Genomic DNA, 121,496 nt, shown 5'->3' with positions numbered 1-121,496 from the left:
CCAAAGTCCGGTTGCGCTATTGCGCATGCGCGAGCTTGAACTTCATGGAAACGGTAGAGTGCGGATCGCTGTGCAGTTCCCTCTGGCAGCAGGACGATTTTCAGAAGGTTCCCTGTGTCACCAGCCCCCCACACGGCTCAGAGGATTTCAAGGTAAAAGGACAAGTTATTGTTAATGCTCTGAGCCAATACCACGACTGCTAAAAATACAGGTAGAATTTATTAATATTTTCCTTCATTTTTATTTTTATTATTCCTTTTGAGACACAGGTTTTGAAGATGTCCCCTTACTGTCTCTGCGTATTTATTGAATCGCCATGATTTGCTCAAGGCCACTTTGTGACAACCTCTTAGCCTCTGAAAGCATGTTTTCTATGATATAGGAAAGTGTCTGCTTACTGACCTGGGATTTTCTGCAGGTATTGAATTGGCCTTTCAATGAATCCGGAAGTAGAGAACTGAGATGCATTGCTCAGTTTACATCTAAGCTGTCCCTAGCCTCCTGTGTCTTAAAGGACCACTATAGTGCCAGAAAAACATACTTTTTTCCTGGCACTATAGTGCCCTTAGGGTGCCCCCACCCTCAGGGACACCCTCCCGCCGGGCTGGATGGAGTGGAAGGGGTTAAACTTACCTCTTTTTCCAGCGCCGGGCGGGGAGCTGCTCTCCTCCTCGGCTGAATGCGCATGCATTTTTTTTTTTTTTTAAATAATGCTTTCCTATGGACGCTGGCATCTTCTCACTGTGATTTTCAATGAGACAGCCACTAGAGGCTGGATTAACCCTATTATAAACATAGCAGATTCTCTGAATTGCTGTGTGTATTCCTTACCAAAGGCCATTCATTCTTGTCAATGAGGTCATTCAAGCAACTTTTTTTTTTTTTTTTTTCTTTAACCCAATTTCTTTGTAAATGGCTATTTGATTTAATGGGAACTTTGTCTCTGTTCTATGTACCCAATGTATACACTCTATATGCTGCACATACAGAATACGCAGCCTGGGGATTCACATTACAATCTCTGCCGATGTCTCCACTGTTGCTACAAGTCCAGAATAAGGAGCCCTTTTTTTTGTTTTTAGTTTGAGTATTTTTTCATTTTTCAGCCAAGTCTTGTCTATATAGTTAAACACAGTCTGATCACAGGAGATTTTAATGTGCGGATATCCAACACCCAATAGTACATGAATTATGCATCGACATTATACGGTATAGATTACATACATCACTGACGGGCAGTACAAACGTATATATGTTCATGAAAGACACCCTTTTTTTTTTTTAACATTTCAAAATAAAAATACAATAACTTGCTGAATAATGTAAACATTAGTAAAACAAGTGAAACCACAGAGTCGTCAGGTGAGTAATAAAGCGTGTGAGCATTATGGGTCGGTATGTCTGACTGACTATGGGGGTAGGGAGATGTGTTTAGTGAGGTGAGAACTCCAGCAATCTAGAGGGTTTGGCTTAAATTGGTAGGAATTATGTTCGATTGTGCTTCATGGTATGATGAAGGAGGATGTCTTGACCGAAGTGTGTAGGCCAAGCTCTAGCTGAAAATGCTTGAATGCTTGCCCCTAACTTATGTGGCTACAGGGGGGTGGGGGAGGAGGGAGGGAGGAGAAGAGTGTATGACTGACAGGAGGCCAATATGCCTAGTGAGTGACCATGTTTGCGTCCGTCATATCTGGCAGCAGTGTTTCAATTAAAGCATCGGGAGCGGGTGGAGAACTATAAACCTGGGGTAAGTCCATCTATAGAGGAGTCCAGAGGTTAGCAGGGCTTGAGTAATAGGACGCATGGACTTCCTCCACATCAAGGTGGCCTTGCTCAGGTCGTGGTATAAGGTGAGGGTGTGGGTGGCGAAGGTGAGCGGTGTTTGGCCTCGCAGGCCATGAAGGAGCCTCTGTTTGTCCACAAAGGTTTGGCAGCAGAGGATTATGTCCCTTGGAACATTGTTTGATGATGGTGCGGCTGCAGGGATTCCGTATAAGCCGTCATATGAGAATTGTTTGTGGAGTTTTGCGGGAAGCACACAGGACAGGCGCCTCCTGATAAGGTGTGGCAGCTCGTCCGTCGGGACAGAGTTGGTTACTCATTTGATTGTAATGTTCCTTTGTCGCCCCTTATCTTCCATTCTGATGGCTAGGTGTGAGTGTAGTTGTTGCAGGTGTTGTATAGATTCTCCCTGGGAGGTCATACCTTGTTTTAAATCCATAATGTCCTCATCTGAGGCCTGCAGTCTCAGTCACAGCCTGCACCTCCATTTTCACCAAGTTTAGTTCTACTTAGAACATATCCTGGAAGTGTTCCAGCAGGTCAAATGGCTTGTTTCGTGATGTCTTGGGTGTTACCCGTTGGTTTCTGTGATTTGCGACCCATATTAGGGCCCTGCCGGGTAGGAGGGCAGTTAGAGGTGATAAGGCCATGTCAGAGCCGTCACTTCTCCAGAAAGTATTGCAGGGTTGCCGCAGGAGTCCCACCAGGTAGGCCCGAAGTCCTCGGCGCTGGGTTTTTGCAACTGTGGTATATAATGCATCCAGCAGTTCCACGTGTGTTCCTATGCATGAGGGTGTGTACTGTACCCCGGGATTTTGTGTGTTTCATGGGAAAATTTTAGTTTTTCTCATTTGGAGCTGTGTGTAATGGCGTCTGCTCCTTAACGCTGCTGGCTGCGCTGCCCAATTTTCTAAATACTTTCATTAATCCCTGGCCTTATCTTATAGTTAGGATAGCCTTATGCCTATCCCACGCATGCTTAAACTCCTTTACTGTGTTAACCTCTACCACTTCAGCTGGAAGGCTATTCCATGCATCCACTACCCTCTCAGTAAAGTAATACTTCCTGGTATTATTTTTAAACCTTTGCCCCTCTAATTTAAGACTACGTCCTCTTGTTGTGGTAGTTTTTCTTTTTTTCTTTTGATAAGTAGGAAATGAGCAATTATCATCTTTTACAGTTTGAGATTTAAATGTAACAGTCAGCTCAGGATGATGTTGATTACATATAAATTTGGGAAAATAAAAACCTTTTTCAATTCCAAATTTTACATTTGCACAATTAACTATAAAATGTCCATGTGCGTATCTTGCTTTGTCTGTGTGACTGCTCAAATCTACTGGGAATCTCACTGTGTTTTGAAACCATCTTCTATTTAAGGTTTTCCTGCTCGTAGCCTGGTGTCCTCTAATCCACAGTAACACGTATTGTAAACATTAAGATATCTGGGTGTCTGGATGTGACTACAGCTTCCCAGTGCCTCTTCTCGTTAAGCCCCATACCTTTCAAACATTCGTAAACAATGGAAAATAAACTACCTGGCAGGATGAATTCCATCTGATTCCTATTAACTCTCCTTTTCAATGTATGTTTTAAGTATGTCTGATGTATACAGTTGTACGCAGTGTCTTAACATAAAATGTCATCAATGCACTGTCACTTAATTTAAAATTCTTTTACACCTAACCAACAAACGCAGGGAACGTCTCCTCGCCGCAGCTGTAAGCGCCGTTAGGTTTCATTCAACATTACCAACGTGATCAGAGTCTTTTCAAAGGGAACCAACGTGCAAAATTTGGGGAATTTAAATTCTAGGAGAAAATAAATAAAATGTAAATGTTCTTTGTTTTAGATATGATTTAATGTCAGATATTTTTGCCTAAAATTTTAAATTGACTTTGAATTTACTTTCAATTTCCCAGTGATTCACAGTTTAATGAATAACCCTTTGGGGCCCTTTTTATTTCATGTTTTTTTTTTTTTTTTTTTACTTTTTGATGTTTTTGAATGGCGCACTGCTAGTGAAACATTCTGGAACCTCGGCCCAGCGCGGTTTGTAGTCATTCCATATACATGCCGTGGTGAGATAGCGGATTAGATACACCTCCACATTTAATATTTCACATAATTGCCAATAAGGGAAATGAAAATTTATTTAAAATTTTAGCTCAAAATAGCAGATCTGAGAATGTAACAGATTTGGAGAATTTTCTCGGTTCAGGCTTTTTTTTTTTTTTACCCAAAATTTGAAATTTACTTTGAGGAATATTTATCAAGATGATCTGAAAAGTGATAATTACATTGTCATTATTTTGATCATATTTATTGTAAAGTTCTAAAAATGATTTTAAAATGGGCTGGTTTTGTCATGTGTTGAATTCCGCCAGTTTGCTCTGGTATATCCATTTTAGGATTGCCGTCAGACTTGGAGTGACAGAAAATAAAGAATAAAAAGTGAGACCGATCACTGTCAGAAAATAAATTACGTAAACTAAAATAAATGAGAGAAAAGCAAAAAAAGCCAATAATTGGCAAATATCGTAAGCACTCATTTGTGGCCTTAACCCCTTAATGACACAACTTCTGGAATAAAAGGGAATATATCCGTTGTCTGTCCTTAAGGGGTTAATGCTGGATATGTATTGGTAAAAGTACCAACATAAGAAAACCAATTGCAGATTTAATAAACTCCATTAAATATTTTAACAAATTCAATGTAAAAGTGATGGAAACACTCAGATAAATCTTCTTTTAAATTTACTCTGAATTTTCTACAAAACTGGAGAAGAAACACGATTGAGAAAGCCGTAGCACAGCGTGGGTCGGCAATCTGGGCTTTTAGTTTCTTCTCTCTCTAACCTTCATTTATAACTTATATGAACACAATCCGCAAATTGATGATAATGACGGGATACATTGGTAATTGTAAAATGATTCCAATTGATACTTTGACTTACTGCTACCATTTTGTTTTGTATCATTTTTGATACAATGTGTTTCATGTTCCCATCTTCTCTCATGCTGTTTGTATAGTTTTACCCATGTTTATACTTTTTAGTATTTTTTGCACGGCGGTATATAGTGCTTTATAACTTTGTGCTGCTATCGCACTGTGTGCTTTTGAAGGATTACACATTTATGAAAATAGTTTTTTAATATAGAGTTTATTTTGAGGTTTTCTCTTTGACCCTTCCCTCTTCCTCCAGCCAGTCGATTATGGTTTCAGCATTGGTATGAAAAGCTTCAATCATAATCTAACATTTTGCGGTTGGTTGCTCTCTGTAGTATGGCTTCTGGACTAATGATTGGATTAATAGATGGTAGCTTTTATTTTACACAGTTTGGTGTTACTGTACGTGTGTCTCCTCCTCCTGTTCACTATTTATTTTTGCACCAAGTCGTTTACCTGACAAGGGTTACAGATGGCTGGCCTCGACGTTCAGGGTTAAATCTATTCTTCTCTTTTAAAAATAACATCTTGTCTTTAGGGCGTATTCAGAATCTAGAGCGTAAATTATATAATTATTATTATTGGCATTTATATAGCATAAACCTATGCCGGAGCGCTTTACAATGTAATGTAAATACAGCCACTAATACAGGAACAAGAGGTTAAGGAGGACCTTTACAATCTGAAAGGGGTTAAATATTTTAATATTGAATCTTCAGCTCTGCTAATGCTGAATGAGGTCATTTATAACCTCCCCCACAACCCAAAACCATACTTTCAATCAACATTAAAGTAATTCTCTCCTCACGTTTAATGCTAAGGTTTTATTATAAAAGTTTTTTTTGTGTGTTCCGGAACCAATTGTGAACAAACAGTGCAAGGAAAACCCAGGAACATTGTAACGTGTTTGCAAAATGTGCCATGTGTTCTGATCAATATCTCCTGCTTACTGCACTATAGATTGTAAATCCCGTTTATCTCTAACCAGTGCCCTCTACTGGAGATGTTGCACTATGACACACAAATAGTAACTGCATTCATTCCATACAGTACTATGTATATCAAGCATGTCAAACTCAAAGTCTGGATCGGGCCAAATAAACAAAGTTTAAGTTTATATAAGCCGCCAAAGAAAAATACCATAAATTTTCATAGAAACTTGGGGATTTTTTTTCTATTGTACTTTTTAAAATAAACCTATCACCCCCCTCTACCAAACCACAGCACCCCCCTCTACCACCCTGTGCCAAATCCTGACACAAACATACTCATTGACAAACATACACACATACTCACACACACATACAGACACACTCACTGATACACAGACACAGGGCCGGTGCAAGGATTTTTGCCGCCCTAGGCAAAAAAAAAATTTGCCGCCCCCCCCATATGTCCTGCCCACCATGTGACATCACAATGCCCCGCCCATATGGGCTGCCATATGGGCCAACGTCAGTCTTCACAAAGTGTCTTTTATCTGAAAAGACTGTTTACATTAAAAAGCCTACAGACACAGGCTATAGACACCAGAACCACTACATTATGCTGTACTGCTTCTGGTGACTATAGTATCCATTTAATGTGAGGTAAATTAGAGATTAGTGCCACTAATAATATATTGGATTGGCTTCTTAACACCAGATGATGACAAGAGGCTGATGATGGGCTCAGTCTGGCTCCACAGGTCTGGTGTAGAAGAGGCTCTCTGGAGACAACAATTAACAAACAGGGCCCATTACACAGCTCAAGGTCTGGGCCCCCAGGGCTTGACCGTGAGTATGCCTACAATGCCCACCCATAAATACCTACATGGCCCACCCATGAGTTCTCTCACAGGAAGTGGAGTGTATGTGTGTAGGGGATGTTTTATGTGTTCTTGTAGACTGGTGTGTGGGGGATATAATTTTATTTAGAAATTTGCCAGTAGCTGCTGCATTTCCCACCCTAGTCTTATACTCCAGTCAATACGTTTTCCCAGTATTTTGGGGTAAAATTCGGGGCCTCGGCTTATATTCGGGTCGACTTATACTAGAGTATATACGGTAGTCAGGCTGGGAAGATGGCTGAATTGAAGAATTTTGTTCTCTTTGGCTATTCTCACCTATAATTGCCAATTACCTGGTCAGATCCCCATCATTGCCTACTTAACCCCTTAAGGACACATGACGTGTCTGACACGTCGTGATTCCCTTTTATTCCAGAAGTTTGGTCCTTAAGGGGTTAAAGAAGGCATTTCGGTAATATAGGAAGTGTTTTTATATCTGAATTCTCCACGCTATGATAAATTTCATACCCGTGCCTAAACTGAACACAATCTTTGTAATCCAATGTGTTTCAGAGGCGGCTCTCTAATTAGGTGAGTTGGACAGCCGCCTTAGGCCTTGTGCTGACCGGGGCCTCGTGGCCGCCTAACTCTCCTTTGGGCGGATTGATCTTTACTTTGTGTGCTGCCAGTTGTAGGATCCCTCCACTCCGTCTGCCCGAGGGCAGAGAGCTTAGCACAGCCTCCGTTCTATAGCTCGGCTTGGTGCAGAGTTGAAGTAGGTATCTGACAAGCTCAAGCCTATCGGAGCATTGCTGTGGGTTATCACGACAACGCTCTGACACTGCACTTGCAACTTTCTCTACCCATTCCACCTTCAATCCAGCCATGCCACACTCATCCTGTCACACAACCTCCCCTTGCCCTATCACTCTCTCTACCCTTGCCCTGTCCCACCCTCCCACCCTTATTCACTCATCCTGCCACAGTTACCCGTTTACTCATCCTGTTACAAGTCACCACCTGAAGACAGTCCTCAAAAACTATATAAAACCGATAAAATAGCAAACTGGCAAAAAAAAGAGAAGATAGAGGAGATATAGGCGGGATGAGGAGTATATCTTGCAGAGATTCAGGTAAGGCAGTCTCTTGAAATGCTGTGGCATAATGACTATAGTCCTCATGACACAATTACCATAAGAACTTGTATTTTGCAAATATATCCTAGTGATGGCAACCCTGAAACCAAATGGCCAGATCTACCATTATTTCCTGGAAACTTAAAATTTCTTGATTCTGGTGGGCAGAACATGAAAAGGGCTGCCCTGTAGCATTCATATTCTGAAGGTAAACACTTCAATCTATCTCCTACCTACAACATATGAATGCTACATACTGCAGGGGAGGCTGTTAATAGACCTACAGGTATAGTTCTCAGACACCATGGGAGATGTGATATAGAATGTGACTGCATTGTACTTTATTACACGGGAGATGGGATATAGTGTGACTGCATTGTGCTTTATTACACGGGAGATGGGATATAGAGTGTGACTGCATTGTGCTTTATTACATGGGAGATGGGATATAGAGTGTGACTGCATTGTGCTTTATTACACGGGAGATGGGATATAGAGTGTGACTGCATTGTGCTTTATTACACGGGAGATGGGATATAGAGTGTGACTGCATTGTGCTTTATTACATGGGAGATGGGATATAGAGTGTGACTGCATTGTGCTTTATTACACGGGAGATGGGATATAGAGTGTGACTGCATTGTGCTTTATTACATGGGAGATGGGATATAGAGTGTGACTGCATTGCGCTTTATTACATGGGAGATGGGATATAGAGTGTGACTGCATTGCGCTTTATTACATGGGAGATGGGATATAGAGTGTGACTGCATTGCGCTTTATTACATGGGAGATGGGATATAGAGTGTGACTGCATTGCGCTTTATTACATGGGAGATGGGATATAGAGTGTGACTGCATTGCGCTTTATTACATGGGAGATGGGATATAGAGTGTGACTGCATTGCGCTTTATTACATGGGAGATGGGATATAGAGTGTGACTGCATTGCGCTTTATTACATGGGAGATGGGATATAGAGTGTGACTGCATTGCGCTTTATTACATGGGAGATGGGATATAGAGTGTGACTGCATTGTGCTTTATTACATGGGAGATGGGATATAGAGTGTGACTGCATTGTGCTTTATTACACGGGAGATGGGATATAGAGTGTGACTGCATTGTGCTTTATTACACGGGAGATGGGATATAGAGTGTGACTGCATTGCGCTTTATTACATGGGAGATGGGATATAGAGTGTGACTGCATTGCGCTTTATTACATGGGAGATGGGATATAGAGTGTGACTGCATTGCGCTTTATTACATGGGAGATGGGATATAGAGTGTGACTGCATTGCGCTTTATTACATGGGAGATGGGATATAGAGTGTGACTGCATTGCGCTTTATTACATGGGAGATGGGATATAGAGTGTGACTGCATTGTGCTTTATTACATGGGAGATGGGATATAGAGTGTGACTGCATTGCGCTTTATTACACGGGAGATGGGATATAGAGTGTGACTGCATTGTGCTTTATTACATGGGAGATGGGATATAGAGTGTGACTGCATTGCGCTTTATTACATGGGAGATGGGATATAGAGTGTGACTGCATTGCGCTTTATTACATGGGAGATGGGATATAGAGTGTGACTGCATTGCGCTTTATTACATGGGAGATGGGATATAGAGTGTGACTGCATTGCGCTTTATTACATGGGAGATGGGATATAGAGTGTGACTGCATTGCGCTTTATTACATGGGAGATGGGATATAGAGTGTGACTGCATTGCGCTTTATTACATGGGAGATGGGATATAGAGTGTGACTGCATTGCGCTTTATTACATGGGAGATGGGATATAGAGTGTGACTGCATTGTGCTTTATTACATGGGAGATGGGATATAGAGTGTGACTGCATTGTGCTTTATTACACGGGAGATGGGATATAGAGTGTGACTGCATTGTGCTTTATTACACGGGAGATGGGATATAGAGTGTGACTGCATTGCGCTTTATTACATGGGAGATGGGATATAGAGTGTGACTGCATTGCGCTTTATTACATGGGAGATGGGATATAGAGTGTGACTGCATTGCGCTTTATTACATGGGAGATGGGATATAGAGTGTGACTGCATTGCGCTTTATTACATGGGAGATGGGATATAGAGTGTGACTGCATTGCGCTTTATTACATGGGAGATGGGATATAGAGTGTGACTGCATTGCGCTTTATTACATGGGAGATGGGATATAGAGTGTGACTGCATTGCGCTTTATTACATGGGAGATGGGATATAGAGTGTGACTGCATTGCGCTTTATTACACGGGAGATGGGATATAGAGTGTGACTGCATTGCGCTTTATTACACGGGAGATGGGATATAGAGTGTGACTGCATTGCGCTTTATTACATGGGAGATGGGATATAGAGTGTGACTGCATTGCGCTTTATTACATGGGAGATGGGATATAGAGTGTGACTGCATTGTGCTTTATTACACGGGAGATGGGATATAGAGTGTGACTGCATTGCGCTTTATTACATGGGAGATGGGATATAGAGTGTGACTGCATTGCGCTTTATTACATGGGAGATGGGATATAGAGTGTGACTGCATTGTGCTTTATTACATGGGAGATGGGATATAGAGTGTGACTGCATTGCGCTTTATTACATGGGAGATGGGATATAGAGTGTGACTGCATTGCGCTTTATTACATGGGAGATGGGATATAGAGTGTGACTGCATTGCGCTTTATTACATGGGAGATGGGATATAGAGTGTGACTGCATTGCGCTTTATTACATGGGAGATGGGATATAGTGTGTGACTGCATTGCGCTTTATTACATGGGAGATGGGATATAGAGTGTGACTGCATTGTGCTTTATTACATGGGAGATGGGATATAGAGTGTGACTGCATTGTGCTTTATTACACGGGAGATGGGATATAGAGTGTGACTGCATTGTGCTTTATTACATGGGAGATGGGATATAGAGTGTGACTGCATTGTGCTTTATTACATGGGAGATGGGATATAGAGTGTGACCGCATTGTGCTTTATTACATGGGAGATGGGATATAGAGTGTGACTGCATTGCGCTTTATTACATGGGAGATGGGATATAGAGTGTGACTGCATTGCGCTTTATTACATGGGAGATGGGATATAGAGTGTGACTGCATTGCGCTTTATTACATGGGAGATGGGATATAGTGTGTGACTGCATTGCGCTTTATTACATGGGAGATGGAATATAGAGTGTGACTGCATTGTGCTTTATTACATGGGAGATGGGATATAGAGTGTGACTGCATTGTGCTTTATTACATGGGAGATGGGATATAGAGTGTGACCGCATTGTGCTTTATTACATGGGAGATGGGATATAGAGTGTGACTGCATTGCGCTTTATTACACGGGAGATGGGATATAGAGTGTGACTGCATTGCGCTTTATTACACGGGAGATGGGATATAGAGTGTGACTGCATTGCGCTTTATTACACGGGAGATGGGATATAGAGTGTGACTGCATTGTGCTTTATTACATGGGAGATGGGATATAGAGTGTGACTGCATTGTGCTTTATTACATGGGAGATGGGATATAGAGTGTGACCGCATTGTGCTTTATTACATGGGAGATGGGATATAGAGTGTGACTGCATTGCGCTTTATTACATGGGAGATGGGATATAGAGTGTGACTGCATTGCGCTTTATTACATGGGAGATGGGATATAGAGTGTGACTGCATTGCGCTTTATTACATGGGAGATGGGATATAGTGTGTGACTGCATTGCGCTTTATTACATGGGAGATGGAATATAGAGTGTGACTGCATTGTGCTTTATTACATGGGAGATGGGATATAGAGTGTGACTGCATTGTGCTTTATTACATGGGAGATGGGATATAGAGTGTGACCGCATTGTGCTTTATTACATGGGAGATGGGATATAGAGTGTGACTGCATTGCGCTTTATTACACGGGAGATGGGATATAGAGTGTGACTGCATTGCGCTTTATTACACGGGAGATGGGATATAGAGTGTGACTGCATTGTGCTTTATTACATGGGAGATGGAATATAGAGTGTGACCGCATTGTGCTTTATTACACGGGAGATGGGATATAGAGTGTGACCGTATTGTGCTTTATTACATGGGAGATGGAATATAGAGTGTGACCGCATTGTGCTTTATTACACGGGAGATGGGATATAGAGTGTGACCGTATTGTGCTTTATTACACGGGAGATGGGATATAGAGTGTGACCGCATTGTGCTTTATTACACGGGAGATGGGATATAGAGTGTGACTGCATTGTGCTTTATTACACGGGAGATGGGATATAGAGTGTGACTGCATTGTGCTTTATTACACGGGAGATGGGATATAGAGTGTGACTGCATTGTGCTTTATTACACGGGAGATGGGATATAGTGTGACTGCATTGCGCTTTATTAAACCGGCAATGGGATATAGAGTGTGACTGCATTGTGCTTTATTACACAGGAGATGGGATATAGAGTGTGACCGCATTGTGCTTTATTACACGGGAGATGGGATATAGAGTGTGACTGCATTGTGCTTTATTACATGGGAGATGGGATATAGAGTGTGACTGCATTGTGCTTTATTACACGGGAGATGGGATATAGTGTGACTGCATTGTGCTTTATTACACTGGAGATGGGATATAGTGTGACTGCATTGTACTTTATTACATGGGAGATGGGATATAGAGTGTGACTGCATTGTGCTTTATTACACGGGAGATGGGATATAGAGTGTGACTGCATTGTGCTTTATTACACGAGAGATGGGATATAGAGTGTGACTGCATTGTGCTTTATTACATGGGAGATGGGATATAGAGTGTGACTGCATTGCGCTTTATTACATGGGAGATGGGATATAGAGTGTGACCGCATTGTGCTTTATTACATGGGAGATGGGATATAGAGTGTGACTGCGTTGTGCTTTATTACACGGGAGATGGGATATAGAGTGTGACTGCGTTGTGCTTTATTACATGGGAGATGGAATATAGAGTGTGACGACCGCATTGTGCTTTATTTCATGGGAGATGGGATATAGTGTGTGACTGCATTGTGCTTTATTAGATGGGATATAGAGTGTGACGACTGCATTGTGCTTTATTTCATGGGAGATGGGATATAGTGTGTGACTGCATTGTGCTTTATTACATGGGAGATGGGATATAGAGTGTGACCGCATTGTGCTTTATTACATGGGAGATGGGATATAGTGTGACTGCGTTGTGCTTTATTACACGGGAGATGGGATATAGAGTGTGCTTGCGTTGTGCTTTATTACATGGGAGATGGAATATAGAGTGTGACGACCGCATTGTGCTTTATTACATGGGAGATGGGATATAGAGTGTGACGACCGCATTGTGCTTTATTTCATGGGAGATGGGATATAGTGTGTGACTGCATTGTGCTTTATTACATGGGAGATGGGATATAGAGTGTGACCACATTGTGCTTTATTACATGGGAGATGGGATATAGAGTGTGACTGCGTTGTGCTTTATTACACGGGAGATGGGATATAGAGTGTGACTGCGTTGTGCTTTATTACATGGGAGATGGAATATAGAGTGTGACGACCGCGTTGTGCTTTATTACATGGGAGATGGGATATAGAGTGTGACGACCGCATTGTGCTTTATTACATGGGAGATGGAATATAGAGTGTGACTGCATTGTGCTTTATTACACGGGAGATGGGATATAGAGTGTGACCACATTGTGCTTTATTACATGGGAGATGGGATATAGAGTGTGACTGCGTTGTGCTTTATTACACGGGAGATGGGATATAGAGTGTGACTGCGTTGTGCTTTATTACATGGGAGATGGAATATAGAGTGTGACGACCGCGTTGTGCTTTATTACATGGGAGATGGGATATAGAGTGTGACGACCGCATTGTGCTTTATTACATGGGAGATGGAATATAGAGTGTGACTGCATTGTGCTTTATTACATGGGAGATGGGATAGAGTGACTGCATTGTGCTTAATTTATAATAATAATAAAAATAATATTCAGTATAAATCAATTCACTGCACTGAGTACATTAAACATGTCTATAAACTGAGCTCCCAGAATCCTCTGCTCCATGCAGCATGGCCTCGCATAGCTCACTGCCGGAAGTGACGTTTCACTGCCAGACGCCATGTTTATTGTGGGCAATACAGCAGTTCCCTGTCTGATATTTTTTTTTAGTTTGTGTAGAATTTTACGCCTTCCATGCTCGGAGTGATAGTGCTCTATTTCCCCTTGTTTTCTTGTTTGATTTAGTTAGAGCGGGTTATTGTTTATTTTTTTGCCTTTGCCCATAACAAAGATAACGGTTTCCGGTTCAGGACGTATAAGTGACGCAATGACGTCTCTGTGCTGTGACTGGCTGACATGACGTTGGCGGACGGTGATTGGCGGGAGCTGCGGCTGCGCAGTGAGGGCTCCGGGGCTGTGAGTGCCAGCTGCTGGGGATCCGGTACCGGGCTCGGTGTCAGCATGTTCCGCAGGAAGCTCCAGGCCCTGGACTATCACAACCCCGCCGGCTTCAACTGTAAAGGTGGGTCCGCCCCCCCCCCCCGCTCTGTGTTACCGGGGCAACCGCTGCTCCCACAATGCACTGCGCACTCACTGTGACCTGTGACCCCAATACAGAGTGTCCCCCAATATATACTGCACCCCAACACAGCGTGTCCCCCAATATATACTGCACCCCAACACAGCGTGTCCCCCAATATATACTGCACCCCAACACAGCGTGTCCCCCAATATATACTGCACCCCAACACAGCGTGTCCCCCAATATATACTGCGCCCCAACACAGCGTGTCCCCCAATATATACTGCGCCCCAACACAGGGTGTCCCCCAATATATACTGCACCCCAACACAGCGTGTCCCCCAATATATACTGCACCCCAACACAGCGTGTCCCCCAATATATACTGCGCCCCAACACAGGGTGCCCCCCAATATATACTGCGCCCCAACACAGGGTGTCCCCCAATATATACTGCACCCCAACACAGCGTGTCCCCCAATATATACTGCACCCCAACACAGCGTGTCCCCCAATATATACTGCACCCCAACACAGCGTGTCCCCCAATATATACTGCGCCCCAACACAGCGTGTCCCCCAATATATACTGCGCCCCAACACAGCGTGTCCCCCAATATATACTGCGCCCCAACACAGGGTGTCCCCCAATATATACTGCACCCCAACACAGCGTGTCCCCCAATATATACTGCACCCCAACACCGCGTGTCCCCCAACACAGCGTGTCCCCCAATATATACTGCACCCCAACACAGGGTGTCCCCCAATATATACTGCACCCCAACACAGCGTGTCCCCCAATATATACTGCACCCCAACACAGCGTGTCCCCCAATATATACTGCACCCCAACACAGCGTGTCCCCCAATATATACTGCACCCCAACACAGCGTGTCCCCCAATATATACTGCACCCCAACACAGCGTGTCCCCCAATATATACTGCACCCCAACACATCGTGTCCCCCAATATATACTGTGCCCCAACACAGGGTGTCCCCCAATATATACTGCACCCCAACACAGCGTGTCCCCCAATATATACTGCACCCCAACACCGCGTGTCCCCCAACACAGCGTGTCCCCCAATATATACTGCACCCCAACACAGCGTGTCCCCCAATATATACTGCACCCCAACACAGCGTGTCCCCCAATATATACTGCACCCCAACACAGCGTGTCCCCCAATATATACTGCACCCCAACACAGCGTGTCCCCCAATATATACTGCACCCCAACACAGCGTGTCCCCAATATATACTGCACCCCAACACAGCGTGTCCCCCAATATATACTGCACCCCAACACAGCGTGTACCCCAATATATACTGCACCCCAACACAGCGTGTCCCCCAATATATACTGCACCCCAACACAGCGTGTCCCCCAATATATACTGCACCCCAACACAGCGTGTACCCCAATATATACTGCACCCCAACACAGCGTGTACCCCAATATATACTGCGCCCCAACACAGCGTGTCCCCCAATATATACTGCGCCCCAACACAGCGTGTCCCCCAATATATACTGCACCCCAACACAGCGTGTCCCCCAATATATACTGCACCCCAACACAGCGTGTCCCCCAATATATACTGCACCCCAACACAGCGTGTCCCCCAATATATACTGCACCCCAACACAGCGTGTCCCCCAATATATACTGCGCCCCAACACAGCGTGTCCCCCAATATATACTGCGCCCCAACACAGCGTGTCCCCCAATATATACTGCGCCCCAACACAGCGTGTCCCCCAATATATACTGCGCCCCAACACAGCGTGTCCCCCAATATATACTGCGCCCCAACACAGCGTGTCCCCCAATATATACTGCGCCCCAACACAGCGTGTCCCCCAATATATACTGCGCCCCAACACAGCGTGTCCCCCAATATATACTGCGCCCCAACACAGCGTGTCCCCCAATATATACTGCGCCCCAACACAGCGTGTCCCCCAATATATACTGCGCCCCAACACAGCGTGTCCCCCAATATATACTGCGCCCCAACACAGCGTGTCCCCCAATATATACTGCGCCCCAACACAGCGTGTCCCCCAATATATACTGCGCCCCAACACAGCGTGTCCCCCAATATATACTGCGCCCCAACACAGCGTGTCCCCCAATATATACTGCGCCCCAACACAGCGTGTACCCCAACACAGCGTGTACCCCAATATATACTGCGCCCCAACACAGCGTGTACCCCAATATATACTGCGCCCCAACACAGCGTGTACCCCAATATATACTGCGCCCAACACAGCGTGTCCCCCAATATATACTGCGCCCCAACACAGCGTGTCCCCCAATATATACTGCGCCCCAACACAGCGTGTCCCCAATATATACTGCACCCCAACACAGCGTGTCCCCCAATATATACTGGGCCCCAACACAGCGTGTCCCCCAATATATACTGGGCCCCAACACAGCGTGTCCCCCAATATATACTGGGCCCCAACACAGCGTGTACCCCAATATATACTGGGCCCCAACACAGCGTGTACCCCAATATATACTGGGCCCCAACACAGCGTGTACCCCAATATATACTGGGCCCCAACACAGCGTGTACCCCAATATATACTGGGCCCCAACACAGCGTGTACCCCAATATATACTGGGCCCCAACACAGCGTGTACCCCAATATATACTGGGCCCCAACACAGCGTGTACCCCAATATATACTGGGCCCCAACACAGCGTGTACCCCAATATATACTGGGCCCCAACACAGCGTGTACCCCAATATATACTGGGCCCCAACACAGCGTGTACCCCAATATATACTGCGCCCCAACACAGCGTGTACCCCAATATATACTGCGCCCCAACACAGCGTGTACCCCAATATATACTGTGCCCCAACACAGCGTGTCCCCCAATATATACTGCGCCCCAACACAGCGTGTACCCCAACACAGCGTGTACCCCAATATATACTGCGCCCCAACACAGCGTGTACCCCAATATATACTGCGCCCCAACACAGCGTGTACCCCAATATATACTGCGCCCCAACACAGCGTGTACCCCAATATATACTGCGCCCCAACACAGCGTGTACCCCAATATATACTGCGCCCCAACACAGCGTGTACCCCAATATATACTGCGCCCCAACACAGCGTGTACCCCAATATATACTGCGCCCCAACACAGCGTGTACCCCAATATATACTGCGCCCCAACACAGCGTGTACCCCAATATATACTGCGCCCCAACACAGCGTGTACCCCAATATATACTGCGCCCCAACACAGCGTGTACCCCAATATATACTGCGCCCCAACACAGCGTGTACCCCAATATATACTGCGCCCCAACACAGCGTGTCCCCAATATATACTGCGCCCCAACACCGCGTGCCCCCAATATATACTGCGCCCCAACACCGCGTGTCCCCCAATATATACTGCGCCCCAACACCGCGTGTCCCCCAATATATACTGCGCCCCAACACCGCGTGTCCCCCTATATATACTGCACCCCAACACCGCGTGTCCCCCAATATATACTGCACCCCAACACCGCGTGTCCCCAATATATACTGCACCCCAACACTGCGTGTCCCCCAATATATACTGCACCCCAACACTGCGTGTCCCCCAATATATACTGCACCCCAACACTGCGTGTCCCCCAATATATACTGCACCCCAACACCGCGTGTCCCCAATATATACTGCACCCCAACACCGCGTGTCCCCAATATATACTGCACCCCAACACCGCGTGTCCCCAATATATACTGCACCCCAACACCGCGTGTCCCCAATATATACTGCACCCCAACACTGCGTGTCCCCCAATATATACTGCACCCTAACACCGCGTGTCCCGCAACACCGCGTGTACCCCCAATATTTACTGCACCCCAGTACAGCGTGTACCCCAATATATACTGTACCCCAATACAGCGTGTACCCAATACAGCGTGGACCCCAATACTGAACCCCAATACTGCTCTCCTTCTTCAATCACTTGGTCTCTGTGACTCTGTCCTCTCTTGGTTTTCCTCTTATCTCTCCCAACGCTCATTCAGTGTCTCCTTTTCTAACGATACCTCCTCCCCTCGTCCTGTCTCGGTTTGAGTCCCCCAAGGCTCTATCCTTGGTCCCCTTCTATTTTCTCTTTATACTGCCTCTCTTGGCAAACTAATTACCTCTTTTGGATTCCGCTACCACCTGTATGCTGATGACACCCAGATATCTCTCCTCCCTGGACCTCTCCCCTGCTATCATGCAACGTGTCACTGCTTGCCTTTCTTCCATCTCTGACTGGATGTCCTCCCGCTTTCTGAAACTCAATCTCTCTAAAACTGAGCTCCTTGTCTTTCCTCCTCCTAATACTGATCCTCCTTTTGCGCTTTCCCTTCAAGTTTGTGGTACCCAAATCAGTCCATCCTTGCAAGCGCGCTGTCTTGGCGTCATACTTGATTCTGGCCTCACCTTTGAGCCTCATATCCAGCATGTTGCCAAATCCTGTACATTCCATCTTAAAAACATAGCCCGCATCCGGCCCTTTTTTACTCAAGATGCTACCAAGGAGCTTGTCCATGCTCTAGTAATTTCCTGCATGGATTATTGTAACCCTCTCCTGATTGGTCTTCCCAAAAGCCGTACTGCACCGCTACAGTCCGTAATGAACGCTGCTGCTAGATTGATTTTCCTCTCTAGTCGTTTCTCTCACCCCTCTGTCAGTCCTTACATTGGCTTCCTGTATGCTATAGGAGTCAATTCAAGGTACTAATTCACACCTATAAAGCACTGAACAACTCTAGCCCCTCTTATATCTCCTCACAGATCCATAGGTACGTCCCTTCTCGGTCTCTCCGCTCTGCCCGTGACCACCTCCTGTCCGCTGCCCGCACCCGTACGGCCAACTCGCGCTTGCAGGACTTCTCGCGGGCGGCTCCCTTCCTATGGAATAGCCTGCCTTCCGCCATCAGACTCTCCCCTAGTCTTGCATCTTTTAAGAAGTGCCTTAAAACCCATCTCTTTAGGAAAGCTTATCGCCTCCCAGAGTAACCTCTACCTCACATACCTGTCTCTTGCCCTCTCCTAAAGGGCAGCCCACCTTATTTGATTGCAAATTCCTGTCCTAATGTGTTTTACACCCCACCTCCTATAGAATGTAAGCGCGATTGAGCAGGGTCCTCTTCAACCTATCGTTCCTGTAAGTTTTTTTTTTTTTTTTTGGTAATTGCTATTTATAGTTAAATCCCCCTCTCCTAATATTGTAAAGCGCTACGGAATCTGTTGGCGCTATATAAATGGCAATAATAATAATACTGAACCCCCAACACCATGTGTACCCCGAATACTGCACTCCAACACCATGTGTACCCCGAATACTGCACCCCAACACCATGTGTACCCCGAATACTGCACCCCAACACCATGTGTACCCCGAATACTGCACCCCAACACCATGTGTACCCCGAATACTGCACCCCAACACCATGTGTACCCCGAATACTGCACCCCAACACCATGTGTACCCCGAATACTGCACCCCAACACCATGTGTACCCCGAATACTGCACCCCAACACCATGTGTACCCCGAATACTGCACCCCAACACCATGTGTACCCCGAATACTGCACCCCAACACCATGTGTACCCCGAATACTGCACCCCAACACCATGTGTACCCCGAATACTGCACCCCAACACCATGTGTACCCCGAATACTGCACCACCCATACTCCTGATATATACTGAACCCCAACACAATGTATACCCCGAATACTCTAATATATATACTGAACCCCAACACAATGTGTACCCCGAATACTCTAATATATATACTGAACCCCAACACAATGTGTACCCCGAATACTCTAATATATATACTGAACCCCAACACAATGTGTACCCCGAATACTCTAATATATATACTGAACCCCAACACAATGTGTACCCCGAATACTCTAATATATATATACTGAACCCCAACACAATGTGTACCCCGTATACTCTAATATATATATACTGAACCCCAACACAATGTGTACCCCGAATACTCTAATATATACTAGAGTATCAATACAGTAATACAGTATCAATACAGCCTGAACCCCAATATATACTGAACCTTAAAGGGACACTATAGGCACCCAGACCACTTTAGCTCATTGAGTTTTGGGTACACAGGCTTTTTTACCTCCTCCAAAAAAAAAATTAAATAATCTTCACATGCGGTTTTCTTATCCCTCTTTTTTGTTTTGTTTTTTATATTTCCCCCTCCCCTCCCCCTGTTTCTTCCTACCCTTACCCAGACCCTCTGTGTGTCTTCCCCAGCCCCTCTCCATAAATGAAGCTAATTACAGCCTGGCACTGGGTCTATTCTATTGTATACAGCTTGGTCTCTGATACCAGGGATTGTAATGGAGTTAGAGTCTGGCACTCGGTCTATTATATTGTATACAGCCTGGCACTGCGTCTATTATATTATATACAGCCTGGTCTCTGATACCAGGGATTGTAATGGAGCCCATTCTAGCCTGGCACTGTGTATATTATATACAGCCTGGCACTGGGTCTATTATATTTTATACAGCCTGGTCTCTAGTTAGCTCCATTACATTCCCTGGTAGCTCCATTACATTCCCTGGTGGCACCTTGTCTATTATATTCTATACAGTCTGGCACTCGGTCTATTATATTATATACAGTATATATTATATTATATTATATACAGCCTGGTCTCTGATACCAGGGATTGTAACGGAGCCCATTATAGCCTGGCACTGGGTCTATTATATTATATACAGCCTGGTCTCTGATACCATGGGTTGTAACAGAGCCTATTCTAGCCTGGCACTGGGTCTATTATATTATATACAGCCTGGTCTCAGATACCAGGGATTGTAACGGAGCCCATTATAGCCTGGCACTGGGTCTATTATATTATACACAGCCTGGCACTGGGTCTATTATATTATATGCAGCCTGGCACTGGGTCTATTATATTATACGCAGCCTGGCACTGAGTCTATTATATTATATACAGCCTGGCACTGGGTCTATTATATTATACACAGCCTGGCAATGGGTCTATTATATTATATACAGCCTGGCAATGGGTCTATTATATTATCCACAGCCTGGCACTGGGTCTATTATATTATCCACAGCCTGGCACTGGGTCTATTATATTATCCACAGCCTGGCACTGGGTCTATTATATTATCCACAGCCTGGCACTGGGTCTATTATATTATCCACAGCCTGGCACTGGGTCTATTATATTATCCACAGCCTGGCACTGGGTCTATTATATTATCCACAGCCTGGCACTGGGTCTATTATATTATCCACAGCCTGGCACTGGGTCTATTATATTATCCACAGCCTGGCACTGGGTCTATTATATTATCCACAGCCTGGCACTGGGTCTATTATATTATCCACAGCCTGGCACTGGGTCTATTATATTATCCACAGCCTGGCACTGGGTCTATTATATTATCCACAGCCTGGCACTGGGTCTATTATATTATCCACAGCCTGGCACTGGGTCTATTATATTATCCACAGCCTGGCACTGGGTCTATTATATTATCCACAGCCTGGCACTGGGTCTATTATATTATCCACAGCCTGGCACTGGGTCTATTATATTATCCACAGCCTGGCACTGGGTCTATTATATTATCCACAGCCTGGCACTGGGTCTATTATATTATCCACAGCCTGGCACTGGGTCTATTATATTATCCACAGCCTGGCACTGGGTCTATTATATTATCCACAGCCTGGCACTGGGTCTATTATATTATCCACAGCCTGGCACTGGGTCTATTATATTATCCACAGCCTGGCACTGGGTCTATTATATTATCCACAGCCTGGCACTGGGTCTATTATATTATCCACAGCCTGGCACTGGGTCTATTATATTATCCACAGCCTGGCACTGGGTCTATTATATTATCCACAGCCTGGCACTGGGTCTATTATATTATCCACAGCCTGGCACTGGGTCTATTATATTATACACAGCCTGGCAATGGGTCTATTATATTATACACAGCCTGGCAATGGGTCTATTATATTATACACAGCCTGGCAATGGGTCTATTATATTATACACAGCCTGGCAATGGGTCTATTATATTATACACAGCCTGGCAATGGGGCTATTATATTATACACAGCCTGGCAATGGGGCTATTATATTATATACAGCCTGGCACTGGGTCTATTATATTATATACAGCCTGGCAATGGGGCTATTATATTATACACAGCCTGGCAATGGGGCTATTATATTATACACAGCCTGGCAATGGGTCTATTATATTATACACAGCCTGGCAATGGGTCTATTATATTATATTATACACAGCCTGGCAATGGGTCTATTATATTATCCACAGCCTGGCAATGGGTCTATTATATTATATACAGCCTGGCAATGGGTCTATTATATTATATACAGCCTGGCAATGGGGCTATTATATTATACACAGCCTGGCACTGGGTCTATTATATTATACACAGCCTGGCAATGGGGCTATTATATTATACACAGCCTGGCAATGGGGCTATTATATTATACACAGCCTGGCAATGGGGCTATTATATTATACACAGCCTGGCAATGGGGCTATTATATTATACACAGCCTGGCAATGGGGCTATTATATTATACACAGCCTGGCAATGGGGCTATTATATTATACACAGCCTGGCAATGGGGCTATTATATTATACACAGCCTGGCAATGGGGCTATTATATTATACACAGCCTGGCAATGGGGCTATTATATTATACACAGCCTGGCAATGGGGCTATTATATTATACACAGCCTGGCAATGGGGCTATTATATTATACACAGCCTGGCAATGGGGCTATTATATTATACACAGCCTGGCAATGGGGCTATTATATTATACACAGCCTGGCAATGGGGCTATTATATTATACACAGCCTGGCAATGGGGCTATTATATTATACACAGCCTGGCAATGGGGCTATTATATTATACACAGCCTGGCAATGGGGCTATTATATTATACACAGCCTGGCAATGGGGCTATTATATTATACACAGCCTGGCAATGGGGCTATTATATTATACACAGCCTGGCAATGGGGCTATTATATTATACACAGCCTGGCAATGGGTCTATTATATTATACACAGCCTGGCAATGGGTCTATTATATTATACACAGCCTGGCAATGGGTCTATTATATTATACACAGCCTGGCAATGGGTCTATTATATTATCCACAGCCTGGCAATGGGTCTATTATATTATACACAGCCTGGCACTGGGTCTATTATATTATACACAGCCTGGCACTGGGTCTATTATATTATACACAGCCTGGCACTGGGTCTATTATATTATACACAGCCTGGCAATGGGTCTATTATATTATACACAGCCTGGCAATGGGTCTATTATATTATATACAGCCTGGCAATGGGTCTATTATATTATACACAGCCTGGCAATGGGTCTATTATATTATACACAGCCTGGCAATGGGTCTATTATATTATACACAGCCTGGCAATGGGTCTATTATATTATATACAGCCTGGCAATGGGTCTATTATATTATATACAGCCTGGCAATGGGTCTATTATATTATATACAGCCTGGCAATGGGTCTATTATATTATATACAGCCTGGCACTGGGTCTATTATATTATATACAGCCTGGCACTGGGTCTATTATATTATATACAGCCTGGCAATGGGGCTATTATATTATATACAGCCTGGCACTGGGTCTATTATATTATCCACAGCCTGGCACTGGGTCTATTATATTATCCACAGCCTGGCACTGGGTCTATTATATTATCCACAGCCTGGCACTGGGTCTATTATATTATCCACAGCCTGGCACTGGGTCTATTATATTATCCACAGCCTGGCAATTGGTCTATTATATTATATACAGTCTGGCAATGGGACTATTATATTATATACAGTCTGGCAATGGGACTATTATATTATATACAGCCTGGCACTGGGTCTATTATATTATCCACAGCCTGGCACTGGGTCTATTATATTATCCACAGCCTGGCACTGGGTCTATTATATTATCCACAGCCTGGCACTGGGTCTATTATATTATACACAGCCTGGCACTGGGTCTATTATATTATACACAGCCTGGCACTGGGTCTATTATATTATACACAGCCTGGCACTGGGTCTATTATATTATACACAGCCTGGCAATGGGTCTATTATATTATACACAGCCTGTCACTGGGTCTATTATATTATACACAGCCTGGTCTCTGCTACCAGGGAATGTAATAGAGCAAATTAAAGTCCGGCATTGGGTCTCTTAAAGTGTCTAAGAGGAGACGCGAAATGCATTCAGTGTTTCTTTATTTTGTTTTTTGTTTTCTCCCCTTTTTACCCAGTAATTTATACAAACTTTTCTGTTGCCTTTTTGGGGAAACGTCCCATGTAACCTGTATCTTAATGAAATGTTTTTCTCATGTATTGATTTTGAAAGATTTTCTGATTGTGGCATATGTGCACTAAGTGCAATATAGCGATTCTACGGATGATGGGTATTGTAATCCACTACTAACTGTTTTAGGGAATCAACTAAATGAATATTCTGGGCCAAAACCGAAAATTCAGGATGCCCTTAACCAAAAAAGACCGTTTTCCCCAAATAATTTTAAATAGTTTTTTTTTTCTATAATTTTATTATATTTTGACTTTTTGTAATTGTCTTCAACTTACAGTGAATTTCATATTTTAGGCCATAATAACTAAACGAGGAGAAAAAAAACCAAACCAACCAATTTTTAGTTTGGCAAATTTGGCCTAAAATAAGAAAATCAGTTTCATTTCACTTCCGCAGCAGGTTCTACATATGCTGTCCAGGTTTGGCCCTCTGACCCCCACTGCTGCTCTCCTCCCCCAGGCCAGCAGGGGACAGGCTGCCGTTTCCCACATAGACAGGTATTTTCACCCCCCAGTTGAGGTTGCGGCTTCCGGGGATGTCTGGTGGGGTGGTCACCCAGTGCTGGGACAGGTCCCCCGAGGAGCTGAATGACTATGCCAGGAAACCGATCTGGTAGTCCTCACCTAGGTGGCTCCCCGATACCCCGGGGCAGCCGAAATGTTGGTGCATCCCTAGCGTTTTTATATCATGTTATATGTACTCTGGGAAAATAAGTATTCTAAAGACATGCACAGATTGCTATATTCACATCCTCCACATGGTGGCATCATTGAGCCAACATAGTAGGGCATAGTGTTAAGTGACCTTAGGCCCTAGTTGTCAGTATATTTTGATGAACATTTTAAAGCTGCCTTTCATTATTTAGTTTGATTATGGGGCTGTTGGTTTAAAGTGGCGCGCTGTCGCTGTCTGTGGCCTAATTGGCAAAGACCTCAGATTGTGACATCACCAGTGGCTTGGGCGGGAAGGAAAGGTGAGGTTTACTGAACCCTGTTCCTCGCAGACTTGCCATCTTTTCTGGATAGTTAGTTCTCTCCTGCTCCTGACCCTTTATTGAGCCAAGATCAGTACAGCATTGTATTAAAGGATCCCTCCAAGTACCATAACCACTACAGCTGGTTTGTAAACCAGGCTCGGTGCCTTGATTTGCAGAGCTTCCCATTGTACATGCATTTTTCTGTAGCTCAGATCTATCAACACAAAGAAATCTCAGTCCATGTTTTGCGTGTGGAGTATTCACATCACCTGCACACACAATTTATCTAAATGTAATTTATAAAAATCTCATCCGTTAAAACCCAGTTTCAGAATGAGTGCATGGTACACTCTGCTCCATAAACTTTGCAAGAAGTGGTTATGGTACTTGTAGGAATACTGTAAAGGAAAACTTTATCCATCCATACATATATTTTAACACTTACTAGTGGCAAACAAGTGCTAAAACTGACCATTTAGCCCACCTCTTGTTACTGCTCGGTATTGTCTAAACAATGTCTTCTCATAGTCTTATGGTTAAGAAATGTGTGTGTTAAAGGAAGTGTCACTTCTATGGGAATTACACCGTTAAATAAAACCATAGAAAGTTACCTATGACTTGTACTAAAGGAATACTATAGTGTCAGGATTACAAACTTGTATTCCTGAGACCATAGTCCTAGAGTGGCTGTTTGTCATAGTAAAAAAGGTGATTTTAATCCCCTTGTCTCACATGCCAGTCTCGCCGCAGCTGGTCCTGCCTCCGTGACTGAGATCATCGGTCTTGAAGATCTCAGCTAATCCATTGCTTTCCTTAGGAAAGCATTGGGAGGCTCTTGTGCATGTGTGGTAAACCGGCACTCTGCTCCAATCAGAATCAGTGCATCTGATGGGGAACGTTCAGGGCCAAATCTAATCATAGAGATGCAATGAATTAGTGCATCACTATGAGGAAGGTCCTCCAAGAGAGGGTGGAGACACTGAATGTCAGTCACACTGTGCAGCACTGCCACAGGAAGCACCTCTAGCAGCCATCGGAGGAGTGGCCAGTGGGGGTATGCCCAGGCTGTAATGTAAACACTGCATTTTCTCAGAAACAAACCGTGCTTACAGCAAAAAGCCTGCAGGGACAGGATGCCCTCACCAAACTATAGTGTCCCTTTAATTTAATTTCTCACACCTCACAAATGCATATTTATTTAATACAAGGATCACTAAATCTAATATTAATAATCCTAAGAAGCTGTTATTTAGTAAATACGGTGATTACATAGCTGGCTTCCCCGGGGCATTGATGCAGGGTGCTTATAAATGTTTCTCAGAAATGAAACCACTTAAAGAATAGATAAATGTACGGACTATCCAGTGATCTCACACCTTCCCTTACTAATACACTGTAGCATTATATATTCACAATAAGTGTATTTTGCCCAAAACATCCTGATTTGTAACATTTCATTTTCAGATGAAACAGAGTTTCGAAACTTCATTGTTTGGTTAGAAGATCAGAAAATTCGACACTACAAGATCGAAGAGCGGGGTAATTTGAGAAATATACATAGCAGCGAATGGCCCCGCCACTATGACAAGGTATATAGTATAGTAAAAAAAACAACCAAAAACCTATTTCTCTGCATATTTTTCTAATTTATTTACTTGGCCGTTTGTGTTATGTTTTTGTTCCACTGAATACCAAATTCTATGATTTAAAATCTGATTTGCAAGATCCAGGCTTGATTTTTCAGTTTCCTGTGCTATAAATCTAACCTATTCCAGTCTGCATTTGGTTCCGTTCTCCTGAATTCTTAGTATATAAAATAATTGGAATACATTACTAGATTTGTACATGTTTTATTATTTACTATAAATGTTTTTTTATATTTCAGTACGTGCAGGATGTAAATGCTCCCTTCAAAGCAGAGGAACGTCAAGAAACCATTGATTGGCTCCTGGGTCTGGCTGTGCGTCTAGAATATGGTGATAATGGTATGTTGAGCGATGGGTGAAATATTTTTGCATAAAAAAATATTGCAAAACAGCATTTCTGTATTTGCCCATCACAGTTGATGGACCATAAGGAGTGGTTTTACAATTATTATTAATTTTTTTTTTTTTTAAATACATGTTTCAGCTTGGCCATTATTGATCTAAAAGTGTGCAATTTCCTTAACATTTCTCTGCGTCGAATAAAACCTCTCTCTCTATATCTATATCTGCGAGAAATATATATATATATATATATATTCAGCTTCCTCCCAGGGCTCTCTGCAGGGCAAGGTGAAATATGGGGCCCTGTGACAGGGAGGGGTGTGAAGACACGGGAGTTGCATGCACATGTGTGTGAACTCTGCTCATGTTTTGCTTGTAGGAACCCCTTGCGTGTTTCCTTTTTAAAATTAAGCGCAGCTCCCCTCATCCCACCTTTACGTTTAATACGACAAAGCTGTGCGGTGGCTCAAAAATCCCAAACTCAACAAAAAGAGAAATGTATTAATCCTTGCACCTGCGCCTTGTCCATAGTTTGTTTAAAACTTTGCATAAATTGTGTTTTGATAATTTGTGTATGAACTGTTTGAATGCTGGGATTCTAGATTTTCTTTCCTTTTTATTCACAGCTTCCAAGTATCAGAATGCAAAGCCTCTCGGTACAGAAAATTCAAAGCCTTCGGAGCCACTCATTAATCTGGATGGTAAGAGAAACACATCACTGATATCCTCTTAATGGATGTGAGTTTGCGTGACGTTCAGCATTCCTGTGTGTATTATGTTGTGTGGCTAACAGTCGGTGTAGTGTGTAATGTAACGTTTTTAGGTGTTTAGATCTAAATATGCGATGTTCCAATGAGACACTGTGATATTTATTTACCAAAGACTATACAGATTGGCCAACCGGCCAGAGGCATTGTCACCAGATGTTCCCTACTGTTTAATCGAGTTCTATTTCATTTCCTGTACAAACTGCTGAAATGAAATAATCTCGCATGTTGAAATGTTGCCACCCGTGCCGTTGAAAGATCTATGCTGACGACAAAAGCTCTTAATCCTTTTGGCTGGAATTCAAATAACATACATATTAACCTAATTACCCCATATTTCTTGTGATATTCAATAAAGGATTACTCAAAACAAGGGCTTTAAAAGAAATTACATTAAAAAGAATAGAGCATATTCCTGGTAAACTATTAATTGGAATCTGCTCAATATGTGCCTCATCAGACAATGGGGAGCCAATAAAACATGGGGTCCTGACAAAGAGAGGTTAACAACCTGTTTATGGGACACTTGCTTATTGTTGTGTTCTATGTGTAAAGCTGTACTGAATGCCGTGGCTAGACCAGGGCTGCCCAATAGGTATATCCCCAGATGTTGTAGAACTGTAACTCCATTGATGCTTTGCATGCATTTAGAGTGACACTGCATCATGGGAGTTGTAGTTCCACAATATCTTGGGATCTACCTATTGGGCAGCCCTGTTCTAGACAATTAAGCAAATTAAGATTCTACACAAAAAAATGTGTTTAACGAGACACCATGTCTGCCGAACTTTACAAGGAATCGGCAGTGAGTGTGCGGATCTATCCTTAACCTGCGTCTTGATTTCTCTTTTAATGTAGTGAGTAATCCAGACTTTAAAGCTGGGGTCACAGCTCTGGCGAACCTCCTGCAAATACAGCGACATGACGACTACCTTGTCATGCTGAAAGTAAGTGGTTTCCCTTTCCTATATCAAGATTTGTGTTTGATGTTCCTTTATGTGAATATTATGCCAGTTTGGTGAGCAGATCCCATCGTTGTAGATTTGTAGGTTCTGTTCCTGGCTATACAGATGACTAACGTGAAATGAAAGATTTCTGCTTTTAGAAACCTGTCTATATAGAGATCAATTTATAATTCTTACTGTTTAAGTGTAATTAGGTGCTGAAAGCTACGGAAGCAATTTTCTGCAGGCTAAATAAATTGCAAATCGTGTTAACAAAATAATTTATAAATCAGTTTTAGTAAAAGTTTGCGCTAACAGAATATTCATCTCCCTCTGCAGTGAGCCACATGGAATAGATATGTATTTTGATGGGTATTTTGTTTTATTTTAATCGTATTTGGGTGTTTAGGGAAACCAAGAGAATTTAGCTATTGATTGCTTTATTAATATAAGCGTGAGCCACTAGTCTGCTGTCTAAAATGGTTATTTTAGGCAGCCCCCCCCCCAGTATATTTTTATTTAGGGCAATATTAATTTGTAATTAAATTATCTTTCCCTCCATCTCGTGCTCTGAGACCTTGTGTAGATTCCTGAAACCAGGTTTTGATTGTTTCCTCCTTTTAGCGATTGTGCTTGGATTGGAGGTGAAACGTTTGTAAATATGTTAAAAGATTACCGAGACACCATGTCTGTGAGAAAGTATCAATGATGATCAGCTTGTATCACAATACCTGTGCACTCAGTTCTTAAGCAGAGGATGGAGAAACCTGGCTGAATTGTCCCTTTCACTGAGCCAAACCTTTCTCCCAATTCCTCTGTCGTTGGTCGGTTTTCCAAATTTTTATATCTTTTCTTGATAATCTTTGTGAGACATTCCCAAAGATCCAATCCATCACACTTTAATGGCGATCTTAAAGTTCATTTTTAAAGCCTGTCGAGTCTTTTGGATTTCCTATCCATAAAACGTTAAAAGGGCGCTGTAAGCAGCATGTACTGCCATAGCTTACGGTAGTGATTATGGTGGGGGATGCCGTCTCACCAGGTTTAGTCAAACCTTTCTTTTCCTTTTTCTTTTTTCTCTGAGTCCTTTGATCAAAAACATGGGTGGTTCTCCAGCTCCTTAAGCCCTGCTCTTCAGATACTGATTTCCTTGTTATTGAGAGCATGAACTTGCAGTGGTTGGCTCGAGGCACCGTTCTATTGCAGGACTCTGACCTGCTGAGTGAGCTAAATTCCCATTTGAAAGAATTAATGGTGATTTGAGTGTTCGTGTCGCAGTAATAAATAATACTGTAGTACAGCACTCACATCCATTGAGCCATTACACGGACATCAGTGGCTGAGGGGGATGGCTTACTGTACTGGGACTACACATCTTCTAGAGGATAACCACACCATATCTATTAAAACTAGTTGTAGTAATTATGGTGCTTAGTGTCCCTCTAAAAACATGTCCTCACAATCTGGTTCCTAGTGACTCTGTGCCCAATGAACGCCCTGCTTATTGGGTGTTGGTAGCGCTGGGCGCCCTGCGTATTGGGTGTTGGTAGCGCTGGGCGCCCTGCGTATTGGGTGTTGGTAGCGCTGGGCGCCCTGCGTATTGGGTGTTGGTAGCGCTGGGCGCCCTGCGTATTGGGTGTTGGTAGCGCTGGGCGCCCTGCGTATTGGGTGTTGGTAGCGCTGGGCGCCCTGCGTATTGGGTGTTGGTAGCGCTGGGCGCCCTGCGTATTGGGTGTTGGTAGCGCTGGGCGCCCTGCGTATTGGGTGTTGGTAGCGCTGAGCGCCCTGCGTATTGGGTGTTGGTAGCGCTGGGCGCCCTGCGTATTGGGTGTTGGTAGCGCTGAGCGCCCTGCGTATTGGGTGTTGGTAGCGCTGAGCGTCCTGCGTATTGGGTGTTGGTAGCGCTGAGCGCCCTGCGTATTGGGTGTTGGTAGCGCTGAGCGCCCTGCGTATTGGGTGTTGGTAGCGCTGAGCGCCCTGCGTATTGGGTGTTGGTAGCGCTGAGCGCCCTGCGTATTGGGTGTTGGTAGCGCTGAGCGCCCTGCGTATTGGGTGTTGGTAGCGCTGAGCGCCCTGCGTATTGGGTGTTGGTAGCGCTGAGCGCCCTGCGTATTGGGTGTTGGTAGCGCTGAGCGCCCTGCGTATTGGGTGTTGGTAGCGCTGAGCGCCCTGCGTATTGGGTGTTGGTAGCGCTGAGCGCCCTGCGTATTGGGTGTTGGTAGCGCTGAGCGCCCTGCGTATTGGGTGTTTGTAGCGCTGAGCGCCCTGCAGATTGGGTGTTGGTAGCGCTGAGCGCCCTGCGTATTGGGTGTTGGTAGCGCTGGGCGCCCTGCGTATTGGGTGTTGGTAGCGCTGGGCGCCCTGCGTATTGGGTGTTGGTAGCGCTGGGCGCCCTGCGTATTGGGTGTTGGTAGCGCTGGGCGCCCTGCGTATTGGGTGTTGGTAGCGCTGGGCGCCCTGCTTATTGGGTGTTGGTAGCGCTGGGCGCCCTGCTTATTGGGTGTTGGTAGCGCTGGGCGCCCTGCTTATTGGGTGTTGGTAGCGCTGGGCGCCCTGCTTATTGGGTGTTGGTAGCGCTGGGCGCCCTGCTTATTGGGTGTTGGTAGCGCTGGGCACCCTGCTTATTGGGTGTTGGTAGCGCTGAGCGCCCTGCGTATTGGGTGTTGGTAATGCGGCCAGTTTGTCACCTTTTATTTTTTTAATAAGTTCCAGTGTTTGGTCCTTTTTTTAAAGGGTTAACATGCTTTGTAGCTGCTTATTAGGTGTGAGTAATGTTTTTCATCTCCTCTACCACAATAACCCCGAACAATCCAGTATGAAGTACTTACGAAGGTCAGATTATTTTAAGGAGTGCTTCCTTCCCATCCTCGATTCACTGTTTTGTCTTTAAATTTTTCCATTTCAGATTGTTTTTTCCTCTCAGCCATTCTGTCTCTCCCAACCCCCCACACACCCCAATTGTTTGTTTCCTTGCTTTATATGGCTGTGCTACATGTTGGCGTGTCACCCTCTGCTGATCAGACAGGAAACAAACCTTTCCGAGTTATAAATAAGATGTAGACATAGGCCATAGACAGGTTAGCGTCTCTATTTATGGTTCGAGAAGCTTTATAAATCATACCTCAGCTGCACTCCAGGGATCAGAACTGCCATCTTCCCATGGTACCCCGTGTGGAGGATATTTATATACAGGGCTCAAAATTGCACTAGCCATTGGCAAATGGAAATGTAGCCTTAGTGAGTGTGCCATGGACTCCCCAGGCTTTCAGCGGCTAGTAGTGTAGAGGTTAACTTTTTTTTTTTTTAATTCTTTATTTTTGTTGTGCGTAAGCTTATAACATTCGCATGTGAGGTACCCCAAAGGTAATCCTCTAGCGCATTTAAACAGTTACACAGAGGTACATGTTAGAACAAGCACATTTTTTGTTTAGGCTATAAACAGTATGGATTTACGCTTCTAAGGTATTGTCATAATAAAACATAAACTTGTTAACGATAGAACGTTGATTTTAATGTTGCTTTGTACGCAGGCTTGGTTAGTGCGTGTGGTAGTCTAGTATCGACTTATGTAATGCATGTATTCAATGCTATGTAAGAAATCAGGCTAGTATGGTTACGCTTTGTATTGGTCATATTTAGTGGAGGCATATAGGCATCTCTCCTAGGTTTGTCAGGTGTTTGTACCCTAGCATTTAATAATCGTCGTGTGTCTATAGCATTGTTTAGTGGGACTTCGCTTAGATATCAGCGCGTTATATACATGCTAAACCATTGCGTTTGTGTGTAAGACACGAGTAATTACACAGGCTTAATAGGGTAGAGAGTATGCAATATATGTATTTCGCTATTCTGGTCTAAGCTATGATGTAGCAGAGAACAGTAAACAACGGTTATATCTGGTTTCCAATAAAAAAAAAAAAAAAAATACAAGCACAAAAATCATAATCATACGTGGCAGGTCAAAATGCTTGTTAGTTTCAAAGTCCATACGGGACCGGTTGTCCAGAGCCGCGGATCGGTAAGTCCATGGTACGCATGGTGAAACTGCCCTGCTACACAAGTGAGCAGTCAGCCCATGCCCTGGGTCGTGAAGCTTAGTGTGGGCAGGTGTGTACTCCGGGTGGTGCTGTCTCTGTGGGTGTTGGCGCGTACTTGCATCTTTGTTGGGATTGCTGTCAGGTTGAGAGGTTAACATTTTAATTGTAATATAGTGTTATGCATGTTAAGAGGTTAATACAGATTGTGGAATGCTGAATCTAATTTTGTATTCTTGATAATGGTGAAGGGAAGGAAGAGATTTACCCACATCCTCTCCCTCATTTGTGCTGCCATTTTATCCTCCTCAGATGAAGCGGCCATCTTTGTACTCTCGTTCAGGCACATGTTTTCTGTGAGCTTCTATGGTGCATTTCATATAAAGACACATGCCCCATCGGGTGTTGTTGAAGTCCTGCCTCTGGCCATATAACATTGCATACATAAAGCCAATTAGTATGTATTTGACGTTTTTTGTGAAATGCCAGCTAAGTAGGTGTGAATTTTCTGTACACTGGTCCTATTTAAAACTTATATATATATATATGTCTTAATTCAAGGCTATTCGAATTTTGGTCCAGGAACGTTTGTCCCCAGAAGCTATAGCCAAATCTAATAGCTCTAAAGAGGTATGTTTTGTTTTTCTACATGTGTAAATGAGTGCATTGTTGTGTAATTGCAGTCCATGTCTAGCTAACACATATTTACTTTCTGACCACATATAGCTCACAGATCAGCCTGTCCTGATCATTACACGATCTGTGTACTTTAAATTTGACAGTTCACATTGGTTGTTCCAGATGAGAAGAATTTCACAAATTCAGATTCTTCCAGATTTCTAAGGCTTATTCTCATTGAAAAAAAAAAAAAAAAAGTAAAGTCCAGTCATTGATATCCTGAAGAAATGCTAAATTTTGTTGTTGTGCAGAAACTAAAATGTCCTTTGTTCATATAAAATAGTCATCATGAAAATAGCATTTTCTCAAAAGACAACCTAAAACTAACCACTCCTGGGTTAACCCCCCAAATTGAGAATTTTAACAAAAGATTATTCCATTTGTTAGATAAATTCTTCTTATATCACGAACAAAAAGTGGTGTTAATTTATCACAGCTAAGTGTTTCTATAGAAAGGGAAATCGGCCAGTTTTGTGGTTAATTTTACATCATTATTGACTAACCCTGACATCATAGAGCAGGGACTGTGAACCATTTCACCTCACATGTTTGGGAGCTCAGCTTACTAAAGACTAAATGAATTGTAGATCAAACATTTGCCATGTCAGTGGTTAGTTATTACTGATCCCATAGACCATTTTTCAGGATTATTTTCTTATTTTTAGTTTAAGCACCAGTGATTATGTATAAATTGTCACATTCACATTTCCACTGATTGTGTGAATTTTGTCTAAAAATGTTACCCCGCGTTTCCTGTATTGCAACAAAAGTCTCTCGTACTTTTTGTTTAAACAAAAAAATAAATAAATTGAAAGATGCTTATCTGTCACAGAAAATCAGCTGGAGGAAAAATTGCACACACACAATTGGGGAGGGGGAGGAGGAGAAGGAGGAGGAGGGGGGGGGAACTAACAAAAATAGAAAGGCAAAATAACCTGATACCAGAGCAGCAGAAAGGAAATCTTTTGGTGCAAATAGGAAATGCTAAACGTGGCTAAGGAATATAAAATTTGGTTGACTTCAGTCTTTGATAATTTTTTTTACATTTTTTTTTTAGGGACTTCCTGTTACATTGGACAAACACGTGCTTGGATTCGACACCGGAGGTAACATTCTGCTTAATATCTCTAGGTGTCTGGGCTTTCTAGCTCTACTTAAAGGATTAAGTAAAATCTAATCAAAAGTATGGATGGTTGCTATAATTAAATTCAGCTAGGGGTGACAAGCCATAAAACCAACTGGGGTGTATTAACTAAACCGTGAATATAGCTGCATTATATCTCAAATTTTGAATTATCCACTTTTCCCAGTTTTGTTACTTCACCCTGTGTGTTTATTACATTTTTAAATACAGATTACAATTAAAGGGACACTCCAGGCACCCAGACCACTTCTGCCCATTGGAGTGGTCTGGGTGCCAACTCCCACTACCCTTGACCCGGCAAGTGTAATTATTGCAGTTTTCTAAAAACTGCAATAATCACCTTGCAGGGTTAACTCCACCTCTAGTGGCTGTCTACTAGACAGCCACTAGAGGTCACTTCCTCCTTCATAGCACAGATTGTGTGCTAGAGCGTCGCTGGACGACCTCCAGTGTTGCTAATTTCCTCATAGGAAAGCATTGAAAATATTTTTCAATGCTTTGCTATGGGGAGCGCTAATGTGCATGCACGGCCGGATCAGTCTCGCACACCGGCCGACTCAATGCCGAGGAGAAAGCGACGAGGGACATCGTCGCTGTCTCTGGTAAGTGACTGAAGGGGTTGTCACCCCTTCAGCAACTGGGGATTGGGGGGTGGGAGGGAGAGGGAACCTCCAGTGCCAGGAAAACTGATTGTTTTCCTGGCACTGGAGTTTTCCTTTAAAGATAAATGGACTACTGTCTTTTATTTTCTCAATTATATAAACTAAATATATATAATTTTAAAATAATAAATAAAAATTCTATCCTAGAGTCAGTTTGGTTAGGTGTGGGTTTTAAATGTAAGACTGAAACCTTCTTGAAATCCAGCCCTTTCTCTCCTGTCTGACTGGGCTGAGAGAAGTGATCTTTAACACGGCATGGACTTCAATCGGCCTCTTGTTGTTTTGAGCAGATGCAGTTTTAAATGACGCCGCCAGGATACTGCGCTTACTGCACGTTGAAGAACTGAGACAACTGCAGACCAAAATCAACGAAGCCATCGTGGCCGTGCAGGCCATCATTGCGGATCCCAAGACAGATCACAGATTGGGAAAAGTTGGGAGATGAAAAGCGCATCCTATCGTGTTTTCCCCCTACTGTAACAGAGATTAGACAAAGTGTGTGGCTGTGGTGGATTGCAGCATCCAGGATAAGAGTTTGTAGAGTACTTGCCAATCACATGAAATAAAGTACTCAGCCTGATTGTTAAGGAAACAGAAGGTAATTCTGTCATTTTGTTTTAATTTATGAAGCAGTGACTTTGTTTGTTTTTCTGTAAAACTGCATGCTTAATATAAAGGCACTTCCAAATCGCAAATTGGATTTCTTTTTATTTTTTTAACAAATCATAAATGCGCTTGAATTGGTAAAATAAATGTTTGCAGCAAAACACAAACTAAGAAAAAAAACATTTATTGAAACTTTCTTGTGAAATGTTATGACTCAACAGGCATTTAAAAAATGAATTTATACAATATTGCAAAATCTTGCTTTTTGGCACAGATAAGGGCAGAGCCAGGTAACCATTTCACAGTAAACACAAGTTGACGGTCACACAGAATACATATATTTGGGGATGGGAGGGGGGGACTGAGTGATTACCAGTCTTAAATTTTAAAAAAATAAACTCACAGATTAAAAAATTCCCCACTGTAGTACTCAGGAAATCTGCAAGGATTAAACAGTAAAAAATCTCTGATGCAAAATTGATTGTATATTTCACTTTTACAGTCAAACTTTGTTTACAAAAAACAGTAGTAAAAAATTGAGGTAAAAACTTTACAAATTACATTTGACATGACTTTTTCCTGTTTGGTGTGGATCGGTCTCTTACAGCTGTCAGCAGGAGCCGTGGAGCGAGCACTCTCCTTGTATAACGTTATTTTATCCTCTTGCTTTACTTCCTCCCTAGAATATTACAAATAGGAGGAAACAAACCACATGACAGTGTTACAATCATTTGACCCCATTCTAAGCTTTACAACCTGCGAATATAAACTGAAATCATAGCGGACTTGGAGAGCTGCCAGTTTGTTTCATTTGTGTGAATTGTGAAAATTGGCCAATAGTCAAACTAATACATATTCTATAAACTTGGGGTGTTGTGTCTTATGCCATGATTTCGGAAACTGCAGCCTCATCTGCAGGGAATTGCAGGAGAAGGGGGCGGATGATATCTCCCTTCTGTAGCGAGATTCTATTCACTAAAGAATAAGATGAGTTAAGGGAACAAGTGAAAGTGGCAATATTGGGAGAATGTATCAGACCATGGGTTCCACTCCCTGCAGCATATACATTTGTGTATATGGATAAAGGTATTTTTATATTTAGTTTAGACCTTAATCCACCCTCCCCATGCAAATTGTGCAGCCATCTTTGACATGATGGAAACCTTCAGGTATGTAACAATCCTTACATTTTCTGCAAATTTGTTCAAAGGGACATTAGTCACCAGAACAACTATAGCTTAATGTAGTTGCTCTGGTGAGTATATTTATTATATTTGGAGAAAAGGCAGTGTTTACATTGCCCCTAGGGACACCTCCAAGTGACCACCACTCATGGCCACTGGAGGTGCTTCCTGGCTCAGTGCTGCACAGTAGGCAGCTGTGCCATTCATGGAGACGCTGAATTGTCCTCATAGAGATGCATTGATTCAACTGATCCTTGAGTGCCTGGACCACAATTTTGTTCAGCACCCATTACTTTGCATTTTTCCATTATAACATCACATTTCATTATTAAACAAACTATAAACCGTTTTAAAAGCACCATAACCACTAGAGCCTGCTGCAGCATTCTGGTACTAGGAGTGCCCTGTCACATCGTGTGTGGATGATCTGACACTCACCTGGGTTGTGCTGCGCTGCTTGCAATCTTCTCAGAGCTGGAGAAGCCGGATGTCCGTTTTGTGTTGAATTGATTTTCAGCCAATGAATGCCTACATCCAGCTCAGAGAAGAACAGTGCAGGTGCCCGACTGGACACAAGGAATTATGAATCCGTTCTACAGTGGGACAGCAGCCTGTAGTGCTTATTGTGCTTGGAGTTGTTCTGGTGCCATCCCTTTTGTTAAACACTTTTTAAATGGTTTCGAGGAAGAGAGCAAGCACCATAACTACTACAGTGTGCTGTAGTGGAAATGGCATACTCCCAGTTTGACTAAATATTGGGGTTGCGCCAGACCTTCTCTACCTTAGCCAGAGGACCAGAAACTCCGCTTACTGCCTACCTTAGTGGAGGCAGGGAGCGATACTTGGAGCTACCAAGATTAGAAGTCAAACCGTTTTTAATAATTGTTTGAATACTTAAATTGGGGTTTAATCAGGCAACTCCTGGTATAATAGCCACTACAATTTGCTGTGAATGTTATTTTAATTTTTTTTGTCAAAGGGACACTCTAGGTACTATAACCATTCTCTCGCGGAAGTAAGTTGTTATAGTGCCTGGAGTCCCTTCTTCAGCTGCTGGCTGTTAAGGCACCATAGCCACTTCAATGGACTGAAATGGTTATAGTACCTCAAGTCCACAGTAAGAGTCCCACATTACTACTCCTTGTGTAGTAGAGATTCTCAGTTGCTGGGAGGCTGAAGCCAAGGCACCAATGATTATGTGGTGATAGCGGAGTTATGTTCCACATCATACCAGCGGTTACGGGCAGTGATGGGCTGAGGGCATCAGCCAGTCAGCACTAGTAGTTATAGACCTCCTACCCCTATCTATCGAAGGGGAGCTGTACACACAGCGTTTTTTTCTCCCGTTAGGTAAGATCCCTTAGGAAAGTAGTTATTTCACATTATTTCCTATGATGTTGTGTTCGACTAAAAGATTAAGTACTGACACTGTTGCTACCTTCTGGACCACTTTGACACACTTTCAATTTGGATATTATCAGGGCATTTTGTTTATACTGTGTTCGATTTATATTATTGGTATTGCAGGAACACTATAGGGTCAGGTGCACAAACATGTATTTCTGGCCTTATAGTGTTAAAACCACCATCTAATCCCTCACACCCTTAAATATAGTACAATCTTACTTGTATTCAAGTCTGCCGCTGCTGGCTCTGTGTCTGATCTGTCTGCTTGGCTGACATCACCAGAGGTGATTCTCTGAACCAATCACAATGCTTTCCCATAGGATTGGCAGAGACTGTCAAGGAGGCAGATCAGTGGCAGAGCCAGCACAAGTCAAACACAGCCGTGGCCAATTGGCATCTGCTCAAAGAGATTCATTGAATAATTGCAACGCTATGAGGAAAGTTCAGTGTCTGCATGCAGAGGGTGGAGACATGGAATGTCAGTCACACTGTGCAGTACTGCCCCAGGAAGCACCTCTAGCAGCCATGGGAGGAGTGGCCAGTGAAGGTGTTTCTAGGCTGTAATGTAAACACTGCATTTTCTCTGAATCAAACCGTGTTTACTGCAAAAAACCTGATGGGACTGATTATACTCACCAAAACAAATACAATAAGCTGTAGTTGTTCTGGTGACCATAGTGTTTTTATTTTTCACTTATTTAATTACCTTCTTTAAGTTAGGAACATACAATTTCTGTTTTTTGATTTAGGTTTTTATGGTTATGACCGCAGTAGATAGATTTAAGTCAGAGAATATGTGCTGCTCTGATCTCTGTAAAAATAGAGGAAGTAAATATTGCGCTCACCTGTCGGACAGTAAGGATATACAGCCGTTATTCCGTAAAGGTGCGATCGCTGTTCTGGAAGGTACTCGTCAGTGATCTGGCCGTTCTCTTGGTTTATGGATATTACTCCATCCCTGTAAATGTTAGGATATGGTTAGAGCAACGGAGTTAAGTTTCTCATAATGCACTGCCAGACTTTGATTTAAAGGGTTACTCCAAACAATATGACTACTTCTGTGATTCCAAGTGATCATGGTGCCTGCATGGGTTTCTCTTTAAGATGCTGCACCAAACTAGTGCATATATCTACACACAGAATTGCATTCAATGATTGGCTGGTAAGCTTGATGTCCAGCTCTGCAGCTCTCTATAAAGCCAGATTTCATCATTGGCAAAAAAAGGGACAGTTGGCGCCTGGTGGAGGGCTTTATTGCTTAAAACCTTTTTTTGTCTTTCCCATCCCATACTGAGCGAAGAGGAATTGTCTCGGCCCGTACAGAAAATATAGAATTCATTTATATAAAACTTCAAAAGCCCTTTTGATATTTTATTTGTTTAGTAGATCACTCATTTTTGTTATCCTTATGTGGGATTGCTATATTTAAAAGGACACTGTCGGCACCCAGACCACTTCAGCTCATTGAAGTGGTCTGGGTGCCAACTCCCACCACCCTTAACCCTGCAAGTGTAAGTAGTGTAGTTTTTATAAACTGCAATAGTTACCTTGCAGGGTTAAGTCCTCCTCTAGTGGCTGTCTACCAGACAGCCACTAGAGGGACTTCCAGCTTCTTACACGACCAAAAGTCTATGCATGAGGACCTCCAGCGTCGCTGGAACCCCCATAGGAAAGCACTGAATAATGCTTCCTCCCGGTGGGGGAAGAGGCTGACCCAGCACCGAAGAACGTCGTCTTGATTTAGGTAAGTGTCTGAAGGGGTTTTTAACCCCTTTAGGGATGGGGAGGGGGCACTCCAGGATCATCTAGTGCCAGGAAAATTGATTTGTTTTTCTGGCACTGGAGAATCCCTTTAAGAATACCAAATGAGGGAGCTATCTGCTAAACATCAAATCCCAACCATTCTCTGGGAGGGCTGGAGTGGATCATTTCCCCGGTGGTGGGTAGGTGCTGCTGTGATGTGATGACATGACTGTGCTCTTCCCGCCCAGTCGTGATGCTGGGATGATGTCATAGCATTACAAGGGAGAAATTCAGGTGGAAAAAAGCGATTATTTTTTCCCACCTGAAGTGAGGTTTGTTTAATTACTCTAAAATAGATCAAATCTGACTGTTTACACATACCGTATATGGCCGAGATTTGTAATGAGCTTAATGCAGCCATAGCTTTACAGGGAGAAGCACGTACTGGGTCCTTCCGGGTTAACTGAAAACATTGGGACTTGGAGATAGTTTGTCTGATCTGAAACCGTTTACACATTCTGAACTATTCACACGCTAGTGAATAACATGCAACAGTTTTACAGCTTTTCTTACAGACTGATTAAATCAGGGTCGTGCTTTCCCATATTCTGCCCATTTACTCTAAATATTCCTTACTGCACTCATTCTGTCCCTCTTTATTCCTGGTTTTTGTTCACATATTTGTCCCTTCCAATGTTGGGGTGGAATACACAGTACTGCAAGGTACCCCCAGCCCACGCACTCACCTCCTCCAGTCTGTGTGGTAGAAGTGATTTGCGTACGCTACAACGCTGAATGGATAGTTGAGGTTACTTTGTATTTCTCGTCTTCCTGTTCCATTTGATAAAATACATTCTAGTTTCTTGGTTCCTTTAGAGGGAGGAAAATACTTATAAAATTCAATTCACGCAAGAAAAAAGACATGAGAGGAGGAGAGCAGAGTGAATGTTTCTGAATTACGTGAGGCCCGTGTCATTTACAAGCTCAGTGTTTTGATTTTGCACCAGAGACAGACACACAATTATCATTCAACCATTTCCCCTGTAATAGTCTATATATCATTGCTACAAATACACTTGCCTAACCTACCTCACACCTAAATACTACCAACCATCTTATCTAACTTCCCATACAAGCTACCTCTAACCTAAATACCCAAATACTACCAACCATCTTATCTAACTTCCCATACAATCTACCTGTGTGTCTGTTTCCAGGTTGCCTTTTTGCATGTCAGGAAGTGTGTCTTGCTGGAAATAATGATTAGGGCTGAATACTAATTGATCAGTTTCCTTAATTAATATTATTCAAATGTGTTTTGTTTTTTTCTATGTGGCTTTTTTCTTTTAATAGATATCAATACAAAATCCTCTCTGATACCACAGCTGCCTCGTGGGAGGCTCAGACAGGACATTCTAAATATTCAAATTCCACGAATTGAAGAACAGACTGTGGATTATACATTTTAGTATGAAATAGAACGTTGGTTTTAATCTAAAACATGTCAAGTTCTATTCTGTTCCTGGTTCGATTGCCCATTGCTCACATGGTGTACTGTTACATACTCATCTGTGCCTGCAGCTTTAAGGGTAATCTTCATTCACCTCCAGTGAATATACTAATTAAAACACTATTATGGTCCAAAACCACTGTCAGAGCAGGACAAGCCCCAATCATAGCTGTGAATGTTATTTGAATTGGGATGCCATTTTACGAGGTGTGTACCTGCATCTGACCAACAGATTTGTTTAGTAAGTGGGTCGAAGGTCAGACCATTGGGGAGGCCAATATCATCGTTCACCAGAATCCTTCTGTTTGAACCATCTACAAAGGACGTCTCAATCTTCGGGGCCTCTCGATTCCAGTCTGTCCAATAAAGGTTCCTTTGAAGGAGAAGAAGAGGATTCATGGTCTCATATAAACAGGATTCGCAGCTCTCATTACAGCCATTAGCTGAACAAATTATCTCTTTTGAAGTAGGTTGAAAGGAAAGCTCAAAGCATGCAAGACTTGTTAAAACATTTCAGAGAAACAAATTACTCTGTACTTACAGATTTAAATATCTAGGAATTTACTTTTTTCCTTTTCTGTATTTTACTACGGAGAGGCTAACACTATATTCTTGTGTCCACATGTCTGGTTTGTGACCAGGATTTTACTTTTATTTGAATTCAGGTTGAGGGAGGGGGTGGGGGGGAGGTAAACAAAATGAAGCCTTGGTTTCAAAAAGTGACTAAATTTTAGAAACTATATATGCTACAGTTCCAGATACTTCCTGTTATAATGACTTTCGTTTTACAAAGTAAGTTTAATGGAGTTTACCCTCTCACAGGGTCCACTGTGATAGCACGAGGATTGACCAGCTGGGTGTCAAATAAGACCTTCCTGTCTGAGCCGTCAAGGCGCGAGCTCTCGATTTTATCCAGCCCACTGTCTGTCCAAAACATGGTCCTCCTGAGGTAGTCAATGGCAAGACCTTCTGTGCTCATCAGCCCTAAAAGATGAGATATATACACATTATACATTAGATGTTAATGATCTATGTATTCGATATATAATATCATGCATGTTATTAGGTAGACCTGCTCAGTGAAGCAAATAATATGGCAAAACTGTCTGGGCTGTCATGATTTGGTGGACAGGGGTCATCATAAGGCAGAAGCTGTGTATAAAGCAGCGGCCATCGGCAACACTACCCCATCAAGGTGGGCAGGAAATCTAAACCTTCTTAGCACATTGGGCTTGTCACCAGTGGGGTACCTCAGGGATCTGTACTTGGACCCGTTCTCTTTAATATTTTTATTAGTGATATTGCAGAAGGTCTTGATGGTAAGGTGTGTCTTTTTGCGGATGATACTAAGATATGTAACAGGGTTGATGTTCCAGGAGGGATAAGCCAAATGGTCAGAGTTTGTGGCATTTAATGTGGATAAGTGCAAGATAATGCATCTTGGACGTAAAAACCCAAGGGCAGAGTACAGAATATTTGATAGAGTCCTAACCTCAACATCTGAGGAAAGGGATTTAGGGGTGATTATTTCTGATGACTTAAAGGTAGGCAGACAATGTAATAGAGCAGCAGGAAATGCTAGCAGAATGCTTGGTTGTGTAGGGAGATTTATTAGCAGTAGAAAGAGGGAAGTGCTCATGCCATTGTACAGAACACTGGTGAGACCTCACTTTGAGTATTGTACGCAGTACTGGAGACCGTATCTTCAGAAGGATATTGATACCTTAGAGAGAGATCAGAGAAGGGCTACTAAACTGGTTCATGGATTGCAGGATAAAACTTACCAGGAAAGGTTAAAGGATCTTAACATGTATAGCTTGGTGGAAAGACGAGACAGGGGGATATGATAGAAACATTTAAATACATAAAGGGAATCAACACAGTAAAGGAGGAGACTATATTTAAAAGAAGAAAAACTACCACAACAAGAGGACATAGTCTTAAATTAGAGGGGCAAAGGTTTAAAAATAATACCAGGAAGTATTACTTTACTGAGAGGGTAGTGGATGCATGGAATAGCCTTCCATCTGAAGTGGTAGAGGTTAACACAGTAAAGGAGTTTAAGCATGCGTGGGATAGGTATAAGGCTATCCTAACTATAAGATAAGGCCAGGGACTAATGAAAGTATTTAGAAAACTGGGCAGACTAGATGGGCCGAATGGTTCTTATCTGCCGTCACATTCTATGTTTCTATTTTACAAGTGGATACATGGCTTCCCTGAATATGTAATAAAGCAGATTTGTGCCCATGATACAGAGAATTTATGCCTCGTTTCCACTGAGCGGAACGGTTCAGGTCGGTACAGTTTGGAAGGGTTAGAATGGTCCAGCCTATTCAGGTGAGCGTTTCCACTGCGGACCGCCAGGGTGCATGCGGGGTTTAGACCAAATGCCTAGCGTGTCATTTGTCGTGAGCATTGACGTTTTCATGTCCGCCAATCAATGGATTGTATAGTGTGACGCTAGTAGCTCCGCCCTAACTGTACCGTACCATTTCCTATGGACCTTCATCTGAAGGGGGCCCAGGAATGGTTCGGTTCGGTTGTATGGGCCACTTTCATAATGGAAACACTCAAAATAGCGTACCAGACCAAACCGACCCGACCCGACCCGTACCGCTCAGTGGAAACGGGGCATTAGATGGCATACTTTTGTGTTAATACATTAAAAAAACCATTAACTATATATTTAAACGTGTTCATGTGTAAGATACCATAACAGATTATAAAAGAAACATAATCTGGAAATGTCCGGAATTACTGTACCCATAATCTGGATATAAAGAGAAGCACCCCTCCCTCGCCCAAAAAAATAACACCTTATCATTGGCCAATATAATATAATCAGTGTACAACGAAGCTGATCTGACAACAGACCAAGAGACTTCCGAAGATTGGATGAAATCACAAGAAGAGCTTAAGAAAGGCTTTTTGTAGCCAAAACATTGTACTATATCCCTGATAAACCTGCCTGAGATTTCATCCAACCGGGTGTTCGGTTTTATTCACTACGTTGGAGCGGCTGATGACTCTTGGATTCCCTTCATGTGTGACTAGTTCCTTGTTAATATTCAGACACGGCCTTTACTGAGCACCTTCTGAAAGGCCCTCCTCTGTTAAAAGGTGGGATAAAGAAATGTCCATTGGTTACCAGTGCTAATGATGATCTCTGGTTCTGCACCCGGTTCCAGACCCGCTCGGTTGATTGTACGCCCAGCCACGTCTGTCCAATACACCTTCTTCTCCTGGCAGTCATAATCTATTCCCACCACGATGGAACCCTGCAAAGAATTAAAGCAAATTATGGAAATCACCCCTTGAGTATGAAGCTTAAACATCGGATACTGCATTAGTAAGAAGCATGAGGCCAAATGTAAAGGAAATTATAATTCCATGTCGGAATGGGAAGAGATCATTATGTAAAGAATTAAGTTTTGTCTTCAAAACACACGACACAATCAATACTTTCTACGTACAAACAATGATATGTAAAAAGGCGCTAACCAATGTCTATTAAATAGATTAAAACCTATGTGCAAACTAATTAAGAAAAGCAGCACAATAAAGTACAATAGCGCACAGTAAATACACTCAGAAAAAAGGTATTACAGTAACCCCGTCCTTGGTATAAATATTCAGTCATATTGGGTATCACTGAAGCCGGCAGTGTATCGGAAGGACTGAATATTCATACCAAGGAGTCACTCACTGAGAGCTTATGTCGCTTAAATGGTTTTATTCTACAAGTTGGATATAAAGTTTTATAATAACCTGCTGAAGTCCCTGGATCCTTGCTGTACCCGGCCCTCTTGACGAGGATATAATGTGCTTATAGTTAGAGCAGACTCATCTGCTCTCTATTTGTAAGTGGTACGCTTTATTTATGTAATCAGGGTGTTTATCTAAACTGTGTTACACTATTTGCTTCTTTGCATTATGGTATGCTCAATGGACTGGCGCAGGGGTAGTCAACCTTTTCATACGTACAGCTCACTTTTGTATGTTTGTTGATGGTAAAATTTCCGTACCGCCCACCAGGGGCGCAGTAACCAATTTTATAGCGCAATTTACATTTTTTTTTAGAAATGAGGATTTTTATTTTTTAAATGTACTTACATTTATCGACTTTTTTCCCTTTTTTTCTATTTTTTTTTTTTTTTTATATGTGTGTATGTGAGGTGCTGAGTGTGTGTGTTTATGTGTGAAGGGTGTAGTGTGTGTGGGGTGCTGTATGTGGGTGAAGGGTCCATAAGGTCTATGCTTTGTGTGGGTGGGTGAGATGTAAAAATCTATGTTAATGTCTCCCCCTCCTTTCTTCTTACCTCTTACCAGGGCGGGGGGCAGAGCACTCCTGGCACCATAACCACTACATTGTACTGTACTGTACTGGATATGGTGTTTTGAGTGTTCCCTTACAGATAAAACTAAATGTTTATCTTTATTTATATAAAAATATAACCATTACTGATTTTACATAACTCTCACATATTGTTTAGTGCCGTACTCCAGCCACAGTGGTAAGAGTGACTGGACAACTGTGAAACAGGACATGTTAAATATCTGTGACTCTCAAAGCACTCAGCCATCCTTTTATCACGAGACCCTAAGCGGCAGATACTTTACATGGAGTGACAGCAGTGTCCGCGCATTCTCTTTATTCAGCTTTGCCCCGTTGAGAGGCAAGTATCCGATCTGCTGTCCCTGCGCATACAGGAGGTAAGTGCCTGTGGTGGCAACACCAACGTCAGGACGCGGCGTTGGACGCATAGTGGGAGGGGCTACAGATGGAATACCTGTGAAACAAATATACAAGAAATATAAAGTAACATTCTGTGGACCAGACACAAAGCACATTTTATTCATTTACAGAGAACGAATGTGAAATGAAACCATTTTTTTTCATGCAGTTTGTGTCAGTCACAGCCAGGGGAGGTGTGGCCAGGGCTACATGAACAGAAACAAAAGTGATTTAACCACTAAATGGCAGAGAATTGAGCAGTGAGACTGCTGGGGCATGATCTATACACCAAAACTGCTTCATTAAGAAAGTTATTTTGGTTCCTAGTGTCCCTTTAAATCAATAAACTGACTCATTGATCAGTTTTCAGTATGAAGGCAGAATGAACGTATGAGGTGCTCACAGAGCGTGAAAGAGCTGACTGCACCGTGAAACTGTGTACCCCAAAGTTAAAAGAAACCCACACAACTATATAAATACAACATTACAACAAACACATTAATTACAGCATAAAATGCAAATGGTGTTGACAATGACACTTACACGCAGGAGTCATTCCAGGTTGTGTCCTCGATCCAGGGAGCTCTTGACCATTTTTATCAACACACCAACAATAGCCACTGTTTCCGTGGCACTGCAGGGGGCTAAAATCACCGTACGCATCGCATTGAGGGACATACTGCTGGTCGGTGGGTTTCCCACCATAGTGCTCCAACAGACTCTGCTTCCATCGTTCACACACAGACTGGGGTCTCTGAGTGGGCACTGAACAAAACAGTAACAGGTCATACATAAAGTTTAAATCCCTCTGTTCTTAGCGGCCAAAATATCAAAATATAGGAAAAACAACTAAACAAACCCCAATAGTTGCTGTATTATACACACGGAGCCAGGCTGAAACATAAGAATGCTTTAAGCATTGTTGCATTAACACAACCGCTTATTACACTATAAAGAGGACGATCCAGGATATGTTTTACCCAGTTTCATCCAATAATATTGTTTACAAGGCTGCAAAGACTAATGGGAACACATATTGTTAAAGGACAAAAAGGCTTGAGTTATTAAATTCATGGAATTATTGAACTGCCCTTTAGAGTCATTAAAACAACAAACAATGATTTATATAGTTTATAGATAAACAAACTTCCGGCAGCACAATTCCAGCAGTTATCAGTCTTGGAACTTTAAGTGAGTTATTGTCATTTGTTTTGATCCATGAATGGTTACCGTTACAGGAAAATATGAGCCGATAAGAACAAAGTTCTAAATGTGGCGCTATGGCTATGAAGTGCAAGAGAATGTCCCCTGCAATAGGCCCAGCTTTTAGAGCTCTGCTCCAGAATAGCTGCTTAACTCATAACAAAGAACATGGCTAGTCGATAGGAAGTCTTACCTGGAATGTTGCATTGTGGGGGGGATGTACCAGGCTGCGTTCTTGAGCCACTGATTTCTTCACCGTTCCTATCAACACACCAACAGTATCCGGTGCTCCTGTGGCACTGCAATGGGCTATAGTTCCCTTCCTCGTCACACTCCGGTATAAAACCTCCAAGCACCGGTCTCGGACCTCTGGGTCTCTGCTCTTCAAGCAAACGGCGACGCTCGGCCAAGCAGGGGGTGGTGTTCTCCTCTAAAAAACAAAATGATGAACTAAATTAGTCTTAATATCTGGTATTAGTGGGAACATTTTAAGATTCATTGTATCCGATTTCACTTCATTTGTGTAAGCCATGAGCAGCCATATCTGGATGCAGCTCCTGGAAGCATCTTACTATTCTCCAGTGTGGGTGTAGTTAAAAAAAAAGTTTTTGTAAAATAGTTACTTAAAATGGAGCAGGCTAGCCATGTGTTATAAACAAGCAAGTATTTGCCAACCAAAATTCTATCAGCCAGATTATTAATAACTACATGTAACATCAAGTGCAAAAGATTACAGTAGTAAACTATATGTAACAATAGTAGTATCATTATAGTAAAGAAATAATCTAGTAACAAAATGAAAGAAATCTGGTTGAATATCTTCTCCATCTCCGTGCGTACCTTACAGCTACAGTGATCAAAATTAAAATATACAATTACAGGCAACATTAATCAAACATTACAAACATTTTACTGGTTTCCATGGCAACTGTACACCTTTAATAACTTTTCTCCATAAATAACTTTATATACATTCCCATGATGTTTACCAACATACTATCGATCACCCTGTGCAATCTGATATCCCTGGGTCCTTGGCACACTCTACAAAACCAGCTAAAATCAACTTACCAGGAGTCTGGCACTGTGGCTGTGGTCTGCCAGGTGGAGTTTTGGTTCCCTCTCTCTCTTCACCTCGTTCATTAACACACCAGCAGTAGCCTGTGCTCCCGTGGCACTGCAATGGGCTATAGTTTCCTTCTTCATCACAGTCAGGCACAAAACTTCCTAACGCAGGTCGGGCTCCTCTGGATCTCTGTTCTTCGAGCAAACGGCGACGTTCCACCAAGCAGGGGGTGGTTTTCTCTGATGAAAAATTTAAATAAAATGATATATTTGTATCTCTCTCTGTACACATACATACACATATTTAGCATACATGTTGTGACGAGAGCAATCTTGCCACATTGCATTGGAGAAGCCTGGCTGCCCGCCTGCTGCCTTTGGACTATGGCCCTGGGAGATTGGGCCCTTTAAAAACAGTATTCGGCCATACCAGAGTGTATGTCACTCATTCTGGCCCTTTAAATACAGTGGGGTCATTCGGTACTTTCCCTGTGTGAACGGTGATACCCCAGATAGCTATGCCATGGAGCCCATTCATATAATGAAAGACTATGGGAAAGACTTTAGCTCCATGGCAATTGAACTGTGTGAATAGGATCTGAGCGCTATTCGGTAGTTTTGTGCGCTCAGATCCCAGCTATCTGGGGATATGTGAAATGTCTGTGTGTTATGTGTAAAAGGTGACTTTATGTATTTTAAAGTGTTTTATGTCTTTTTGCAACCATGTGCTCAATGGAGTCTGCCTCTAGCCCTGGATAATTGGATTACTTTCCCCATTGTCTCCAGGATAGAGGCCTCTGTAAAACCTGTTTAAACCAGATTGCCATGCTGCCAGCCAGGGACCAAAATATACTTTTACTAACTTTTGAACCCCTGGTCTGATTCCTGCCATTTTTTTTTTTTTTTGTAAATATAATTTTTATTTCCTGGATATTGGAGGTAAACAGGGTTATTTCTGCGTAGACTCGCAGGTCTGTGCAACTTTAGTCAAACATAAGACGGGCACGCAGGCCCAACAAGGCTGTCGGACACGCAGGTCCCAGATAACAACAACAATAAGAGCACAAGAAGGTGAGTCCCCCCCTCCCTCCCCCAGACTCTTCCCATTCGTCTCATGCGTCATCGCCATCCAAAGAAGGGTAATCGCCCATGACTAAGCTGTTGTCCCTTCAGGTTAAGACTAGCTCCCTCTAGGTGGCTACCTCTAGGGTGTCTAATGCAGAGTTCTCTATTACCTCCCTTGTGCCCCCTGCGGGAGCTTTGGTGATCTGCCTGTGCGAGAAGGATGAGTACTTAATCTGATGATTTGCTACTGTGGGGGTTCGCATCTGTAGGGGTTCCCTATTGACAGCTTACTATAACAGCGGAATGCCATTCTGTAGGGGGGTGAACATGCATGGGCTCATTTCCAATGCCCCTATGTCATCATGGCCTTTGAGTAGCGTTTCTTGTTTGTGACTCTTGGGTAGTGGGGAAGGGAGAGGGTTAGGAAAGTGAAGGGGAGGAGGAAAAAGGGTCTGTCCGTTGTCCCCTAGATCATGTAGGCAGAGTATAGCCCTATATTTAGGTTTGTAGCATCGTCAGGAAGTCCTGTTTCGTCGTAGTCAGTATCCAGTGAGTCCAGATGTCCAAGTATGTCTGATGCTGTTTTTCGGTAGCCAACATGGAGAGCTCCTCCACCGCTCTCAGCTCCTCCATGTGGGTGAACCATTTAAGGAGGGAAGGAGTCTCACTCTTTTTCCAGTATTGTGGAATAGTTTGCTTGGCCATGTTTAGGATGCGGATTGTGAGCGATTTTTTGTACCTAGAAATCGGTATAGTCGTGTGGTGGAGCAGCATTGCTGCAGGTTTTAATGGTGGTGGGTTGTCAGAGAAGCGTGAAGTGATTGTGTGTATCTTCCTCCAGAATGGTTGGATGAGTTCGCAAGCCCACCAAATATGTAGAGGTGTACCCGGTGCATTTGTGCATCTCCAGCATATGTTGGTCCCATGGGCATGTATGTATTGAGGTGTGTCTGGGGTGCAGTACCATTGCGTAAGTATCTTATAAGCTATCTCCTGGCTCTTGCTAAATATGGAGCAGTGGTGTGTGATCTCACATATCTTTTCCCACTCCCTTGCGCTGAATGTGTGGTCGAGAGCCTCCTCCCATTTACCCATAAAGCGTGGTGTGGCCGTGGGTGTGTGTGTTTGTAGGAGGGTGTAGAGCTGAGAGATACCGTGTGATAGCGGGTCAGGGTCTACACAGAGTTGTTCAAAGGTAGTGAGTCCCCTTGTAAGAGCTCCTGCCCGTGGTAGGGTTTTGGTGTAGCTAACTAGTTGTGCGTATCGGAAGTGGGTCGTGAACGGCTGGTTAGGGTCACCACACAAGTCAGTTAAGGACCTCAGCCCCTGACCAGAGCATACATGTCTCAGTCTCGGCAGTGGGCATTGCACCAGGGCCCTCAGTGCCCTAGGGTCCTTACCTGGTGGGAAGCCTGGGTTGTGTGTGAGGGGAAGCAGTGGGGACGGGAATGTGGAGAGTGTGTGTCTACCGACACTCCCTCTCCATACCTTCAGCGTCGCTTTCGTGTATGTGGAGTAGTGTGTTTCCTTTCCGTCAGTCCCCCCGGGGAGCCACGGGATGAGGGCGGCTGGGATCCCAGCCAACCCCTCCTCCGCCTGTTTCCATAGTTTACTGACTCCTGTTTTAGACCACTCCACTACCCGTTGCAGATGGCATGCCTTGTAATATTGCCGGAAATCGGGTAAGGCTAGGCCCCCTTTGTTCCTAGGTTGGGTGAGTAGTGCATATTTTAGTCTGGGTCTCCTCCCATCCCACACAAAGGCTCCCATTGCTTGTCGAAGTGTGGTAAAGAATGAGGTGGGGATCGAGATAGGCAGAGCCTGGAAGAGGTAGAGTAATCTCGGTAGCAGGTTCATTTTAATTACTTGGATTCTACCCAGCCAGGAGATGTGCGGTAGGGCCCACTCCCTCATGTCTGCTTGGAACCTAGCCAGTATCGGGGCAAAGTTTGCTGTAAAGAGCTCCGATTCCCTGACCGTCAGCCAAGTGCCGAGGTAGCGGATTTTATCAGTGGCCCACTGGAAGGCGAAGCTGCGTTGGAGCTGCGTCGTTCTCCTTTTGGGTACGCTGACATTTAATACATACGACTTGGAGAAGTTGATCTTGTACCCTGATAACCTGCCGAAGGTCTGGAACTCCCGGACCAGGTTGGGGAGGGAGACCTCTGGATGTGTTATGAAGAATAGGAGGTCATCTGCGTACGCGGCTAGCTTATGGTGTGTATCTCCTATGCGTACTCCCTTGATATCTGGGTGGTGGCGGATAGTAGAGAGCAGGGGTTCCAGGGCCAGGACAAACAGCAACGGAGATAGGGGGCACCCCTGTCTTGTTCCGTTGTGAATTGGGAACGACTCGGTAGGCGCCCCGTTGACCAGGACGTGCGCTGTCGGATGAGTGTACAGGGCTTTGATCCATCCCTGCAGGTACGGTCCCACACCCAGATGTGACAGTGTCTGAAACATATACGTCCAGCAGACCCTATCAAAGGCCTTCTCCGCGTCCGTGGACAGCAGGAGAAGGCCCGTGTCGTCCCCTGTTTTTTTGTGCATTACAGTAAGGGCCCTTATGGTGTCATCCCTGGCTTCCCTTCCCATCACAAACCCCACCTGGTCCGGATGGACCAGAGAGGGTATGTGCACCTGGAGTCGGGTCGCCAGGACCTTCGCTAGCAGTTTGATGTCGTTATTTATAAGGGATATGGGCCGATAACTCCCGCAGTGTTCCCGGTCCTTACCCTCCTTCGGGATTATAGTGATGTGTGTCATGAGCGCTTGTGGGGGCAGTTCGTGTCCCTCCCTGATGGCATTGAACATGTCTAGGAGTGGGGGGTACAGGATCTCGGCATAGCTTTTATAATATTTGATGGGCAGGCCGTCTGGGCCCGGTGTCTTGCCCGGTTTCATGGATTTAATAGCTAGCGCTAGTTCCCCCATAGATATAGGTTCATCCAGCTGGGCGGCCGTGGTTGCCGTCAGAGAGGGGAGCGTATGGGTCTTTAGGTAGTCATCTATGGAGGTCTTGAGTGATCGTGACTGGGCATCAGTGTGGGGGCGTGGGAGGGAGTACAACCCTGCGTAGTATGTGCGGATGATTTCTTGGATCTTGGCCGGGTGTCTGTGTAGGACTCCCACCTTGTCCCTGATCCTGTCTATGTACGTGTCTTGGCGCCTTTTGGCTAGCATGCGCGCTAGAAGTTTCCCACTTTTGTTCCCATGAATCGCGAAGAAAGCCCTATTTCGCAGAGCGTCCCTTTGGTGAGTGGAGTGCAAGAGTGTAGTCAGTTCCCTACGCAAGCTGAGGAGAGTGGCCTGGTGTGTGGGGAGTTGGTGTTGTTTGTTAAGTGTGTCTGCCTGTGCTATGTCCGATAGTAGTTTAGCCATGCGGGCCTCCCTCTGTTTTTTCAGGAGCGCACTTTTTTGGATGAAGTGGCCTCTTATGACACTCTTATGTGCCTCCCAGCGTATGGTGGGGGAGGTCTGCTCGCAGGTGTTATAGGTGAAATATTCCCTTAATGTCACCCCTATGTCCGAGGTGATCGTAGGGTTTGTAAGCAATGATTCGTTCAACCTCCACTTAGAGATCTTGGGTCTGTGAAGGGGGGAGTGTAATTTGATGATCACTGGGGCGTGGTCCGACCACGTCACAGTGCCTTGGTCAGCCTGTAGGACTAGCGGTATGTGGTAGCTGGGTACTAGTAAATAATCTATGCGGGTGTAGGAGTTGTGAGGGTGGGAGTAAAAGGTGAAATCCTTTTCGTCGGGATGGAAGGCTCTCCAACAGTCTACTAGCTTAGCCCTGGCCAGAAGAGTTTTAATGGCTGTAAGGTATTGTGAGGGGATGTGTGTGTGGCCCGATGAGGAGTCCCACTTGGGGTCTAACGCTACATTTAGATCCCCTCCCACTATTAGTATGCCTTCCTGGAAACCCGCTAGTGTGCGGAGCGTCTTAGCCAAGAATTTATATTGCCCCCGGTTAGGGGCATAGAGGTTGGCGAAGGTATACGTAGTACCTGCGATCGTCCCCTTGAGGAACAGGAAGCGGCCCTCCGGGTCTGTCAGGACCCCAGATTCAGTAAATGGGAGGTGTCTATGGAGGAGTATTGCCGTGCCCCGGGATTTACCTCCCTGGAAGTCACTATAGTACCCCTTGGGGTAGTGGTGGTTCGTCAACTTGGGTCGTGAGCCTGCCCTAAAATGGGTCTCTTGCAGTAACACTATGGATGCTCGCGCTGTCCTAAAGTCCTTATGAGCTCCAGCCCTTTTTTCTGGCGTGTTTAGTCCCCTAGTGTTCAGTGAGAAAATGGTGAGTGGGGCCGGTATTAAAGACATACTGGGTGTGTGTCAGTTGCTCTCAGGTGCTACTGTCACTTCTGTCCGGTCGTCAGGTATAGTGAGTACTGGATAGGGTAACTTGGGGAAACCGGGAAGGTCAGAGGGTAAGAGGGGAAGGAACGTACCCACTGGGTCTAGAGACTGGGTACGGATGAATAACACTATGTACGACGAAAAAACGAAAAATGGAGTTGAGCGTTGGAGGGCAGTAACCACCCCCCCCTCCCGTAGGTGGGAGGGGTGCACCGCACACCTAGGGTTAGAACGCTCCAACCAGTAGGGTAGCAGAGGAGTCCAAGAAGCCCCAAGTGGGCAGGACCCAGCGGGCCCAGGACGCTCCCAGAAAGATCGTCACGTGCCTCTGCGAGCCCCCGGGGTACCGCCCAGTCAGGACATCCCGTCTCCCCGCCTCATGGCTCACTATGCAAGGAGTGTAGCCTATGATGTACCTCCATAAGCGAATGTTTGCAGGGTCTGTGTCATGACCGCAGTTTGTGGACTAATCGGCCCACCGATGTGTCATGGTGTCCTTTAGTCTAAGTGTGCCTCGCCCGCCCCCCCCCAGGTCACTGGGTGGTTCCCAATTATCTAGGGTCAAGTAAAACCACCTAGCTTAGAGTAGTGAGATTTTCCCCTTGGTTTCCCTCAGATGTCGTATGCATCCCCTTGCCCCCCCCCCCTAGGCTCCATGACCTGCCTCCCCCCAGTCCCGGCCCGACCCCCAGCAGCCATCCGGCCCCTGTACTTGCATGCAACAACATGTGTCTAAATGGTCCCTAGAAGGTCTAGTACAGCTTTCTCCCGTAACCCCCTATAACCCGGCAGGGGCTAAGTCAAGATAGCAGCAACAGTCCATAAAGTCTGAGGGGACCCACTGTGTAACTGCGTGGGCCGCATCACCTCTCTACAGGTGCTGATGTGGCTGACTCTCCCGTCTCGTGCGAGTGGTGTAGTGGCATTTGCCAGTTAGCGTCCCAGTTTGTCCTGATAGGTTATGCCTGGGGGCTGTAGCCTTTCGGGGTGAATATAGGGGTGATTCATGTAGTTCCCCCTATCTCTTCGCCTAATAAAGGGGGGGACAAGTCCAGGGCCGAAAAGTGTCTATCCTGCTCCCTTCATGCCATGATTAGGCAGGGTATGCCATTTAGTAGAACCCGGGGCCACCCCCTCTCCCCCTCCCCAAGTATTCAGCCCACTGTCCTTGTGTTGAGGTGAAGCGTGTAGTCCCGTACCCCCCTTGTCCCCTTAGGCATACTTGCGGTTATGAAGCGAGAAGAGGAATGTTGTCCCCAGGCTCCGGTCCGTTAGTCCGTTGACTGTTCCACGTGGGCCCAGGGTTTGGAGCCGGAGGGCCAACTGTAAGTCCCAGGACTGGAGCGGATATACTCAGGAGAATGGTGATGTTCGAAGCGATATGGATGCAGCAAAGAGAAAGTAGAGGGTGAAATAAGCATACAAGTCCTCCCTGTCAAGGCTTGGTGTGTTCCGTCAGAAGCCCAGGGAGCGGCAGGGTCTGTGGCACTGTTAGTTCTGTGTTCCCGCTGGTCTTATCGTCTGCATGCGGGGGTTCCGTAGTCGTTGGGGTTTGGGGCCCATGCCTTGCGGCCTAGGACCTTCCGTGTAAAATCTGAGCGGGTTCGGCCAGGTTAGCTTCTCCGGCGGCAGATGTAACTCACGTTGAAGCGTCTCTAAGTCTTCTGCGCCCGTGACCATGAAGGGGCCTGAGGGTGTCGCTACTTGAAGGCCCGTGGGGAAGCACCATCGGTACCTTAGGTTGGCGGACTGCAGTTGCCTGGTGAAAGGTTTCAGGGCTCGCCGGTACGCCAGTGTAGCAGGGGACAGGTCTGGATATAGCTGGATGTCTGACCCTTCTAGTAACACCTTGTCCGCTGCCCGCGCTTTGCGTAGGATCTCCTCCTTAAGCTGGAAACTCTCCATACAGCAAATGATGTCCCTGGGGGGTCCCCCTGGGGGCCCTTGAGGTCTCAGAGCCCGATGCGCTCTAATAAAGCCTATATGCGTCAGTGGCGGCCTATCGAGGAGCCGATTGAAAAGCTCCATCAGTGTGCTTTGTACTGTGGCCTTGGTATCCAGTTCCTCTGGGACCCCCCTTACCCTAATGTTCTGGCGTCTGCCCCGATTGTCGAGGTCCTCTATATGCAGGGCCATCTGTCTCATCACTGTGGTATGGTGCTGCAGCATGTCTGTGTTAGCTGCCTGTGCCGCTGCCATGTGGTCACAGTCCGCTTCAATCTGCGATACACGTTGGTTGAGGCCTTGTAAGTCCTCTCTCAGAGCGTGGAGTTCCGCCGTGATCGAGGAGTGCAACTCAGCGTTGGCCGTCTTGAGGTCCGTTTTCGTGGGTAAGTCTTTTAGCAGGGCCATCAGGTCCGACATTGCTGGGTCTCTTGTCGCCCGCGTTTCAGGGGCCTGCTCTCCCGTTGGGGAACGCTGGGAGAAAATGTCCGACTCCGTGGAGTCATTTGAGGCCTGCGGATCCAAGTCCGCCTGTGCGAGCAGGTATCGCTTCATTGTCGGGGTCGGGGTTCCTTTTGGGTGTTCCCCTGATCTTTGGGTATGTGAGGCTCGATGAGTCTTACCCATCACTGCGGTCAGAGTGTGGATTAAACGAGGTTACAAGCCGAGCCAGCGGGGAGCTCAGGGATCAAGCTGCCATCTTCTCGGACCGCTAGGCCACGCCCCCCGATTCCTGCCATTTTTTAATATGTTGTTCCCCTGAATGGATTGATTGTGAATATGTAATTTATGTGAATGTGATGTATGGTTTTAGAGTTATGAATGTTAGGTAAAAAGTATGTTTTAAACTGTACGTATAATTGGGTTACCTCTCAGGCTAAGGGGAGGAGATGTGTGGGATGTAACCATTGTGTGATTGGGTAATTCATAATTGTCTGTGGGCGTCTCTCTTGCAGGGGAGAATTGCATAAAAGCAGAGTGATGTCATTAAAAGTCAGTCTTGTTCCAGCATTAAGCTTTGGCTCATGTGTGGATTATTCAGCGATTCCAGGGATATTTCTACTTGTGGAATATTGGGTGATTCTCTTTTATGGGAAGAAGGGAATACTTGACGGAGTAACGGATTGTACCGTCACACATGTCTATAAAGGTGCTTTCGAACCCTACAATTTAGTGGAAGTCATGAATAACCGAGTCAATCACCCAACCAGAATCCAACTGAGCATCTCTAGCAGCAGACAAAATAAGAAGCCAAGTGCCTAGAAACCAGCGTAGGTCAGAAACATTTTACTGGTTTCCATGGCAACTGCACCACTTTTATAACTTTTCTCCATAAATAACTTTATATACATTCCCATGATGTTTACCAACATACTATCGATCACCCTGTGCAATCTGATATCCCTGGGTCCTTGGCACACTCTACAAAACCAGCTAAAATCAACTTACCAGGAGGAGTCTGGCACTGTGGCTGTGGTCTGCCAGGTGCAGTTTTGGTTCCCTCTCTCTCTTCACCACGTTCATTAACACACCAGCAGTAGCCTGTGCTCCCGTGGCACTGCAATGGGCTATAGTTCCCCTGGTCATCACAGTCAGGCACAAAACTGCCGAGCAGTGGGCGCAGGCCTCGGAGTCCACGCTCTTCAAGCAGAAGTCGGCGTCGCTCAGAGCAGGATATACTGGACTCTGCTACAATAGAGAATAGAAAATGCACTAAAAATATCTATTTGAATCATCCTAAAGCATTTTTAATAGAACGGTATCTGTACCTTTAAATCTTTTAGGCAGTTTTATTTTTGTATGAATGTAAGACTTAAGTAACCTGGGCTTTTGAGATTTTAATTAAGTTTCTGACTTTGATAAAGTGACTAGCATGGATAACAGTAACATCTGGTAATCAGGTTCCAATTCAGTAATATTCAGGGAGAAAACCCTCAGAAAATCCACTAACTCCCCGCCTGCAGCATGATTTCAGTCCGATTTGCACATGTTCGGGAAATTGTCTACACATGAAACAAGTAGGTAAGTTTTCCCAGTTAATGGAGATAATTTAAGATCATCATCCAACCGTTCCTGGGACAAGAGAATAAGTCAAACAACATCTGGACGGCATCTGTTCTCTAAACATTTATCAACATCTGTACAAGGATGATCTGAAAGAGTCGGAGATTGAGGATATCGTTAAAAATAAAGCATGTAGCCTTTTCATTCCATGTGTGTCAATGTACTACCACACGCAAGCTCGAGACCAAGCACGTTATACCGGTCCTCAGAGCGGCCAGGCTTAAAGGGACACTATAGTCACCTGAACAACTTCAGCTTAATGAGGTTGTTCAGGTGAGTGCTACAGCTACCCGGAGCCTTTTTCTTGTAAGCACTGTATTTTCTGAGAAAATGCAGTGTTTACATTGGAAGCTTGGAACACCTCTTGTTGCAGTCAATCAGACGGCCACCAGAGGGACTTCCGAGTTCAGAGGCCCTAAAAAGGCCTCTCGTCCGATGCATTCTGGGTGAATGCATCAGACGGGCTATCAGCACACAAAGCACTGTGAACGCGCTTTGTGTGCTGATAGCCTGTCAGCACTGCTGTGGGCGTGGCTTCAGCGGACAGCTGAAGCCCGAACCCACAGGGAGCTTACTGTCCACAATAGTGGTTGAAGGGGGGGGAGACCTACTCTCCTTCCCCCCCCCCGGCCCCCACCGCTGTGCGGCGGGTGGGGGCCCTAAAATTATCAATAAGGGGGGGACCTATTGTCCCCCCCCGGCCCCCACCCCTGAGCGGTGGGTGGGGGCCCTAAAATTATCGATAAGGGGGGGGACCTACTGTCCCCCCCCCCCGCCCCCACCCCTGTGCGGCGGGTGGGGGCCCTAAAATTATCAATAAGGGGGGGGACCTACTGTCCCCCCCCCGGCCCCCACCCCTGAGCGGCGGGTGGGGGCCCTACTGTCCCCCCCCCGGCCCCCACCCCTGAGCGGCGGGTGGGGGCCCTAAAATTATCAATAAGGGGGGGGACCTACTGTCCCCCCCCCCGGCCCCCACCCCTGTGCGGCGGGTGGGGGCCCTAAAATTATCAATAAGGGGGGGGACCTACTGTCCCCCCCCCCCCCGGCCCCCACCCCTGAGCGGCGGGTGGGGGCCCTAAAATTATCAATAAGGGGGGGGGACCTACTGTCCCCCCCCCGGCCCCCACCCCTGTGCGGCGGGTGGGGGCCCTAAAATTATCAATGAGGGGGGGGACCTACTGTCCCCCCCCGGCCCCCACCCCTGTGCGGCGGGTGGGGGCCCTAAAATGATCAATAAGGGGGGGACCTATTGTCCCCCCCTGGCCCCCACCCCTGAGCGGCGGGTGGGGGCCCTAAAATGATCAATAAGGGGGGGTACATATTGTCCCCCCCTGAGCGGTGGGTGGGGGCCCTAAATACAAAGGGGGGGGACCCTAGTTAACCCTCCCCCCCCCCCCCAAAAAAAAAAATTATATCTCTACCTACCCCCCTCACCCTAAAAATGAGGGGGGGAACATTAACTAAAAACCTGTAATAATTGTACAAATATGAGTTACCAGCTCACAAGTGATTTGGGCTACCTTTAAAATTAGGATGGAAGCAGGCATTGTGTAATAATGTCATCACGTACGTGTGCATTTGGCGCCTGCCACATGTCGGGACTTGTCAATGAACAGAGAAAGTTCGGCTTTAAACTCTTAACAACGATACAACACGTATCATATTTTCATTCACTCTGCAGAGCCAGGGCCACTGTCAAACCGCTTCCTTTGAAGTTGGCATTGTCTACCGTACTGGGGTAAAGGACCACCTGGGTTTAATATTAAAATACCACCAATGGAGTAAACTAACCAAGCAATTATACGAACTTCAGAAACCCGGGTGTACTTACTGAGCAAGTTACCTGGAAACTTTGTAAAAACAGACAAAAATCACAGCAATGGCAACATTTCTTGGTAGACAATAATTCTTCAAAAGTCAAATCTTTCTCAAGCTCCAGTGATTAGAGGAGAAGCTACACTTGGGAAACACAAAGACTGACACTGCGTGGAACTCTCCACTTAGAGGAATGTGTGTGCGTTTTTAATGATTAAAATAACATTATGGAATGATCCTATGTGTTCGTATTAAAGTAAATTACAATCGACCTGTAACAAGCAATTACTCTATATCATGCTACTTACTAACATTCAGCACAAATTAACTGAACTCCACGCTCCCTGGGCCACTCGCTGAAACGCTCCCTGGGCCACTCGCTGAAACGCTCCCTGGGCCACTCGCTGAAACGCTCCCAGGGCCAACCGATGAAACGCTCCCAGGGCCAACCGATGAAACGCTCCCAGGGCCAACCGATGAAACGCTCCCAGGGCCAACCGATGAAACGCTCCCTGGGCCACTCGATGAAACGCTCCCTGGGCCACTCGCTGAAACGCTCCCTGGGCCACTCGCTGAAACGCTCCCTGGGCCTCTCGCTGAAACGCTCCCTGGGCCACTCGCTGAAACGCTCCCTGGGCCACTCCCTGAAACGCTCCCTGGGACACTCGCTGAAACGCTCCCTGGGACACTCGCTGAAACGCTCCCTGGGACACTCGCTGAAACGCTCCCTGGGACACTCGCTGAAACTCTCCCTGGGACACTCGCTGAAACGCTTCCTGGGCCACTCGCTGAAACGCTCCCTGGGACACTCGCTGAAACGCTCCCTGGGACACTCGCTGAAACGCTTCCTGGGCCACTCGCTGAAACGCTCCCTGGGACACTCGATGAAACGCTCCCTGGGACACTCGATTAAACGCTCCTTGGGACACTCGATTAAACGCTCCTTGGGACACTCGATTAAACGCTCCCTGGGACACTCGATTAAACGCTCCCTGGGCCACTCGCTGACACGCTACTTGGGCCCACACACACCCAGCTGATCAATATCCTCTAATTTGGGCCAATTCTATTCTATACATTCAGCCCTGCAGTATGCATTTCTAAAAGCACACCTATGGAATGGGGAATGCGGTCACCTTTCCTATTTTATTGCTAGACATTAATATTGTGCAAAATACGGAAACCTTGGAGAAAATCTGCTAGAATTTGTCACTAGACTCAACATATAAATTCATCCAAGACGTCAAGTCAATTCAATTTTATTGCTATAAAGACAGCTCTCTTCCATTTTACAGCATGTAATGTAACCTGTAACGTTTCACAAACATATAACCCATACACCTCCCACCCAGTGATGGCTTTCTACTCATAAAACACAAACAAGTTTCTGGATTTATTTCAGACCCCGTTGGTTATATTAGATGACTAATTAATACATTACAATATGTTTTATCATGCAAATAATTATGTTCAGGATGAAGAAATGAATGAAAAAGTAAGATGGTAGAATGTTTAAATATTTGTGAACAGTTTGTGCGTTAAATTGCGGTTTTATCCAGTGTTGGCGTTGCACCCAAGTAACAAAGAAATATTTTGTATAATTTATAGAGATAGTTTTAAAGCAAATAACGGTTACGGTTTCTCTATATTATTGGGTCAGGGGACCCTGCAAGCAAAGTCCTGGGTACTATAAAGCTGGGAGTCTGGGGGATGACTTCCACTGGTCATCACAGCCAAGTGCTACCTCCTGCTTCGCATTATGTGTAGGAAACCCAAACTTGGACAGGAAAATATTTCTAATTTAATCGAAAAGTAGCCCCAGCTAAGGAATCAGCATTTTACAAGACACGCCACAAACATAGAGACAAACTGCTACATCCTTTGAAACGTCCGAGCCAGTGAGTCATGTGAAAGGTTTGTGAGACTCCCAATAACGGGCAGCTGACACCTTAGCAGGTTTAACAAGGGTTGGAGGTCACATTCTAGACATGGTCGTAGCCAGGTGGTTGTAAAGAAGAAATAAGTCACTCCTTGTGTTAGTATTAACAGTTAGTGATCCTCCAGCTGTAGTAATCTAGATACCCATGTTAAAATACCAGGTATGTTTCCATTCTAAGGTCAATTAATTGAATTGGGTTATAATATCTAGACCCCAGGATCTATCTTTAATTGTTATTAATTGCTTTGTGTTTAGGTTTTAAGTCCCCATTGTGTATTAATGAGTGTCTTACCAATGCAACGCTCTCCGATTTTGAAGAAGCCAGGAAAACATTCACATGCAAACACGCCATCTCCTCGATGAACACAGCGAGACGATGATTTCTCACATGTGTGAGTTCCATCTTCACAAGGATTGACAGGAGCGGGCGTCACTGAATGCAAAGCATTAAAGATATTAACACGTCTACCAACAGTGACATTCTGAGGCAGAATAAAATTCAAACACTAATGTTTATTCACAAACTAATAAGTAACTACTTTATAGAAAGTACACAAACTGGAAGACACCATGTTATATTGGAGAACGTTCACCCACGTTTTACAGAATACCACGCTTTTCGTGCAGGTGAGAAGAGTGGGCAAAAAGGACTCTTAAAAATAAATACATTATATGGCCTGGTGCCCAGCAAAGAAACAGTAGAAAAAAGAGAAAAATACCGGCACTCTAGGTCTTCCAAGCAATGAGGTTTATTTTCTGTCAATCCAAGGTCAACGTTTCAGTCCTAGTTCAGGGCTTTCATCAGGACATCATGTGTCCTGATGAAAGCCCTGAACTAGGGCTGAAACGTTGACCTTGGATTGACAGAAAATAAACCTCATTGCTTGGAAGACCTAGAGTGCCGGTATTTTTCTCTATTTTATATATATATATATATATATATATATATATATATATATATATATATATATACACACACACACACACACACACACAATATACTATATAGCTCTCTCTCTGAAAGCAACGAGTCATTTTAGAACAGTTTGACCCGGGGTCGGCTGGGAGACGCTCCTCATCTTGACTACCAATAGTGGAGAGCTAGTAACCCTGTAATGCAGAGCTAGCTCATTGGCTGAGAGTGTCAGCTGACCATTGTCAGCCAATGAGGAAAGCAGCGGAATGTTTCATTCACCCCCATGTGTTCCCGTAGGAGTTAGTTCACTCCCTTCCCTTCTCCGTATGACTTTCACCAAGTCTCCACTCGTTCAAAAAATCATTGAAAACACTTCTTCAAGAGAGCATATCAATTAAACTGTTCGCAGGTTTTCATCCCCCACCCCCCATGACTCCTCTCCTGCAACTGTCAAAAATCACCTACTAAGCCCTCAGTGAATACTTTTCTAACAACCTACTACGTACCCCTACTTTTACCCTTTGTGTCACTATACCCCACTCCCTCTAGAATGTAAGCTCATTGAGCAGGGCCCTCAACCTCTCTTTTCCTGTACGTCCAGTTGTCTGGTTTCAATTACATGTCTGTTAGTCCACCCATTGTACAGCGCTACGGATTCTGATGGCGCCATATAAATAATAATAACACCCCCAATGGTTGGAGGGGATGGAAGTACTCACATTCACAGCTCTGCCCAACGGCAGAGAACGAATAGCCGCTCTGGCAATCACATTTGTAGCTTCCTTCCAAGTTGACGCACACTGTGTTCTGGCCGCATTTGCTCAAACCCATCTCACATTCATTGAGGTCTTCAGAAAAAAACAACATAGGTCATAAGTAGACTGCTTTATAGTACATCAAATACTATGGTAGATAAACTGCTCTATGATCCTTTAAATACTAAGCGTAGTAATGCATCAATACTACACTTAAACTGATTTTTTTCCCCACCAAACAGGGTGTTTAATAATCCATGAATTACTACACACACTGTTCTATAATCCATGAAATACTACACACACTGTTCTATAATCCATGAAATACTACACACACTGTTCTATAATCCATGAAATACTACACACACTGTTCTATAATCCATGAAATACTACACACACTGTTCTATAATCCCTGAAATACTACACACACTGTTCTATAATCCCCTGGATGCTACACTCTGCTCTCCGTTTAACCCATGTTACAGAAACCCTTTACAATGTGTTGCCATTACACTATGTGTGTGAAACACTGCGCAGCGGAGTACAGGTCTCGGTTACGGTCGTAGCCCGGACACTGTAGGCAGTGTAATTGTTTCGTTCATCTCATTGAAGTGGTTCTAGTGTCTGGAGCCCCTTGGTGCCGACATTCCATTAATACTAGACAAGAGTCTCCCCCGCCCCCTGCTTTACTGCTTGGGCTAATGAGGAAGCATTACACTAAGCAGTAATGGGTGGCTGTGATTGGCTGAGTGTGTCAGCTGACTGAATTCAGCCTATCACAGTGCCCATTGCTGGTATGAATTTATATGGCTAGAAGAAGGTGTGTTATCTCTGCTTTAGCCACACCTTCAGTGGGGGCGGGGCTATGGGGAGCCAGGGACCCTCATTCGGTGTTAAACTTTTTGAAAATGGTTTAACGCTGAATGGAGTGACTGTGCCAGAGGACTCCATGCACTATAACCACTACATGAGATGAAATTGTTTTAGTGCCCACATTGTCCTTTTAAACTACTGACGCCCCTACTGCAGTACCTGCCTGGTGTCGATACTCAGAAAGGACCTTTGTGCTGGTGCAAAAAATCTAATAAAGTGACAAACTCTCAACAGCACGTGACGCTATTTTCACATTTGTAAACTGCAGACCCCCAGCTGCTTTACTTGGCTTTATCACAAATGTGTATTCCTGGCGTGATATTCACAGTGAATTGAAATGAAAAGATTCTATAAGAAAACTAATTATAGGCGTATGAAAACTATGCTATGTTTTAATTTGCTCATCAGCAGAAACACAGTTTCAATACAAGATCAGCATGAATGTGTTTCTCAACTTTCTGTAGTGCAACATCTTAAAGGGCTGGCGTTCTGTATAATGCACAATGTTGGTGATCACCCTTACCGGCGCACTCATGACCATCTCCATGGAAGCCTGACGCACACACACAGGAGTAGTTGAGTCCAGAAGCTGGTTGGCATTGAGCTCTCGTATCACATATATGGGTGCCATCATAGCAAGGGTTAACTTCCTGAGACTCCTCACCGGGGGAATCTGCGAAGGTTACAAACAGATATTAAAGTCATCCTTGAAATTCATGTTCCTGAACGACCGCACTGCACCCGGCATGAGCTGTATAGAACATCCAGGGACCCTGAATGTCTCACTCAGTGAATGCAGCGCTGTATGAGCTGTATAGAACATCCCGGGGACCCTGAATGTCTCACTCAGTGAATGTAGCGCTGTATGAGCTGTATAGAACATCCCGGGGACCCTGAATGTCTCACTCAGTGAATGCAGCGCTGTATGAGCTGTATAGAACATCCCGGGACCCTGAATGTCTCACTCAGTGAATGCAGCACTGTATGAGCTGTATAGAACATCCCGGGACCCTGAATGACTCACTCAGTGAATGCAGCGCTGTATGAGCTGTATAGAACATCCCGGGACCCTGAATGTCTCACTCAGTGAATGCAGCGCTGTATGAGCTGTATAGAACATCCCGGGGACCCTGAATGTCTCACTCAGTGAATGCAGCGCTGTATGAGCTGTATAGAACATCCCAGGACCCTGAATGTCTCACTCAGTGAATGCCGCGCAGTATGAGCTGTATAGAACATCCAGGGACCCTGAATGTCTCACTCAGTGAATGCAGCGCTGTATGAGCTGTATAGAACATCCCGGGGACCCTGAATGTCTCACTCAGTGAATGTAGCGCTGTATGAGCTGTATAGAACATCCCGGGGACCCTGAATATCTCACTCAGTGAATGCAGCGCTGTATGAGCAGTATAGAACATCCCGGGGACCCTGAATGTCTCACTCAGTGAATGCCGCGCAGTATGAGCTGTATAGAACATCCAGGGACCCTGAATGTCTCACTCAGTGAATGCAGCGCTGTATGAGCTGTATAGAACATCCCGGGGACCCTGAATGTCTCACTCAGTGAATGCAGCGCTGTATGAGCTGTATAGAACATCCCGGGGACCCTGAATGTCTCACTCAGTGAATGCAGCGCTGTATGAGCTGTATAGAACATCCCGGGACCCTGAATGTGTCACTCAGTGAATGCAGCGCTGTATGAGCTGTATAGAACATCCCGGGACCCTGAATGTGTCACTCAGTGAATGCAGCGCTGTATGAGCTGTATAGAACATCCCGGGGCCCTGAATGTCTCACTCAGTGAATACAGCGCTGTATGAGCCGTATAGAACATCCCGGGACCCTGAAGGTCTCACTCAGTGAATGTAGCGCTGTATGAGCTGTATAGAACATCCCGGGGACCCTGAATGTCTCACTCAGTGAATGCAGCGCTGTATGAGCCGTATAGAACATCCCGGGACCCTGAAGGTCTCACTCAGTGAATGTAGCGCTGTATGAGCTGTATAGAACATCCCGGGACCCTGAATGTCTCACTCAGTGAATGCCGCGCTGTATGAGCAGTATAGAACATCCAGGGACCCTGAATGTCTCACTCAGTGAATGTAGCGCTGTATGAGCTGTATAGAACATCCCGGGACCCTGAATGTCTCACTCAGTGAATGCAGCGCTGTATGAGCTGTATAGAACATCCAGGGACCCTGAATGTCTCACTCAGTGAATGCAGCGCTGTATGAGCTGTATAGAACATCCCGGGGACCCTGAATGTCTCACTCAGTGAATGCCGCGCTGTATGAGCTGTATAGAACATCCCGGGGACCCTGAATGTCTCACTCAGTGAATGCCACGCTGTATGAGCTGTATAGAACATCCGGGGACCCTGAATGTCTCACTCAGTGAATGCAGCGCTGTATGAGCTGTATAGAACATCCCGGGACCCTGAATGTCTCACTCAGTGAATGCCGCGCTGTATGAGCAGTATAGAACATCCAGGGACCCTGAATGTCTCACTCAGTGAATGTAGCGCTGTATAGAACATCCCGGGACCCTGAATGTCTCACTCAGTGAATGCAGCGCTGTATGAGCTGTATAGAACATCCCGGGGACCCTGAATGTCTCACTCAGTGAATGCAGCGCTGTATGAGCTGTATAGAACATCCTGGGGACCCTGAATGTCTCACTCAGTGAATGCCGCGCTGTATGAGCTGTATAGAACATCCCGGGGACCCTGAATGTCTCACTCAGTGAATGCCACGCTGTATGAGCTGTATAGAACATCCGGGGACCCTGAATGTCTCACTCAGTGAATGCCGCGCTGTATGAGCAGTATAGAACATCCCGGGACCCTGAATGTGTCACTCAGTGAATGCAGCGCTGTATGAGCTGTATAGAACATCCCGGGGACCCTGAATGTCTCACTCAGTGAATGCAGCGCTGTATGAGCTGTATAGAACATCCCGGGACCCTGAATGTCTCACTCAGTGAATGTAGCGCTGTATGAGCTGTATAGAACATCCCGGGACCCTGAATGTCTCACTCAGTGAATGCAGCGCTGTATGAGCTGTATAGAACATCCAGGGACCCTGAATGTCTCACTCAGTGAATGCAGCGCTGTATGAGCTGTATAGAACATCCCGGGACCCTGAATGTCTCACTCAGTGAATGCAGCGCTGTATGAGCTGTATAGAACATCCAGGGACCCTGAAGGTCTCACTCAGTGAATGCCGCGCTGTATGAGCTGTATAGAACATCCCGGGGACCCTGAATGTCTCACTCAGTGAATGCCGCGCTGTATGAGCTGTATAGAACATCCCGGGGACCCTGAATGTCTCACTCAGTGAATGCCACGCTGTATGAGCTGTATAGAACATCCGGGGACCCTGAATGTCTCACTCAGTGAATGTAGCGCTGTATGAGCTGTATAGAACATCCCGGGGACCCTGAATGTCTCACTCAGTGAATGCCGCGCTGTATGAGCAGTATAGAACATCCAGGGACCCTGAATGTCTCACTCAGTGAATGTAGCGCTGTATGAGCTGTATAGAACATCCCGGGACCCTGAATGTCTCACTCAGTGAATGCAGCGCTGTATGAGCTGTATAGAACATCCAGGGACCCTGAATGTCTCACTCAGTGAATGCAGCGCTGTATGAGCTGTATAGAACATCCCGGGGACCCTGAATGTCTCACTCAGTGAATGCCGCGCTGTGTGAGCTGTATAGAACATCCCGGGGACCCTGAATGTCTCACTCAGTGAATGCCGCGCAGTATGAGCTGTATAGAACATCCCGGGGACCCTGAATGTCTCACTCAGTGAATGTAGCGCTGTATGAGCTGTATAGAACATCCCGGGGACCCTGAATGTCTCACTCAGTGAATGCAGCGCTGTATGAGCTGTATAGAACATCCCGGGGACCCTGAATGTCTCACTCAGTGAATGCCACGCTGTATGAGCTGTATAGAACATCCGGGGACCCTGAATGTCTCACTCAGTGAATGCAGCGCTGTATGAGCTGTATAGAACATCCCGGGACCCTGAATGTCTCACTCAGTGAATGCCGCGCTGTATGAGCAGTATAGAACATCCAGGGACCCTGAATGTCTCACTCAGTGAATGTAGCGCTGTATAGAACATCCCGGGACCCTGAATGTCTCACTCAGTGAATGCAGCGCTGTATGAGCTGTATAGAACATCCAGGGACCCTGAATGTCTCACTCAGTGAATGCAGCGCTGTATGAGCTGTATAGAACATCCCGGGGACCCTGAATGTCTCACTCAGTGAATGCCGCGCTGTATGAGCTGTATAGAACATCCCGGGGACCCTGAATGTCTCACTCAGTGAATGCCACGCTGTATGAGCTGTATAGAACATCCGGGGACCCTGAATGTCTCACTCAGTGAATGCCGCTCTGTATGAGCAGTATAGAACATCCCGGGACCCTGAATGTGTCACTCAGTGAATGCAGCGCTGTATGAGCTGTATAGAACATCCCGGGGACCCTGAATGTCTCACTCAGTGAATGCAGCGCTGTATGAGCTGTATAGAACATCCCGGGGACCCTGAATGTCTCACTCAGTGAATGCCACGCTGTATGAGCTGTATAGAACATCCCGGGACCCTGAATGTCTCACTCAGTGAATGCCGCGCTGTATGAGCAGTATAGAACATCCAGGGACCCTGAATGTCTCACTCAGTGAATGTAGCGCTGTATAGAACATCCCGGGACCCTGAATGTCTCACTCAGTGAATGCAGCGCTGTATGAGCTGTATAGAACATCCAGGGACCCTGAATGTCTCACTCAGTGAATGCAGCGCTGTATGAGCTGTATAGAACATCCCGGGGACCCTGAATGTCTCACTCAGTGAATGCCGCGCTGTATGAGCTGTATAGAACATCCCGGGGACCCTGAATGTCTCACTCAGTGAATGCCACGCTGTATGAGCTGTATAGAACATCCGGGGACCCTGAATGTCTCACTCAGTGAATGCCGCGCTGTATGAGCAGTATAGAACATCCCGGGACCCTGAATGTGTCACTCAGTGAATGCAGCGCTGTATGAGCTGTATAGAACATCCCGGGGACCCTGAATGTCTCACTCAGTGAATGCAGCGCTGTATGAGCTGTATAGAACATCCCGGGACCCTGAATGTCTCACTCAGTGAATGTAGCGCTGTATGAGCTGTATAGAACATCCCGGGACCCTGAATGTCTCACTCAGTGAATGCAGCGCTGTATGAGCTGTATAGAACATCCAGGGACCCTGAATGTCTCACTCAGTGAATGCAGCGCTGTATGAGCTGTATAGAACATCCCGGGACCCTGAATGTCTCACTCAGTGAATGCAGCGCTGTATGAGCTGTATAGAACATCCAGGGACCCTGAAGGTCTCACTCAGTGAATGCCACGCTGTATGAGCTGTATAGAACATCCGGGGACCCTGAATGTCTCACTCAGTGAATGCAGCACTGTATGAGCTGTATAGAACATCCCGGGACCCTGAATGTCTCACTCAGTGAATGCCGCGCAGTATGAGCTGTATAGAACATCCCGGGGACCCTGAATGTCTCACTCAGTGAATGCAGCGCTGTATGAGCTGTATAGAACATCCCGGGGACCCTGAATGTCTCACTCAGTGAATGTAGCGCTGTATGAGCTGTATAGAACATCCCGGGACCCTGAAGGTCTCACTCAGTGAATGTAGCGCTGTATGAGCTGTATAGAACATCCCGGGGACCCTGAATGTCTCACTCAGTGAATGCAGCGCTGTATGAGCTGTATAGAACATCCCTGGACCCTGAATGTCTCACTCAGTGAATGCAGCGCTGTATGAGCTGTATAGAACATCCCGGGGACCCTGAATGTCTCACTCAGTGAATGTAGCGCTGTATGAGCTGTATAGAACATCCCGGGACCCTGAATGTCTCACTCAGTGAATGCAGCGCTGTATGAGCTGTATAGAACATCCCGGGACCCTGAATGTCTCACTCAGTGAATGCAGCGCTGTATGAGCTGTATAGAACATCCCGGGACCCTGAATGTCTCACTCAGTGAATGTAGCGCTGTATGAGCTGTATAGAACATCCCTGGACCCTGAATGTCTCACTCAGTGAATGTAGCGCTGTATGAGCTGTATAGAACATCCCGGGACCCTGAATGTCTCACTCAGTGAATGCAGCGCTGTATGAGCTGTATAGAACATCCAGGGACCCTGAATGTCTCACTCAGTGAATGCAGCGCTGTATGAGCTGTATAGAACATCCCGGGACCCTGAATGTCTCACTCAGTGAATGCAGCGCTGTATGAGCTGTATAGAACATCCCGGGGACCCTGAATGTCTCACTCAGTGAATGCAGCGCTGTATGAGCTGTATAGAACATCCCGGGGACCCTGAATGTCTCACTCAGTGAATGCAGCGCTGTATGAGCTGTATAGAACATCCCGGGACCCTGAATGTCTCACTCAGTGAATGTAGCGCTGTATGAGCTGTATAGAACATCCAGGGGACCCTGAATGTCTCACTCAGTGAATGTAGCGCTGTATGAGCTGTATAGAACATCCGGGACCCTGAATGTCTCACTCAGTGAATGCAGCGCTGTATGAGCTGTATAGAACATCCCGGGGACCCTGAATGTCTCACTCAGTGAATGCAGCGCTGTATGAGCTGTATAGAACATCCCGGGGACCCTGAATGTCTCACTCAGTGAATGCAGCGCTGTATGAGCTGTATAGAACATCCCGGGACCCTGAATGTCTCACTCAGTGAATGTAGCGCTGTATGAGCTGTATAGAACATCCAGGGGACCCTGAATGTCTCACTCAGTGAATGTAGCGCTGTATGAGCTGTATAGAACATCCCGGGACCCTGAAGGTCTCACTCAGTGAATGTAGCGCTGTATGAGCTGTATAGAACATCCCGGGGACCCTGAATGTCTCACTCAGTGAATGCAGCGCTGTATGAGCAGTATAGAACATCCCGGGACCCTGAATGTCTCACTCAGTGAATGTAGCGCTGTATGAGCTGTATAGAACATCCAGGGGACCCTGAATGTCTCACTCAGTGAATGCCGCGCTGTATGAGCTGTATAGAACATCCCGGGACCCTGAATGACTCACTCAGTGAATGTAGCGCTGTATGAGCTGTATAGAACATCCAGGGACCCTGAATGACTCACTCAGTGAATGCCGCGCTGTATGAGCTGTATAGAACATCCCGGGGACCCTGAATGTCTCACTCAGTGAATGCAGCGCTGTATGAGCTGTATAGAACATCCCGGGACCCTGAATGTCTCACTCAGTGAATGTAGCGCTGTATGAGCTGTATAGAACATCCCGGGGACCCTGAATGTCTCACTCAGTGAATGCAGCGCTGTATGAGCTGTATAGAACATCCCGGGACCCTGAATGACTCACTCAGTGAATGTAGCGCTGTATGAGCTGTATAGAACATCCCGGGACCCTGAATGACTCACTCAGTGAATGTAGCGCTGTATGAGCTGTATAGAACATCCCGGGACCCTGAATGTCTCACTCAGTGAATGCAGCGCTGTATGAGCTGTATAGAACATCCCGGGACCCTGAATGTCTCACTCAGTGAATGCAGCGCTGTATGAGCTGTATAGAACATCCCGGGGACCCTGAATGTCTCACTCAGTGAATGTAGCGCTGTATGAGCTGTATAGAACATCCCGGGACCCTGAATGTCTCACTCAGTGAATGCAGCGCTGTATGAGCTGTATAGAACATCCCGGGGACCCTGAATGTCTCACTCAGTGAATGCAGCGCTGTATGAGCTGTATAGAACATCCCGGGGACCCTGAATGTCTCACTCAGTGAATGCAGCGCTGTATGAGCTGTATAGAACATCCCGGGACCCTGAATGTCTCACTCAGTGAATGCCGCGCTGTATGAGCTGTATAGAACATCCGGGGACCCTGAATGTCTCACTCAGTGAATGCCGCGCTGTATGAGCTGTATAGAACATCCCGGGACCCTGAATGTCTCACTCAGTGAATGCCGCGCAGTATGAGCTGTATAGAACATCCAGGGACCCTGAATGTCTCACTCAGTGAATGCAGCGCTGTATGAGCTGTATAGAACATCCCGGGGACCCTGAATGTCTCACTCAGTGAATGCAGCGCTGTATGAGCTGTATAGAACATCCCGGGACCCTGAATGTCTCACTCAGTGAATGCAGCGCTGTATGAGCTGTATAGAACATCCCGGGGACCCTGAATGTCTCACTCAGTGAATGTAGCGCTGTATGAGCTGTATAGAACATCCCGGGACCCTGAATGTCTCACTCAGTGAATGCCGCGCTGTATGAGCTGTATAGAACATCCGGGGACCCTGAATGTCTCACTCAGTGAATGTAGCGCTGTATGAGCTGTATAGAACATCCGGGGACCCTGAATGTCTCACTCAGTGAATGTAGCGCTGTATGAGCTGTATAGAACATCCGGGGACCCTGAATGTGTCACTCAGTGAATGCAGCGCTGTATGAGCTGTATAGAACATCCGGGGACCCTGAATGTCTCACTCAGTGAATGTAGCGCTGTATGAGCTGTATAGAACATCCCGGGACCCTGAATGTCTCACTCAGTGAATGCCGCGCTGTATGAGCTGTATAGAACATCCAGGGGAGCGAAAAAGTCTGCACAAATGGTGAGTCCTGTTTTATTGGTGCTTTTACCTGTACGAGGGGGTTGCACAGAGTATACAGAAAATAAAATACTCAATTTCACCTACAATTACAGAAAAACAGACAGTTATTATTTTGATATGTCTATTCCCTACAGGACGCTCAGCGCAGAGCCGTAAAACCCAGGCGTCACCGTTTTTTCACAGTATTCAGCATCCCGTAATGAAGCCATTCATTGAGTGGTAGGTGCAATTTACACCAACACCGTAATTCAGACATTGCAGGATGTACAAAGGGAAGCCACCATCTCATTATCTCAAGCATGGAATTTGTCTTTGTTCCCCTGACAGCCTCAAAGGGATCTTTATCTTCTCCTCTATGAGTTTGGCTGATGAATAGCAATCTTCCTCTTCACAGTATTTTATGGAGGACATTAGATGCATTGACTTCCTAAACCCAAAACTGGAGCCAAGTGACTCATTCACTAACAGAACAGAAAAGGGTCATTGTTATACGAACAGGCTGCTAAGCAGACGCCCTCTGCACACAGAATAAAACAGCTGAAAGGCATCTTGTTAAGGAGATAAAGAGGGAAAAACAGGGGGAAATCCTCCCTGATCGTCCGAGGCAGAGGCAGACGCCCTTACAGAGCCACGGACGAGGTGTTCGCAAACCTGCTGGCTGGCTTCTACAGGAATAACTTATTAGTAGCGTTATATACAGAGTTTTTACAATTATACAATGGGATTATTACCAGATATTTGTACAGCGCTACGGAATCTGATGGCACTATATAAATAATAAAATAATAATAATATATATCCTCAAACTGGCTGGGTATGATCAGAGTTACACTGTGGAGTTAGCGAGAGACATTTCCCTTTTATTGAGATGGGATGCTTATAAAATGCACAATTTTAGGATAGTTTTTTTTCCATTTTTTGTTATCTGGTGCCAGATAAACGGATCGTTTTCCTGGCACTGGAGTTTCCCTTTAATTCAAAACTTTTGAGGCATGTTGTGTGTGTACACAAATTTATCACACCGGGAACTTCACGCCTAATTAACTTTTAAATTGTATCACTTTTGCCAGCACTTATTCCACAATGCATTCAAAGCCCAACAGCTTATTAGGACTTAATACTGGGAAACTCACAATATCAAGAATATGATGCGCCATTGCACAATTATCTTGTACCAGAGGATCATGGGATACAAGTGAATTTAGATAAAATGCCCTGCTTGTGCCCTCTCTGAATACAGATGTGATTTAACACATGAAATATAACACTCACCGTGCACTGATCCAACATGATTCGTGATGGCGTATCGCACAACTTTCTCATCTTTATTATACAAAGCGAACACTCGATCAACGCTCAACTTCTGCGCATTGGGAGGAAACCTTTGTGCGTGCTCGCAGTCATAGTAACTAACATTCTGGCGCAGCCGATAAGAGAATTTCTGCACTTCGTTAGATTCGGATGTCACGGTGTACTCTCTCACGGCATTCGAAGTCACAACTGAAGATAAAGACAGACATTTAATAAAAATACGAAGAGTATCAATAAAAAATGTTTTCTAACGTGCATCCCAATAAAAAGCCCAATATAAAGTGAATACAGAACAAATCACAGCGTTAACCAGCACCAGATAACATGAATTATATTAGTTTGTGCTTTTCGCATTGAGAACTATGGTCGTGTTCTGCGTTTCCATTCTACGCAATCAGCAGGTTATTGACGTGTTCTGTTTGTGTAAAACACCAGCCAAGGGGACAACCAAGCAGACAATGGTTCCCAAGTGATTCATTTATTAATACATTTGGAGAAAATATATATATATATACACATACATACAAACTAATTATTTCTCAATTTAAAAAGTTACCAAAAAGATTAACTCTTTCAGTACTATCCCTTTTACGCTCACGTGAAGTTCTTAGCAGTCTGTAGGTCCCCTAGGCGGTTCACTGATGGTGTCTAAAGGGTAATCTCCAGGGGACGTAGGGCAGACAGAATAATAAGTATTGTGGGTATTATATACACATATTAACCCGTTTAGTGCTAATGGAGGTTCTGAATAGATATCAATGTTGATTACGCTCATGCACGCAGATATACTCTAAAAGAACAACGTTACCTGATCCGGAGTAATGGTACAGCTCTGTGTACTGGGGGATTTGGATAGTTGATGTCTGAGGAATATATGGGATTTTCCCCTGAATTTTTGTTTTCAAATTGATGTAATTCTCAGAATCAAAGCCATCGGCTGTTTGAGTTATATAGACGGCTTCTTGGCCCGGATAAAATACTATTTCAATGTTGTGTACAAACTTGGCACCTATGAAAAAAACAGAACAGAAAAAAAAATGACTGTGCATATTGCATATGTGAAGGATTTGTATGCATTTACCTGTGTGCCTTCGGTTATGCCTTCTCCCTGCAGTTTAAATTCGAATAATACGTTCGTTCCGTTTATGTATGTTGAGCAATGTATTCGTCTACAGAACAGAGACCACCCTGGGTAGCAATCAGAACTTAGAATGTTGAGGAAACCGCACTTAATTGCTCCTAGGTGGCCGCCATTCGGCATACGAACACGTGGCGAGAACAAAGGATGGCGGCCATCTTAAATCTCACGAACACGGTCAGCGGGACTTACGCATGATTTGCCTGGAACTGTTTACGGCATGGCAATTCCGCGAAACTCCCGGTCATCATGGAAGTCCCGGCTGACTACTTTCCACTTCACAAATCAAACCGGCATTCGGGAGGTGGAATCTACCGAACAAGGGGAGCATGTCTATCTAACCAAATACAACGTTCGTATGGTAGTTTTCGTGTAATTTTACGCGAACGGAGACCGGCTCTTGCTGCTGATTTCATGGAACTGTAAAGCGGATACCACCACAGGGCGAGCCGGTCAAACTTCCACACAATGCGACACGGAAACTACCGAACGGAATTTCGTGAGATTTGGATATGTGACTCCCAGTATCCTCAGCTACCCTAGGATGTAAATGCTATAATTGTATGTGTTATAGAAAGTACTTTTCTGAAAATGCTGTAAATTGTAATGTTTCTGGCCAGCAAATAATTGAGTTTAGCATGTTGCTGAAACTCAATTATCTAGCCTGTCCCAGAGGAGGAGTCTGTTACTGTTTAAATTGAATGCCTGTTGCTTCCAGTAATTCCAGTAAATCAGTCTTGTTGCAGCATTAAGCTTTGGCTCATGTGTGGATTATTTCGTTCTACCAGCGATATTTATTCCTGTGGATTATTGGGAAAATTCTTTTATGGGGAAAAAGGAATTACTGGACGGTGATCTAAACTACGACAGTCACAGCATATATTGGCTGATATTACCTGCATGCTAACTGCCGCAGGATTTTGCCGTTACTAAGCTCCATTCAGGGAGAAGCAGACAGTTACAGGCAGTCTGTTAAACGCTATTCTCACCCAGTGACGTCCTGTACTGGTTTGTGTTGCTCTGAAATCAATGAAGCTATTCTAATATCAGATTACATGTAGTTGGATCGGTTTTAAAAAACAAAACAAAAAAAAAACACCTATACTATTTCATTCATCAGGCAAAATATGCATAACAGGACTTGCTGTTGTCTCGCTCAGATCGGCAATCTAATCACATTATAGTTCACTTGCCAGTAATACTGAAGCCATTCTGGTATCCGGGTTTCTCCAGAGCAAAAAGCCAACCAAACAGCCCCCCAATAGGAATCAGTGGCGCCAAGGACCAGGATGCCGGCTCGGGGACTTGGCTGATGGCCGTATACGCTCTTCCATCATTCACCACTGCATACGCATGCAAATCAGCCCCTTCAAAACTGAGCGCAGTTTGTCCAACCAAGATATTCCCACTCACTTTACCATTTACTCTGTGTGGCGCTCCTGGGAAGAGATAATTAAAACATTAATAGATTGACAGGCTTTAAACAGAGAGAGGAAGAGATCTAACTGGATATTAAATGCTTTAACAGGTAACCGCAAGCTTAAAAATGGTCCTAAATATCTGGCACTGCATCCCAAGACCCCCGTTATCTGGTGAGGCCTTACAGACCCCCATTATCAGGCCAGAGACTGACACCCTGATAACCTAGGGAGGCATTCCAGGTATCTAGTGCGCCATCTCAATACCCCGACTATCCCAAACTAATGCAATTTACAGGCATTTGGAAGTTAAATAAAGTGCTTCTTTTCATCCCAACTGTTAAAGAATGAAAACAAGCCCCCAAACCCAAAAACCCAAACAACAAGTAAAACACCTTTTGGTAAGCAATGTAGGCCATTCCCATAATAACTCTCTTGGCAGTGACAGCACGATCCCGTGACGTAATCCGTGCAGACAGAGTGATGGGAGCAGAGTCCTCGTTTCTGATTGCAGGTCTCTCTGTTCACAGGGATGTACGCGAATACTGGGTAAGAAAGATAAGACAAATTAAACATCGCAATGAAACGAGAAAGAATGACGCTTCATAAAACACCGGTATTAAAAAAAAGTTTTTTTTAAAAGATGTAAGAGATTATTTAAAATAAAATAACATTCACTTTATTTTTACGTTAGTTGAACCACCTCTACAAATAATGAAAGATTAATTTGTCTTCCCTTGCAGAAAATGTCCGCTTTTATTAGATCAGATTCTCTTTAAGAATAACGGGTAAGAAAGCAGACACTCACTTGGTTGGGATCTAGAAATGGAGAGTATAAGACAAGGTGATGACAGCGGCTTCTCAAAGATAGTATGTTAAAGGATAGTACATTTTATTGCACTTGGGCTTAATCAATAGCTGTATGTTTTGCATACTCGGTTTAGTATATCAGTCTGCTTGTAAACCCTTCCTCCTCGCTGCTTCTTGTATGTGCGCGTAGCTTTATTTCTGTCCCTCCTAACACGCAGTGTTTTTACAATAGCAAAACCAGGATCTGTCTGTTCTTTTGTAATATGATAGTAACGCAAGGAACACCGAAAAAATGGCTTCTGAAAATCAATGTACAGCCATTCCCTCAGGTTATGCTGGGTTGGCCAATAAAATGACATTATTTATTAACTTAAATTTGATTAAATTAAAAGGGCACATGAAAAAAATGTACCGTTAAAAGTTGTGACATGCAATATGTCTTGTTATCGCTCGACACATTTTAAATGCTTCCCATAGTACGGAGAGAATAAAGTATGACCAGCATCGTGCTATCCTGATGGGTGAATGAGCTAACGCAGACTAATGGATCGCTGTGTGGGGAGAGTTACACAAATAAAACATTGTGACGCAGATAATACGATCGTGATGGGCGTTCGGGTTTTGTGTTCTCTCTCGCACAGCTTAATGTACAGACAGTAAGTCGGCAATCGTATCAAAACTATATGCGCTACAGGTGTATTGAAGGCAAATAAGTAAAACTGACTGCACCTCGATGCATTTAGGAAACTGGGGAAATGGATAAAATAAAAATCTATAAAGAAATAAATCTAAGGCTTCGATTTAATAAGCTTTCAAAATTAGCTTTCGAACACGGTTAGAAAAAGTTTCCAATTGGTTTATTTACCATTAAAGTCTCTGGGAATTTAATTTAGAACGTTTTTCTAACAGTACTGACTTGGAAAGTGTATTAAATCAGGTATGCTACATGGAGAAATTACACTAAACAAATAGGGGACAATCTCTTCACACCAGGTAAAGGGAGTCATTCCCACACAGGCAAGCGGATATTTGGGGTCACAATGCGGCTTTGCTACGGTGGAAATACATCCCTAAAAAGTACTTACCTGTTGTACCTGTAATGAGGAGTCTGGCAACTCCATGCACTGGACGTCTAGCAGGTTCTAACTTAGGACGTGGTGCCATCCAGATTTACAAACGTAAATGTGCCAACACATTCTGCATTGTTTACTCTCAAAGCAGCCTAATACAGGGGTGCCCAAATATAAGATCCCCAGATGTTGTAGAACTATAGTTTCCATGATGCTTTGTCAATCTAAAGGCATGCAAAGCATCATGGGAGTGGTAGTTTTACAACATTTGGGGATCTACCTTTTGGCAGCCCTTGGCCAATACAACCTAATGCAACCTAAATGCACAATAATCGTAAAAGTTCTCTTACCATCGGTGTCTAAGCCAACATCCTCAGTAATGGGATTCCTTCTATAATCCCGATCAGGCAGTTGGTCACCCCGTGAAACCACTTCACTTTCAGGATATCCGGTGAGAATTTCGGTATTTGAAGGCGGGGCTACGGTTTCTGGATAAACGCTAAGATTTTTATTATAGGAAGAGTCGTCGTCAGTCTCCGACCACCTCTCTCCAGGCTGTATTTCAGGTTCACCAAGAGGAACATCTATATCTTCAGACTCATTAGGTTGGTATGGATTGACTGGCTCACGAGGTGATAAAGATTCATCTACTGGAGTATAACGCAACGATGGTTCAATGTCTGAGTGGGAGGTATGTGAATTAGGATCATCAATGTCTAAAACTCCACGGGACCCCGTATTTAGGTTACGGTCTGTGTATGCATCAATTGGTTCCATTTCGGTGGTCTCACTCGTTGGATACTCCAAATCATCCCCGTTATCCTCATAGAATGGCTCTGAATACTCATCAGCATCTTCAATGTCATCTTCTTCATGAAGAAGAGTTTTGGTGGGTCCGGTATGTGTGCCCCTCACAGACACATCACCAAATTTAGCTGGTATGACATTATCGAGTTCTGAAATGCTACCGATGTGAAAGACCCAAACTCCAGGGATTCCAACATTACTTGACCTACAAATCAGAAGGATCATTGATTTAATTGACTTTGAATAATCTAAGGTGTGGATTGTTAATGCAGTGAAGCTTAAATCACCAAACCAGAATTGCAGAACTGACAAAATGATCTCAAATTTGTGACCACAATTTGAAAAACTCACTTTTTTTTTTTTTAAACCAGGCTATATATTATGGCAAATAATGTGCAACTCTTTTCAGCTGCCACAAACCCAGCTTAGTGAACAAACCTCATGTAAAAAATTTTTTAAAATACAATGTTTTGTATGAAGACTGGGCTAACCTATATTTGTGATTGAAGTATTAACACACTTATTTGTCTTTAAGACAAGACTGGACGCTTTAACTAATGGGAGCACAGTTAATGTATACAAGGGCTGAAGGGAAAGGATAGTTTATTTATCAGTTAAATACAACCGTCCAAAAGCCATGACACGAGTTGGATCTGAATATTCCGGCAGCACTATGTATTTTCTTTAATTGCATATAAAAACATGTGAGGTTACATGCTACCAATTACCATTTAAACATTGTTAGTAAATCAGATAAAATAAACCAAGTTGTACACTCTATAACTGGTGGAGGATGGGAACATGTTCTGAATCAGGACAACAAAAGAGGTTTTGATTTTCAGCTGTGCATACGGATACTCCTAGCACAATCACCCATCATGCATCAGTTATCCAAAATACCATCACCCATGAGTTATCCAGATATCATCACCCATAATGCATCAGTTATCCCAAATACCATCACCCATCAGTTATCCCAAATACCATCACCCATCAGTGATCCCAAATACCATCACCCATCATTTATCAGTTATCCCGATACCATCACCCATCATTTATCAGTTATCCCGATACCATCACCCATCAGTTATCCCGATACCATCACCCATCAGTTATCCCGATACCATCACCCATCAGTTATCCCGATACCATCACCCATCAGTTATCCCGATACCATCACCCATCAGTTATCCCGATACCATCACCCATCAGTTATCCCGATACCATCACCCATCAGTTATCCCAGAACCATCACCCATCAGTTATCCCAAATACCATCTCCCATCAGTTATCCCAGCACCATCTCCCATCAGTTATCCCAGAACCATCACCCATCAGTTATCCCAAACACCATCACCCATCAGTTATCCCGATACCATCACCCATCAGTTATCCCGATACCATCACCCATCAGTTATCCCAAATACCATCTCCCATCAGTTATCCCGATACCATCACCCATCAGTTATCCCGATACCATCACCCATCAGTTATCCCAAATACCATCTCCCATCAGTTATCCCAGCACCATCTCCCATCAGTTATCCCAAATACCATCACCCATCAGTTATCCCAAATACCATCTCCCATCAGTTATCCCAGCACCATCTCCCATCAGTTATCCCAAATACCATCACCCATCAGTTATCCCAGAACCATCACCCATCATGCATCAGTAATCCCAAATACCATCACCCATCAGTTGTCCCAAATACCATCACCCATCAGTTATCCCAAATACCATCACCCATCAGTTATCCCAAATACCATCACCCATCAGTTATCCCAAATACCATCACCCATCAGTTATCCCAAATACCATCACCCATCAGTTATCCCAAATACCATCACCCATCATGCATCAGTTATCCCAGCACCATCACCCATCATGCATCAGTTATTCCAAATACCATCACCCATCAGTTATCCCAGCACCATCACCCATCAGTTATCCCAAATACCATCACCCATCAGTTATCCCAGCACCATCACCCATCAGTTATCCCAAATACCATCTCCCATCAGTTATCCCAGCACCATCACCCATCAGTTATCCCAGCACCATCACCCATAAGTTATCCCAGCACCATCACCCATCAGTTATCCCAGCACCATCACCCATCAGTTATCCCAGCACCATCACCCATCAGTTATCCCAGCACCATCTCCCATCAGTTATCCCAGCACCATCTCCCATCAGTTATCCCAGCACCATCTCCCACCAGTTATCCCAGCACCATCTCCCATCAGTTATCCCAGCACCATCTCCCATCAGTTATCCCAGCACCATCACCCATCAGTTATCCCAGCACCATCACCCATCAGTTATCCCAGCACCATCACCCATCAGTTATCCCAGCACCATCACCCATCAGTTATCCCAGCACCATCACCCATCAGTTATCCCAGCACCATCACCCATCAGTTATCCCAGCACCATCTCCCATCAGTTATCCCAGCACCATCTCCCATCAGTTATCCCAGCACCATCTCCCATCAGTTATCCCAGCACCATCTCCCATCAGTTATCCCAGCACCATCTCCCATCAGTTATCCCAGCACCATCTCCCATCAGTTATCCCAGCACCATCTCCCATCAGTTATCCCAGCACCATCTCCCATCAGTTATCCCAGTACCATATCCCAGCACCATCACCCATCAGTTATCCCAGCACCATCACCCATCAGTTATCCCAGCACCATCACCCATCAGCACCATCTACCACACCTGAACCAGCAGCCAGTCCCACGTGTAACAAATACTTAAAAAATATGATAAGTGATGAAGTTGTGGTTTCCCTAATCCCCCAAAACACTGTATTTATCACAATGATACAGAGTTTTACATTATTGGTCTAATCTCGATTTTATCTTACGCTACAGCAGATCCCTTTCAGAGCGCGGGAATGATTATACGACATCCGGTACCCTGTGCTGGCAACGTTTATGGATGCAGGGATTTCATTTTGTATTTCAATGCATGTATCCCGTTTCAGACTGAGTAAACCCTGTCTGAAACATTAGTGCACACGAGGGATCCATTCCTCATAGCTTTGTACTGGATAAGCTCTGCTCGGAGTAAAGACATTACTTACTGGTAGAGGTTCTTGACAGACTGCTCACTAGTGGTTAAGCTGTAGAAAGGTGCTTCCCTTTTCACGGTCTCCGACTCCCCTCGACTGAATCCCACCCTGGCCGGGAGTTCAAGGTTTACATTATATGACTCCTTGGGGCGAGTTCCAAAAAACTGAAGCCCATCCTCTGGGTAGATAAACACGGCGTAGGCGTCGGACTCATCATATGCCAGCACAGCCTGGAACGTGTTCAACTGGAGAAAAAATCCAATATAAAAAAAAAATCCATGTGTAAATTAAAATCAATTTTGAATCCCATATTCATCATGCAATAAATTACTAAATAGTTACATATTACATTCCACAAGATTAATCTGAATATACTCACATTACTCGGAGTCAATATCGAGCAGTTTTTGGGCTCAGTACAATGTGAGTCAGTTCCTTTTAGCTTTCTGATTCACCATCTTTTTATTGTAATGAAACTACATACAGTAATGTGTATTTATGGATTGTTTTTCACGGTTTTGTTTTCTCTGTAGTATTTGAGACAAGCTCTCATTACTTTGTGACTGGCACTTTATTATAAAGTTAATAAGATTTTATTTCTATTTTGGCCTTACAGGCAGTTGAGCTTTGCACGATTGACTGAGCAGTTTTCTATATGAACACGGCTTGTGTTATCACACTGGCAATCTGACAAAATGACAGAGACAGGGATTAGACCATTGTGCTTATGTTAGGTGACCCAGAAAAACTGTACCCGGTTCGACTCAAGATCAGAGATTAGGAACCAAAAAGGATTTATTCTTTAATTTGGGAAATTATTTCTCCAGGAAGGATACAGTGAGATTTCCCTTTTTTCCCCAGAAAACACAAAGTAAAAAGAAAGCATTTGGTTCCGTTGAGCCCTGCAGTATCTTGGCAATGTATTGTGTTAGTACATAATGCTTGCGGATACATCGTTCAAGAACGTTACTCAAAGACAGACTTGTCTCCTATTAAAGGCTGCAAGATTCATCATGTTTGGTGAGCGGACACCAAATACAGATATTTAGGGTCAATGTACATAAAGTGATGGATAGAACCCATTTATTTTCCGTTTATAAATGTGCAGGATTGAGAATGCAAAATATGGAAAAACTAAATGCATGTATTTATTCACTATGAATTCAGTCTGTGCAGAATTTGCAATGAGTTCTCCCTAAACTGAATGAAATAAACATAGCCGGCAGCATGCAGTCTCATGAAGTAAGAATACTAAATAGAATTTAAAATATATATAAAAAGGAGATAGAGGGTGAAAAACGCCTTGAATTACTGTCCCTCCATGACACCAAACTGCCGAAATGAGCTAGATACGCCACGTTTGTTCCATAAATAGCAAATTGGAACATTTTGATCAAAACAGTAATTTTTAAATATGCTCTCGCTTGACTGTCTTACAAACTTCCAATCGCTTGGTAATCACACAGGAACTCACTGCTTAGTAAATACCCCCAGTAAAAATTCCAAAGTCCATTTAATCATTTCCTCCTGCTTGCAGATTTCAAAGGCAGCCCACGAGCGCCCGCTGGGTTTACAATGTGTGCAGTAGGGCTGCCATGAATGAGTCTGGGGCTGGAGGGGTTGGGGAGGGGAGCTGCCTCCAGTATTAGCTGCCTCCATTATTATCTAGCTAATAATTAACACTTAACACATTAAGGGGCTTTCAGCCATGACTGTGCTCAGCAATCCCAACCACAGTCCACCCTCCCACCGAGACCCTGAACAGTCAATTAACTTCTTTACTATTAACCCTGGATACAGAGGATGGGCCCCTAGGGAGGATTGGTCCCTGGCAATGTAAGGAGTAATCTGTAATCAGCTGACACCCCACACCCCTATCCCCCCTCTTAATCCCTTACAAGAGTCCATGCTCATAAAATGAATTAACAAGGCCCTGAAATCAGGCAGGTCAACTTCAATCGATATAACCAAGGGGACGGCAATTTATAGCATTACAGTGTGTGGTGGATCCCAACTCCCATCACTCAAACCCAGTAGAGTCAATGCGCTGTATAAAAACAAAGGCACTGGCAATGTGTGTTCTTTCGATTTGCTGTGAACATTTATCAGAACATGGAGAGGTTATGTGAGGTTATCTCCCACTAGCTCTGTAAAAGAATTTTATGCCGGGACTTTTGTTGGCAACATTCCGGTTACAATAAATCAGTGCCAGAAATGCTAGATGCCAGATATTTCTTAGATATGTCCATCATAATCAAACAGAGCAGTTCGCGTCTTATGGTGAATTAGTTTTACTGTTACATACTTGCCAAGTACGCTGACACTAGACACCAGACACCGGCAGGACTGGCAGCTAGTATACCAAAACCAGCTCACTTACACCACGGCTGCCATATAGGACGGCCAAATCCAGTAATACTTTACAATTGCTGCCAGTGCCCAATTCATTAATGGATGCTCACTAGTATCTGTTTAGTGAGTGATCTTTCTTGTGACGAGGCATTTCACAGGAAAAAGTCAAAGCGTCTGCCCATGTCACCAATCCTGTAATATTCTACACAGGGAACAGGCAGTGTGGAAAAGAAACCAAACTTCTAATTTAATCATAAAATGACTCACACATTAATGTACGGCTGCGTCCAGCTGCCAAAGTTATAGAAGTGGAACATTCCATTTTGGCACAGGGTATACAGAGACAGGAGTGTGATGGCAGCACAGAGTGGCACTGAGACCCTGAGGGGTTAAAATCCAAACCCTCAATGTTATATAATTCAGCCACCTCTGGAATGTCCTGACGTTTAAATAATCAAAAGGAAAATAGTCTGTAAACGGAAAAAACTAGAGATTTGGCGAGTAAAGAGAACGGCTCTGAAACGTGTTCTACGTTCAGATTTTAGAATTCAGGAGACGCCAATATGATTAACAAGGGCAGAGAGATTCATCCATTAAGCTCGATGAGAAAGTACCAAACCAGAATTTATATTATCTAAATGTTTAGCTTGGGTTAGCGCAGTTAGAATGGAAAACGAATACCATGAACAGGCCTTACAAGGATCGCCCCAGTTTATAAAGAGGCTTCCACGCAGAGCTGTGGTTGCTCTCAATAGCCGTGCTGTAAGCGCACATCAGGAACAAGTCCTCATAACGCCGTACTTCGCGTGTGAACCGAATACAAACATCTCTGAGGACTCTGCCTAGTACAATAGTTTAGAAGTGTGGCATAAACCAGAGACTTGCCCAGTATATGGACACAGGCCACAACTGGTACAAGCGAGGGTTAGCTCTGATGGGCAGGTGACCGCAGACGTGACGATTGCTGCACTTTCAGACTACTCCCCAGTTTTCAGTTCCCGGCCCTTTAATAAAATATCCCCATACTCCGATTTTGTTTGCTCTGGGAACAGGCTGTGCATATTTCCAAAACAAAGACATGAAAAGTTTGTTTGTTTTAATTAGCTCTGAAAGACTTGAACAAATAAATGAATATTCTCTCGAGAAAACCACAATATCTGTTCTTTGTCATCACATTTAGCCCAACTCCAGCACGCGGACTAGATCTAAGTGAGGGGGTGAGACAGCTTACAGTAAATATTTATAATTATAAATCAATTCTGAATTCCAAATCTCATGACACCAAGCCAGGATCAGGAAGAGAAATAGACTGCTTTACATTGCATGATGGCAAAATGGGTAGAAAACAAACAAAACGCGGATACGATGGGTAAAATTCACAGATTAGCAAAACGCATTTCTATTTATGTAGGTTTTTCCAGCCCATTAAACACTAATGTTTTACATGACTTGATAAAATGACAAGCAGGAATGTGTATAAAATATTGGCCATTGTAAACGGAGCAGCAAGTCCTGTCGTTTTATTAAAGTTAACACAAATTTCACACGATACCGGGAGTGGCTGTGCTCACTTCTACAAGTTTCTCAACGAATATTATTGGGGGCTCAGACCGGACCAACCAGAAAAAACTTGTAGCTGATTAATGTCTGCAAGGTGGGCTCGCAAGTGGGGTGACTAAATCCAAGCAAAATTTGCAGAGTCCAACTAATCATGTGCCAACACAATGCAGCAACTGTGAATTCAGAGGAAAAATAGATTTCTATTTAATGTTCTGTCCACAAGTCATTTTAGCAGAAAGATAGGACAACGGTAATCTGTTTATATTAAAACGAGTATTAGCAGCAATCACTAATCCACTAATGTTAAACTCTCCATCACACAATGACGGCTTTCCTTTAGAATTCCTGCTGCTTGGATGGGATTAAAGAGGAAGATAGGAGGATTTTAGACGTGGAGTGTCTTTCTATTGTCAGTAGGATTTACTAAACAAACACATACTTAAATAAGAAATAAGATCTTGGACAGCTGTGTCAACAAGACAGCAATGTCCACTTTAGGCTCAGTAACCAAAGGAAAAGGAGTATCGGGTTCTCTGCAGTAGGAGTAGACAGGGGTCTGCGAAAACTGGGTGCAGGGTACTAGCCTGAAACAAACGGTTTACACGCAGTTATTCACTAAACGAAGAATGGGATTTTATTCCCTGTTCCTTTATTTCCCTCCCGGTGCAGCTAGAATGGTTTGCTTAGAATGGTGTTCGTGGACACTTATCTCGTCTCGATACAGATGGTTAGACATTCAGACATGTTTATAGATGCTATAAATATGCAAGGCGGCCATTGAGACTAAGGCGTAATAATGTTATAAACAGCACAATTTATCCACCTTCCCACACTCCATATAGAACTAGAAACAAACCGAGCTCTTCGCCTCAAACCAGGATATTCTCCAAGCTGCGAGGCCACATAGATAACACACTAAGCATCAACTGCGTGACGGACAGCTAACCTACCTGACCCGGGGTCATTTGTGGTACTCAGGAGGTGGGCCCCACGGTGATGGATGAATAGACACACAATGACGAATGATGGATTAACGAAGGCCGCACTGAATAAAGAGGCGCTCCCATTGCGATAGATTGTTAAATGAACAATTAGTGAACAAGTGATGTACACCATCCTACCGCTATAAAACAAGACAGGCTGATATATAGCGCGATTTGCACAGCCCTAGCAGCGTCAAACAGCTTCATTCTACAATTTATAGGCGACAGAATAACAGTAATAAAGGGTTTGAAATCTGCTGTTTTGTAGCCGATCATTCAATCCACCTTTAGGGACCCATTCAGCAGGTAGAAAATCCCTATTTCAGGATCCGTGATATATAGGATAAAAACAACCACTCCCTAAACTTTGAATTGCGGCAAATGAATGAGGCAGGTTGAGCACATTTTAGACACACCTGCAGAGGTTAAATCAAAATAATAAATATTTACAGTTTGATTTTCTTGACATAAAAGTTGAATCTCCTTAAATGGACACTATGGTTTAAGGAATACAAACAAATCGTACAGTGATGCCTTACCTATTGAGGTACCCGACTCCCCCCTGACTGTTTAAAAGGTCGTTTTTATTTAAAGTTACTCCCACGCCGGTCGCGACGGTTTCCTTTGCTGACACACCAAGTTTGATGATCTCAGCCAATCTAATGCTTTCCCATTGGGAGGCTAGTGCGCATGCACGCAAAACACATCGCTGCGCCAATCACATGCTCTCTATGACAACGTTGAGTGTATACCAGAGAGATTCAGGAAAACAGCCACAAGGGGTGTGCTTAATTCTGCGATGAAAACATTCCAGATTCTCGAAAACTGTATATATGTATTTATTTACACATCAATGTCTGTATCTCAGTATGTTTCAAAGAGCAGACTATCTCCTGACGTTATTAATCTAACAGATGCACACAAAATGGCCTGACAACGTTTGGATTGAGTCGCCACCCGTAACCTTCCAGCAAATTCCCAGCGATGCAGACTCTTTATAAACTGGCAATTAAAAGAATCTGGTAATGTGATCTCTGCTTATAAAGAAATAAAGTTTAAAATGAAAGAGGAAACTGACAATACTTAAACGGACGCAGAACTAGGACATTAACCCAGAAGCAGTTCTATTTCCACTCTTTTTAATTGGAAAGATTCCGTTTGAACGCTTTCCCCCTCGGTTTCCTCTGGCACGTAATCAGCTTTTATGATTTTCCTATGTCTTTGTATTTAGATATTGGTTTGGCTTATCACGCTACTTACCCGGTTAGAAGATGCAGAGTGACGCGTCACTTCTTCATAAGCTCCTACGTTCTCCCATGTAACCAGGAAGACGTTAGTCGGCGTGAACGCAGCTTCCGGGAAGCCTCTCTGGATATGACCAGCTGCCATGTTGACAATCTCATCAGAAACATCTTGCCGGTAATAAATCTTCCCCCGGCCATTGCTGGTATCAATGTCTGAAAGGAACGGGGCGATCACCGGGAAGTCAGTGGGGAAACCATCGTCAACATATTGTGTTTCTCTGGGAAAGTCTTGGGGTGAGATAATGCCATTGGTCCCAACCTATAGATCACATGAATAAAAAGAAGACAAGAATACATCATTTATCACAGATCACAAAAAAAATTTACAAAAAATTGTTAAATGAAATTCCTCAGATTTTATAGAGCTATACAATCAGCTCCACAACGTTCGGCAGTAGAAAATGCCCACAATCTGCTAGATGGATCCAGTATACAGAAGAGGTTTAGCAGCCGATCCCCGCTGGAGTTTTCTTTGTACATTAAAAGTGCAAATATTTTCTATTATATTCTACAAAGTACAGTGAGCACTTTAACAGAGATTTTTGGACATTACTGGAATACACACGCTGTGTTTGATACAAAGCGCTAATTGATAAATGTACAGATGTGGGTACTGGTCGGTCTCAAAAGGTGGATCCCACAGTGTTACGTGTACAACTCTATTATGCTTTGACATTCTTAATCACCATGAGAATTGTATCTCCATAAAATCGGAGGAACTGGATTGAAGCTCAGCGTCACACTGTGCCCCCTGCGACAGGACATAAAACACGACTGCTGGACGGAAGTTCTCTCCTTGGGAAAAAATCCTCAATTTTCATACATCCATGGCGTGATGCAGCTGAAGGATATATTTAGCTTTTACACCATGAAACACAACGTAACACACAGCACCAAACACAAACCACGCTTAGAGAGGAAACCACACACACAGAAATAAAACAGACACAAACATTAAATGTACAAGTTCCACAAGATGACAGTTAATATGAGCAGGGCTGATATTGTGATATTAACGTGGTGAATAGCAGTGGGTGTTGGAAGAGCAATGCCAGGGGGCTGCATAGAGTCAGTGCCTGTTGGGGATAGCATGAAGTGAGTGCCGGGGGTGGGGGGGAGAGGGGTGGCATGAGGTGAGTGCTGGGGGTTATAGCATGAGGTGAGTGCCAGAGGAGGTAGCTGCAGGGGTGGGGGGTAAGAGTGGCAGGGGGGGTTAGCTGCCAGGGGTGGGGGATCAGAGTACCAGGGTGGGTAGCTGCCAGGGGCAAGGGGGTTCAGAGTACCAGGGTGGGTAGCTGCCAGGGGTAAGGGGTTCAGAGTACCAGGGTGGGTAGCTTCAAGGGGTGGGGGGTTCAGAGTACCAGGGTGGGTAGCTGCCAGGGGCAAGGGGGTTCAGAGTACCAGGGTGGGTAGCTGCCAGGGGTAAGGGGGTTCAGAGTACCAGGGTGGGTAGCTGCCAGGGGTAAGGGGGTTCAGAGTACCAGGGTGGGTAGCTGCCAGGGGTAAGGGGGTTCAGAGTACCAGGGTGGGTAGCTGCCAGGTGTGGGGGGTTCAGAGTACCAGGGTGGGTAGCTGCCAGGGGAAAGGGGGTTCAGAGTACCAGGGTGGGTAGCTGCCAGAGGTGGGGGGTTCAGAGTACCAGGGTGGGTAGCTGCCAGGGGTAAGGGGGTTCAGAGTACCAGGGTGGGTAGCTGCCAGAGGTGGGGGGTTCAGAGTACCAGGGTGGGTAGCTGCCAGGGGTAAGGGGGTTCAGAGTACCAGGGTGGGTAGCTGCCAGGGGTAAGGGGGTTCAGAGTACCAGGGTGGGTAGCTGCCAGAGGTGGGGGGTTCAGAGTACCAGGGTGGGTAGCTGCCAGGGGTAAGGGGGTTCAGAGTACCAGGGTGGGCTTCACTTACATAGAGCTGGTTAAACTGAGCCTCGAAGAAGAGCAGGGGCTGGGTGAGGGTCACCGGATCCGAGGTCTCATCGTCCCCTCCCGGCAGCAGCGTGTCCCCCCGGGGTAGCCCATAGGGATAGAGCCCGTGCCGGGGGAGGGCAGTCCCGGGGACCAGTAGGCAGAGCACAGCCAGCAGCAGGGGGTACATGGCGAGCTGGAACACACTGACCGCAGCCCGGGCTCCCTCCCAGGCACATCCCCGGCCCTGGGCGGACACCATCCGCTTCCCAGCCCCCGGATTGGCTGAACTGCTGGGGGGCCACGGGGGCCGGACTGAGCCTGACAGCCAGCTGCTGCCGCCCCCCCGGGGGGCCACACTGTAACCCTTTCACTGACAGCATAGCGCCAACAGGGGCTGCAGGGCAGTACAAACAGCTTCCCCGCCTGGGACAAAGGAGCTGACAATCTAAAGGCACCGATACAGGTCCTCTCAGGGCGAGCTGGAACTCGATACAATCACAGTAATCATGTTAATTCGGATTATAAAGCAGTCTGGAAACAAAATGAGCCAGCAGGTCTATAAACCACAATCCTGGGGGGAAAGGAGATTAGAGTGCAAGCTCCTTGGCTCAGACTAATTAGAAGTCCCCAGTATTATTACACTGTGTAATGTGTGATCCTTCCTATCTAGAGCGACATACAATCATTGATTTCAATCCCATCATCCAGAACCCCCCTTTGTTGAGGGGTTAGACTCACTTTATGGCACAAATATTGTGGAGATTCTCTAAACTGAGAATTGTGCAAGACTTTCATTATTCACAAGGGAATTGCACATTTTAGACCAAAAGTTAGAAAAATTCCCCAACACAGCTGTTCTGCTATCTTGGCTTCCAGCCCCATCAGTTCTGTACAATTCATGGTTTACAGGGCGCTATTTACCAAACCATATAGAATTCAGAATAAAATATCCAAACAGACGATAGCGGGGTTAAAGAATTTAGCAAGAACCTTTATTTTTGCAGTTTGATTTTTAATTCACTATAATTCTGTGTTTAATGAATAAAAAAGAAAGAAATGCAGAAAGAAAGATATGTTCCATTGGAATATGAATCTGAATGTTATCGCTCGTGTTTGATTCTGTGACAGACTGGAGGGATATATGTATAACGAGTGTTTCTGCGGTGCAGTAACCATGGTAACCCATAGAATGTTCCGGCCAATTCTTTCACTTTTAGAACCGTCAACCCATTGTACAGCGCTACGGAGTCTGATGGCACTATATAAATAATAAAGAAAAGGGATACCTGCATTGTAATTCACAAAATGCCTTATTATAGCAAACTTAAGGTGAGGATAGGGGAGGATTCTTGGCGATAGTCACAGCTTGGCTATTAAGGCCTGGATTTGGCAGATCTAGTTTTAGTTCGCTGCAATTTGGAGTTTAGTGATTAGACCTGCTAAAGGATTAAATTTGCGAAGGAGTTAGCGTTCCGGCAGGTCCAGCGAGTCTAGCACCAACAATCTGGCTTTCTGAGCGGTTACACTCATGAAGAACGCCATTCCAATAGCTGGTATTTTTCCATTGACACCGATGGGAACTTGACAGACTGGGACTGTCTTAGCGAGCATTATCTCTGACGGACTCTGCATTAATTCACAGAAACAGTGACGGATATTCCGTGACTGGCCAGACAACGTTTTGATCCATGTGTGGGTTTTGTCATCTCCATCAGTATGTTCATATTAACTGTGAACACTAACGTGACATCACACAGGATATCGCCAGTCCGTCATTAGTTTAGTAAAAGGGTTGTTTTTTTTTCATTTTATTTAGATTTTTATTATTTGATGGAAACGCACAGGAATATGATGGCCAAGAAAGTCCAATTATGGTTGATGTGGAATTATAAAAAATTATTATTGTACTTGTATTGAATTATTGTACTAACTCCATTTTAACTTTATACTGTGACTTCTTCCTCCATTTTGTCCTCCCAACCTGACTTCTTCAATCCTCCATTTTGTCCTCATGACTTAACTTGTTCATTTTTAAAACTACCTTACGTGACTGAACTTCTCAACCCAATTAGTATAGTAGACAAAGACTGTGTTTCCTGCAAGGACAAGCACCAGGAGGTGCTGGCTACTCCTTAAACCTTGCTGGCTACTCCTTAGAACTTGTAAGATAGTGTAGTTTGAAGGCCACGAGAACACAGTAGTAATGAAATGTTCTATTCATAAGAGACCTTGCACCTGGACATGAAGCCTGATATCATTGACCGTGTAAAATGACGCTCAAGACCCCCTTATCCCCATCCGTGTCCAGAATAATCCCACCTCTGGTGGGTGGGCACGGGACTAACCTCTTAATTTTTCGAACCAATAGGTAAGACACTAACCCCGACACTTAACAATTAATCCAATTGATGATGTTTATTTGCTGATATTCTAATAATCAATGATGACGCAAAATGCCTCTTAAAAGGGCCTGCGCGCCCGCTTTTACTTCACTTGCCAATAAACTTTCTCGAAGTTATTTTAACCTGAACCTTGTGTGTCAGACTTAATTACTTCAGCGTATATACGCAATTCAATTTTATTGATTTGGACAGGAACAGATAGACATTTAAACATTTTGGTTTACTTTTAAAAAGTACCATAACAACTTGGCGCCCAACGTGGGGCACCGGGCTATGTCCGGCCGGTGAGCCGTCCTAAGGAAGACAAGGGTGGACGGAGGAATCCAGGGGGAAGGAAAGGAGATTGATCACCTCCAGGTACACGGTAGAGACTTCTGCAGAGCCACCGGTATGTTCCGGCCCCTTTGATTGACCCGTCCACGTGTCTGTGACTGCTTCCCGGGAGGACATCAAAGACAGGTAATATCTTGCCCGGTGTCTCGTTACTCACTTGTTTACCTGCATTTTAGTCTATCTGTTGCCTGGGTGTGTTTGAATTGTTTGCCTGTTTCCCCATTTTGAGATAAAGGGGGGGTGGACCTGCAGGGGATTTGCCTGGGGTTCTGTCTTGCTTGTTTTTCCCCTTTTTGGGATAAAGGGGGGTGGACCTGAGGGGACTTGCCTGGGTCTTCAGTTTGTCTGTTTATCTGTTTGTATTTTACCCCTTTTTGGGATAAAGGGGGGTGGACCTGTGGATGCGTTCCTGGGGGTCTTCTGTTACCTGTTTTACTCCTTTTAGGAACCACGGTGCTGTGGTTGTAGGGAAAAAGGGGGGTTGACCTGTGGATGCGTTCCTGGGGGTCTCCTTTGCCTGTTTACCTCTTTTAGGAGCCTCGTGGCTGTGGCTGTAAGGAAAAAGAGGATTGTTGGAACTGTGGATTTTGTGTAGACTCATAATTTCCTGTGATCCTTCTTGTGACACTTTGAGAGCCCAGCTAGCCTCATTGTGCACGTGGTAACCCACAGTTTCGAGTACTGGGGCTAGTGGAATTCCAAGTTTGGTAACCACTGCCCCGAGTGCTGAGGCTGGGGGGATTCCAGTTTTGGTAAACCTCAGCTTCGGCTGGGGGGATTCCAGTTTTGGTAAACCTCAGCTTCGGCTGGGGGGATTCCAGTTTTCTTTTGGTAACCACAACCCTGAGCGCTGGGGCTGGTGGAATTCCAGTTTTCTGTTTATTTGTGGTAGGGGACTTAGTCTTGTGGCAGGGGACTCTGTTTCCTGGGGGGGATTCAAGTAGGCATTGCTTGTTTTCCGCATCACGTGGTAGTGAGACTTATAAGTGGGTTTTATAGGGGCACTACGGGAGTGAGGATAGAGGTGGCCACATTCTTGTGGGCTACTGTGCAGAGGGAGGCTGACGGAACTCGGACCGGTGTCAGTTGTTTTCCGTGGCCGCTGGTAGTGAGACTTATGAAAGTCGTTCTCCGAGCGGAGACACTGCGGGGTTGAGGGAGGTGACTTTGGAGTAAGCACACGAGTAAAGGAAAGGGATTACTGTTGATTTAATTTGAACTGTGATGCATGCACTGTATTTCAATTATATTGTTGTCTTGTTTGTCTAATTAGGAGTCTCATGCACTCCTGTGTCTGTCTCTAAGGATTTTCCTTGCCTTTCATCTTTCTACACTTCCTATATTATTATACTATCCACTCCTATTTCTCTTAAAAGAGAAGTGATTGGTCACACACTTCTCACCTCGCTCCAATCCGTGTCTACCACCCCGGGTAGGCGGATTCAGTGACTAGTCTACGTTTTGGGAAGACGCACCTGAGAAAATCCCACGGTTCTCAGGTGGCAGTCGAGCATTGTAGACGTTCTTGTTCAGTTTTCCTTCTCTCTCCCTATATCTAGGACGCTGGTATAGAGGGAAAGGGATTATGGGGCAGGATTTGAGCAAGCCCAGTAAGGGCTGGTTAGCATGTGATTTAGTTGAGGACAGAGAGGGCGAGGAGATGGTTAAAGGTGTTGAAAAGATTGCAAAAGTATGTAAAATTGCTGTACCAACAGGTGGAAGATTGCAACCAGAAAGTTGGCGTAGGTTACTGACAGAAAAGAAAGGCAAGCTTACAGATAATGATTTATTAAAGACTGCTGAAGCATGGTACAGAGTAGCGAAGGCTATTCAGCTAGAAGGTTGGGTTGAGGAAGAAATAAATCACAAAGGTGTGAAATTGTTTGTGTATCATAATAATTGTGTTACTGGGGTTTACCCTCAGCCAGCGCCCAAAAATGGCGCCCAGGGAATGTCTATCCCCAAGGTTCAGTCGGCAGTAGGTGATAGCCAGCTGACTATGTTCCCCACTCCCAATCCTCCTAACGCCCATCCCATCACCTCCCCTGTCTGCCCGGTCCTGAATTCTGATGGATCTTTCTTTTCCCCTTCCCCGTCTCTAACATTCCCATCATCCTCATCCATCCCTACGCTACCTGCTGTACCTCCTCCTAACATCTCATCTGCCATTCCTTCCCTACATTCTCTCTCCGTTACTGATCCCCTCCCCTCTTCATCCGCCCAGCTAACCACCTTCTCCACCCTTGCTCCGGCTCCTCCTTCTACACCCACCTCAACCAATCCCTCTCCGTCCCCTCCCATCTCCACCCCAGTCCAATATCCCACCTCCTTCCCCTCCCCAGCCTGGCCCTACCCCTTCCCATATCCCATGGCCCTGCCCTATCCCGGGTATCCACTACCCCTTCCCCAAGCCACTCCCCAGGTTCCGGTCATGCCCAGTCCGGCACAGTCCGCTCCGGATGTGCCCACATCCAACATGGCCGCCACTTCTTCCCTTAATCCTAATACAGTACCTTTTCCGGCTACCAATATGGCGGCCCCCAGTACAGCCCTGATGCCGGTAATTCCCGGTGACTACCTGTCCCCAGGTTATGACGTGCTGGCCACCCCCGCATCTGGGACCCCCGCTCATCCCCCGGTCCTGTCACCTTACTCGGGCCCTGCACGTAAGAGAGCTCAGATCATAGAATTAGATGAGGGAGAAGAGGATAGGTTATCCCAGGACTCGTTGGAGGCTGCAGGAGCCGCTGCAGGAGCCTCAACTCATCGTTCTATCGATGATCCCTTTGGACACAAGGGTCGGGGAGAACGGACCCCTCCTAAATATGTTGCTTTTAACCCCACTCAAGCTAGTGCATTAATGAAATCGCTCTCTGACCCAGAAAAACAGCCTATGCCTTTTTACCGAGGGATAGTTCAAATTCAAAAGACCTATTCCGCCGCATGGCGTGATTTACTGAGCATTTGTGCTATTAAAGCAGGGGATGCATATTGGCCGAGCATGGCCCGTCACCTCAGTACAGATCTGCTTTCCAGTGATGTTGATTACCCCTCCGGGGTAACCTTTTGCACCCAATTAAGAGAATGGGCTAAAGACAAACTTGCAGATCAGGCTGCTGGCCTTACTGATGTTATTCAAGATAAAGGAGAATCAGTGGAAAGGTTCCATGCAAGACTGTATCAAATGTTTACAGATTTGGGATTTGATCTTACTGACAAAATTCATTCACAAATGCTGTCAGGTGCGTTTGTCCAAGGTGTTAAAGACTCTATACGCAAGGGAATCATTGCTGCACGCCCTGAATATAAGGTTGTTCCCCTGGATACCCTGCTTTTAGTTGCTAGAGGTTTGGAATCTGTTCAGACCCCAAGAAGACCCACTTCAGCTCCTCTCATGGTATCCCGCTCCACTCCAGTCCCAAGAGGTACCAGACCGGAGGAAGGGGGACATTGCTTTAATTGTGGAGCAAAGGGGCACTTTAGAAGTGACTGTCCAGAACCAAGAAAGGAGCAAAGGGAACCCAGAAAGCCACCCAAGCCTGCCCCGGCTCCAAAAGCCACCAAACAGGTTCCAATAGTCGAGGAACCCGATGACTAGGAGATTGGCAAGCCTGTGTCCGTAACCCCTGTCATGGCAGTGTCTACAGGGGATAAGGGGGGGCCACTTGCCACAGTGACTTTACCCATTGAAGGCCACCCTACCACATTTCTAGTTGACACAGGTGCAGCCCGTAGTGTTCTGCGAGAACAAGACCTGCCAGACCCATCCTTCCTGTCCAATATTGATGTCTCTTGTGTTGGAGTGGATGGCCAACCAAGACATAGCCCTTTAACAACTCCACTACGAGTTGGCTCTAGCCTGCTTGCTCGCTTTGTGGTATCCTCCACATGCCCAATTAACCTGTTAGGTGCTGATGTCCTCTCACGCCTGCAAGCATCCATCACCTTCACCCCAGACGGGCAGGTAGAAATGTTCACACCTCTATCTGTATCAGACACCTCAGCCCTGTGTTCCCTGCCTCTGATGCTGCTTTTAGAAAAGCCCCGTGAGGAAGCAGCAGAATTAAGGTCTAATTTCCCAGAGGAATTAAAAACACAGGTGCCCGCCAAGTTATGGTCCTCAGGCCCAGAGGACATAGGTCACCTGAATGTTCCCCCTGTGGTGGTAAAGCTTATTCCAGGAGCTAAGTTACCAAGAAAGCCACAATATCCATTAAAACCAGCACAGTCTGCTGCCATTTCTATCCACATCAAGGCACTCTTAGAGAAGGGTGCCCTGGTAAAATGTAAATCTGAATGCAACACCCCATTATTTCCTGTGAAAAAGAAAACTCCAAAGGGTGAGCCAGAGAAGTACAGGATGGTCCAGGATCTCCGTGCTGTCAACGAAGCTACCGTCCTGGATACCCCTCTTGTACCAAATCCCCATACTCTGCTCTCTGGAGTCCCACCATCTGCAAAATTCTTCACAGTCATCGACCTGGCCAATGCCTTTTTCAGTGTCCCACTGGACCCATCCTGTCAATATCTGTTTGCTTTCACTCATGAGATGCAACAGTATACCTGGACTGTCATGCCCCAAGGGGCACAAAATTCTCCAAGTCAATTTGCAAAGGCCATGGGTACCATCCTTGACCCATGGCAAGCTGAGCACCCAGAAGTTGTCTTGCTTCAGTATGTGGATGATCTACTGCTCTGTGGAGATGATATACCCACTACTGAAAGGTGTTCAATTAGTCTTCTTTCCTATTTGGCAGAACAGGGATGCAAAGCTTTACTCACCAAGCTGCAATTCTGCCAATCTTCAGTGATTTTCCTTGGACATTGCTTATCTCAAGGTACCAGACATCTTACTCGGGACCGGGTAAGAGCTGTTCTGGACATTCCACCTCCAAGAACTTCAAAGTCTCTTCATGCTTTCCTAGGCCTCATTTCCTACTGCAGAGCATGGATCCCAGAAGCCTCTCTGCTTATGCAACCTCTCTATGATGCTCTTAAGTCTGACCCATTCTGTCTGACCAATGAAGCTCTGGACAATTTCAATGCTCTAAAACGTGCCACTGCTTCTGCTCCTGCCTTGGGCCTACCTGACTACTCCAAACCTTTCAAATTATTTGTCTCTGAAAGACAAGGCCATGCAACAGGAGTTCTCACCCAAACTAATGACTTAAGAGGCCGCCAGAGGCCTATTGGATATTTCTCATGTCAACTGGACATTGTGGCCAGAGGGACTCCTTCCTGTCTCAGGGCTGTTTTTGCTGCAAGAGAGCTCATAGAAAGAACCTCTGACCTGGTCCTTGGCCACCCTCTGGTTGTTTTGGCCCCTCATGACATTTCTGCTATCATCAACCAAGTCCAGCTCAAGCACGTGTCTCCAGCCAGACACCTGCGCCTACAGTGTCATCTTCTTTTGCCTGACAACATTTGCATCCAAAGATGCCAAGTGCTTAATCCATCCACTCTTCTTCCACTCCCTGAGGGGGGTATCTATTATGGATTTATCACGGATGAAACCTACATTTACCTGCTCTGTGGATGTATCAAGAAAGTCATGCATCCACATTTGTCATTTTATGAAGATGAGACACCTCTTTGTGAAGGCCCGGATTACGCCTTCTGTACCATGTGGTACAAGCCGAACATTACTCCTGAACCTTGCTATGAAGATGAGCTTTACCACTGGACCGATGTAAAGCTCACTGCACAAGACTTCTATTGTGACTCTGAAGGCAATAGCATGGTCTTGGTCCAGCTACCTCAACAACTTAACTACCTTTACCGTCATTGGGATACCGCTATCCCACATATTCCTGTTACCAAGTTGAAGACAAGGTCATGGAATGATCTTGGGCCCATGGCAAAACTATGGGCCACCATGAATGAAGAACAGCTACAGGAAAATGGTATTGCCAAATACCCAACAACTGACCTTCTAGAAGCATGGCCACGCCATTTCCTGGAAAAGGAATTTCAAGATCTGGTCATAAAGAATGATTATGACCCAGAAACACCTCATGACTGTTTCGAACAGATGAAAATGGAAACAGTGCACTTACCAACTGTGCATGAGAATCCATTAACAGATCCGGATTTTACCCTGTTTGTGGACGGTTCAAGATATGCTGATGAAGAAGGAAGATACCATACAGGATATGCCGTAACCACAACAGATGAAGTTATCAAATCATCATCCTTACCGCCAGCAATGTCTGCGCAAGAAGCTGAATTACAGGCTCTGACTTCAGCATGCAAAATTTCCGAAGGAAAACGTGCCAACATCTATACAGATTCAAGATATGCTCTGGGTGTGGCACATGACTTCGGCCTAATTTGGAAGACAAGAGGATTCCTTACCACCGCCGGTACACCAGTCAAACACAGCACTGCAATCAAGGAGCTAATGGATGCCCTCCTACTCCCCAAAGAGGTGGCCGTTTTGAAAGTCAAGGCCCATGGGAAATTGGATACAGATGAAGCAAAGGGCAACCATTTAGCTGATCAGGCTGCTAAGCTAGCGGCCAGGGATCTGCAGGAAGTGGACGAAGAAGTGTCCGGACAAGAAAAAGAAGAAGTTCCTATTTTTGCTCTGCAAACTCTTCCTACTGATTTACGAATTTTGCGAGAACAGCAAGCTGCAGTCACTCCTGAGGAAATCCAGAAATGGAAAAAGAAAGGAGCTGTCCAAAAGGACGGAATATATTACAACAACTTCAAATTTTGTCTTCCCAGAAATTTGTATCCAGCAGTTGTCCAATGGGCACATGGGCCTGCACACCTGTCAAAAGAACTGATGGCCGCCCTCATACAGAAGTATTATGAAGCACCTGGAATCACAACATTGATCAGCAGCTTCTGTAAGGCCTGTGTCATTTGTGCAAAATGCAATCCAGGAAGACCAGTCAAGGTGCCTGTAAAACACCTGGCAAAGCCCATGTACCCCTTCCAGCGAATTCAAATTGACCACATCCAAATAAAGGTAATTACACTTGTTATGCTAATTACGATGGAATAGGTAAATTCTTGGGTAACTTCTCTAAGGGGTATTGTGTTACCTACAGAAATGTCTCTATGGACTTGTTGCAGTTTCACACCAGGTCATTAGGGGATATTTACTGGTTGTGTGGGGATTTACAGCTAAGATCCAGAATGGACAAGCAGTGGTGGGGGGAGTGTACTCTGGCTAAAGCTATTATGCCTATACATATCATCTCTGACACACACCTCGTCACCCATGGGTCCAAACACACTAAGGTTAAGCGTGACGCCCCAGTGAAAGGAAGTTTTGATCCTCATGTGTATATTGATGCCATTGGAGTGCCTAGGGGGGTGCCCAATGAGTTTAAAGCAAGGGATGAAGTTGCCGCAGGATTTGAATCAATTTTTACCATAGTTACCGCAAACAAGAATTTAAATTGGATAAATTACATTTATTATAATCAACAGCGTTTTGTTAATTACACCAGAGACGCCCTCCAGGGGTTGGCCGAACAGCTGCAGGCCACATCCCAAATGGCTTTCCAGAATAGAATGGCCCTAGATATGATCTTAGCCGAAAAAGGAGGGGTTTGTAAAATTTTGCCCGACACCATGACATGTTGTACCTATATCCCAGAAAACACAGGCCCTAATGGTAAAGTTACATTAGCCATAGAAAAATTAAATGACCTGTCTGAAGAATTAAAAAGGAATTCTGGGAAAGATGGTTTGGTTGGATGACAGGATGGCAAAAGGCTTTAATGCAGATTGGTATGGCTATACTAATTTTCCTTTTTATTTTTGCTCTTCTCTTTTGTTGTATCCTCCCATGTCTGAGAAAATCCCTCATGAAGACTGTTGACCAAGCGGCACCCACTTTCACCCATCTCGAAGTTGATGACCAAGAATCCCAAGACATCAACTCACCCTGTCTGCCGCTGCAAACTATCCCTTTTGTTGATAAAGTGCAGGAATTCTAGGAAGGGACTAGCTTAGGGACAGCATCTGTCAGTGAATGGTAAAGGCCCCGTGTGGAGAAGTGGTGGGTTAGCTGCCATGGGACACCCATGGGTGTGAAGTGTTCGAGAGCCATACTGACGGATGAGTTAGCCTATTAGGGTCAGCTCTAGGGACAGACTTGCACTTTGCATTAACACCTAGCTAGCGGCCACGGGGTTTCTGTGCCTTTGGGTTAACACGTCTTCTGATACTAACATAATAACGTTTTATCTCTTAGAATCTAACATTTCATAGGGGGGACTGATGTGGAATTATTAAAAATTATTATTGTACTTGTATTGAATTATTGTACTAACTCCATTTTAACTTTATACTGTGACTTCTTCCTCCATTTTGTCCTCCCAACCTGACTTCTTCAATCCTCCATTTTGTCCTCATGACTTAACTTGTTCATTTTTAAAACTACCTTACGTGACTGAACTTCTCAACCCAATTAGTATAGTAGACAAAGACTGTGTTTCCTGCAAGGACAAGCACCAGGAGGTGCTGGCTACTCCTTAAACCTTGCTGGCTACTCCTTAGAACTTGTAAGATAGTGTAGTTTGAAGGCCACGAGAACACAGTAGTAATGAAATGTTCTATTCATAAGAGACCTTGCACCTGGACATGAAGCCTGATATCATTGACCGTGTAAAATGACGCTCAAGACCCCCTTATCCCCACCCGTGTCCAGAATAATCCCACCTCTGGTGGGTGGGCACGGGACTAACCTCTTAATTTTTCGAACCAATAGGTAAGACACTAACCCCGACACTTAACAATTAATCCAATTGATGATGTTTATTTGCTGATATTCTAATAATCAATGATGACGCAAAATGCCTCTTAAAAGGGCCTGCGCGCCCGCTTTTACTTCACTTGCCAATAAACTTTCTCGAAGTTATTTTAACCTGAACCTTGTGTGTCAGACTTAATTACTTCAGCGTATATACGCAATTCAATTTTATTGATTTGGACAGGAACAGATAGACATTTAAACATTTTGGTTTACTTTTAAAAAGTACCATAACATGGTCTATCATCATCAGATCTTTCACCGGACATTACTTGATTAACTTAGTGTTGCGACTCCATCATTCTTTATTATTCTGTACAAAGTCCAACCCAGATGATGGTTTCCAGGGAATTAACATGAATATATGCATTTAAAAGTAACCCCCCCACACCATGATCACTGTCTGGATCTCATTCTATTAAACATGCGCGGACTGATCTCTATACAAGACCCTGCTTTGGCTGCCCTTATCCTCAGCCTCCAGAATCACCCATTCTTATATAAAGGACAATACAGAAAAATGAGAACCCGTGTATTTAGTTGGTTTGTAACAGACCGATCAGCGCTAAAACTACCAACTTTAGAGAATTTTTATGAGCATTACAAACAGAGGAATTCTGGGTATAAAAATGGAGCAATTAGTTGGAAGACTCCATTGGTTTCTGTCAGGATCGGGACAGGGATCCAACACGCAGAGTACAAACAGTAGCCAGATACGTATACCGGACCTTAGAATGGCCGGACTAACGTAAGTAGTACAGTATAGAATGGTCAAAGACAAGCCGAGGTCGAGGGTAACAGAAGACAGGTAAGCGAGAGACAAGCCGAATCAAGGGTAACAGAGATAAGCAGAGTAAGGTAAACAAGCCGGGTCAAAACCAAAAGGGATAACAGAATACACAAGCACTGAGTGACTAGAACAAGCTAGAACCACGACAGGGCAATGAGCTAATGAAAGAAGCTCTGTTAAATACCCTGTTCAGAGCAGTAACCACGCCTCCAAGGCGTCCTGATTGGTCCTGCAGCCATTGACTGACAGGTTGTTCCGGGGGAGTGTCCTGATGACTACTTCCTGCCTAGATGCTGTAAAAGGCAGTCACTCCCTCGCGGCCGGCCTAGCATGACCGGATAGACCGCGGGGAAGGGAGCCATCAGACCGTCTGGATGGAGGAACAGCTAAGTCTCTACCTCTTTCGGAGGTAGAGACCACAGGTACCCTGACAGTACCCCCCCTCTCAGATACGCCCACCGGGCGGAATGAACCGGGACGAGATGGGAAGCGAGAGTGATACGCCCTGCGGAGACGGGGAGCATGAACATCCTCCTGAGGTACCCAACTCCTCTCCTCAGGACCATATCCCTTCCAATCAACCAGATATTGTACTCTCCCCCGGGAGATTCGAGAATCAATAATAGAGTTAACCTCATACTCCTCCTGACCCTCCACCTGAACGGGGCGAGGAGGGGCTATTGTGGAGGAAAATCTGTTACATATGAGTGGTTTCAGCAATGAAACGTGAAACGAGTTCGGGATGCGTAAGGTATTAGGAAGAGCTAAACGATACGCAACTGGATTGATACGGGTCAGCACCCTGTAGGGTCCAATATAACGAGGAGCGAACTTCATGGAGGGCACTTTTAAACGGATGTTCCTCGTGCTCAGCCATACCCTATCACCTGGAACAAAGACCGGAGCCGCCCTTCTACGTTTATCAGCGTGTTTCTTGACCAACATAGAGTTGTGCACAAGGATTTGTCGAGTTTGATCCCACAACTTCCTCAAATTGGCAACATGAACATCAACCGACGGCACCCCCTGGGAAGGGGAATCCGAAGGAAGAATAGACGGATGAAAACCATAATTCATGAAGAAGGGGCTTGAATGAGTAGAATCGCAAACGAGATTGTTGTGTGCAAACTCCGCCCAAGGAATCAAACCGACCCAATCATCCTGGTGTTCAGAAACAAAGCATCGTAAATATTGTTCAATTTTCTGGTTGGTACGTTCAGCAGCTCCGTTAGACTGAGGATGATAGGCAGAAGAAAAGTTTAATTTAATACCGAGTTGAGAGCAGAAGGACCTCCAAAAGCGGGAAACAAATTGGGAGCCTCTGTCCGATACAATTTGAGAGGGTATCCCATGTAGGCGAAAAATCTCCTTAGCGAATATCTCTGCCAATTCAGGAGAAGACGGGAGTTTAGGCAGGGGAATGAAGTGTGCCATCTTAGTAAACCTGTCAACCACGGTGAGGATAACAGTCTGTCTTTTAGAGATGGGTAGATCGACAATAAAGTCCATGGCCAAACAGGACCATGGTTTTTCTGGAACCTCCAAGGGTTGCAGGAATCCACATGGAAGCGTATGGGGTTGTTTGGTTTTAGTACAAACTTCACATGCAGCGATGAACTCCTCAATATCCCTCCGTAAAGCAGGCCACCAGAAGTCCTTAGAGATCAACGCGTAAGTTTTGCGAATACCAGGATGTCCCGCCATCTTGCTATTATGTAAACACTGTAAAAGTTCCAGTTGAAGAGCAGGAGGAACGAAATGACGGCCCGCAGGAGTCTGTTTAGGTGCTAGATGTTGCAACTTAATGATCTCGGCCAGTAATGGAGAATGAATCCTGAGATTCGTATTAGCAATGATATTGCATTTCGGAACTATAGAAGAAAGAACTGGTTCAGGTACAGTAGAAGGTTCATATTGGCGAGATAATGCATCGGCTTTAGAGTTTTTAGAACCAGGTCTGTAAGTCAGTACATAATTGAAGTGAGTCAGGAATAAGGACCAACGAGCTTGTCTAGAGGATAAGCGCTTAGCCTCCCCAATATAGGACAAGTTTTTGTGGTCCGTCAAAATCGTAATAGGGTGTAGGGTCCCCTCCAACAAATGTCTCCACTCCTTTAAGGCTTTAATGACTGCTAACAGTTCCCTTTCCCCGATGTCATATCTGCTCTCAGGCCCAGAAAATTTCTTAGAGAAGAAACCACAAGGGTGTAACGGTTTATCCACCCCTAACCTTTGAGACAGAACAGCCCCAACTGCTGTCTCAGAGGCATCGACCTCGAGCAAGAAAGGCAGAGTCGTATCAGGATGGACTAGAATGGGAGCCGAGGCAAAAAGTTCCTTGAGAGTCTTGAAAGCACCCAGAGCTTCCTTAGACCAGAACTTAGTATCAGCCCCTTGTTTGGTCATATTGGTAATAGGCGCAATGATAGAGGAGTATCCTTTAATGAAGCGCCTATAGTAGTTGGAAAAACCAATAAACCTTTGGATAGCCTTGAGTCCTTTGGGCAAGGGCCAGTCTAAAATAGATTGAAGTTTTACAGGATCCATTTTAAAACCCTCCCCAGAAATCACGTATCCAAGAAAGTCTACCTGAGACTGATCAAAACTGCACTTCTCCAATTTGCAATATAGACCATGTTGCAGCAGCTTGTGTAATACCTTTCTGACCTGTCTATGGTGAGTCTCAATCTCCTTAGAGTGTATTAGTATGTCGTCCAGGTAAACAATAACACAATCATGCTGAAACTCCCTAAGTACCTCATTAATCAAATCTTGAAATACTGCAGGAGCATTGCATAGTCCAAATGGCATAACAGTGTATTCGTAATGGCCATACCGGGTATTGAATGCCGTCATCCACTCGTGACCTTGCTGGATTCTCACCAAATTGTAAGCCCCTCTGAGATCTAACTTGGTGAAGATTTTGGAGCCCTTAAGACGATCAAATAACTCGGTAATCAGTGGGATAGGATAGGCATTTCTGACAGTTATTTTATTCAAGCCTCGGTAATCGATACAAGGTCTCAGCGTGCCATCCTTCTTCTTAATGAAAAAGAACCCAGCCCCGGCCGGAGAAGAAGACCTCCTGATGAATCCCTTTTCTAAATTCTCCCGAATATACTCCTCTAGAACCGAGTTTTCCTGAACAGACAAAGGATATACATGGCCCCTCGGAGGCATAGTGCCGGGTAGAAGCTTAATCTTACAGTCAAATGACCTGTGTGGAGGCAAAGAATCGGCATTCTTCTTGTCAAACACTGCCCTTAAGTCTAGGTAAAGGTCTGGTATTTGTCTTTCTGTGGACTGAGTAGGATTCTCCGGTATGTTAATATTAGCTAATGGAGAAACCTTGCACAAACACCGATCCTGGCAGCCCTGGCCCCACGAGAGTATCTCTCCTAACTCCCAATCGATAATAGGGTTATGTTTTTTCAACCATGGGTACCCCAGAACTATGGGAACGGAAGGAGACGAAATGAGCAGAAGAGATAAATTCTCCACGTGTAGGATACCCACATTTAAATTAATGGGTATGGTCTCACGAAAGATAACAGGGTCTAGTAGTGGTCTACCATCTATGGCCTCAACGGCCAAAGGTGTCTCCCTTAGCTGGGATGGGAAATTGTTCTTACTAGCAAAGGCTTGGTCGATAAAATTCTCAGCAGCACCGGAATCTATCAATGCCATAGCCCTTACTACTTCCTTCCCCCAAGTTAAGGAAACTGGTAGCAGAAGCCTGTGATCTTTATAATCAGGAGTAGAGGACAAAATAGAAACACCCAAGGCCTGTCCTCTAGAGAGACTTAGGTGCGAGCGTTTCCCGGGCGGTTAGAACAGTTCGAGAGTAAATGACCCTTGGCTCCACAATACATACACAAACCCTCTCTTCTCCTGTGCTGTCTTTCCTCCTCAGAGAGGCGGGTATACCCTATCTGCATAGGTTCAGTAAGCAAAGATATCGTGGAGTCAGGACTTGGAACAGCGGGAGCTAACCTAAAAGAAGGTCTCTGGTTCCTCTCTCGAGTGTTCTGTCTCTCTCTTAGACGTTCATCTATACGAGAGATGAACGAAATTAAATCCTCTAAATTCTCAGGGAGTTCTCTGGTAGCAACCTCATCAAGGATTACATCAGATAGGCCATTCAAAAATACATCCATATACGCCTGCTCATTCCACTTGATTTCTGCCGCCAGAGACCTGAACTCTAGTGCATAATCCACCAGTGTTTGGTTCTCCTGTCTCAGGCGCAACAGTAATCTGGCTGCATTAACCCTTCTACCTGGAGGGTCAAATGTTCTTCTAAAAGCAGCTACAAATGCGTTATAGTTATAAACTAATGGATTATCGTTCTCCCATAGTGGGTTGGCCCATCTCAGAGCTTTCTCAATGAGTAGGGTGATAATAAATCCTACTTTTGCCCTATCTGTAGGATAAGAGCGAGGTTGCAATTCAAAGTGGATACTAATTTGGTTTAAAAAACCACGACACTTCTCAGGAGCCCCACCATAGCGTACTGGGGGGGTAATGTGAGAAGAAGCACCCACTGTGGCTACCTCTAGACCTGAACCGACAGGAGAAACAGGGGTATTACGTATCTCCTCTGGTGGGTTATTGGCACAAGCTAATAGAGCCTGTAGCGCAAGCGCCATCTGATCCATTCTGTGATCCATGGCTTCAAACCTAGGATCAGGAGCAGCCAGCTGACTGTTTGTACTTGCAGGATCCATTGGCCCTGTCGTAATGTCAGGATCGGGACAGGGATCCAACACGCAGAGTACAAACAGTAGCCAGATACGTATACCGGACCTTAGAATGGCCGGACTAACGTAAGTAGTACAGTATAGAATGGTCAAAGACAAGCCGAGGTCGAGGGTAACAGAAGACAGGTAAGCGAGAGACAAGCCGAATCAAGGGTAACAGAGATAAGCAGAGTAAGGTTAACAAGCCGGGTCAAAACCAAAAGGGATAACAGAATACACAAGCACTGAGTGACTAGAACAAGCTAGAACCACGACAGGGCAATGAGCTAATGAAAGAAGCTCTGTTAAATACCCTGTTCAGAGCAGTAACCACGCCTCCAAGGCGTCCTGATTGGTCCTGCAGCCATTGACTGACAGGTTGTTCCGGGGGAGTGTCCTGATGACTACTTCCTGCCTAGATGCTGTAAAAGGCAGTCACTCCCTCGCGGCCGGCCTTGCATGACCGGATAGACCGCGGGGAAGGGAGCCATCAGACCGTCTGGATGGAGGAACAGCTAAGTCTCTACCTCTTTCGGAGGTAGAGACCACAGGTACCCTGACAGTTTCCAAGCTCTGCGTTTAGCTCAATATTGGGATTTATAAAACACCATTCTCTCAGGGGCTTGGCTGAGAGTATCGGGTCAGTTTCTGGTCAGTAAGGTTCTATATTATCAGATATTCACGAGTCTGCTAGAGATACAATAATATTAGAGCGTTACATTGATTAGTGAAGCACCAACATATGCCGCAGTGGTGTACAATGTGGATACAGATGTTTTGGGAAAGCCTGGCACGTGGACAGATCTGTCGGGAAAAGGTTTATAATAAATAGATAATAAATGCAGGTATTTACCGATACAGAGCGGACGTACACTTTAAATATTATTCCCACAACATTTGGAGTACGGGATATTTTGGGGACTTTTTGTGCTGAGATATAATTAAATTGGAGGAGTTTACTGAGGCAATTATCTCTCAGGCACAGAGGATCCTGGGATTGAAACCCTTGCATTTTCTGTCTGTGAAACCCCTTGCATGGGAGATGGCATAAAAGCCGTGTTTGTGACAATAAAAGTTAGTTATATCCTCAGAGCTGAGTGTCGTCCAGATGCTGGGGATGAGGTGGGAGATTCTTGGAATATTTTATTGTACCTGACTGTTCCATTGGATTGTTTTCTTGGTTCCTGAGTATATTTTGGAGTAACCAGCGGAGGAGAGTCCCTGCTAGGATTAGGAATCAGCTACACTACTAATTCCCCATCCCAAAGTCAGCTGGGACAAATCTCCAGCACCCTTAAACTTACACAGCCTTCCCCTGCCGCGGCCCCTCCATTACAGATAACACAGATGGCTGGATGTGGTTCATACACATTGCCATATGTTTTATTACACATACTGTCCTACTGCCTGTATCAACCTCTGGTGTAAAATAAATAAATCTATCCAAAAAAAAGCAAACGTTTTTCAAGATGAAAAAATACATTTTCCTAAATTTGTGTAATCATTACAACTCCCCGTTCAATGAGTTAACCGCTCGGGCTCCTGCCTTTTCATTTTTCCAGCAGATCTAAAAGCCTCCCTTTGGGTGAGGTCTGCCATCGCTCTGAGAGCGCAGCTTTCCAGGAGCACATGCATGCGCACAGGTGGGTAAATTAGAAATGCTTTAGAATTGATAAAGGAATAAACATTGTCACTACAAATTTAGGTTAGTCCAATAAAAAATATTAAAAGAAGCTGCAATAATTCCTTATTCAGCATTACTGGACTAACACGTCAAATCAAACTTGGTGACAAACCAGGAAGCCATCCAGCAAGTGCAGCCTTCTTCAGGACAGATTAAAGAGCTTGAGATCTTTAAAGGAACCGCTGGCTCTGTCACTAAATATGGTGATCGCTCTGCCCCTTTAATTAGAAATAGAAAATTAAAAAACAAAACCACCGGGCAACAATGTTTGAAGATGGAGATTAAATACTTATTAAAAAAATAAAAGAAGGTATACAGGAGGCATGAGCGGATTCTTAAATTTTAATGGATTATACAGAAAAAAATATGATAAAAAAGTATTCACATTTGTCCCTGTTGAACTACAACTCCCATAAACCCCTGCTGTGCAGCCTGTCAGAATAAAGCAGATATGTGTGATATAGCACACAGATAGGTTGGATCCACCGTAATTTCCCAGGAAACACATCATATCTTTCAGAGGGGCAGTAGATCACGAATCGTGGAATTCCTCCCGATTAATCACTAGACGTTCATATTGCAACATCCGCATTTTACACACTGTTCATGTGCTGCACATTGGTATATGCAAGAAAAAGCCGAAACTCAACTGGAAATGTCCTGTGAGATGGCTACGGTTTAGTTTGGTTAGATTTTGCCTAATGTCCTAAATTAATTTCACTCATACATGAGTAAATAGTCTTGTTCTATGGAAAACTCAGCTCTGTTTACTATAACTCCTATCCCTCAATACACAAACTATTCCCCCCGCACCCTGAAAGTCAATTGAATTATATCAATATCATCTATGTTAATAATGTGGTATTTTTCCACTTTACGCGTTGCTCTGTGCACTCTGTCATGCAGTGATGTCTTGTAATCTTTGCTGAGTTCTACTTTTTATACATCCATTGTTACAATATAAAGACACTTCCGGTCCCATCATTCAGCTTTCCTGGGACTCCCAGATCGTACCGTGCCAGCTCCCAGACAGTGCCGTGCCAGCTCCCAGACCGTGCCGTGCCAGCTCCCAGACCATGCCATGCCAGCTCCCAGACCGTGCCGTGCCACTCCCAGACCGTGCCATTAAGATCCATCTCCAATTGGAGCAAATTCCACTACAAAATAAAACAATGAAAATCACCTATAAATCGTGTTCACCTTTTTTCATGAAATGCACACGTATCGGAGGGGAAGAAACAGAAAAGTTTGAAGTTTATCAAAGTGAGATGAAAACAATGATTCTCTATGAGGAGCCCTCACGCCCTCCTTGTGTTATACGTGGAAAGCCCCCTCCAGGATGTATGATTGGAAGCTGGGGTGCTGCTCTTAAAGGCAGCATTATTATAAAGTGAGAAAGATTGGAAACTCGGCTAGCCTCTAAAATACGTCAACAAGCGGACTTGTTTTAGGGGTTTGGAGTGTTCCTTTAAGGGAAACTGCTGCGAAGATTTGGGTAATTTTTTTGAAAACCCTTCGTGTTAACAGAAGATCCACCTGTAAGAATGTATCGTCTGGGGATACACAGCGCAAACTTCCAAAGTCTGTAACCTGGAGTTTCTCACGCAAAGAGACAGCACATCACAGAGAAGGTATAGTCTAAACAATTCTCTTTGATCTCGTGCGGAGTGTCTGTGGACTGTGTGATGCCTTAAATTATCTTAAATAAGACAGAAGAGTGATAACCCTTACAGAAGAACTATCAGCAAATATTACAGATCTTGGAGATTCTATAAAGACATTTCAGAAAGGTATGTCTTAAGGCAAGTGCTGAGATAGTCCAGCTGTCTATATTTCCAGCCGTTGAATCTGAAAAGGTTCAAGTCAGATCAACGCAGTCCTGCTTCCTTCTACGGTCAATAAAATTAGCCTAATTCACCAATAATCACATCTAGACCCTTGTGGCAAGCTAAAGCCCCCTTTATTTTCAATATTGGTTTTTTGCTTTTTTGAAAGTGCCTTTATCCACAGTACATGTCATTAAAGTTCCTGATCATTGTGTTGTGTCCTTGCCTGATGTCCTCCTCGGTGCTAAAACCAATGCTCCTTCCTTCAGCCCTTTATAAGTCAGCTGGTCTCCATTCAATACACGCACTACCGAGCTGAGGTACCGAGCTGATGTGAGTTATTAGGTTGGCAAACAAACACCTAGAGAAATGGCGTGATCCCTCCTGTTTCTGGTCATCCATAAGAAAAATCCTCTGGGTGGACAGGTTATGACCCACCTTGCTATCTCTGCTACCTGTGACACGGCCCACTCAGCACCCACCTGGCACCAAGGATACAGCCCGCCCAGTGCCCACCTGCTACCTGAGATATGGCTCGCCCAGCACCTGCCTGCTACCTGTAACATGGTCTGCCCAGCGCCACCGGCTTCCTGTCACACCGCCCACCCAATGCCCACCTGCTACCTGTGACACGGCCCACCCAATGCCCACCTGCTACCTGTGACATGGCCCACTCAATACCCACCTGTTACCTGTGACATGGCCCGCCCAGCGCCTGCCTGCTACCTGTAACGTGGTCTGCCCAGGGCCATCTGCTACCTGTAACATGGTCTGCCCAGCGCCATCTGCTACCTGTGAAACGGCCTACCCAATGCCCACCTGTTACCTGTGACATGGCCCGCCCAGCACCTGCCTGCTACCTGTAACATGGTCTGCCCAGCGCCACCGGCTTCCTGTCACACCGCCCACCCAATGCCCACCTGCTACCTGTGACACGGCCCACCCAATGCCCACCTGCTACCTGTGACATGGCCCACTCAATACCCACCTGTTACCTGTGACATGGCCCGCCCAGCGCCTGCCTGCTACCTGTAACGTGGTCTGCCCAGGGCCATCTGCTACCTGTAACATGGTCTGCCCAGCGCCATCTGCTACCTGTGAAACGGCCTACCCAATGCCCACCTGTTACCTGTGACATGGCCCGCCCTGCGCCTGCCTGCTACCTGTAACATGGTTTGCCCAGCGCCACCTACCTGTGACACAGCCCACCTAATGCCCATCTGTTAACTGTGACACGACCCACCCAATGCCCACCTGTTACCTGTGACACAGCCCACCCAGGAACCCACCTGAAGGACAGCCTATATGTCTTGGTAATAGAGGGGGTTAAGCTGATTAATTCCTGATGAACGCTAGAATGTCTGATAATATTTTATGTCACAAACTATGATAAGATTACATGCTAGAAAGAGTAAGATTCATATAACACAAAATAAATGAACATTTATATAGCGCCAACATATTGCACGTGCTTTACAATTCTACAATAGGAATATTAGACAAGTAATTGATATAAAAATTAAGGGTGTAGAAGGCCCCGTTAAAACAAGCTAAAATGATAAAACGTAGAAATTTTACAAAAAGCTTTGAGCGATTGTAAAGCCAGTACATGATCTTGGCGTATTGTGTGCCGAGGCAGTATGTCGGACAGAGCTGATATGAGCAGTCATTAAAACCCAGCCTCCGCAGTAACACAATAGCTGCTCCTGTTCCAGATAAAATGGAGCATTTTTTTGAAATGCTGATCTTCTTGTAATGTTTCCAATACATTTGTGGAAAAAAAAAATTGGGGAGGAGAGAGGCAAAGGAATGTTTGGCAAAAAATGTGAATTCCAGACAGACAGAGGCAGCTGTCCCTCTTATGACATAACCTCTTGTGGGATTGAGGAAGGGTGAAGAGGGAATTTACAAAAAAGGATTAATGTTAGGATTGGATATACACATTGTACCCACTAACATCAACACCAACTTCTAGTAAAATGAATCAAAAACATGGAACTGAAAATTGCTGATTGGGATGAATTCCTTATTCTGCTACAGACACAGGTTGGCCACATGTTCTTAAAGGGACACTCCGAACCCCTAAAGCAACTCAGATTGCTTATATATGAAGAGTGTGCCCTCTTTTTTATTTTACAAAAAGTGCAGATTTCAATAAAAACTATAAATTAACCTGGTTACACTCCCTGGCTGTCAATCAGACACCCTCTCCTGTTACTTCCTGGTTTGTTTAGCTCAGTGAAGATAAGCTCAAGAGGCAGGAATTGCCCAGAGCAGCTGCCTTGCAAAGACTTCTTATTGAGTTACATTGGGAAGCCTGTGATTGGACAGTCACAGAAAGTCTGGGCGGGGTTAGAAGGGGAGGGCTTGCAAAGGCTGCAGACAAGAGACCTGCCATTTTTACAAGCTGTTTTTAGATATAACTAAAATGGAAAAAAAACGCATAATTAAATGCATGTATGCATTCATTGGAGTATATCTACTTACTAGTTTCCAGTTTCAATGTGGTGTTTAGCGAATAAGCCCCTATACCTGTGTGTTTATAAAGGGATGTATTTGTTAAGCAATGAATATGTTAGTGTTTGGTGAATTCAGTTGTTACCGTCTTACACAAGAAGTCTTCATTTCAGGGTTAATTCACTAAGAAGTTAACTACGGTGATCAAACATCATGCACAAAAATAATGCCATCTCTGTGCACAGATAACGCTCCCTACCTCTGCAATGTTTAGATTTCGTGGAGAACATGCATGTAGTGTGTCAGACAGCAAATACAGCTGAAAAACATGGGAAGCCATTTACATTCCCCGGCAGGGATCGCTGAGGGAGACCGTACTCTCGGAGAGAGATTTGTTTGGGTGAAAACTAGCACTAAACTTAAGGGAAAGGTAGGACGTGCTTGGTTTAATTTTGAACTGTGATGCATTGAACAATAGAATCCGCCTCTATATCCGCAGGGTGGGAAATAGAAATCAGTTTTATTTATTTTTTAAAGCAGAATTTAATGAAATGCAACGCTCAGATTTTAAAGGAGAACACATCGCTCCATTCACACAAATTAAAGCAAAATATGATGTCACACATTCCTCTGTAATGGGCTTCCTATACACCGGGCAGCTGGACAGCGACAGCAGATTGGACGTCTGGTATAACACCAATCTCTGACAGCTGCACAACCACATTTATCTTATTACAATCTAAGCATTAGAAATGGGGAAATATTTATAGATTTCAAAACATGGCAATGGCAATGGCCAACAGAGATACAAGGAATAACAAAAACCTGGAACGACCTTCTACGGGAGGAGGTAAAGGCTAACAGCGATATAGAAAGGGTAGTAGATACCAGGGATAGCCTTCCAGTGGGAGCAGTAACAGTGATATAGAAAGGGTAGTAGATACCAGGGATAGCCTTCCAGTGGGAGCAGTAACAGTGATATAGAAAGGGTAGTAGATACCTGGAATAGCCTTCCAGTGGGAGCAGTAACAGTGATATAGAAAGGGTAGTAGATACCTGGAATAGCCTTCCAGTGGGAGCAGTAACAGCGATATAGAAAGGGTAGTAGATACCTGGGATAGCCTTCCAGTGAGAGCAGTAACAGTGATATAGAAAGGGTAGTAGATACCTGGAATAGCCTTCCAGTGGGAGCAGTAACAGTGATATAGAAAGGGTAGTAGATACCTCGAATAGATTTAATTTAATTTAAAAAGAGTCACTTTAAACACCATAATGCAAAGTTTAGTTCAGACAGTGCTCTGCACCGATTCGCGACAACGACGATCAATCAGACGTCAGACGATCAATCAAGCAGCCGCAGTATGGCCGCTATCCATTTATAAAGCGTGTTGCTGGGGAGGGGTACTTGGGGGCTGAAACCCTGTGTGATGAATGGAAAAGCTGCTGGACAGGGAGGCTTGATATACGATCAGACCCCATACACTGGAGTGAGAGGCAGATTGGTGACTCTACCAGAAGGAAAGAGGTCTTCCTCTTCACGATATTACCGGTTCCTCCTCACCGCCCAGAGCACAGCACCGGCTCCTCCATGCAGAGCTCAGCACTGGCTCCTCCATGCAGAGCACAGCACCGGCTCCTCCATGCAGAGCACAGCACCGGCTCCTCCATGCAGAGCACAGCACCGGCTCCTCCATGCAGAGCACAGCACCGGCTCCTCCACGCAGAGCACAGCACCGGCTCATCCATGCAGAGCACAGCACCGGCTCATCCATGCAGAGCACAGCACCGGCTCCTCCATGCAGAGCACAGCACCGGCTCCTCCACGCAGAGCACAGCACCAGCTCCTCCACGCAGAGCACAGCACAGCACCGGCTCCTCCACGCAGAGCACAGCACCAGCTCCTCCACGCAGAGCACAGCACCGGCTCCTCCACGCAGAGCACAGCACAGGCTCCTCCACGCAGAGCACAGCACCGGCTCCTCCACGCAGAGCACAGCACCAGCTCCTCCTCGCAGAGCACAGCACCAGCTCCTCCTCGCAGAGCACAGCACCGGCTCCTCCTCGCAGAGCACAGCACCGTCTCCTCCTCACAGAGCACAGCACCGTCTCCTCCTCACAGAGCACAGCACCGTCTCCTCCTCACAGAGCACAGCACCGTCTCCTCCTCACAGAGCACAGCACCATCTCCTCCTCGCAGAGCACAGCACCGGCTCCTCCTCGCAGAGCACAGCACCGGCTCCTCCTCGCAGAGCACAGCACCGGCTCCTCCTCGCAGAGCACAGCACTGGCTCCTACCATGGCACTGCTCTGCAATGGTTCTTCGCTCAACCCTTAAGGACAAGTTCCAACCTGTGATGGGTATACATTATTGCAGGACTTTCCAGGATTAAAATAAAGATAAAATACAATTTATATCTGATGCACAATAATACGGATTTAACAGTATGAACATGTGCTCTATACCCTGAATACTGTCCGTGAAGAGAACTAGGATTTAAAGAGGTTATTGCCTCCCTGGAGTCTACGAAGCATCGCCTATTTAATGGCTGACAGCTGGGGCACAGATGGGGCTTGTAATATTCACATATGGAGCGGCAGTAAGTGCGATGATATACCACGAACAGAGCATGGAGACAGGGCACGTTACAGATTATATGTGATGATCATCGGGAACAATCAGCAGGACTAATCCATCAGTTCCCATGGCGATTGCTCCACTACTCGGCAGTTTACCTCACTACTGCCCCGGGGTCTCTATACTGGGTGTCCAAATTCCCCCTGTCCCTCTTTTCTAGGAGCTCCATATTCTTGGTGTGTCTGAGTGTATAACAGAGCTCCACGTGACCACATCTGTGACATTGAGAAATGATTTGATTCCTAAATAACTAATCTAATGCTACACACAAAAGGCAGTAACTGTTACTCTTAGGGATTCCTGTTCCAGCCATCACTCCCTTGTGACCCACTCACCCTCCATTCTGCCCATTGTTGGGAGGTAGGTGCACCGCCAATAAAAATAACTTTCTAAATATTTTTATTTTTTACTTTGAGAGGAAACTAACCCACTAACGAGTCCATTTCACGAATAAAAGTCAAAGCGTGTGTACACATTACAGAGCTGGTGAGTATACTCAATGTCCAGGTCTCGGGTTTGGGGACTGTGAGTAGGATTTAGAGAAATGTCTGCACACAGCGAAGGATGATGATGACTCCACTCCTTAATGACTGTAGTGATGGAGGCAAACCTTTCTCCATCTCCCCCATCCACAAACATTGCTTATTAACGCCATTTCTTGCTTGTTCGAGATAACGGAATTAATACTTGCTGTAACATGCCTTAACAAAGATTTACCAACATGAAAAACCCATTGTTCGAGAAGAAGGCAGAAAAAAACCACAGCGATCTAACCAAGTGACCCTTCATTCTACTTTTTATTTGGGGAAAGCTGAACTTGTGTAAACACTTCTCTGTCGCAGCCAAAATAAACCTGTGTGTACTTTGCTCTTTGTAACCACAAAAGATAAAAAAAAAGCAGACAGAAGTAAAGTGTCTATTGTTCGACCCCAAACCCCTCGTGGTAACTACAGTAACAGAATACAAACATTTAAAGAAAAGCTTTAGGATACAATAAAATGGCAGGTTTCCAGCCTACACAGCCCACAGCTGTTACATGCCACATGGTCTGAAACGCCTATCATCCCCAGGCAGGTGGAGACTGATCCTGGATCATTTTAGTTTGATCATCACTAGAGATGAGTAAAGAATGGCCTCAGGCTCTGAATTTCAATCCCCTAATATTATAATAGCTGTATGGAACATTAAGATTATTTGTAAAATATGTCAGTAGCCGTTGAGATAATAAATAACTTTCCAATGCGGTTTGTTTTATACAGAGTGACAGACACAGTGTAATAGCATGTCCTAGTGCACATTCGCACTCAGAAGTTACTTTTTGTGTTCAACTTACACAAGAGATAATTCTACACAGATATCAAACGTCACCCTCCCTCGTGGAGGAGCGTCCACCTCAAACTTCACCCTCCCTCGTGGAGGAGCGTCCACCTCAATCGTCACCCTCCCTCGTGGAGGAGCGTCCACCTCAATCGGCACCCTTCCTCGTGAAGGAGCGTCCACCTCAATCGTCACCCTTCTTCGTGAAGGAGCGCCCACCTCAATCGTCACCCTCCCTCGTGAAGGAGCGTCCACCTCAATCGTCACCCTTCCTTGTGAAGGAGCGTCCACCTCAATCGTCACCCTTCTTCGTGAAGGAGCGCCCACCTCAAACTTCACCCTCCCTCGTGGAGGAGCGTCCACCTCAATCGTCACCCTCCCTCGTGGAGGAGCGTCCACCTCAAATGTCACCCTCCCTCGTGAAGCAGCGTCCACCTCAATCGTCACCCTTCCTCGTGAAGGAGCGTCCACCTCAATCGTCACCCTTCTTCGTGAAGGAGCGCCCACCTCAAACGTCACCCTTCTTCGTGAAGGAGCGCCCACCTCAAACGTCACCCTCCCTCGTGAAGGAGCGCCCACCTACAAACTTCACCCTCCCTCGTGATGGAGCGCCCACCTCAAACGTCACCCTCCCTCGTGAAGGAGCGCCCACCTCAAACTTCACCCTCCCTCGTGATGGAGCGTCCACCTCAAACTTCACCCTCCCTCGTGAAGGAGCGTCCACCTCAAACTTCACCCTCCCTCGTGAAGGAGCGCCCACCTCAAACTTCACCCTCCCTCGTGATGGAGCGTCCACCTCAAACTTCACCCTCCCTCGTGAAGGAGCGTCCACCTCAAACTTCACCCTCCCTCGTGAAGGAGCGTCCACCTCAAACGTCACCCTCCCTCGTGAAGGAGCGCCCACCTCAAACTTCACCCTCCCTCGTGAAGGAGCGTCCACCTCAAACTTCACCCTCCCTCGTGAAGGAGCGTCCACCTCAAACTTCACCCTTCCTCGTGAAGGAGCGCCCACCTCAAACGTCACCCTTCCTCGTGAAGGAGCGCCCACCTCAAACGTCACCCTCCCTCGTGAAGGAGCGCCCACCTACAAACTTCACCCCCCTCGTGATGGAGCGCCCACCTCAAACATCACCCTCCCTCGTGAAGGAGCGCCCACCTCAAACTTCACCCTCCCTCGTGATGGAGCGCCCACCTCAAACTTCACCCTCCCTCGTGAAGGAGCGTCCACCTCAAACTTCACCCTCCCTCGTGATGGAGCATTCACCTCAAACGTCACCCTCCCTCGTGAAAGAGCGACAGTCCCCCTCAAACTTCAAAGGAATATATTTTAGCTTTTTTGAGGCTTCATCCACAAGGCTCGGCTCTTTTCCTGTAAGCACATTAAAGGCCGAATTTTACGTCTTGAATACAGTTCATTCAAAAAGATTTGAGGAGCATTTAGTTGATACAGTATATGGTACCAGTGAACAATGTGAATACTATATTCACGGAACCCAGAATTGCTGGGAATTTACCAGAGAATTGCACATTTTAAGCCAAAATGGAAACATTCCCCAAGTCAGTTACGCTTTCAGCTCTGCGATTCAGGCCATAAATTGGTCAGTTTGTGGCACGTGACAGTTTAGGGAGTAACCCGGATCATATTTACAATAAATGGGACTTTCTAGATACAGACACATTTAGCTACATTGCTGAGATGGATCCTCCTTCCTGACGGGAGCTATCAGTGATCACAGAGCGAGTTGGGTCATGGTCGCTCAGTCCTCGCTCAGTCTTGGCATATGCTCAGCAAATTCCAGCTGTGGTCCCAAATGGAAAAAAAATGGATTGTAGCCATCACTAGCTGATGCCAGGCACACCACCAGCCGAGAGAGGCCCACAATAAGAAAAGAGAGGTGGAGATGCTTCCAACACCCAAATGCTTGTTATCTACATACCATCAATCCAATTTTAAAAAGAAGAATACATTTGCCTTGTCGCATTTATGGGCGACTTTCTAAACTGATCAAAAGTTGAGATTCCTGAAGTGGAAAGACACGTGCTGCCCTGAGGACCCCAGGGTTTTCAGAGGGAGAATCAGCTGTTGGATGCTCCAGTTAGTTTCTAACTGCATTCCAATTCGTGACAGACATTTTTACTAACTCCACTCTACTTTTATAGCAGACCACAGAGGAAGTGGCAATATTGGAAAACAAAAATGTCCAGTCATTTAGGTCATGTGAGTTTTGTAAGGGAAGAAATGGAAAGCGGTTCACTTGATACCGTTTGGTTCACATAGTTATCAAACGGACCCCTCTCTTCCCACAGAACGACAAATAAATGGGCAGTCAGGAGTCCGGCCACTGGCGCCACATTCACACAGACCTATTTTTCTCCTGTTCACAAATATTCTGATAATAATTTTCTTCACTTGAGTTTGATGCTTCTAGAGACTGGTGAGATTTTCCACGTGCGTATTGGGAGCAGGTATTCTCACAGACAAAAATGTTACCCGCCGGAATGTACAGCAATCATAGTAAAATACGCTCACTATACTCGTATCTCCCAACATTCGGTCAGAATTGCTGGACAATGTCTGTCTAGTGACAGGTAGTCCCTCTGCCTTTCCAGCCAGGCCACCGAGGACTTCTCAATGGGCAGAGTGTGGAGAAACTCGCTCTCCTGGATAGAAATACCCTTTAAAGGCTTCCCAGAGATCTTAGGATCGGGGCAAGCACTCCAGATATTGTGGACAACATCTCCCATGATGCTTTGCCAGTATTACAGCTGTAAGAGCATTATGGGAGATGTAGTCCACAACATCTGGCGTGCCAATGGCTAACAATGCTCTGTCTTAGGGCTGTGCAACTAGTGTACTTATATAGTGAGCAGCACAGTCACACTTGGTTTAATTTTAAATATTTATATTAATAACTTTATTCCCAGTTTCAGACTGGTGGTGGGTTTAATAATCGTGCACATCATTACCACTTTAGATACAGCAGGGTATTCCATGCCATTACCCTACGATCCCAGACAGGCCGGCATACCGCAGTGCCCGTCCCGACT

General features: G+C 45.0%; 2 protein-coding genes across 2 annotated transcripts; one reads left to right on the top strand and one right to left on the bottom strand.

The window, feature by feature from the left end:
* Positions 1 to 14,066: 14,066 nt before the first annotated feature.
* Positions 14,067 to 36,611, top strand: RTRAF (RNA transcription, translation and transport factor). Its single transcript, XM_063439775.1, has 8 exons — positions 14,067 to 14,218; positions 27,156 to 27,280; positions 27,577 to 27,676; positions 28,306 to 28,380; positions 29,305 to 29,393; positions 33,986 to 34,054; positions 35,160 to 35,208; positions 36,199 to 36,611. Exons 1-8 carry the CDS (start codon positions 14,158 to 14,160, stop codon positions 36,351 to 36,353), a joined length of 723 nt encoding a protein of 240 aa, XP_063295845.1. The 5' UTR covers positions 14,067 to 14,157; the 3' UTR covers positions 36,354 to 36,611.
* Positions 36,612 to 36,678: 67 nt separating this feature from the next.
* On the bottom strand, positions 36,679 to 91,754 carry NID2 (nidogen 2). Its single transcript, XM_063439998.1, has 22 exons — positions 91,494 to 91,754; positions 89,554 to 89,856; positions 83,411 to 83,643; positions 79,859 to 80,520; positions 78,024 to 78,173; positions 77,404 to 77,649; positions 75,881 to 76,081; positions 75,034 to 75,261; positions 65,624 to 65,773; positions 64,192 to 64,320; positions 62,849 to 62,989; positions 58,188 to 58,427; positions 49,371 to 49,604; positions 48,493 to 48,729; positions 47,640 to 47,861; positions 46,982 to 47,151; positions 45,510 to 45,639; positions 43,171 to 43,342; positions 42,574 to 42,731; positions 41,595 to 41,718; positions 39,951 to 40,063; positions 36,679 to 37,193 (listed from the first exon to the last, which is right to left on the bottom strand). Exons 1-22 carry the CDS (start codon positions 91,752 to 91,754, stop codon positions 37,183 to 37,185), a joined length of 4,515 nt encoding a protein of 1,504 aa, XP_063296068.1. The 3' UTR covers positions 36,679 to 37,182.
* Between the last annotated feature and the right edge of the window lie 29,742 nt (positions 91,755 to 121,496).

The sequence above is a fragment of the Pelobates fuscus genome, chromosome 13, assembly GCF_036172605.1.
Source record: "Pelobates fuscus isolate aPelFus1 chromosome 13, aPelFus1.pri, whole genome shotgun sequence".
Lineage (NCBI taxonomy): Eukaryota > Metazoa > Chordata > Amphibia > Anura > Pelobatidae > Pelobates > Pelobates fuscus.
The sequence above is the reverse complement of the archived record's forward strand: the minus strand, read 5'-3'. Positions and strand labels throughout refer to the sequence as shown.

What these genes read in the sequence shown, in the direction of transcription:
- RTRAF (XM_063439775.1), top strand. Translation starts at nt 14,158, where the DNA reads ATGTTCCGCAGGAAGCTCCAGGCCCTGGACTATCACAACCCCGCCGGC. An exon ending in GCCACTCATTAATCTGGATG is followed by an intron (nt 28,381 to 29,304) that starts GTAAGAGAAACA and finishes CTTTTAATGTAG; the next exon opens with TGAGTAATCCAGACTTTAAA. An exon ending in AATCTAATAGCTCTAAAGAG is followed by an intron (nt 34,055 to 35,159) that starts GTATGTTTTGTT and finishes TTTTTTTTTTAG; the next exon opens with GGACTTCCTGTTACATTGGA.
- NID2 (XM_063439998.1), bottom strand. Translation starts at nt 91,754, where the DNA reads ATGGTGTCCGCCCAGGGCCGGGGATGTGCCTGGGAGGGAGCCCGGGCT. An exon ending in AGATGGTCATGAGTGCGCCG is followed by an intron (nt 64,321 to 65,623) that starts GTAAGGGTGATC and finishes TTTTTTCTGAAG; the next exon opens with ACCTCAATGAATGTGAGATG. An exon ending in ACAGTGGACCCTGTGAGAGG is followed by an intron (nt 42,732 to 43,170) that starts GTAAACTCCATT and finishes TCTCCTTCAAAG; the next exon opens with GAACCTTTATTGGACAGACT.